This window comes from Diospyros lotus, chromosome 9 (genome assembly GCF_014633365.1).
Source record: "Diospyros lotus cultivar Yz01 chromosome 9, ASM1463336v1, whole genome shotgun sequence".
NCBI classification, from domain to species: domain Eukaryota; kingdom Viridiplantae; phylum Streptophyta; class Magnoliopsida; order Ericales; family Ebenaceae; genus Diospyros; species Diospyros lotus.
Window position 1 is genome coordinate 37,839,839 of NC_068346.1, and position 115,292 is coordinate 37,955,130.

General features: G+C 38.7%; 5 protein-coding genes and 1 pseudogene across 8 annotated transcripts; all 6 read right to left on the bottom strand.

Annotated features, from left to right (window-relative positions):
• Nucleotides 1-7,790: 7,790 nt before the first annotated feature.
• LOC127809901 (squalene monooxygenase SE1-like) lies at nucleotides 7,791-11,707 on the bottom strand. 2 transcript variants are annotated; one of them, XM_052349071.1, is made up of 6 exons: nucleotides 11,553-11,707; nucleotides 11,125-11,388; nucleotides 9,838-9,949; nucleotides 9,554-9,728; nucleotides 9,233-9,413; nucleotides 7,791-9,106 (listed from the first exon to the last, which is right to left on the bottom strand). In XM_052349071.1, exons 2-6 carry the CDS (start codon nucleotides 11,371-11,373, stop codon nucleotides 8,192-8,194), a joined length of 1,632 nt encoding a protein of 543 aa, XP_052205031.1. In that variant the 5' UTR covers nucleotides 11,374-11,388; nucleotides 11,553-11,707; the 3' UTR covers nucleotides 7,791-8,191. The 2 variants fall into 2 exon arrangements, with proteins under 2 accessions (XP_052205031.1, XP_052205030.1); XM_052349070.1 differs by having other exon boundaries at nucleotides 11,125-11,692.
• An 8,599-nt stretch (nucleotides 11,708-20,306) lies between these two features.
• Nucleotides 20,307-65,728, bottom strand: LOC127810566 (probable sphingolipid transporter spinster homolog 2). 2 transcript variants are annotated; one of them, XM_052350106.1, is made up of 17 exons: nucleotides 65,515-65,728; nucleotides 64,702-64,833; nucleotides 61,814-61,915; nucleotides 61,229-61,333; nucleotides 61,044-61,119; nucleotides 49,271-49,345; nucleotides 48,851-48,953; nucleotides 48,713-48,778; nucleotides 47,185-47,257; nucleotides 46,935-47,032; nucleotides 46,389-46,465; nucleotides 46,133-46,246; nucleotides 32,248-32,367; nucleotides 31,309-31,437; nucleotides 23,122-23,200; nucleotides 20,998-21,150; nucleotides 20,307-20,461 (listed from the first exon to the last, which is right to left on the bottom strand). In XM_052350106.1, the coding sequence occupies exons 1-16, from the start codon at nucleotides 65,571-65,573 to the stop codon at nucleotides 21,023-21,025; spliced, it is 1,536 nt and encodes a 511-aa protein (XP_052206066.1). In that variant the 5' UTR covers nucleotides 65,574-65,728; the 3' UTR covers nucleotides 20,307-20,461; nucleotides 20,998-21,022. The 2 variants fall into 2 exon arrangements, with proteins under 2 accessions (XP_052206066.1, XP_052206065.1); XM_052350105.1 differs by lacking the exon at nucleotides 20,307-20,461 and adding an exon at nucleotides 20,792-20,898.
• A 2,423-nt stretch (nucleotides 65,729-68,151) lies between these two features.
• On the bottom strand, nucleotides 68,152-94,502 carry LOC127810568 (K(+) efflux antiporter 3, chloroplastic). 2 transcript variants are annotated; one of them, XM_052350108.1, is made up of 20 exons: nucleotides 94,392-94,502; nucleotides 94,070-94,311; nucleotides 92,714-93,097; nucleotides 91,887-91,988; nucleotides 86,162-86,242; nucleotides 83,953-84,054; nucleotides 83,254-83,331; nucleotides 82,994-83,062; nucleotides 82,785-82,835; nucleotides 80,074-80,187; nucleotides 79,889-79,990; nucleotides 79,657-79,791; nucleotides 77,354-77,535; nucleotides 77,119-77,254; nucleotides 76,638-76,709; nucleotides 76,456-76,557; nucleotides 70,236-70,397; nucleotides 69,795-69,884; nucleotides 69,295-69,456; nucleotides 68,152-68,763 (listed from the first exon to the last, which is right to left on the bottom strand). In XM_052350108.1, the coding sequence occupies exons 2-20, from the start codon at nucleotides 94,118-94,120 to the stop codon at nucleotides 68,476-68,478; spliced, it is 2,463 nt and encodes an 820-aa protein (XP_052206068.1). In that variant the 5' UTR covers nucleotides 94,121-94,311; nucleotides 94,392-94,502; the 3' UTR covers nucleotides 68,152-68,475. The 2 variants fall into 2 exon arrangements, with proteins under 2 accessions (XP_052206068.1, XP_052206067.1); XM_052350107.1 differs by lacking the exon at nucleotides 94,392-94,502 and having other exon boundaries at nucleotides 94,070-94,381.
• Nucleotides 94,503-94,893: 391 nt separating this feature from the next.
• Nucleotides 94,894-98,483, bottom strand: LOC127809584 (peptide methionine sulfoxide reductase B5-like). Its single transcript, XM_052348482.1, has 3 exons — nucleotides 98,192-98,483; nucleotides 95,418-95,574; nucleotides 94,894-95,290 (listed from the first exon to the last, which is right to left on the bottom strand). Exons 1-3 carry the CDS (start codon nucleotides 98,473-98,475, stop codon nucleotides 95,099-95,101), a joined length of 633 nt encoding a protein of 210 aa, XP_052204442.1. The 5' UTR covers nucleotides 98,476-98,483; the 3' UTR covers nucleotides 94,894-95,098.
• Nucleotides 98,430-99,823, bottom strand: LOC127809585 (uncharacterized). Its single transcript, XM_052348483.1, has one exon. It carries the CDS (start codon nucleotides 99,597-99,599, stop codon nucleotides 99,021-99,023), a length of 579 nt encoding a protein of 192 aa, XP_052204443.1. The 5' UTR covers nucleotides 99,600-99,823; the 3' UTR covers nucleotides 98,430-99,020.
• Nucleotides 99,824-100,144: 321 nt separating this feature from the next.
• Nucleotides 100,145-105,587, bottom strand: LOC127809583 (protein trichome birefringence-like 12; annotated as a pseudogene).
• Nucleotides 105,588-115,292: the final 9,705 nt, after the last annotated feature.

Genomic DNA, 115,292 nt, shown 5'->3' on the forward strand with positions numbered 1-115,292 from the left:
AAAATTTATTTTTTTATTTTTAAATTAAATTCTCCCATGTATCACACGGGCTCACCACTAGTTTATGTTAATAAATGATTCATATTTTTTTTAATGTTAATTGTGTTTAATACCCAAAGTTATAATGCATACACATATATACAATGCTTCATGTATATTGCTGAGTGCAATTATTAAAGGTCTGTCGAACAGATGGTTGGCTTTCTCACACAAGCAACCACATCTATGACTAAGTGGTATATAAATGAAAGATAAGTTTTAAACATATCACAAGGCAAGCTAATGAGAGTTCAAACTTAAAACAAAATCACCTTGATGAGTTATCAAGATAAGACTATAAAGGATAGTTAAAAGGAGAAGATTTGTTTATCACCTTAGCTTTTTAAGAGTGTCAGATGGGAGTCTTGCTTAATAGATATGTGAAAAGTAGAGTTGTGAACTCAAGTTAGATACTAAGTGTATTTGAACTATCACCTGTACGATATTTATATAAGATGAGACATACGCTCAATGGGAAAAGGAGAATAATACAATAGCACGTGTTTCATATTATGTGTGCAAAGTTCAACCAAAACATGATAACAAAAGATATGGATCTCTTCTTTTAGTTATATGAGACCCTTGAGGTCATAAGAATCTCATAAAATACCTATTAACCTTTAACTATTTCTTGAAGTTATGATTCGGTGCAACTATCTTGGAATGATACCAAAAACCATATATGATCTGGTTGGATGGAGCATATCTAGTAAAGCAATTGAATTATGATGGAAAGATTTCAGGAGGAAGGAAATATCTATTTGAGTGTCATATTTGAATGTATTCACAGGTCGACCAATTATAGTTATTCGTTGAATTATAAATGTGAATACAAATTTTATTAAAAAGTGATAAGTCAAATTGAGATCTAAATATAAATAAATGTGACTTGATAGTTCTGGGATATAATATACAGACTCTACTTGAATAATGGATCTGCTATATATATCTAACAATTGTATAGCAATGAGCTCTAGAAGAAAAGAGTATACTGGTCTCACAGCCTATTTGCCTATGTAGAATATATAGAGAAATGAGAGTATATGGGTAAGTGAACCCATTATGTGCGAGTGGGAGATATAGTAAATTCAGGTTGTGTACCTGGGTCGATCCACCTGTAACAGATTCCAAGTCCAGCCCAAATCTAGAGGAAGTGGGCAGTTTACTCGCACAGGTAAACTATAGCAAAAAAAACTGTATGCAAAAATAAGAACGAAGAAAACGGGGATGGAGAAATTACTCTCAAAATTGTTAAATTGTGAAGCTCCAAACGGTGTCGTTACACTATGCTGACTGGAAGGCCACGTGCAGCAACCGCGTGCTGCCATTTGGCAGCCGCTGGATGGCTGCACGTGGCAACCATCAGCTGACCCTCAGCTGGCGCCTGATTATGCTCCCTCAACCATTGCCCGATCATCTCCTGTTCTCCTGCTCCTCTTCCGTTTTCTGTTGGGATTATAATCGTGCTTGCACGATTTGATCTGGTCCATTCATCCACACTTTTTGAGGCGCAATCCCAGCCGCTCTTGATCGCTTTTAATTGCTGCCTCGAGATGTGAACTGGGAGAGGCAAAAAAGACGAAAGAAAAATCAGAAAGGGGTTTTCTATCGGGTTGGTTCTTGTGGGTTGAAGGCTCTCGCCTTTTGGCTAGGGTTCTCTCTGGTTTGTTCCCTAATTCTTTTCTGTACATGTCTGTATAGCTTTTGTGGTTCGATAGGTTTGCCTTTAATCTGTATTAAGTGATTGATCGACAGTTTTGTGTTCTCGAACCATTGATTGTTAGAGGGCTTTGTTTGTGAGGGTTTATGAGCGTGTAATCCGATTTTCATCTCATAGTGCAGTGAGCTCTTTTCTCTCGAGCTCAACGTGGATGTAGCCTCAGTTTGAGGTGAACCACGGTAAAAACTCTTGTGTCTCTGTTCTTTTTTTTGTTTCTATGCGTTTATATTTTTTGATTTCAGCACTATGAATGTTTGTTTCCATTCAGACCATCAAATATTTTGTGATTGCTTAAGCAAAACCCTAAGTTTTCTGTCGAGTCTCAACAGTGGTATCAGATCCACTTTAAGTTCAGCTTCTAGGGTTTTCTGTAAGGCCAATCGTTCTTCAATATCTAGGGTTCTCTGATAGAGTCCGTGTCAGCGGGTGTTTGCTGTATTGATTCATTTCAGTGAATAGAGCCCTTTTAGGTTACCTTCGTGCAATACGAAGATGAACTCTACCCGATTTGAGATCGGTATATTTGATGGAAAAGGAGACTTTGGAAGCTGGAAGAAAAAGATGAGAGTATTACTCTCTCATCATAAAGTGCTTATAGCACTTGAGACAGACGATCGCAAATGGTTAGCAAACCAGCTTGCAAGAACAGAGGAAATCAGGGAGGAAGCCTTTAATCTGATCTTCCTCCATCTAGGTGACAGCGTGATCCGCAAAGTGGATGGTATGACTACTCCCTTAGAGCTATGGAATAAATTAGATGCTTTATTTTCTGTCATTACTGCACCTAACTTAGTATATCTGAAAGGCATGTTATTTAATACTAAAATGAGTACATCTAAGACAATGGATGAGAATATAGATGAATTCACTAAACTTGCATTGCTACTTAGGGGTACTGATCAAGCTTTAGGAGACTCGAGTGAAGCTATGATTTTATTAAATGCATTGCCTGAAGATTATGATGTTGTTAAACATGCATTAAGATATACTGGCATAGTACCTACATTAGACCTTGTTATTTCAGGCATTAAGGCTAGAGAACTAGAATTGGGAACATCTAAGAAATCTGGAAATAACCTATTTGTAAAGAGTAAGAATGAGAAAAAACACTTTGCAAATAATAATGATCAAACCATTGGGTCAGGGCAAAAGGGTAAGAAGAAAGATAAAAGGGGTAAGCAAAAATGGAAATGCTATCACTATGGGAAAGAATGACACATCAAAAAATACTGTTATGACTTTATTAAGAAACAAAAGCAAGGGGGAAACATAAATGCTAATCCAAATAATTCAAATTGCTTAGCTGAGGTACTTACTGTTTCAAATGTTTCTATTGATAATGAATGGATCATGGATTCCGGTTGTTCCTTTCATATGTGCCCTAACATTGATTGGTTTCAAAAATTTGATAAAAGAGAATCAGGAACAGTGTTTATGGGTAATAACCAATCTTGTAGGATTAAAGGTATAGGAAACATATCTCTCAGATTGCATGACAACAAAATTAGAACATTAACTGAGGTAAGATATGTTCCTGATCTAAAAAGGAATCTAATATCTCTTGGCACATTAGATGAACTAGGATTCTCCTATAAGGCAGAAAATGGATCCATGCATGTGTTTAAGGGAGATGATCTAATACTAATTGAAGCTAAGAAAAATGGATTATATGTGTTGGATGGCTGTTATTTCCCTTCTGATATTATTAATTCTGCATGCATAGTAAAATCTGATAAGACAGAATTATGGCACTTGAGACACTTCCATATAAGCCTAAAAGGTCTTAAGGCACTGTCTAACCAAGGCTACCTTGGTTCAGTGCCAGTGGGGTCCCTCGACTTTTGTGAGCCATATGTCCTAGGCAAGCAACATAGGCTGGGTTTCCATAAGGGAACCCACCTGGCGAAGGTATGCCTAGAGTATATACATGCTGATTTATGGGGGCCTTCTCAGGTCCCTACTCATGGTGGTAACAGATACTTTCTCTCTATTATTGATGCTTTCACTAGGAATGTTTGGGTTTTTCTTTTAAAATCTAAAGACCAGACCCTAGAGAAGTTTAAGACTTGGAAGAACTTAATTGAAAATCAAATAGATAGAAAGATTAAAACCTTAAGGACAGACAATGGTCTAGAATTTTGTAACAAAGAGTTTGATGAATTCTGTAATACCCAAGGTATTCTTAGGCATAGGACTGTGAGGTATACACCCCAACAAAATGGGGTAGCTGAGAGGATGAACCGAACTCTTCTTGAAAAAGTTAGATGCCTCTTGTTCACCTCTAATATGCCAAAGTCTTTTTGAGGGGAGGCCTTGTCTACAGCAGCCTATTTGGTAAATAGAAGCCCTTCCACTGCCTTAAATCTAAAATGTCCTGAAGAAAAATGGACCAATAGAAAAATAAATCTAGATTAGCTAAGGGTGTTTGGTTGTGAAGCGTATGCTCACAAATCAGAAGGTAAGTTAGATGCTAGGTCCATTAAGTGTGTGTTCGTTGGTTACCAAGAGGGGACCAAAGGCTTTAGATTATGGGAAAGACAATCTGGTGGGATAAAAATTATTATCAGCAGAGATGTCATATTTAATGAAGCCATTTTCCCATGTAAAATCATAAATCCTGAAGAAACCAACAATAATAGTAACCCAGATGATTTTATTATTCTAGGAGGGTCTCAAATTGAGGTAGAGCAAGCAAAAGGTTCTCTTCCAGCTGCTCCAACAGAATCCAACCTAGAAGATGTTCCAAACCCTCATGAAAACCAAACCTCTGATCATGATGATGATCAAGAGGAACAAGAAAGAGAATTTGAGATTGAGGTGGAGCATTTTAGCCCCACCCAAGATCTCAGTGATTATCATCCAGCCCGAGATAGAAGCAGGAGGGTTTCAAGACCCCCTGCCAGGTATGCCTATTCGGATCTAGTGTTTTGTGCCCTTGTGGTAGGTCTGGAATTAAGGAGCAGTGAGCCTTCTACATATGAGGAGGCTGTCAGCTCTAAGGAAAGTGTTAAGTGGCAGCAGGCCATGGATGAGGAAATGGCCTCACTTAAAATTAATGGCACCTGGGAGTTAGTGCCTAGACCTCAAAAACAGAAGTTAATCCAGTGTAAATGGTTGTATAAGCTAAAGGAAGGCATAACTCTCACTGACCCTATTAGGTATAATGCAAGATTAGTGGCAAAGGGGTTTACTCAGAGAGAAGGAATAGACTACACTGAAATTTTCTCCCCTGTAGTAAAATTCAAAACCATTCGCATGATGCTGTCTGTGGTTGTTCAATTTGATCTTGAATTAGAACAATTAGATGTTAAAACAACTTTTTTACATGGAGATTTAGAGAAAATTTACATGATACAACCTGCTGGATATATTGACTCAAACAAACCTGAGCATGTTTGTTTACTAAAGAAATCCCTTTATGGCTAAAACAATCCCCAAGACAATGGTATAAAAAGTTTGATAATTTTATTTTAGGAATTGGGTTTGTAAGGAGTAAATATGATAATTGTTTCTATTTTATTCTCTCAAATGGTCCCATTTATCTATTGTTATATGTTGATGACATTCTGTTAATTAGCAAGTCTAAGTCAAAGATAAATAAATTAAAACAGATGCTCAACACAAGTTTTGACATGAAAGACTTAGGTTCAGCTAAGAAAATTCTAGGAATGACAATAGAAAGGGATAGAAAAAATTTCATCTTAAAGGTTCATCAAAATGACTACTTGATGAAATCTGTGAAAAGGTTTGGCATGCAAAATTGCAAGCCAGTGAGTGTCCCATTAGCTGGACATTTTGTTTTAACTAAATCTCAATGCCCTATGTCCAACTCTGAAATCATTAAAATGGAAAGTGTTCCATATGCTAATACTATTGGAACCATCATGTATGCTATGATTAGCACAAGGCCTGATTTAGCCTATGCTATTTCAACCCTCAGCAGATTCATGTCCAACCGGGGTAAACCTCACTGGGATGCTCTTAAATATTTATTGAGATATATACATGGATCAGTTAATGTTGGATTAAGTTACAAGAAAAGATTTAATTCTCTTGATCTTGTTGGGTATGTAGATTCTGACTTTGCAGGGGATAGAGACTCTCGTAAGTCCACTACTGCTTTATATTTCACCTTAGGTGGAAATTGCATCAGCTGGAAATCACAACTGCAGCCTCTGGTTGCTCTGTCTTCCACTGAGGCTGAATATGTAGCAGTAACTGATACTGTTAAAGAGGCAGTGTGGCTTCAAGATATCCTCCAGGAAATCCAACTGCTCCAAGGTAAGTCTGTGGTATACTCAGACAGTCAAAATGCGATTCACTTGACCAAAAATCCAGTCTATCATGAACGCACCAAGCACGTGGATGTCAGGTATTATTATATTAGAGATTTGGTTGCTAATGGCACTATATCTATACTTAAAGTGCCTACAGAAAATAACCCTGCTGATATGGGTACAAAGTTACTAAATGCAACAAAGTTCAAGCATTGCTTGGACCTGTTGCATGTGGGTGTTGGTTGATCTTATCAACCAGAGCCATGAAAGAGAGAATTGTAGCATGCTGCATTTGTTATGATGTTTGGATTTCACTTTTCTGTTTGGTGCTTCAAGGTGGAGATTGTTAAATTGTGAAGCTCCAAACGGTGTCGTTACACTATGCTGACTGGAAGACCACGTGCAGCAACCGCGTGCTGCCATTTGGCAGCTGCTGGATGGCTGCACGTGGCAACCATCAGCTGACCCTCAGCTGGCGCCTGATTATGCTCCCTCAACCATTGCCCGATCATCTCCTGCTCTCCTGCTCCTCTGTCGTTTTCTGTTGGGATTATAATCGTGCTTGCACGATTTGATCTAGTCCATTCATCCACACGTTTTGAGGCGCAATCCCAGCCGCTCTTGATCGCTTTTAATTGCTGCCTCGAGATGTGAACTGGGAGAGGCAGAAAAGACGAAAGAAAAATCAGAAAGGGGTTTTCTATCGGGTTGGTTCTTGCGGGTTGAAGGCTCTCGCTTTTTGGCTAGGGTTCTCTCTGGTTTGTTCCCTAATTTTTTTCTGTACATGTCTGTATAGCTTTTGTGGTTCGATAGGTTTGCCTTTAATCTGTATTAAGTGATTGATCGGCAGTTTTGTGTTCTCGAACCATTGATTGTTAGAGGGCTTTGTTTGTGAGGGTTTATGAGCGTGTAATCCGATTTTCATCTCATAGTGCAGTGAGCTCTTCTTTTTCGAGCTCAACGTGGATGTAGCCTCAGTTTGAGGTGAACCACGGTAAAAACTCTTGTGTCTCTGTTCTTATTTTTGTTTCTCTGCATTTATATTTTTTGATTCCAGCACTGTGAATGTTTGTTTCCATTCAGACCATCAAATATTTTGTGATTGCTTAAGCAAAACCCTAAGTTTTCTGTCGAGTCTCGACAAAAACCAATTCCAAGATTTTTTTGTGTTGTGTGAGGCATTTAGGTTGTGGATACGAACGATTTCCATTGTAATTTCGTTTCATATCAGTGATTCAATCACTTGATCCTATTTCTGCTGTGTTAACTAGGTAAGTTTGATTCTTCCAACAAAAGTCATAGAAGAAATTGCAGGATTAGATAAAAGTGGCTTACCTTGAGAAGGTTAATAATGAAAATCCCTAGCTAGTTTCATGGAATTGCTTTATGTTGAGACCTTCCCTGGAGAGGTGTTTTACCTCTCTCGTTGAAGCTTTCCAAGAGGGTGTTCGGGAGAGAGTTTCCAAGCCTAGAGTGTGAGGCCTTCTTTGTTTTTGGTCTTCATGCCCTCTCGTTGGTGGGGCCGACCCTTTGAGCTTTAGCATCGTTAATGGACCTGGGCCTTAATGCTCATCAATATTACAAAAATTTCAATATCAAAAAAGAAAAAGGTATTGCAAATAATTAATTAATACATGTCATCATATGGTCAAATTTTAGTTATTTTTTCTTTTCGAAAGAGAAAGTTAATTATGGAGTGCTCAATTGTCATGGATGGAGCCTTGCATTCTTACTAGTGCTGTGCCATGCCCATATCACCAAACAACAATTCATCATCATATAAGTATTAATTCATATTCCAAGCGTACAACACAAACGCATTTTGTTGATACATATATAAATGGCTGGCTAGCTAGAAAACATGGATCCATGCATCATGTATATATAAATTATTAATTATCTACACTTGATTTGTTTAAGAAACTTAATGATATATAGTATATATTATTATAGTTTAGAGAGAGAGAGAGAGAGAGAGATTGATGAGACATGGACCCATTAGACCGACCTCGTACCTAGCTAGCTACCTATTTGCATTGATCCTTTTTTGATTTATATATATATCATTTATTTTCTTAATATATATTGATTGTCCAGCATGATTTGAGGCAGGAATGCCAAAATTATTAATTAGTATTAATTTTTATTAGTTTAGTTACTGTAGGGGGGAGGAGGAGGAGGAGGTCTTGCTCCTGCTCTTGCTCCATGCTCTGTGATATGCGGGAACCATCGCAGGGAAGAACATCTGCCTGACTCCCTCGGCCTTTATAATTGGAAAAATGATGGCCGACGCGCCCGATATCAGTCTGGCTCCCAGCCATACTCGCTTGGGCCATGGAAACGGCACCAACAACCGCCCCACCCCATATATAGCCACCGCGAAGAAATGCATAACCAGCGTCAGGGGCCGAGGGTTGAGCCCCGAAAGCAGCGACACCGGCCCCTTGGAACATATTCCCCCCAGGCTCAGATAATCGAAGCAGGCCCTGCGCATTTCTTGCCTTGCCTGGTCTGGCGACGCGCAGAACACCTTGTAGAGCGCCCCCGCCAGGGTGTTTATGGTGGACGCCACCGGCTTCCGCAAGGTGTAGAAGGATTCCAGATAGCTGCACAGGGCGGCCCCGTCGTTGAGGTCCCGTATTGGCCTGAGAAGATCCCTTAGCACCACGATGTCCGACAGAGCCACGGTCATGCCTCCGCCGGTCAAGGGGTGCCGCATGTTGAAGGCGTCTCCCATCAGAAGCGCGCCCGGAGTGGGATGAGGAGCTGCCGGCATGCTCCGGTTGGGCATCGTCTTTATGTTCCCTTTGTCGATAGCCGCTACGAAGGCGTCGTGCAGTTGAGGTGGCACCTGAGGAGCCACCACCGTCTTCAAGTACGTAGCCATGTCGCCGTTGGAAATGGAAGGCACCTTTTGGCCAGGCACATCAACCAGACAGCGAATCTCGGTGCTACTGATGGGATAGAACAAGATGGGCGAGGGATCTGCCAGAATAACGTGGCCGTGATTTGAGAACGGCAGCTGACAATTCTCCAGCACCAACCCAACGAAACAAGAAGGCACGTCCACCTGCACGCATCCCGCCGATTGATATTCAATCGATCGAGAGAGAAGCCAAGATTGATTAATTATTAATTAATTGATATACCAAGATTGATCACTAACTGATCGATTTATACAAATCAATATTTGTACCTTGGGATTGCAGACTAGGGAGCGCCTCAAATTGGAAAAGCAACCATCGCAAACAATTGTAAGAGGTGCGTAGGCGGCTTTGAATTCCTCCTCTTGCCCGTTCTTTCTCTTATACTGCACTCCCTTTACAGTCCCGTTTTCTTCCACCAGAGATGTTACAGTTCCTTCTTCCAGTGTTACACTGCAGTACGTAGTAGTAGTTTCAATTAAGTATCTATCTATGTATAATCAAATTAATTAATTAATTAAAACATGCAAGAAGAAGAAGAAGAAGCAGCTGGCTGCTGGCAACTGACTGATCGGGATTAGAGGTATACATACTTGGGAAGAGAGGCAGCTTTGTGCCTCAAGCGCTGGATGAAGCGGCCGTTGTGAAAGCTTCTGCCGGCCACATCAGAATGGAATTTTTCCAAGGGGTAAGGCAGTTTTGCATTTCTACCATCCTTGTACAAAGCATATCCAACCACTCGCTGCGCGTCGATCTTATCCACACAATCTGCATATATAAATATATATATATTCATTCAGTTTAAGTTAATTATTAATTCATTCATATAATATTAATAATATATAATTATTATGTATGCACGTACGTACGCACTTACCCTGAAGACCCAACTCCATTAATTTCAAGTAACCTCCTGGCTGCAGAAGTTCCCCGACAATTCTATCCGGTTCAGTCAAGTCCCTCTCTATTACGTGCACTCGCCGGCCGTCCTGCTCCGAACCCGAGAAATAAACACTTCTAATAATAATTACTTAAATGAATTTAATTGGCTGATGACAGCAAGCTACCTAACTGCTGCAATTGCTATAAGCCTATAACCCATACAAAATCAAGTTCATTAATGAGTCGTTACAAAATCAAGCTCATTAATGAGTTGTTCTACGGGCTCTACAGGCCTATCGAGCGACTCATATAAAGGAGATAAAAAGACGATTTTGCCCCGTCCTCTTTGTAAATTTACAAACTGGGCCACTGCCCCTCCTACTCTACGCGTCTCCCCTGCCATGGCCGCCATCTCGCCTCTTCGCCGTGCCTCGCTACAGTCGTCTCGTCTCGTCTCTGTTGCCTCTCTACCATTGCCGCCTCACCTCGCCGACAGTCGATACAGCGACTATCAACAAGGTGAGACAAGACGACGAAGACGAAACGAGGCGACGGCCATGACAGGGGAGACTCGTAGAGCAGAGGGGAATCCATGGGAGGAGAAGGAAGAGAGCAAGGCATGGGGGCAAAATAGTCTTTTTGCCTCCTTTCAATAAACCCGTCGAACTTTCTAGCATTTTCCCTCGTTAATTCATACGTTGCTATGGGCATCTCCCCAAATCAACAATATATATATATATTTATATTTACTACTCTTTCAGCAAAAATAAAGAAATAAACAACATATATTTACTACTACTGTTCTTGTCATGAGTCACAGGGTGGCGTCCCAAATCCAACTATATAAGTCAAATTTCCTTTAACATGAATATGCGGGCTTGACTTTGCAATCACGCCCCTGCTAGGGAAACAAGAAGCAGAAGTAAGCCTTTGTTATTTTATTTGCTCCATTCTCTCTTTTTCCCAAATTCAAATTAAATAATAGATGATATATATATATATATATATTGATGAGTTGGATTGAAATGAACGATACAACATATTTAATTATAGGCAAGTTAATTTGCACAAGCATATATATATATATATATATATATACACACACGCACATGTATGTAGAATCAAAAAACATTAATTGAGTTACATGAGCACACCTTTTTTATTTGTTTTTGTATTGAAGTTGTTGATTTTCCACAAGTTCTTGACAGCCAATAGTTTAATCGAGGAACTCGAAAAGATAACTTTTTCAGAGAGAGAGAGAGAGAGAGAGAGAGAGAGTTACTTTGGCGAGAGTGTAAGCGAGGGCGGCACCGGCGACGCCGGCTCCGACAATAATGACGTCGGTGGTGGGAGGAGAAGGATTACTGAAAGAGGTGGTCTTGTAGCTTTCTTGGGTGGTCGGGGAATTGAAAGATGGTCTGTTCTTCTTCTTCTTCCTGCTGGTTGAGGTGTACAAGAGAACAAAGCCCAACAAAGACACGAAAAACCCCAGAAGAAACCGGGGATCTACCATCATCGTCGTCTTCATCATCTCCTCCTCCTCCTCCTGTGTGAGCAAATTCACAGTACCAAAAAGTTAGGTACGCGAGATCCAGGAAGGACCTGACCTGACCTGCTGCTGCACAGTATATATATATATATATATTTAGCTAGCAAGCCGGCCGGCCGGACGGACGGACGGACTTGGTATAATTTTGCCCTCCTATCTACCTATCTATATATCTCTCTGGCTGGCTGGCTGGCTGGCTCTGAAATGGAAGGCTGTTATGGAGAGAAACCCAATTGGAATAGAATAGCGCCTTTTATAAGGAAAAAAACGAAGAAAATAGAACTCCTATCAATCTATCAGTCTATCTATGCATGTGCATATATATATATATGTATATATCAAGTGCTGGCCCGAGCCAAAGTAGGTGTATTTAATGCACGCACCAACCAACCCCCCCCTTTCAATCAGCCTCCTCCCTTATAGCTTTATATGCAAATTAATTATTTGAGTTCACATAATAATCACATACGTACGTACGGTCCAGCTTTTTTAAAAATATATATATATTTTGTAATATTAAATGAATTTAAAATACTACTTTTTTGCCATCCAACAAAATGATATATGATATATATATAGTTGTAGTTTATTAATTCTTATAATAATTATATTAATTAAGCATGTACAAATGAACTACATGTATATAATTAAGATGACACGTTGATATATATAAAAAAAAAGAAAAAATACTAATTAACATGCTTCTATAATTTATTAATCAAAACATATATATATATATATATTTGGTGACACCTTAATTAGTTATATATATATATATATATGAGACGCAACGCAACCATATTTATCCCAATATATATATATATATAAAATGAATTATTATACAAGCAAGCTCTTAATTAATTTAATTTTTGCATCCATTATACGTACGTACCTTGTAAATTATTTTATTTAATCTGGAATTAAATTGATGTGACGCCTCTAATAAAATCTGTAATAGAAGAGTGTAGAAAATGGAGCAACCGTACGACGTCGGATGCGAATTAATTATTTGCAGGGGAAATATCACGAGGAAAAAAACACATAGAAGCATGAAAGAAGAGACGTGGCAGTAGTTAAGTGGTACAAGTCATCCTCAATGGCCAATGCATGCAACATTATTAAGCTAAGTGATTCGATCGATCGGTCGGATGTTGACCAAAAAAAACCCACCAAAGATATTATAATATAATAAAATGCTATATATATAATTATGTACGTAGTAGTTAATTATTATTATTATTATTATATTTTAAAACTTTGAAAAGGGTAATTAATTAAGAAAATAAAATAATTAATTTGTATTTCCATTAATTTTCAATGTGTCGCACGTCTAATTAATTTGAATAATGTCATTTGCATGCCTTGCGGGCAATTAAGTCAGAATTGGTTGGTGTGAGAATTATTATTATTATTGGTAAGGGTGCATGGTAAATGGACAAAATTAGAAGGGGACCTCTACCTCTACCTCTACCTCTACCTCTTAGCTTGGCCAAATATTAGTCATTATTATAAGTCACCCCGCCCGTCTCTTTCACCTCTAATTTAATTATTACTTGTCACACAATATAAGTTAATATCATATCAACTCTGATTTTTGTCCCTCTCCGGCCCATTTCAATGGATTCATCACTTGGGTCTTGGGAGCCAGCCACGCTGCCTTTTTTTTTAATTATTGCTACACAGAATTAATATTATTTAAAAATTCAAAAATAATTACTTATTCGTAATTATTTTTATAATTTTTTATATTTTTCATGTCTAACTTAAGCATCAAAATATTCACGAGGAGTTTTTTGTATTGTCTGATTATTTTTTTTTATTGCAGGTTGAACGATCAAACAATAATTTTTTTAATTAAATAAATTTATTAATATATCTTAGCAATAGCGTATTATTTTTCTATAGATTATTATTTATTGGATAAGTTGTGTGTGTGTGTGTTGGGATGTGGAATTTGTGTAGTGACAAACTGCGGGGTGTAGAGTGGGTGCATCTTAATACTAAATGGACAAAATTGGGAAGTCACCTCATGAAAACAACTTATTATTTACGTATCAATGGATGGCTAGTTCCAATATTAATTTTATTATTATTATTATTATTTAAAGTTTTCCTTAATTTTTGCTGCAATTTATATAACTAGTAGATTTTGAGAAGTGAAGAGGCTACGTACGTATTTCTATTATTTAATGAACACCTTAATTAATTTATTACTCAAACAGACAGACGAGTAATTATAAAGTGTAGAGAGAGATTTTGTTTATTATTATTATTATTATTATTATTATTATTAAGTAAAAAGGAGTGCACCATGCTTGCAGCCAGCCGGAGCAGGAAGAATCAAATATCAGTTGCCTCTCACTGCTACCCCTTTTTTTAACTTTTAGGCAGTAAAATCAAAGAGTTAGGGACTATATATATATATATATATATATATATACACCACCAATTATATATATATATATTCCACCTTCAGAAATTATACTATTTTAAAAGTCTTTAACACTTTTAGGAAATTAAGTGCACATATATATATATATATATATATGCAGCACAAGATTGAATTAATTTCTTTCTTCTCTCATTTTTTCTACTGTTGTGTTTCCACCTACCAACCATATATATGATAGATCATTCATGTCAATGTAAGCGTGCTCTCCATAAGTTAGTATCAACTACGTACTAGTCTTTCTTTTGAGTCTTTAAATATTGGTAGCTAATTAATTAATTAATTATAAGATGTGTGTGTGTGTGTATCACACCAAATAATAATGTGTCTTGTAATGCAAGTAAAAGAATGTTTCAAGTAATATACAATCACAAATGGAAGCTGGGACTGACGATCTCATCAGCTTCCAATTAATCCAAAGACCCGGCCGGAAAACATATATATATATATTTAATGGGTTCATGCATGTATATATATATATATATTTGTATATGTATTTGTTGATTTAAAATATAAAAACTAGAACTCAAATTGATTATATATAGTATAGTGGTGGTCATGCTTCTATATATATATATATATGTCATTGTTTATACAATTAATTAAATATCAATTATATATCGTTGTTGAAATGAATATTAATTAGAGACGGATGGATGGATGGATGTGACCTGATGATCAGTCACGTACGTGGTGGTGGAGGTTGGAAACTCGTAAAATGCGACTTTCAATCATTGAATGCAATTAGACGACTCTTATAAATTCATTTGTACCCAACAAGGCGGTGGACTACTTTAAATTTGCCCACAGGCCACAGCACAGCCGAAGATTTAGCTAGATAGATAGCTGGGTTAATTTGCACCCCGGCCCTCTCTCCACCCTATTAATTATATTAATTGTTGTCAATTATATACGGGCCCTTTGAATAAATTAAAAGGGGTAAGTTTTAATCCGGCCTTCTGTTAATTAGTGTTAGTCATATATAGTTTATATGTGCGTACATATATATATCAGATTAATTTGTTTGTGACATGCATGATACTGACACCATGTCACCGACAACACTATTATTTCCCACAAGCCTCTCTCACAAATATATATATCTTGATTTTTATTTTTTTTTGGTTTTCATTATTCCACTTTCTCTACTAGCTAGCTAATTCATTTTATTACTATAGCTAGCTTTTGTCATGCATGTCTGGGTGGGGTGGGGGAACATGCATGCATTCGTATTAATTTGTTCAATTCTACTAACTAATTATTAAGCTTGTCGACGTGCGTGTGGACTACTGGGGTTAAATTCATTTGTGAATAAAGATAAGGGCTTAATTTGATTGATAGAGAAATTCAAATTTAAACAACAATTAATGGTCATGCAGTGCAATTTTGACTTCATTCGGTTGCAAATGAGAGGTGGTTGAACATGATCATATTCTACCAAAGAATCAAGAATGAAAAATTATTGGCTGGCTGCAAATGTCAATTCATTTTTGGATCTACCCAGGCAATAATTCGCGGGGGATTATATATATATATATATATATATTGTTCATGCCTTTGATTATATATGGATCCATGTCCCACGAAAGAGAAATCAACTAGCAAGTCAAAGCTAAAACTTGCAAGCCTACTTAGGCACACTATTGTGCATGTTAGGTTAGGTGCGTGACAATTAATTTAATTTAATTTAATTATATATATATATATATATAGAGAGAGAGAGAGAGAGGGCAGTCCTCCATCGTTGACACACCAAGTTCAAGTAATAGCTAGTACTGCTTAAGCCAGCCAGTGCTGAAAAAATGCCCACCACCACCACCACCACCACCACAATATTGACTTGTAATTGTCACCAATTTTGATCAAGAGTGGCGGCCAGGGCAACCTTCCATCATCATCATATAATTAATATGTATGCATTTTCTAGGTAGGGTTAGGTGAAAATGTCAAAGAAAGGCTTCCAACTTGGCTTAGCTTTGTGGGAACAATCAGAACCAGGCCAGTAGTCCAAGTATGTACGCTAACCCTCAAGTGAAGTATAGTACGTGTAGTTCCTGATGATCTCGATCGATCTTCTTTGAGGTTTAGGGTTAATATCGGTGATAATAAAATGATGGCTACATATATATATATATATATATGATGATCATGATGATGATGATGATGAGAACGATGATGATGATGATGAGAACACATCATCATATTTATGCATATATATATATATATATATCCATCAGATTATTAAGATTTTGAGGCTGACCAAGCCAAACCCTCTCGCCGTCGCAACCAAATGTACAGTCTCCGTATCAGTATATGGACACCAACCCCCGCCCCACTCCCTTCACTATTTATATAATGGCCCATTGTGTTTAAATTTCATGATGCCAGATGAGTTCAATGCAATTTTAATTAGTAAATAAGCTATTTAGTAAATTTTCACTTTTAAACTCGATTTATGTTAGTTAGATGTGTTAAAAAGACTCAAAACTCAATTCTATATTTTGATACATTTGCTAATTTAAATGTTTTATTAAATAATTATAATTACAACTCATCTCAATTTTATTTTATTTTATTTTTATGCAATTAAATCCAACAACTTACCTTGCTTAAACCCACTCACCTCTATCCCAATATGATCTTACAGTTGGCCAACTAACAGCAATAAGTTGACTTAATTGGGGACGATATGCACATACATGTAGTGTATGTTGTTTAAAAAGAAAAGAATTTCATATTTTGATGAGAGTACGTACGTTAATTAGCTACCTAACTTGGTTACAAGTCAACTTGTGATAGTTTAAATTTAACTGTTTTCATTAAGTTTGTTATGTGTTGTAACACACACACACACAGAATTAGTTGATTCTCTAGAAAAGTTGTACAAACAGCGAGTTTGGTCGCTTCCTTTGAATCAATTACTGTTTTCAGTTCTTCAACAGAAAGTGATGAGGGAATATTTACAGGGGTCAATTTTACTGTACTACCCCTGGGAGGTTACCATTAACTCGGAGCCATGTGTGCTAGTAAAGGCCAATATGCGATCGCCATGTGTCAAGACTTAGGAGCTCCGCTTATCTTTATAATCTTTATTATGATTTTGAACTAGAAAGAGAAAAAGAGGAAGATTAAGTCAACCAATGATATCTTTAAATATCTCAAGAATTATCTCTATTAGGGAAGATTATCTTTTCTCCCCATGGAAAGGGGATCAACATCTCTTTTTGAAATATATCTTATCTCCTAAGGGAAAGGCTAACGGACATCTATAAATAGAGGACAGGCTCTACAGTCCCCACCCTTTTTGCATGTACTTGGTCCGAGACAGAAGAAGGTGATCGGCTCCGCATCATCAATTGGCGCCCACCGTGGGGCCTCGTTTTTCTTTTTGTCTGCCAAGTATAATCTCAAGCCACTTGAAGCACAATCAGATTGAGTGGGAAAGAAAAGGTTTCATGTATGTGGCCTCATTAACGGTATGCTTCCTGGTTTAATATTTATACATCGATTACTGTTACATAAAAGGAGAAAAAAATAGTTGGAGGCACTATGCGTATCAACTATTAATTTATGTGTGTAAAGATCAATTTTTGTATGTGTCAATTTTCGCTGTTTTCCCATAAGCTTGGCTCTTATGTGACCTCATTAACGGCTTCCGAAAAAATGGAAGAAGAAATTGGGAGCGGTAATCCAGGAGAAAGAAGATGTTCATCTTATTTTATAGATCCTATGAGGCTTGATTTTGCCATCCTATGCGGCTTTATGTTAAAATAAAACCTTTTAGAGGCTAGAAAAAAAGACAAGCAGAATTAGTGGATGAAGTTTCACGGCAGCAAGGTACTGCTAATTTTTCTAATCCATTGAGTCTATGTGTTTGTTTATCACCGTTGCTTATTAATTGCACTTGTTGAGGTCAAAAACCTCAAGATGATGAAGCTTGATTTTGTTCATGCTGTATACATTATATTTTTTTGGCTTATCTTTTGGGCTACAACGTCAATAAAGGGCTTTTCCAATAAGCATAGCATCTTTTTCTACCCATGGGGTTTTATTCCATGACGGCAGCAAGGGCCAAATTGGGCTAGCTCCGAACCCTCAAAGAGATAGCCAATGGTTAGTAGGATGCATCTTTGCATGACAAGACGGTAGAGATGGCTATCGCGGACGTAGGCATCAAGACCGAACCGCGAAAATAAAATATGAATATTATTCTGGATTGCGGACGTAGGCATTTCGCCGAACCGCGAAGACAAAATACAAGCAGTATTTCGGAATACGGACGTAGGCATCAAGACCGAACCGTGAAGGCAAAATATGAACATTATCTCTGATTGCGGATGTAGGCATCAAGCCGAACCGTGAAAACAAAATATGGATGTTATTTCGGATTGTGGAAGTAGGCATTTTGCCGAAAATAAAATATGGATATTCTTTAAAATCCCGTCATCAACTACAATCCAAGCCAGCATGTGCATATGAAGACCGAGGGTCTGAAATGCCTCGACAACGCAAAAGTAAAGGATCAGATGTGATCCTTAGGGGGCCTCGAACCCCCGAACACTCAAAAACAAAGGATCAGATATGATCCTCGGGGGGCCCCGAACCCCCGAACACTCAAAAACAAAGGATCACTTATGATCCTCGAACTCTTGACAACTCAAAACCGAAGGTTCAAAGGGGACCACCCCTACTAATTAAGGCATCAGTTCGGAGGCTATGAAACTCCGCCAAATGAAGACCAAAGGGGACCGCCCCTACTAATTAAGGCACCAGTTCGGAGACTACGAACCTCCGCCAAATGAAGACCAAAAGGCATCAGTTCGAAATCTACGAACCTTCGCCAAACGAAGACCAAAGGGGACCATAGCCTCAGCCAACGGCCCCGAAGGCAAGGCGTGCAGCCTCAACCAACACAGCTTCGGCCAACGACCCCGAAGGCAAGGCGTGCGGCCTCGACCAACACAGCTTCGGCCAACGGCCCCGAAGGCAAGGTACGCAGCCTCGACCAACACAGCTTCGGCCAAACGGCCCCAAAGATAAGGCAAGCGGCCTCGGCCCCCACAGCCTCAGCCAGCGGCCCCCGAGGACGAGGCACGCAGCCTCGGCTAGCAACCCCGAAGATCAGGCACGCGGCCTCGGCCACCATAGCCTCGGCCAGTGGCCCCCGAAGACAAGGCACACAGCCTCGGCCAGCGGCCTCGAAGATAAGGCAAGCGGCCTTGGCTACCACAACCTCGGCCAGCGGCCCCCGAAGATGAGGAATGCGGCCTCGACTAGCATAGCCTCGGCCCTAGGCCAAAAATAACAATAAAAATATATATGTACTAATTTAAGAGCTGGCCCATTTTCTACTACAGGAAAATTCTCGAACGTCACTATCACCTCGAGCGACCTAATCACCCTTTGCATGGGAAGACTGAAAAGGCACCGGGAGACTTAAGAAGCGAATTCAGCATCCGAGACTGCTAACCCAAGTTTTTAGCAGAATTTTTTTACAGAGGCTCAGAAAAACAGTGACAACTACTCCTTCAGCTGCCCAACCTCCTTACTCGATCAGCTCAAGAAGTAGGGGGCAAGTGATGAGGGAATATTTACAGGGGGCAATTTTACTGTGCTACCCCTGGGAGGTTACCATTAACTCGGAGCCATGTGTGCCAGTAAAGGCCAATATGCGATCGCCACGTGTCAAGACTTAGGAGCTCCGCTTATCTTTATAATCTTTATTATGATTTTGAACTAGAAAGAGATAAAGAGGAAGATTAAGTCAACCAATGATATCTTTAAATATCTCAAGAATTATCTCTATTAGGGAAGATTATCTTTTCTCCCCATGGAAAGGGGATCAACATCTCTTTTTGAAATATATCTTATCTCCTAAGGGAAAGGCTAACGGACATCTATAAATAGAGGACAGGCTCTACAGTCCCCACCCTTTTTGCAGGTACTTGGTCCGAGACAGAAGAAGGTGATCGGCTCCGCATCATCAGAAAGGATCTCAATTTTGTTTCATTCTCCCTATTCTTCTCTGTATTGCTTCTTCTTCATTCTTGGAATCAGCTGTTGGGTTTAGCTATTTCAAAATCTTTCACCTTCTTTGATGGATATGATATTCATCCCCTAGCTATTAATTTGTTTCTTTCAATTTAATGCTCACTTAGGATGACCATCCTTGTGCGATTCCTGTCTTTCGTACCCTCAATTTCGACAGATAAGATAAATCACAAATGTAAGATTTTGCTAAGCTATGCAGAACGAGAATCAAACTCACGACCCACCAGTGCGAACTTAACATATCGCTTGTCTGACCGCTCAACCTATGCTTTAAAAGCAATCTAATGCTTACTTGAATAGATATAGAGAAGAATGGGTTTAACCAAGTGAGTCATTTATGTATATATAATGCAACTACTATGTACCTGTACCGAGTGAGACTTATTTGGGATTGTGTGTTGTGAAACTCATTTGGGTGTTCTGATTGAGAGACCTTCAACACAACATCACTTCACTTGAAGCACTGACCGAGCACGACCGATCGAGCTAGGGTGATGATGGCTGCTTGCTGATGATCAAGAAGAAGAAGAGATCGATGGCCGAGCAGAAGAAGATGATGAGGCTGCTGTGCTGTCATCATCACCCGTCAAGCCAGCCAGTATGAGCATTAAATATTGCTGATGTTAGTTGGTGCATGTGGTGTCATTGCTTAATTTCAAACGTTCCAACAAATTAAGAGATAATAATAATAATAATAATAATAATAATAATAATAATATATGTATGCATGAAACATGTTTTGAGTGTTAAAGGGCATGCAATGCTTTTACACACACACACACACACATGCCGCGTCAATATTATTTGATAATAATAGACCTCATATATGTAATTGAGTTTGCCATGAATAACCCAACCATTTACGCAAGGCTGGATTTAGCAGTTGAGACTGCTTACAGATTACCGAAGATTAACCCTGAATTAACTGTCTAATCCAAATACAATATTCACAATTTATTGGACCATGACTCCAACCTGATATATCCCATCTGAATGCATTAATTGTTCTGAAAGGTAGCCACTCGGTACGATTATTTACAGAAGAGAAAAGCCTCAAACCATTTATATATGCATGTACATGAAATAAATACGTGTTGGGACCAGACCTTAGCGTATTTGGGCAAATTACTTTCACGGCTCCCTGCAAGTTTCTGCTCTTTCTTCCAGCAATGGTGTTGTGCTTGCTGCCCTGTCTACTGTCGTGACCCGATCATGTTCACTATCTTCATTAAATCGATCCACACTCTCAAGGAAGATCCCTGCACAAGTATAATTGGAAACATTATAACATAGACCACCATTTCATTTACTATATATGCAGGTGACTCGTTCGCTGGACTTAGGATAATCAGTGTGACCAACTAATTTTCTTGAGAAAGATGATGATTGCCCAGGATTGCGCAAGAGGTGGACACGTTAGAACCCGGTAAATTCAACAATTGCGGAACAGGGGCAGCAAGAATTGGGTATAATATATCCCTTTCGGTACTAATTACACCGAGAGGCTTCACAGCCACTCCCTCTTGGCTTTGGAACGAGCATAACTGCATGAATGATTCAATTACAAGGTTCATCATGTCCCTGAACTACCCAAATGCTAATAATTCGCTCTGCCGTACTGACTGATTCGACCAAGTTGAGGCATTGGCAGCATCTCTCAGCTCAACCACAGCGATTCTCTTCCTCAAATCATCACCAAGAGCTACACTCCTTGGAATGAGATCTGCATGCATACTTGATGGCTCCTAAAGGCTGCTCTTGCAGACGTACTAGGAATGCCCAAGTCGCTTCTATATCTTCAATATGTGCTAGCCAATGCTCTATCCAGTGATCTTGGCCTCAATGGCAGCATACAGCTCCACTGCCTGGCTCATCCTGCTCCGTTTAGTGATGGCCTCCGCCTCAGCATTGGCCATCTACTGATTAGCTTCGGCAGTGCAACCCTCTGCAGCAAAGGCCCACCTCTCGATTTCCAGTGTGACATCCCGAAGAATTCAAAACTCACAATTTGATAAATTTGGGTCAATTTATGAGAAATGACAACTTCGGCTGAAGCAGGGCCTACTATCTCCTTGGCATGAGATCTTTAGGCTTTGAGGAACCCCTCAGCTTAGCCCCAAGAAATCTCCATTGGAGTACTACCTACTCATCATAACTGTGGAATATGATCAATCTCCGCACATACTTGACAGCCCCTAGAGGCCACTCTACTCGTAGAGGCTGCTGTGGGGCTCCTGTATCTTCCATTGCTCCTATGTTTTCAGTGGCTTCAACAGCTCCAATGGCTCCATCAACCTAAGCTAAGGCAAGGCCTAGGATCACTTTGGGCATGACCATCAGGCCTTCATGGAGTGGAAGCTAGAGTTAAGGGTTTGTCAAGGACGGATCATCCATTCTAGAGAGAATCCTTACCTTACCCGATTCATAGAGAGTTCAAATGTGAAAGAAAAGCACAATCCACGTCTGCCTTGGTTGCAACAGCACAAACTCTAGAATCTAGCAATAAAAATGCCATTGCCCCAGTACAGATGCCCCTTCCCAGTATCAACATGCAATCACCATACTGACATTTCCATGTCCTTGGTGTCAGCTCTCATCTGGTCTCTCAACTGTAAATATGGGTGCAAACTGCAAACCTTCATTGATGATTGCAACATGCCTATAGAGCTCCCAGCTGCCCTGACTCAGAAATTCTGCACTAATGCTCTCTTCTCCTGGACTACCTATCTCTCTTCACCTAAACTGTCTTTCCTCTCTCCCTTCTTAGCTGTTACAGTTCCAGCACTAGTTCCTCGCCCACCACTCAAAAGGCCTTCAACTGACCTTATCCTTCTCATTACTCTTGTTCATAATCCATAATTTTGAGGAGGTAAAGGTTAGGGTTAATAAACCATCACTATTTTAGGTTCAGCGTGCAAAAATACCACTGACAGGATATATCTGAAACTATAGACTGCTAATAGAATTTTATTTCCCTCTTACTTCATTCATTCTGTCTGTAACATTTTTGCATGCTGTCTATAATATTCTGTCCATAATAATTTTAATTTTTACTTTTATGTCAAGATGGCATCCATATATGATTAGTGTCAACAAATTGTTAACTGTAGGGTTCATCAGATTATGAATAGAAATTGCCAAATTACCCATGAACATGCTATTTAATGCACAGGTGTTTTAACCTCTGGCAATTCCTGATTCTGAGAAGTAGAAATTGATAATTAGATTACCTATAAACCATATTCCAGCAGCCAGAAACAGAACAGATGTCAGAATCAGAGCTGTCTCCCTCCAGTTGTTAACATAATCCTGATGAAAGGCCAAAATGAGTTCATCAACACAACAGATCAGGGCATGATCAGGGAAGAAAGAATTTCTAAAGGAGTTTTATGTGTAGAGCAGTTCAGAAAAGTATACAGTCAACCAGCCATTACCTCAAAAAAAGATAGCAAAATGAAACAATAAAGTAATGTAATATAGCTTTTAAAATGTAAGAACTTCAGTCAAACAGAGCTAAGATGAAATATTATTAAATTCTCATCAGAATACTGACTGCTTGTCATCATCATTGATTCAGAGTCGAAACAAGTTTTTTAGGCAGGCCAAGACCTACAATTTTCAACTAGTGTAACACGAGATTGCTAACTTCGCTTCATATATCCAACAGTTGGAAGGAATGGGTTCTGTATTTTGTTTTTCCCCAGTGAATTAACCTTTAAGTCACCAGTTCTTGGCAGCCAAAACACATTAGTCATAATAACAACATGAACAACAGAGTTAAAACCATTCTCCTATTTGTATTTATATTCCTTGCAAACCTGGAAATGTTAATCAAAGGGCCAGTTAACCTAGAAACTTAAAATGCTGGTAGACATAATAAAAAAATGAGAACAAGGTTCTTCATCCTGACCATCTAATAGATCATGCACCCCAAGTCGAAGCTAAATTCTAGTCCTGGAACAACTTGTGTTGATTAATCTTGGTCACCTTGCTAACTTCCATTTCAATGAATTCTACTCATTGGTTCATGGATTCACCCAAAAGTCATCAGGTGATAAAAACAATTCCCTCCTGGCAGGGCACTTATGCATCCAAGACAAAGAGATTTATAAGTAAGAGAACTGGTGACACTGAACTGGCTAAGAAATTGCTTCTCGTCAATCAATCTCTAGTGGACTAGCTTATTTGACCTAATGATGCAATCATGTACATAGTTTTTATTTTCATGTGTTTTCTCTAATTGGATAGGGGTATGTTGTGACAATTGCCGTCTACCCTCACACTCAAATCTCCCTCAAGATGGATACAATCTCTCACACAAGAATAGGACAGAAAGCAGGATACAAGAAACAACACAAAACAAAGCACTCACAAACAAGACAAGAGAATTTATCCTAGTTCCGAACTCCTAACAAAGAACCTACATCCAGACTAGGATGATCTCGATCTTCACTATCTTCAAAATAGAAAACCAAGATTACATGCACTGATTTCAATCACAGCCCTATTATCAAGCTGCCCTACCCAAAGATTACAAAGTAATGAATACTTTCCTCTCTCGCACATACACACAGCACATACTCTTTCTCAAGATAGAAATGAAAATTGATTAAGGAGAGAATGAGACCTCTCGGACCCTTTATTTATAGACTATAGAGGGCGAGAAATATAAGGACAATAACCTCAGTAACCGCCTTATACACATAGCGGTTACCATTACAATCTCTAACTACCGGTCTTCTAGAAGTTTTAATATAATTCCTTCTCTTCGACCTTTCTCTCCCGTGACCATATGTATAATCCTTAGGCAAATACTTCAACAGGGTATTTTGGTAATTTTCAGCTTTTGGGGGTATATTTTGGTGTAAGTTAATTTTGGGGTGTCTTTTTGTAAGATCAAGTATTTTGTTGGAGTTCCTAAAGATTAGTGATTTTTAGGGGGAGTTATTTGCAAAATGGGAGTTGGCTTCTCTTGGAAGCTTGAAGAGATAGAAGTTGGCTTCCCTTGGAAGCTTGAGGTCTGCTATAAATAAAGGGTCTCCCAGCCACTTAAGGGACTTTTTTCAGCATTTTGAAGACAGAAGCCTCTGCAGGGAGTTTCAACTCCAAACCAGCTAGGGTTTTGAAGATTTGGAGGCTTGGGTTTTGAGGAGTCGACCCTAGAGCACCTACCAATCCCTCCACAGCTACTGTAGGCACGAGAGGCTAGCAAAAAGCTACTGCTACTCGGTTGTTATAGGACTAAAGAGGTGTGATCTCAGCTATTTAAGTGTGTTATTTGCTGTCCACTGTTTCAACACTATATCCTTGTTGTGTTTGTGCTATTTTTGCTGTCCCTATTTGCATCACCTAATTACCAAAACTAAAAAGCAAGTATTGCTCCAAAATTCACAAATGTGACAAGATATTGTCCCATATGGACACAGGTAATTCTATGGGACCATCAATCACCATTGTGAGAAAATAATTATGAGAAAAAACCTAAGAGACTAGCCTCTCTTAACTTGTTATTTATAATAAGTATAATGGTCCTTAAACTTATAGGCTTAATCTAATTACAAAATAAAACACACACATATAATAATTATAATATATACTAATAATTCTAACACTCCCCCTCAAGCTAGAGTATAGATATCATATGCACCAAACTTGTTACAAATATATTCCACTCGAGCACCCTTTAGAGACTTGGTGAAAACACCTACAAGTTGATCTTTGGAGTTAACAAACTCTGTAACAATAACACCTTCAGTTAACTTTTCTCTAATAAAGTGACAGTCGATTTCAATATACTTAGTCCGCTCATGGAACATTGGATTGGAAGCAATGTATAAGGCAGCCTGATTATCACAAATAAGCTTCATAGGAGACACTTCACAAAACTTGAGTTCCTACAGAAGTTGTTTAAGCCAAATGAGTTCACAAGTTGCATTAGCCATAACCAGATGAGTTCACAAGTTGCATTAGCCATAGCCAAGTACTCTACCTCTGCACTAGATGTAACTACTACACTTTGTTTCTTACTTTTCCAAGAAATCAGATTTCCTCCCACAAGAACACAATACCCAGAAATTGATCGACGATCAGAAAGAGATCCTGCCCAATTTGCATCTGCATAACAATAAATATCTATGTGTCCCTTATCCTCAGAAAGTAGCCCTTTACCTGACGCTCTTTTGATATATCTCAGAATCCGAATAACAATATCCCAGTGAGAATCACATGGAGAACTAAAGAACTGGCTAACTACACTCACAGCAAAAGCAATGTCAGTACGAGTGACTGTAAGATAGCTCAACTTGCCTACCAGTCTCCTATACCTTCCAGGGTCTGAATAAAACTCCCTCTGTCCCGGCAAGAGTCGGACGTTCGAATCCATTGGGGTGTCAACTGGTTTGCAATTCACCATACCAGTTTCTTCTAAGATGTCAAGAGCATACTTCCTCTGAGAAATTGAGATATCATCTCTTGATTGAGCAACTTCAATACCCAAGAAATACCGAAGTCAGCCTAGATCTTCGGTCTGAAAGTGCTGATGTAGATGTTCCTTCAGCTTCTGTATTCCAACCTGATCACTCCTTGTGATAACAATGTCATCTACATAAACAGCAAGGTAAATACATAAGGAAGAAGAATGGCGATAGAAAATTGAATGATCAACCTCACTTCGAGTGAGACCAAAGGCTTGAACCACAGTGCTAAACCCGCCAAACCACGCCCGTGAAAATTGTTTCAGACCATAGAGAGATTTCTTAAGTTTGCAGACTACATTGGACTCCCCCTGAGCAACAAAACCAGGTGGTTGCTCCATATATACCTTTTCTTGCAAATCACCATGAAGAAAGGCAATTTTAATATCAACATAATAGAGTGGCCAAGGACGCGTAGCAGGCAGAGAGAGAAAGAGGCGAACAAAGACCATTTTCGCAACAGGAGAGAAAGTATCGCTGTAATCCAACCCATAGATCTGTGTAAAGCCTTTGGCAACCAAGCAGGCCTTAAGACGTTCCACCTAGCCATCAGGACCCACTTTGGGAGTGAATACCCAACGGCAACCAATGGGAGTCTTTCCTGGTGGTAAATACACCAAATCTCAAGTACCATTTGAATGTAAAGCGTCAATCTCATCTAACATAGCCTGGCGCCAACCAGGATGGGACAGAGCTTCACCTGTGTTTTAGGAATAGAAACAGAGGAAAGACTCGAAACAAAGGCACTATAAGAAGGAGACAAACGGTCATAGCATAAAAAGTTATAAATAGGATGGGGATTACGAGTAGACCATGTACCTTTGAGAAGAGAAACAGGGAGATTGTTGGGCTCAGGACTCGAGGCAGGAGGGACCACAGACGGAGAGAGCGAGTCAGGAGAGTCCTAGGCTAAAGGAATGCTGGTGCCGGTAGCGGGATGAGGACGACGGTGATATGTAAGAAGTGGAGGAGTCGTGGTAGGTGGACTGGAAAAAGATAGGGTAGGCACCACAGAGGAGACAAATAGACCTGAGGAGAGCAGCGGAAGAAAAGAAAAAGGGACAGACAAAAGTTGGTGAAGACTCTGTGAATCAGGCTAAGCAATCGAAAAAAAAGATTGATGTTCAAAGAATATGACATCAGCAGACAAAAAATAGCGATGCAGCTCAGGAGAGTAACACTTATAGCCTTTTTGCAACCAAGAATAGCCGAGGAAGATACACTTGAGAGATTTTGTAGCAAGCTTATCATGTCCAAGTGAAAAAAAATGCACAAAATAGATACATCCAAAAACACGAAGAGGAACAAAATCAAGTGGTTGTGTAGGGAACAAAAGTGAATGAGGAATTTGCTCATGTAACACTGAAGATGGCATGCAATTGATTAGATAACATGCAATTAGAATAGCATCGCCCCAAAATTTGGTGGCAAGATTAGCATGTAAAAGGAGCGTCCGTGTAGTCTCAATAAGATGGCGATTCTTACGCTCAACAACACTATTTTGTTGAGGTGTGTAAGGACAAGAGAATTGATGCAGGATGCTATTAGCAGTCATAAAGGTAGTGAATGGAGAAGAAAAATACTCAGGGGCATTATCACTACGTAAGGCATGTATAGAAACTCCAGACTATGTTTTTATTTGAACAATAAATGTTTGAAAAATAGAAAACAACTCGGACCGACTCTTCATAAGAAACAACCAAGTGCAACGAGAAAAGTCATTAATGAAAGTAACGAAATATGAAAAACCAAGAGTAGAATTGACGCGACTGGGCCCCTATACATCAGAGTGCACAAGGGAAAAGGGAGACTCAACCCTATTATTGACCTGACAAGAAAAAGAAAGACGAGCGTGTTTACCACGCTAACACGACTCACAATTAAACATGGACAATGACAACAAACTAGGAACTAATTTCTTCAGTTTGGAGAGGCTAGGATGACCGAGACGATAATGGAGAAGATATGGGGAAGCGGCACTGGTGCAAGCTACCGGCGAACTAGGCATAGCAAGATGATAGTGACCCTGTGAGTCACGCCTAACGCCAATCGCCCGCCCCGTACCCTGGTCCTGAACACAAACAGAGGTAGGAGTAAAGATAACATAACAGTTAAGGGTTTTGGTAAGTTGGCTAACTGAAATCAAATTAAAAGGACTATCAAGAACATATAAAATAGAATTTAATAAGAAAGACAAGGTGGGTGTGATTTGATCGATTCCTTTAACTGCTGTTTTGGTGCCATCAGCCAGGATAACAGTAGGTAAGGTATCAGAATAGGTAAGTGAGGAGAAAAGGAGTTCATTACCACACATATGGTTAGTGGCGCCAGAATCTATAATCCAAGGACTAACAGATGAGCCTTGAGCAATACAAGCAACGGGATTATTAGGATGAGACGACTGGGTGGCCTAGAACTTCAAGAAGGCATCGTACTCAACTGCAGACATAGGTACCAATTGCGAACTTGGTGGAGATGGAGTAGGACTGGGATCTCTTTGAAATACATGAGCTGCACTGGTAGATGATACAGGTGGAGCAGCTGGTCGACCATGTTTCTTCCAGCATTTGTTCTCAAGATGACTCAGTTTCTTACAAAAGGTACATTGTGGAAGTGAGCAATTATTATTGCGCCCTCTATTTCCTCCTACGGTGGAAGCCTGAGACACAAGAGCTAAAGATTCGGCTCGAGAAACAATATGAGAAGAAGAGGACATACCATGTGCACCTGTCATATTCAACAACCTTTTGAAATAGTCCTTCATGGTAGGGCTAGTGGAGCTAGTCAAGATTTGATGTCATATGGCGTCAAACTTTGGTTTCATATCGGAGAGAGCAATAACCCATAAAAAAACTTATCTCGTTGAGCAATCTGTTCGGTGCGGGTCGTAGTGAGAGGAAGAAGAGCATCAAATTCTTGCATGAGAGCCTGAACCTACCCCAGAAAAGATTACATGGACGACTCCTGCTTAAGATTCTTGATATTAGAAACCACAGTATACAAAAGTTGGATGTCGTTTGTATAACACTCTTCAGCTTCCTTCCACACATCAACACAAGTTTCAAAGGGGCGAAAGAGTTGCATGATGGAAGAATCAATAGACTGCCATAGGAAGCTACATAACTACGCATCAACTTGTTCCCATCTAGCTCGATTCGCTTCTGGCACACTTTCAGCCTTTGTGGTAAGATGATCCGTTTGGCCTTGCCCTTTGAACCACATTTTGACAGAGGTTGCCCATGAGAGATAATTGGCTGACCCTATCAACTTGACAGTTGTAATATTGGTTGTCCCAAGATTGGAGACAATAAAGGATTGAGAGGCAGCGGGGGCAACAGGTGCCGGAGTGAGAATAGCACCGGCAGACACGACATCACTAAAATCAGACATGGTGAGGGATTCGACACCAGGAGTGGCTTGAGGGGTCGCCGGCAATCAGATCTGGAGAAACCGGAAAAAGTTGGCCAACGGACGCGTTGTCACGCATCGGCGCGTGTAGACGAAGGCAGCAAGCGACGGCGGCGAGTTTACGACGATCGGCCGATCTAGGGGTGACGAACCCAATGATGGTGGTGGTGTGATCCAATGGTGGCCGGACAGTGAGGTGCTAGTATTTGGCAGCTAGGGTTTCAGTCGCTGGAAAAAAAAATACACAGTGACGGCTAGGGTTTTTTTCTCACAAGTGACTCTGATACCATGTAAGAAAATAATTATGAGAAAAAACCTAAGAGACTAAGCTCTCTTAGCTTGTTATTTATAATAAGTATAATGGGCCTTAAACCTATGAGCTTAATCTAATTACAAAATAAAACACACATATAATAATTATAATATATACTAATAATTCTAATAACCATCCTATGTCCGTCTTGCATGGTGAGGACAAATACCAAATCCTCCCTGCTGTTAAGTGAGATGAATTTACAAAAGCATACAGAAATAGGAAGATTGGAAACTGGACTTCAAGGTACATAAATCTAACTTTTGTGTTTGGCATGCAACTTATAAGAAGCCAGTATTCAAAAGAATTGAATTTAAAATATATATCCCTGCTAAAGTAGAAACCCAATTAGAAAGGGTGCAATAATCCCAAAGACCTCAACTTAGTTTGCGCAGGTAGTGCATAAGCAAACTTACCAATCTATTGTCGAAATTGAACCTAATCTCTTTATTGGTCGCTCTCCTGAGCATAGATGTGAAAGATATACATTCTTGAAATCAAAGGAACAAGAGCTTGAGAGATCTATCTTTTACTCCACTTGCCATTTCTCTATTTACTGGCTTCCAGAAAAAGGCATCTCTTATCTTACAGTAGTACTTTGTTCAAGATTCCAGTTCTCTTTCAGTTAGGATGGCTTCCTTCTTCTCAATGCCTATACTCTTTTATTTCTATTTAAGTTCTTCGGAATCTTAAACAAATAGCATCACCCAAAAAACAGAAAAGGAGGGGAAAAAAAGAGTTTCAAGTCAAACTACATAAAGTGCTTCTATACAAACTAGAGTTATATAGGGTGGCATCTCAATCCTCCAAAACTATTTACATATGGTAGAGTGATGCCAATGAAACAATTGTTTTGATGCATTAATATTCACTACATGACCAAGAAATCACTCATTTTGGTTGGTGGATCAGAAATAAATTGACCATGATCTACAAGAAAGAACCTAAGCTATGCTGAAGAACTTCCATTTAAACCAGTTCAAACAGCAATTGGTACCATCTAAAGCAATCCTGGAATGGATCACACTTCAAAGATTTTTTTTTTTGGTGAGTAGATCATGCTTCAAAGATACAACCCATTAAGCATGTTGTGGATAAAACAAGGAGATTGTGAGCAAATATTCAACAATAATTAAGAGTATTAGTCTAGAAAACAGCAACATAAATAAAATAACAGTGTAGCTGATTCCAAGATGCAAGCTATGGATGCTGTGAATACAAACCTGGAGAACCCCAACAAGTGGAGAGGAAGGCACATCGCCAAAGATGTGAATTGATACAGTAGACATAGCCATGGAGAGTGGTCTCATACTTGGTTTAACACAATGGAGACATATATAATTTACAGGACCCTGCACAGAGAACACATATAATGTTGTGACCAATTAAGTCTTCAATGTTCCTGGGTTCTATGGATAGAAATAGTTATTACTTGCATTTGCTGACATTAAGATGATAAAAATAGTTCAAAGCAAAGAAAAATACTAAAGTTCCTCAGCTCATAGACACAGGCAGAAGCCAGATAGTTAAAGTGTCCTTAAATAAATGTAACTGAGTTTTTAGAATGGACATTTAGTGTGCGCATTAGCACCAGTCAAAAAGTTGTGTCCTTACAGTTTAATCTTCATACTTGAGAGCAAACCACTTTCCCAAGTGGGATTTGGTTAACCTATGTATCATAGTGCCTCATTACCATACTGTAATTTAGTATCCAGACAATATCCCAAGTAGCCTGGCATAATAATTAGACTAAGAGCAAAATTAATGACACAGGATATTATTTACATGAAAATCATTGAATTCAGAACTAAAGTCAACTGATCTTTGATTCTTTGAAGTTGGATAAATGCATCCTATTTCACGTTACCTTCTATATAACAATGGCAATATCAATTTTCATAAAAAATTATACTTTAATATGACAACTAAACTCCTAGGTGTTTTCTTTGGAAGTGAACTCTACTGCAGAATATCCATGAGTATGAAGTACAAAGGCATCATTTTAAGAAGTTGAAGGCTTTTGACATGAAAATAATTGATATTGGAAAAAACATAAGTTTTATCATTCTAGGTGTCCAGAATATCACTTTTGAGTAAGTAAAAAGGCCTTTGACAGTAGCAAATGAAAACCACAAACATCTTTGCTAGAATAAGGAAGTTACCTGCGTGGCAAATACAAGTAGTTCACCAATGGCAAAAAGAGCTAGGAAAACATATAGGCTCTTGAAACAGAATGCGGAGAAGCAGAACATGGCACCCAAAAATGTTGCTACAGAGAGAAGCTGCAAAAGTGTATGAACATAAATATCCAAGTGATTAAACAAAGTAAACATAATGGTAGTACACAACAACTGCACTATGCTTGATTAACATCTAAAGCTATTGAAAACCAAAATAAATCACATTGTAACCAGCAACAAACTATCTAGAATAATGAGTTTGTATGGCATTGAAGAGATTCTGCATCAAGTAAATTCACTCTTAGTAGAATAATTCACGGAATCAACATTTCAACCAGACTTTCCAGTTATTAATATAATGTGGGAAATCAAAATATCATTCTTGTCTGTTAAGTTTATGAAGGATGCACTTCATTTACTTATTTTGAAAAGAAATGTGGGCACACCAATTAACTTAACCTTTATTTTAGTTTGTTGGATCAGTAAAGTTGTCTGTGCAAACTTTACACCAATGAAATAGTGCTGGACACCCAATTAGGCTTCTCTCAGGTTATACTTGTCCTGAGAAATCTAATACATTGATCTTACAACTATACCCTTGTAATACATATTGTTGAATCAGAGAACTTGATGAGGTCTAGCATCTTTCTATTAGGATTTATAGTATGAATGTACAAAAGACACTCCTGAAATTAAGGCTAAAGATACTCCTAGAGTTAAGGCCTAGTTGTCTACTTGTCTACTAATCATAGCTAGTCTAATAGCTAATTGACAGCTAATCAAACATTTATTCCAACACATATAATTACATAAATACCTATTAATGCTCCAAATACAGAAGTTGAAAAGAATATTTCAGCCATTATATCATTTCGTAAAATTAGAAAACAAAGAACCATAAATCTAGAAAGCTCTATCACATACTCCATCAACATACAACCACTTGCCCCTAAACATTAGCACATACATACGGTCAGCATGTGACCATACCACATACATAGCCCACTACAATGCCCTCATCTAAGCATTTGGACAGCAATGCATGTTGGTCCTGAAGAATTTAATTAGTTCATTACACATCGGTCAATGATGCTATAAATTTTGTTACTACTCCACTGTAGCAGCCTTACCATTGCTACAATGGTGCCCCCTACAATTATAAGCAAGATCTAATTGATAATTAATTATTATTTAGTTGTGATTCACAGACAAAAAGTTATTCCAAACACACAATTTCTTCTTCTAGCCAACCCCACACAGTTGGATTAAGGCTTGACATGTTGCTGTACATAATTTCCTCTTAGAGAATTAGTTTTGAATTAACATTTGTGTCTTTTACCTATTCTGTTCATCAGTAGCTCCCACCACAAGCTTAAAATGGAAGATTACTACCCAAAAAGTATGAAACTTTTTAAAGCTTCCAAAAAGAATAAGAATAATAAAAAAGAAAATGATTCACTAGCCTACAGCAACTAAATGGACAGATGGCCATACAGAAGCTCCTTTTTCTTGTGGCTCTTGTCAAAGCATGGATCACCCTTCCAAGGGTGGTCACACTGCACCAATGAAGAAGGGCAAGGCAACTGCAATCTAAAACTGACATAATTAATCAAAATAGACTACCAATTTATAGTTCCTTTTTCTAAGTCATTTAAGTTGCCCAATTTTTGGCCGCACCAAAATAAATACCGATAGAAAAATCCTTGTTTTGTCTGAATTTCATGTCATCTTGCTTAAGACAGGTTTTATGAGCTAATAAGCCCAGAGTTATTAGCAGACTTGGAACAAAAAAAGATTTTTCTGAAACTTATGCAGAGAAAATAAGGACTGCAAAACTGAGCTCAATCAAGGGCCTTGTCACGCACGGCAATATTACTCCCTGATTTTCTTTCTTTTGCATGCTGTAATTGCTTGCTTTAATTCTGTTATTGCTTATTATGACTATTATTTTAATTTCCAACTGTAATAGTTTGTTATTAGAGAATATTCTAGAGTAAGCCCACGTGTAAGGGCTAGAATAGGACAAACTGGTGGTTATAACTGCTTGGGGGAAGGAATCCTCTTTGGCTGTGTCCATATTAAGAGGCCTATATATCCCTCCCAGACCCTTTGGGTCCGATAACGAGAATATCACTAGCAATCAGAATCTCTCTCTTTCTCTCTATTCCTCTATTTCCCTCTGCTCTTTCTCTCTTCCTTCCTTTCTACCTCACTTCATTATTGCTGTCGTTGAATAATTCTAAGTTAGCTAGCCAGCCCGAGTCACCAGTAGTGACAATTTGGTATCAGAGCCTGGTCTTGGCTGAAGTTAGTAGAGCATTCTTCCATGGCAGACGGTACCCGCATGAAGAGCTTCGAGTTGCAGCTACAACAATTCGACTCGACGGTGACAAACTTCCAGCGTCGCTTAGAGCAGTTGGAGCAAGGATCGGAGTGCAATCACGAGGCGATCCTAGCATTGGATCGTAGGATGGAAAATTCGGTAGGAGAACTCGAGAGAAGGCTCGATGGGGCTCTACCTCAAATGCGGGAGGATAGTGCGCAAATGAGAGCAAAGCTGGGGGCCCAACTCCAACAGTTTATGGTTATGTTCACTCGCCAAAATGCAGTGAGATTGGCTCCCGAGTTTCCCTCTAGAGATAGAACAGAACCAATATACTAGAAAATGGGCGAGACAGGGTAGCGGGAAATGAGGGAGTTGGGATGGAACCAGAGGGTGATATAAGGAATGTGATGGAAGGTGGACAAGAAGGACAGAATCGTGCACAACAACCAGGGTTCCCAACACCTCGGCTAGAGATTCCGGTGTTTGACGAGAATAACTCCCGGTGGTGGGTGAGAAAATGTGAGCGCATGTTCGATTGGTACAATGTACTCGAGGGAAGAAGGGTAGCCCTAGCTTCAGCCTACTTTGATGACCTGGTAGACGCATGATACCAAGGGTGGATAAGGGTCAGAGATAACCCTACATGGGTGGAGTTTACTGATAGGCTATGTGAGAGGTTTGGAGAAAAGAGTATGTCGGATGTTATTGAAGAATTCAATAAATTAAAACAGGTGGGAGAGGTGAATGCTTACCTGAGGAGGTTTGAAGAGCTGAGATCACTGATGATCAACAATGACCCCCACCTCTCGGAAGCTTATTTTGTGTCAAGCTTCTTGAGTGGGCTCAGCGAGGACCTGAGGCCAATGGTTAAAATAATTCGGCCTAGAACAGTGGAGCAGGCGGCAGAAAGTGCACGTCTACAAGAGATGGTGGTGGAGGCCTTGATGAGGAAGCAGAGGCAATAGCACCGGGCTGTCATTGGAAGCGCATCCCATCAAGGAGAGAAGGTACATAACCGTGATTGGGGTAGAGGCGGTCAAGGTGTTAGAATTTCAGGGGGGCCTAGCTCTGGGGGAAAATACAATGATCCAAGGAGGTAGTCAGGGTTATGTTTTAGATGCGGGGATAAGTACTATCCCGGGCATCAGTGCAAGCGGCAGCTATTGTTACTAGAAGGGGATCCGAAGGAGAAGTCAAAAGAAGAAGAGGACGAAAGGGAAGAGGATGATGAGCTCGGGGAAAAGGACACGAGTGAAATCTCGCTACATGCGCTGAAAGGGGTGACTAATAACAAGATAATTAAAGTAGAAGGGAAGGTGAAGGATGACAGTTTATTGATCTTAATTGATAGTGGAAGCACACATAGCTTCCTGGATGAAGGCTTTGCAAAAAGACTGAGATGTTCCCTCAAGGAAACTCAACCCCTAAGTGTGATGGTGGCCAATGGAAATAGGGTGATCAGTGAGTCAGTATGCCAGGGGTTTAATTGGGAAATGCAAGGGGAGAAGTTTGAAGCGAACTTGAGGTTGCTACAATTAGGGGGCTACGATGTCGTACTAGGGGTTGATTGGATGAAAGGAGTAAGTCCCATAAGCTTTGATTTCAATAGGATGGAGGTATCCTTTGACAAGGGGGGAAGAAGAATGACTCTCACGGGAGGAAGAGAGTTTGGGACTTGTAGGATGATAACAGGGAAGAGGCTCCACCAGGTGTTTAGAAACAAGTGGAACCAATTGACCCAGTTGTTTTCCATTGCAGCAGCAGAAGAAGGAGACGAGCAGAAGCTGTATGGAGAATTATACCTGACTATCAGCAGCCAGCGATGTGAACTTGACCAAGTACACCTACAGACCCCTATTGATGAATTGTTGTTAGAATTTAAGGACTTATTCACTGAACTTGATACTCTACCTCCAACCCGAGCCTTGGACCATTCAATCACTCTCAAACCCAATATCGAACCCGTAAACATCAGATCATACCGTTATTCTCTAGTCCAGAAAACAAAAATCGAGAAAATGGTAAAGGAGATGCTAAAACAATCCTTTATAAGGCCCAGCCAGAGCCCCTTTGCTTTACCAGTTCTCCTTGTAAAAAAGAAAGATGGATCTTGGCGCTTTTGTGTGGATTACCACTAATTAAATGCCTAAACTATCAAAGACAAGTACCCCATACCCTTTGGTAGAAGACCTGATGGATGAGCTACACAATGCCGAAAGTTTTTCCAAGCTAGACCTTCGTTCGGGATACCACCAAATAAGGATGAACCCTGATGATGTCCATAAAACAGCTTTTAGAACCCATCATGGACATTTCGAATTCTTGGTGATGCCATTTGGGCTCACCAATGCACCGGCCATTTTTCAAGCCCTAATGAACCAAATTTTTGAATCCTATCTAAGGAAATTCATACTTGTATTTTTTGATGATATCCTTGTTTATAGCCCAACCCTGAACCAGCATCTACAACACCTCAAAACCACCCTAGAAGTCCTTAGATCTAACCAGCTCTTCATCAAAAGGTCTAAGTGTTCCTTTGGGCAAGATCAGGTCGAGTATTTGGGCCATTTGATATCGGAGGAAGGAGTTAGAATTGATCCCAAAAAGGTGGAAGCCATGTTAACTTGGCCACGGCCCACAACAGCAAGGGCTCTTCAGGGGTTCCTTGGCCTCACCGGGTATTATCGCCAGTTTGTTAGGGGATATGCAGTGGTGAGTAAACCTCTAACCAACCTGCTAAAGAAAGGCAATTTTAGCTAGGGCCAAGAGGCTGAGGAAGCCTTCGAGAAGCTGAAGATAGAGATGAGCAGAGTACCTATTTTGGGGTTGCCAAACTTTGCCAAACCTTTTGTGTTGGAGACGGATGCCTGCGGGGTGGGCATTGGGGCTGTGCTATCATAAGGAGGAAGGCCCTTGGCATTTTTAAGCCAAGCATTAAGCCTAAGGCATCTGGGATTAAGCATCTATAAAAAAGAGTTCTTGGCGATGCTTATGGCAGTGGAAAAGTGGCGGCATTACTTAGAAAATGGGAAGTTTATAATCAAGACAGATCATGAAAATTTAAAGTATTTGTTGCAGCAGAAATTGCAAACACAACTGCAGAAAAGGGGGATGGCAAAATTGATGGGGTTAGATTACATAATTTAGTATAGGAAGGGCAAGGAGAATCTAGTTGTTGATGCCCTTTCAACGTGCCAAGAAGAAGGAAGCATGGCTGCAATCACTACCGTAGTACCAGAATGGTACCAAGAAGTGGTCGACAGCTATGAAGCAGATGAACAGGTGAAGAAGATACTGGAAAGACTAGCAATGGGAATTAAGGAGGTTGAAGGTTACACTTTACATGAAGGGGTGACCAGATTTAATGGCAGGATTGTTATTGGCAGTAAGGGGGACCTCAAGAAAAAGATTATGCAATCCTTGCATGAATCCCCTTTGGGAGGGCACTCGGGAGTTCAAAATACTTACCTTAGGGTAAAGCTGTTGTTTCAATGGCCCAAGCTTAAGGTTGACGTTAAGAAGTTCATCTTGGCTTGCGACACATGCAAGAGATGCAAACATGAAAATGTGCCCTACCCCGGTCTTCTTCAACCCTTGCCCATATCGGACCAAGCCTGGACTAGCATCTCAATGGACTTTATTGAGGGGTTGCCTAAATCTGAAGAGAAGGATAGTGTGTTGGTTGTAGTAGACAGGCTAACTAAATTTGCCCATTTCATAGGGTTGTCTCACCCTTTCATAGCACAAGAGGTGGTAAGGACCTTTATGGATAGGGTAGTGGCGCTGCATGGAGTCCCAAGTACTATCATTTCAGATCGTGATAAGATCTTCACAAGTGAGTTCTGGCAAGGACTGATGAAGTCTGTGGGGACCAAACTCAATATGTCTACAGCGTATCACCCGCAATCGAACGGGCAAACGGAGAGAGTCAATCAAAGCATGGAAACCTACTTGCGGTGTGTGTGCATTCTGCAACCCAAGAGCTGGCATAGGTGGTTAGCATTGGCCCAATGGTGGTATAACTCTAACTACCACACAGCCCTAAAAATGTCTCCTTTCAAGGCCAACTATGGTTACAAACCTCCCATCCTACCAGCCTTAGAAGGGCAGGCTACTGCGACCGCTGTGGAAGAATACATGCAGCAAAGGAGGATGGTTTTGCAACAACTTAAGCAGGAATTGGCCTCAGCCCAAAACAGGATGAAACAATATGCTGACAAGAAGAGGAGTGAGAGGGAATTCGAAGTAGGAGAAAACGTGTATCTACGGTTGAAGTTTCCCCACCTGAAGGCCCTCACCCAAGGACCGGTGTCCAAACTGAGCCCCAAATATTTTGGCCCATACCCTATAGTGGCTCGGGTCAGGAAGGTGGCCTACCGACTATAGCTTCCCCAAGGAACCCACATTCACCCGATCTTCCATGTCTCACTATTGAAGAAATCCGTCGAGGCTGAATCGGTCAATCCAGCGCTGCCCACCAATCCAAAAGAGAAGGAGACTTTGAAGAAGCCTGAGGCCATCCTAGACAAAAGGGTTATCTACCGCCAAGGAGTACCCCTCATCCAAGTGCTGGTGAAGTGGCAACACGAAGAACAGGGAAGCAACACTTAGGAGTACCTACCAAGTCTTCTCTAGCAATTTCCCACGGCTGCCAATCTCCTTAGCATATCTTGAGGACAAGAAATGAATTAAGGGGGAGGGAATTGTCATGCACGGCGATATTACTCCCTGATTTTCTTTCTTTTGCATGCTGTAATTGCTTGCTTTAATTCTGTTATTGCTTATTATGACTATTATTATTTTAATTTCCAGCTGTAATAGTTTGTTATTAGAGAATATTCCAGAGTAAGCCCACGTGTAAGGGCTAGAATAGGACAAACCGGTAGTTATAACCGCTTGGGGGAAGGAATCCTCTAGAGCTGCATCCATATTAAGAGGCCTATATATCCCTCCCAGACCCTTTGGGTCTGATAACGAGAATATCACTAGCAATCAGAATCTCTCCCTTACTCTCTTTCTCTCTACTCCTCTGTTTCCCTCTGCTCTTTCTCTCTTCCTTCCTTTCTACCTCACTTCATTATTGCTGTCGTTGAAAAATTCTAAGTTAGCTAGCCAGCCCGACTCACCAGCAGTGACAGGCCTCTTGGTTGCCCCAATCAAATTCAAAGGATTAAGTAGTAGGATTACTGTTTAGTGAAAAAACCAACCAGTAACAAATAGTGGAAGCAGCACGCTTGGAACCAACAAGCTAGCTTTTCCTGTTAGAACTCATACTGCCCGGCATGCAAAACTTGTTAGCACTACAATGTAGCTATTGCTTGACATACTAAACTAACTTTGATGTCTGGGTGATCATGCAAATGAGCACTGCCAATCGGATTGACAACCATAAAAGGTAGGAAAAAGTTAGGGCAATCACATTGAGCCATAAACACTTCTTTGATGATTATAAGCATTGTGCATGATCATGGATCTGTGGGAAAACAAATAGAGTTTCTTTTTTTCTTTTATGGTAAGTGACGCAGTGTGTAGCGAGTGTGTGAAAAAACACACCAAAATAAACCCTTGAAAGAGCAAACTTCAATGGCCGAACCTTGGCTTTCAAGAAGACATAAAAACAAGATTGTTTTGCTAAGAAAACCCAAATAGGTTGCTGAAATTTGATTGAGAAAAACTTGATTACAAACTCTAGATCCTAGGCATATTTATAGTATTTCGCTAATCCAAATCCATATAATATTTGTAAACAAAATCCAACTAAAATCCTAATAGAAATAAATCCTATGTAAAAGTCAACTAGAATCCTAATAAAAATAAAATCCTAATGCAACATGAAGTAGAATCCTAAATCAAGTAGAAACATGAAGTTGAATCCTAAATCAAATAGAATTCTAAAACTTAAGAAGTATTAAAATATTGTTCCAGCATGGTCGGGTAGGCTTTGAGCCGGGTCTTGATTGGTGACCGCATCATTCACCTCCACTTAAGAAGAATTTGTCCTCGAATTATGATATGGGTATGACAACTTAACGTCTGGCAAATACAAAGAAAGATCAGCAACATTGAATGTTTTGGAAATACCCATATGATTGGGCAAATCCACAACATAAGCATTATCATTGATCTTCTTTGTAATCTTGTAAGGACCATATTTCTTTGGCTTGAGCTTGTTCTGTTGTCCTGCTGGAATCCGTTCCTTCTTCAAGAATATCATGACTTCATCTCCAACTGCAAATACCTTGTGCTTCCTATGCTTGTCAGCTGCTATCTTGTACTTCTTATTTGCCTCATGCAACTTTTGCTTGACATCTTCCTGAACTGCTCGAACATGCTCGGCTAAGTCACTAGCTGCAACACTGAAACCTGGTACCTTTGGCAATTTTACCAAATCCAATGCATGATTAGGAATTTTCATGTATTAGAGAATGGTGATCTTCCTGTTGAGCTATGCACGGTGTTGTTGTAGGCAAATTCCGCTTAAGCTATGACTAGGTCCCATTGTCTTGGCTTGTCTTTGCAAACACTGCGAATCAGATTTCCTAAGGTACGATTCACCACCTCTGTCTATCCATCAGTCTGGGGATGTGTTGTGTTGCTAAAATTCAAAGATGAATCGAATATTCTCCACAAGGTAATCCAGAAGTGACTCAAAAACCTTGTATCACGATCCGAAATAATAGTTTTAGGGACTCCATGTAGTCTAACAATCTCTTTGAAAAACAGTTTGGTTGTAGCTACTACATCTGCCATCTTCTTGCATGGAAGAAAGTGCATCATCTTGGAAAACCTGTCAACCACTATAAAAACAGAATCCATACCTCGTTGGGTTCGCGGTAGACCCAACACGAAGTCCATAGACAAATCTTCCCAAATAGCATTGGGAACAGGCAATGGCATGTAGAGACCGGCGTTAGAAGAGTGCCCCTTAGCTATTTGACATATATAACACCTCGCCACAATAATAAAAACATCTCTCCTTACTCTTGGCCAATAATACCTTCCCATAACAGCTTCAATAGTCTTGTCTTTGCCAAGATGCCCTGCTAAGCCACCACCGTGCAAATCCCGAATAATTTTCTCACGAAGGGATGTGCAAGGGATGCACAATTGATTTCCTTTCATGAGAAATCCATCATGCACATAGAAATCTCCTGACGGTTGCTGAGACATGCATTGTTCCCACACATGTTTGAAATCCTCGTCTGTCGCATATAATTCTTTCAAGCACTCAAACCCAACAATCTTAACATTAAGGGTCTTGATCAAATCCACACGCCTACTCAAAGCGTCCGCCACTCGATTATGCTATCCCAACTTATGCACAATTTTATATGGAAATTTATCGATAAAAGCATACCATCTAGCATGCATATCACTCCTCAATTCCCTTTGGCTACTCAAGTACTTAAGAGCTCGATGATCCGTGTAAAGAACAAATTCTTTGGCAATCAAGTAATGTTCTCATGTCTTAAGAGCCCTCACCACTGCATAAAATTCCTTATCATAAGTAGACCACTTTCTTCTAGCTTCACACAACTTCTCACCAAAAAAAAACAATTGGTCTCTTCTCTTGGGACAACACAGCACCTATACACACTCCACTCGCATCACACTCAACCTCAAACAATTTGTCAAAGCTTGGCAAAGCTAAGACAGGAGCGGTACATAATTTCTCTTTTATCAAGGCGAAACTTTGCTCTTGTTCTTCACCCCAATGGAACTTTCCTTTCTTTAAACACTCAGTAATTGGAGTCACAATACTACTAAAGTGTTTGATAAACCGCCTATAGAAAGTTGTTAACCCATGGAAACTTCGCACATCACTAGATTTTTAGGGGTTGGCCACTCTCTAATAGCTCGCATTTTTTCCTCATCCACCTTTATGCCCTCTTTGTTTATAACAAAGCCCAAGAACAACAAGCTCTCACTCATAAAAGTACACTTCTTCAAATTAGCATAAAGTTTGTTTTCCCTCAACACACTCAACACATCCCGAATATGACCCTCATGCTCATTAACAGACTTACTGTATATCAAAATATCATCAAAATACACCATAACGAATTTACCAATGAAAGGGCATAATACTTGATTCATTAGTCTCATGAAAGTGCTTAGTGCATTAGTTAGTCCAAAGGGCATGACTAACCACTCAAACAACCCATCTCTCGTCTTGAAAGCCGTCTTCCACTCATCTCCAGGTCGAATTCTAATTTGATGATAACCACTTCTAAGATCAATTTTGGTAAAAATCACAGTCTCATCAAGTTGATCAAGCATGTCGTCAAGCCTAGGAATTGGAAATTTGTATCCAATAGTAATTTTGTTGATGGCTCTACTATCAACACACATCCTCGAACTCCCATCTTTCTTTGGTATCAATAATGCTAGCACTGCACATGGACTCATGCTAGTCTGAATGTGCCCTTTTCTCAACAATTCCTCTACTTGCTCATGCAAAATCTTATTCTCCCTAGGACTCATCCTGTAATGTGGTAGGTTAGGCAAACTAGCACCAGGAACCAAGTCAATGTGGTGTTGAATATCCCTCATAGGAGGTAGCTCATTAGGCAACTTCTCAGGAACCACATCATGAAATTCCTCCAACAATCCCTGCACCTCCACTGGAATTTGATTCACCTTCAGTGGCTCACTCACACTCTCTCCCTTGATAACCAATAAGTGAACCTCTCGAGTATCCTTACACTCCCTCATAAACTCAATGTGCTTATGTGTAATGGTAAGAAAATTTCGCCCCTCCACTTTAGAAGTTTTGGTTTGGTTCTTTTCCACTATGGGTAACAAAGTATAACGCACACCTTCTTTCTCAAGCTGATATGTGTTCTTCCTACCCGAGTGCTTAGCATCCACATCAAATTGTCAAGGCCTCCCAAATAAAATATGGCAAGCATCCATATCAACAATATCACAATAGATTTTGTTGGAGTACTTACCAATAGAGAAAGGCACCCTACAGCGTTCATCCACATGTATGCCACCAATTTCTTTGATCCATCCAATCATGTAAGGGCTTGAATGTTTTTCAGGAGTTAACTGCATCTTTGTCACCACGACTTTTCCTATGATGTTCTCCTGACTTCCACTATCAATAATCAACTCAAAGATTTTTCCTTTCACCGTACACCTCGTGCGTAAAAGCTTATGCCGTTGAGTAGTATCTTCATTCTTTTGAGATAGCATTAACTTCCTCACTACACAAGTATATTCCCCATGTCCATAATCTTCTTCGTCATCCTCCCCATCAGGCCCGCAATATACTTCCTCTTCAGCAACATCTTCCTCCTTCTTTTCTACAATGTTAACTGTTTTCCTCCTTGGGCAATCACTAGATCGATGCCCAACCTCATTGCACTTGAAACATTTTAAAAGAATAGGCTTTGCATAAGGATTAGGGGATTTTGGAAGATTAGAGGTAGTACCTCGAATGTTTCCCCATGTTATAACCTTATTAGGGTTGACTATTTGGGGTGGATTGGAGGGTTGCGCTCCCTGAACCAACTTGCCTTTATCAAAAGCTGCTTGTTTATTTCATTCCCACTATACCGATGATAGTTGTCATTACGAGCTCTCTCACTCAACATTAACTCAGCCTTTAAAGCTAATTTCCTTGCTTCTTGCACACTCAAAACCATCTGAACCCCAATTTTATCACGAATAGCAGGCTTCAATCCATTCAAGTAACGAGCTGCTTGTTGATTGTCACTTTTTGACAATTGGTTTCTCTCCACTAATAGCAGAAACTCAAAGGTATATTCATTCACACTCTTCATTCCCTGTGCACATTTTTGATAAGCTTCAAACATATATTGTTCATAGTCAGGGGGTAAAAACCTACCTCTTAACAGTTGCTTCATTCATCTCCATGTTTGAACTGGTTGTCGGCCTTCCCTCAATCTCATATCTCTTAATCGCTCCCACCAAACAGATGCATCGCCCTTCAATCAATAAGCCACTAACTTTACTTGTCGTTCATCTGGGATCTCCATGTATTCGAAAAAACGGTCAACCTCAGTGATCCAATCCAGAAACCCCTCAATATCAAGATCTCCACTAAAGTAGGAATATCAACTTTTAGTTTATACTCATCATTGCCCCAATGGTTGTGCTGATGCGCATTCCTCCTAACCCCTCTACCACCAGGGTTAGCTATTGCTCGACCAAAATCATCCTCTTCATCGCTATCTTCAATCACTGGTCTTCTAGGATTAACAAGGACATGATTAATAGGTGGTCTTCCCACTCCAGCTTGATTCACCCCATTATTCAGGTTTCTGTCATCATCAACTCGTAGTAAGGTGCCCAATTGGTTGCTAATTTGCTCTAATCGTTGTTGGATAGTACGAGTTACTTCCCGTTGTTCTTCGATTGCTCTCTAAACTGTAGACAACCCCTGATCACCGTCACGAGGCTGGTTGCTACCATTACCTTCGAGATTGGCCATCTGATTGGTTGATGAACCGCTCTGATACCACTTGATGCAGCGTGTAGCGCGTGTGTGAAAAAACACACCAAAATAAACCCTTGAAAGAGCAAACTTCAATAGCTGAAGCTTGGCTTTCAAGAAGATGCAAAAACAAGACTATTTTGCTAAGAAAACCCAAATAAGTTGCTGAAATTTGATTGAGAAAAACTTGATTACAAACTCTAGATCCTAGGCATATTTATAGTATTTCGCTAATCCAAATCTATCTAATATTTGTAAACAAAATCCAACTAAAATTCTAATAGAAATAAATCCTAAGTAAAAGTTAACTACAATCCTAATAAAAATAAAATCCTAATCCAACATGAAGTAGAATCCTAAATCAAGTAGAAACATGAAGTTAAATCCTAAATCAAGTAGAAACATGAAGTTAAATCCTAAATCAAGTAGAATTCTAAAATTCAAGAAATATTAAAATATTGTTCTGGCGTGGTTGGGTCGGCTTTAGGCCGGGTCTTGATTAGTGACCGCATCATTTAGGATTTTATTTTTATTAGGATTCTAAAACTTAAGAAGTATTAAAATATTGTTCCGGCGTGGTCGGGTCGGCTTTGGGTCGGGTCTTGATTGGTAACCGCATCAGTAAGTTCAATAAATTAGAAGTAGAACAAGCAAAATTAGAATTGTTGTTTTGAAGCCAATTTTAGAAGATCAAAATCAACCTCTTTATACTACTGATAAAAAAATCTTCCTTCTGTTTTGCTTGGTCCTCAAGGATTAGGGTCGAAGATTTGTAGGAAAGGTGCACTTGTATCAACTTTAAAGTTAAGTAATTCACTCAAAAGTTTAGTTTATATAAGAAAGCATAAATGACAAAGAAATAGACTTTACTTAAGTTAAATTTAAAGAAATCAACAAAGATAATCAAAAGGAAAAAAAAAAAAACAAGTAGTGGTCATATAATCTCAAATGGATCACGCAACTGAAAAGAGAAATTCTAACAAGGGAAAGTGATTACTAATGTGATAAGCAAGAATTCAGTAAGACACAGTAAAAAATCTAGAAAAGTCATACAGCATGTCACTTATGGTGCTTACTTTAAAAGCATTGGGTATTGTTGAAGTCATCTTATCCAGAACATAACCTCCCATTACTGTTCCAAATACTCCACAAACAATTGTAAGCCCTCCAAATATCAGGTCTGCATTGCTCTGCCCATAGAAACCCAAATAATAAACATAATCAAGTGTACCATTAATATACATTAAACACAAGAAGAAAAATATAGAGATGTGATATGGAGAGAGAAAATACATAATTATTCTCATCCAATCAAAGTTACTCAAAATTTACCATGTGGTATATATTATAACCAGCTTTTGGCCCCCAATATGAATATGCACCTATGACAAAGTTGTATGCTATGTAACCTGGAAGCAGCAATTCACCATAGAAAAGTTAGAATATAAGAAATATAACATAGTTTCATAGACATGCATATGACATTCTAGTTTATCAAGTGAACACTTCTTTCCCTTTTTTGTGGTTGAAAGAGGAGACCCTCTTTTTGAATTTCCTCTTTCTCTTCCTTTCTGGAGATGCTTTATAGATAGATAGTTTAGGTTGTTTAACTCTTGAACAAGCTCACCCTCTTAAATCTTTTTTGGATCTTATGTACACTTTACTTCAATGCAAAGCTAATTGCAGTTACACTTGTCAAGATAATGCTGTAAAGCGTATACATTGGCTAGCAACTACCAAGTCTTTATGGGTGCGTGAAAAACATCAAAAACCTTATGTAGGATAATCCCTCTACAATAAGAAGCTGCATGAAAACTTAGTTGAAGTGATTCACACAAAAAAAAAAAAAAAAACTTAGTTAAAGTGGGTGAACAATACCTAGAACGTTTACAACATAAACCCTCTCAAGCAAGAGCACTTTGATGTCTTTCAAAAATCTTGACAACTGATCCAGGTTAACGCATACACATTTCAATCTGCAACAATAAGATCCCAAAAAACATGTTTGTTATTCCTGTCTTCTCCATACTTGTTGCAATAAAACATTTAAATGCTTAAAACAAGAATATTTGCTTAATCCATCCCAATCACAGATAAAGGAATACGAGCTTTGGAGGAGAGCCCTCACTTGGAAGGTCCTTCTGAGCTTTGATCTATGAAGTCCTTTACAGATGGTATACCACCTTTACCAGTTGAATCATCTGCAGTATAACATGCATCATTAAAATTACCAGGGGCACTCAAGAAACAAATTTATGAAAAAGAGAAGCTCAGACTTTCCAGTGAAAAAATTATCAGGAACTTTTACTCAGATAGTGAAGATTGTGTGATTTTGGGGGAAAGGCAGAAGGCTAAAGTGGAAACTCAACTTTGTAAGATCATGAAGCATTGATCAAGTAATGATCCATATCCAACTGAGTCATTAACAAAGAGGATCGATTCAAGTTTTAGTTGTGGCCAGACCCACCGTTGGTTTGATTTTACCAAGCTTTTTTTTTTAATACATGTTCGTACAATTATAGAGAATCTAATAAGGAGTCAAGGAAGGTGAAAACCCTGTAAAAACAAAAAACAAACTACAAAAAGAATTTCAGATAAGATATCAGAAAAGAATGGATAATGGTTTAACAATGTTTTCGAATAGATACACGTAATACTAATCCTTTCTCAGTAGTTATGCAAATGAAATGAAACTGTATTTTACTTAACAAAGCTGGATAATTCATCTAATATATAACAAGAATGATCAAATCATTTTAATTTTTAATTTACTTACCACGTTTTGATTTGATCAAATTGAATTAATTTCTTAAATTTTTTGAGATTAAAAATGATAATATGAAAAGATAAAATTACCGCTCTCTACAAGCTTGAGCTTTTAGATGAGATTGAGGTTAACAAAACAATAAATGGAGATTGGACTGAACCAATCGATCAGATCCAACATCTGGTTGTCAACAAAATCAGATTTAAACTTATTGAAAGGACCCATTACATTAGTAGAATAGTTCTTTAAGTCACTGGGCCTGTCAGGTGCCAACCAGTTTAAATTCTGTGCAGAAGGCACATCCTTAGAACAGAATTTCAAATGCCTTTATGAACATCTGACTAATGCAAAGGACTGACTTTTTGCCTTTTGTGCAATTACTTATTTTAACATTTAACTAATCTACTTCTGTTCTTTTTCACTTTCCCCTATAAGACAGTGGCCTAGTATATAAAAGAACGGCTTTCCTATATCACATAATTTCATTCCAAATCAATCAAAGGGATTTATCAGCACAAGTGATACAAGCTGCCAGACAGAAATTTTCCATAACTGTACATTGCTTAAGAAGTAGTGCCTGACTAGAAAGTAATTTCTGATTACCAACTATTGTCAAAAGCATTCCAATGGTTAAGGTCACTTTTTAATTATTAGGCCTTTAAATAAAATTGATGAACTTTAAAACCATGAAATAAAGCTATTTTGTCAGAGGAGATTTGTTAAAATTGTTCCATGATGTGCACTTCATGCCTATGGTATACTGAACATATTCTGAACTCCACTCAAAATCCTGACGTTTACACACTGGTCCATACAGTATTGAGTGCTTGAAAAAAAGTGCAAATCGAATGGAAAAGATGTCATGCATAGAAATCATAACATTCAGCACCTTTAAGCTTTGAGGCAGCTGCCTCTATTTCTGTAAGCACTATTTTCGATTCAGCAGGAGAAAAACCTGTATCCATACATTGTTAGGATAACTAGGAAATGCTAACAATATCAAAACAACACCTAATACAACATTCACCTTTCAGCTGCAATGGTTTCATAACAAAACCTAGGACAGCAAATGGTAACATCAAAATAGCCTCCCCAAAGAATGCAAAACGCCAATTAAAGTAACCCCCAACCTGTAAGCCAAAGTAAAACAAATTAAGAAATAATATCTACAGCTCCTAGCAGTGGCAATTCAAACAAGTTTTAATTGGCCTTTGATTTTCAATTATTTTAACCAAATGCTGTCAGCTGACTTTTGTTTTGGAAAGTAGTTTCAGAATTCAAATTGCCAAATGCTCTATCATCAGCAGAAAACAGTTTTAGAAACTGAAAAAGTGATTCCACATCCAAACTGACCCCATGTGTCCATACGTCCAGTAACTCATTAAAACAAAAAGCTCATTGGTAAAAACAAACTTAATGTAAATACCAAACAAGAAAATGCACTTACCAGTCCACCATAAACATAGCCAAGTGCAACTCCAGCAGGTATACACATATAAAAAATTGCAAGCCATGCTGTTTTCTGATACAAGGTAAAAATTCTAAGTTAGTACACAAAGGATACACAGAAGCTAAAATACATTTGACATGAAGAAGCTATTTATGCAGGAACAAAGATCAAGTCAAACATACATTGGATTAACTCCCAGATCCAGTAGAAATGAAACATGACCAGGAGTCCAAGACTAGACAACAGCCAAAACTTCTGGATATTTAGAGGAAAGGATTAAAAATTCAGTGTCAATTTTCTTTTTCTTTTTTTCTTCATTTCAAATTTACTACAATAGCTCCTCCTTCTATGTTTCTAGTAAATATCTGGAGGACTGATAAGTGCATTTTCTTGCTTGACACTTAAATTAGGTTTGTTTTACCAAAAGAGCTTTTTGTATCTATCTGAAAACAGACTGCCAGCCATTTCTTCAATCTACTCTCATAAAAAAATTAAAAAAACAACACAACAACAACATATCCAGCCTTTATCCCACTATATGAGGTCGGCTACATGAATTCTAGACTTCCATGTATTTCTGTCTTTTGTCATATCTTCATTTAGACCCATACACTTCATATTAAACTTTAATGTCTCTCCCAAAGTCTTCTTGAGTCTGCCTTTACCTCTTTTTTTGACTAATTGTTTCATTTCATCAACTCTTCTCACAGGAGCGTCTCTTGGTCTTCTTGTCACATGACCAAGCCATCTTAGTCTAATCTCTATTATCTTCTCCTCGATTAGTACTACTGCTACCTTATTACGAATAACCTTATTTCTAATTTTATCTTTTCATGTATGCCCGCACATCCATCTAAGCATCTTCATCTCTGCTACGCTTGTCTTTTGTTCATGCTGGTATTTGACTGTCCAACATTCTGAGCCATATAACAAAACTGGTCTTATAGCTGTCCTATAGAATTTTCCTTTCAGTTTTAATGGCATTTTACCATCACATAACAAATAAAAAACAAATAAATTTTTTTTAAAAAAACAAATAAAATATAGAAAACATAACACATAAACACACAATATTGCAAGTTTATGTTAAAGACTTTGGGGGGTCATCGCTACCATCTGAAACCTGATTTATGTTTTATGCATAGAAGTCTCTTTTGCCCCCTCTGCAACCCCCTTGGGCCCAACTAAACAATGTTTTGCCTAGTTTTGCTGCTACTATAGGCATCCAAACTAAATGCAAGGAATGTAAATAAAATTTATAAAAGCTCCTTAAGGATCACAATATCATTTCAATGGGTTGTTTCTGTTGGTCCATAAATGGATGTGTTTTGGAAACATAATGAAAATAGAGAAAAAAAATTGGAAACATTCCAAAATATTGGGAAACATAGACCAATATGTATATATATTTGCATGTTTAAGGGAAGTATATGACTAATTGGACATGTTTGAGTACTTGGTCATTTTTTGAAACATAGACCAAATTCTAGGACAGATTGAAATGAAGACCAAGCCACCACAAGCCAATACTAGGTGCATTGGCCTGCTCAAGAGCAACTTAGAGCCAACACTCGAGGCAAACACAAAAATAACAAAGAAGAAAAGGAACAAGGCTTTAAGTCACATGCTTTTAGTTGTGACGGTAGCAACTTCAATGTCTGAGGCCGAAGATGCACTAATGGTTAGTTTGCATACTGTCACGACAATGGCTACTTTAACATTTAATTTCAGTCTTATTTCTGTTTGTTTAAATATGTACTGCTGTATTTTCCTTATGGCATTTACATTCTAGCTAAAAGATATATTCTAGCTAACAGATTTTGTTAGCTATAGGAGGCCACGTGTAAAGGCCTTAGGAAAAGACAAAACATTCTGTTGTAACCGCTGGAGAGGGAAGGATCTGCTGCATCCACTCCCAATCTGTGCGCCTATATGTACTACTCCCATTTCACGAGAGGAGGATATGAAAAGATTGAATACAAAAATCCTTTTTGTTAGGATTAGGAGCTCTTAGAAACTTATTCAAGACTTAGATTTGCCAATCTCTCAACACTCCTTACCCGAAAATCAAGATACTAACAGAATATATGAACAACAATTGTAAAGCAGAAAGTAAATGAAAAGATTAGAACAACCAAACCATCAAAGAGGCAAAGAATTATCCTAGTTCGGACTGCTTTGAAGCAATCCTACATCCAGCCTTCTCTCCGAGAATAAATCCATTAGAAACCAGTTGAAACAAGATACAAGAACCTCTCTTACTCTCCCTCACACAAGTTCGTTGCACTCTCAAGAGAATACAAAGACTAATTTTATCTCAAAGCCTTTCCCCCTCTCTCTCGCTATCTTGACAGCATCACTTGCATCTAGAGAACAATCAAAATGAATGAGAATGTTATATCTGACTGCTAGCACTCGCCTCCTATTTATAAACTATAGGGAGGTGGAAATTACAAGGGATTTAAAAAACTTAGCCTCTACAAAAGACCAACATACCCCTCATAATAAAATAACTAAGTTATCTAATCTAACTTAGAATAAAAAACAGTCAAAAAAATATCTTCATTCTAAACAAGTTCTTCTCTTCAACTTCTCGAGCTAATCTTCCATGCAAAAACCCAACACTTTTGTTTCTCTCTATCTCTTTCTTGCATCCCTCAATTCTCTCTATCCCTCTATTCTTTCTACCTTGTCATTTTTCCTTCTAAACCACCGAGTCCAAGGTAGCTCATTGTCACCATTGACTAGGATCGTGACAACTTGGTATCAGAGCATCGATTCGGGCCGAAACTTGTAGAAGCTTATGGCTGACGGAACCCGCATGAAGAATATGGAATCACAGTTGCAACAAGCCAACTCGTCCATGACCGAGGTCCAGAGGCGCGTCGACCAGCTGGAGCTGGGAAATGGTCGCAACCATGAGACGATCATGGCAATGGACCGTAAGCTGGAAGGAGCGATAGACGGCTTGGAGAGAAGGCTAGATGGAACGCTAGTCCAGATGCGAGAAGAAATGGCACAAATGCGAGAGGAACTCGGGACGCAACTTCAGCAATTCATGTTGATGTTCACTCGCCAAAATTCAGTGAGTATAGCACCTGAATTCCCTCCTAGAGAGAGAACCGAACCCCTCTTAAGGAACAATATAACAGTACATTGTCCAGAGACCCTCGATATAGGAGGAGAACAGGATGAAGAGGGGGAGACGATGCTGCACAGGGGTCGCATGGAGCAGGCACCTCGACAACATCCGAGATTTCCCATGCCCCGAATAGAGATACCAATCTTTGAAGGGGATAACCCGCGTTGGTGGGTGAGGAAATGCGAAAGAATGTTCGAATGGTATGACATCCCGGAGGGTAGAAGGGTGTCCTTAGCTGCCGCTTACTTTAATGATGTAGTAGATGCATGGTATCAAGGGTGGACTAGTGTAAGGAACCATCCGACATGGGGTGAGTTCACTGAGAAATTATGTTAGAGGTTCGGGGAAAGAAGTACGTCTAATATTGTTGAAGAATTCAACAAACTCAGACAGATGGGGGAGCTGAAAGCTTACCTGAAAATGTTTGAGGAGCTCAGATCTATTATGAGCAGCCATGACCCACATCTCTAAAAGGCCTACTTTGTGTCCAGTTTCTTGAGTGGACTAAGTGAGGACCTAAGGCATATGGTCAAAATGATCAGACCCCGAACAGTGGAGCAAGCGGTCGAGTGCGCGAGACTGCAGGAGATGGTGGTGGAGACCTTGATGAAGAAGTAGAGGCAGCATAGTAAGGCTATGGCGGCTGGGACCTCTCATCAGGGAGGCAGAGGATTTAACCGAGAGTGGGCAATTAGTAATTTCGGAGCTAAACCGTCGGGCGTACCCCAGGCCATGGGGAGGTTTAACGAACAGAGGAGGCAACCAGGTATGTGTTTCAAGTGCGGGGATAAGTACTTCCCAGGGCACCAATGTAGGAGACAAATTCTCCTACTGGAAGGAGATCTAGGAGAAACAATAGAAGGTGTAGAAGATGTTGATGAGTGTGAAGAATCGGGGGAGGAAGACAATGGGGAAATATCACTACACGCGTTAAAAGGGTGACTAACAACAAGATAATTAAAGTCGAGGGAAAGGTGAAGGACAAGAGTCTGATGATCTTGATAGATAGTGGAAGCACCCATAGCTTCCTTGATGAAGGCACTGCGAGGAGATTGAGAAGCCCGCTCTCGGATACCCCACCCCTTAGTGTGACAGTGGCTAATGGGGGTAGAGTGATTAGCAACTCGGCCTGCCCAAGGTTTAATTGGGAGATGCAAGGGGAATAGTTCGAAGTTGACCTCAGGCTTCTACAATTGGGGGGCTGTGATGTGGTTCTAAGGGTTGACTGGATGAAGGAAGTTAGCCCCATCAATTTCGACTTTAACCGTATAGAAGTATCCTTCGAAAAAGGTGGGAAAAAGATGACACTCAGAGGAGGGAGAGAAACTGGAGCCTGCAAGATGATGACAGGAAGGAGCCTACAGCGAGTCCTTCGGCACAACTGGAGTAAACTGACTCAGTTGTTTTCGATTATAGAAGTGGAGGAAGGGCAGGAGACAATGAGGACCGGGGAGCTCACCTTGTCCATCAGCAGCCATCACAGAGAAGTTGGCCAGGTACACTCTAGCCACCTTATTAATGAACTGTTGGTAGAATTTGGGGACTTATTTGTTGAGCCTAATACCTTACCGCCCAACCGAGACTCAGACCACTCCATCCATCTCAAACCAGACTCTAAACCAGTAATATCAGGGCTTACCGATATTCACCCATACAGAAAACGGAGATCGAAAAGATGGTAAAAGAAATGCTAAACCAATCCTTTATAAGTCCTAACCACAGCCCCTTTGCCTCACTGGTCCTTCTAGCCAAGAAGAAGGACGGATCTTGGCGTTTTTGTGTAGACTACCGACAATTGAATGCCCTCACCATAAAAGACAAGTTCCCCATACCTTTGATAGAAGACCTAATGGACGAGCTGCATAATGCCACCATTTTTTCCAAGCTAGACCTTAGATCAGGCTATCACCAAATCAAAATGAAAGCTGAAGATGTCCACAAAACTGCCTTCAGAACTCACCATGGGCATTTTGAATTTTTGGTGATGCCTTTTGGACTCACCAATGCACCAACTACCTTTCAATCTCTCATGAACCGAATATTTGAACCTTATTTGAGAAAAATTGTATTAGTCTTCTTTGATGACATTCTAGTTTACAGCTCAAACCTTGAACAACACCTATTCCATCTCAGAACCACCCTAGAAGTCCTCAAATCCAACCAACTTTTCATAAAAAGGTCTAAGTGTTGCTTTGGCCAAGATCAGGAGGAATACTTGGGCCATATAATATCAGGGGAGGGAGTGAGGACAAACCCAAGGAAAGTGGAGGCCATGGTCAACTGGCCCAAACCCGCGAACTTGAAGGCTCTAAGAGGGTTCCTCGGCCTCACGGGATATTATAGACGGTTTGTTAAGGGGTATGGCATCATCAACCGCCCCCTAACTGATCTGCTGAAGAAGGGGAATTTTAAGTGGGGTAAGGAGGCCGAAGCAGCCTTCGAGAAGCTTAAGGAGGCGGTGAGCACAATGCCGGCTTTAGGGTTACCAGATTTTAATGAACCCTTTGTACTGGAGACAGATACTTGTGGAGTTGGTGTAGGGGCAGTCCTAATGCAGAAGGGTAGGCCTCTGGCATTCTTAAGCCAGGCTTTGAGCGCCAGGCACTTGGGGTTGAGCATATATGAGAAGGAATTCCTAGCAATCTTGATGGCAGTCGAGAGGTGGAGACACTACCTAGAAGGGAGTAGATTCATCATCAAAACAGATCACGAAAGCCTAAAATTTTTACTACAACAGAAGCTACAAACTCAACTACAAAAGAGAGGCATGGCCAAGCTAATGGGACTCGATTATTCCATACAATATAGGCGAGGCAAGGAGAATATAGCTGCAGATGCACTATCAAGGTGTCAAGAGGAAGGCAGCTTGGCAACTATTATGACAATAGTTCCCGAATGGTTTCAGGAAGTGGTTGACAGCTATGCCGACGATGAGCAAATTAAGGAGATAATGGAGAGGCTGGTGATGGAACCTAACGGGGCTGGAAACTATACTCTAAAGGATGGGATGTTGAGGTTCAAGGGTAGGCTTGTCATAGGGAGCAAGGGGGATCTTAAACAAAAAAATTTACAGTCATTGCACGACTCACCCATGGGAGGGCATTCGGGGATCCAAAATACCTACATTCGAGTTAAGCAGTTGTTTTATTGGCCGAAGATGAGGGCGGAAGTAAAGAACTTTGTGTTAGCATGCGATATATGTAAGAGATGTAAACTGGAGAATGTGGCTTACCCGAGTCTCTTACAACCTCTACCAGTGCCGGATCGAGCTTGGGTTAGTGTAACTATGGACTTCATCGAGGGGCTACCTAAATCAGAAGGGAGGGATAGTATTTTGGTTGTTGTGGATCAGTTCACGAAGTTCGCACAGTTTATAGGGCTGGCTCACCCTTACACAACCAAGGAAGTGGCTAGAATGTTTATGGACAGAGTAGTTTCACAGCATGGAGTGCCGAGCACCATCATATCAGACCGCAATAAGATGTTCACAAGCCACTTTTGGCAAGAATTGATGAGATCTATAGGGATTAAGCTCAATATGTCAACAGCATATCATCCCCAAACAGATGGGCAGACTGAGAGAGTCAACTAGGTGCTGGAAACCTACCTAAGATGCATGTGTATACAACAGCCCAAACACTGGCATAGGTGGTTAGCATTGGCACAATGGTGGTATAATACCACCCACCATACATCCTTAAAAATGTCTCCCTTTGAGGCACTGTATGGATGCCCGCCGCCGCTACTATCGGCCACTAGAGGGCATGCAATAGAGATATCGGTGGAAGAATACCTACAACAAAGGAGGATGGTCTTGCAACAATTAAAGCAAGAATTGGCATCGGCCCGGAATAGGATGAAACAGTATGCTGACAAAAGAAAAAGTGATCGGGAATTTAAAGTGGGAGAAAGGGTGTATCTCAAGCTAAGATACCCTCACTAGGGGCAATATCCAAGTTGAGCCCCCGATACTTTGGACCATTCAACATAGCAGAAAAAATAGGTAAGGTGGCTTACAGACTCCAACTACCAGAAGGCACTCACATACACCATGTCTTCTATGTATCCTTGCTGAAGCGATCAACCGGAGCAGAGTTGGTAGACACGGTCCTACCAGCACCGGGTAGGGGTAAAGAAGGCCCTATGGAACCAGAAGCTATTATAGACAGAAGGGTGGTACACTACCAAGGGGTCCCTCTAATTGAAGTGTTGGTGAAATGGAAACAGCGGAGTAACAAGGACAACTCGTGGGAATATCTACTGGGTCTACTCTAGCGTTTCCCAAGAATAGCAAGCCTACTTAGCATTTCTTGAGGACAAGAAATGTTCCAAGGGGGGGGAAATTGTCACGGCTATGGCTACTTTTACATTTAATTTCAGTCTTATTTCTGTTTGTTTAAATATGTACTGTTGTATTTTCCTTATTGCATTTACATTCTAGCTAAAAGATATATTCTAGCTAACAGATTATGTTAGCTATAGGAGGCCACGTGTAAAGGCCTTAGGAAAAGACAAAACATTTTGTTGTAACCGCTAGAAAGGGAAGGATCTACTGCATCCACTCCCAATCTGTGCGCCTATATGTACTACTCCCATTCCACGGGAGGAGGATATGAAAAGATTGAATACAAAAATCCTTCTATTTCTCTCTATCTCTTTCTCACATCCCTCAATTCTCTCTATCCCTCTGTTCTTTCTACCTTGTCATTTTTCCTTCTAAACCACCGAGTCCAGGGTAGCTCATTGTCACCATTGACTAGGATCGTGACACATACCAATTCCAAGTTTTTCATTTATCCCTCTGTTCTGTATCTTTTATTCTTTCTCAACCACATTTTTCAATTCACTGCAAGATAAGACCATAATACCCTGAAATTTCAATTTTCCACCTCCAATTTATTCGGCTACCTATAAAACCGAAATGTTTCAGTTGTTTCAACCAAAATGAAACTACTTTAGTTCCTTGAGTAATTTGGAGCAAACTCTATACTTGCCTTATTTTCCTTTTTAAATACAAATTCACAGAAAACACATTTCTCTCTCTCTCTGGCTAGATACTGGAAACACATTTCCAAACATAGCTGTTCATGCCATGACTAACACAAGTATCTTACATATTGCTTACATAACTTGAAAATAATTCTAGATCTCCGTTTTTTAATCTAACAAAAACAGAGCACTTACTCAGTTGATGTCACAAATGAAGCTAGAAAGCACATTCTTTCCCTATACTTTTAGTGTTCCTTATATTAAATCAGCTTCCATGTAAGAGGTTGTGATGTAGGACAGCAGTAATCCAGCTCACATTTTCATCCCTCTTAGTCACATTTACAGCTTTTCTACAAGTTGCTACTACAGCTATATAACCGATTGTATTTCAGTTGTGTTTCTAGGTGTGTTTTGTAGAATTTTTTTACATTTACAGCTGCCTAAACATTTGTCTAAAAAGGCTGCACAGCTGTATCAATTTACAGCTGCCTACCGTTTTGTCAAAGATGGCTTCCCAGCTGTAACAGCTTTATTTTCTTGTGTTACAGCCCTATGACAGACTGTATTTTTCCTATCTCCAGCAGCCTATATAAGGCTGTATTGTTGTAGTTTCAACTACTTTTTCATCAATCAAGATTACTACTTGTGTGTTATTAAAATCCAGTATTTTCTAAAGAGTTAGACATTGTATCAACTTCACCTCTGGGTTTCTTTCCTAGCTGGTTTGAATTGTTTCAACTCTAAACCAGTTTTTTTCTATTTGTTTCACCGCATCAGGTTGCCAACCGAAGAGGATTGAGAAGCCTTGCAAAGCATGGCCCTTATTTATGCATTTTTTGTTTTATTAAAGAAATAAAATACTGTAAGGGAAAAAGTTTGTAGCAATAGAGGTAGAGGAAGACCAAAGAAAACTTGGTGAGAAACCCTCAAACATAATATAGCCATATAGGATCTGAAATCCTTACAAAGGATATGGCCCATGGATAGAGATGGTTAGAGAGCTAGAATTCATGTAGCCAACCCCACCTAGTGGGATTAGGCCTTGTTGTTGTTGTTGTAATTGTTGTTTTATCATTATTAAAAGAAAACACAAAGACTTTTGTGTACTTACTTTCTACCAAGAGATGGCATTTGAAAAATAATCACAGTAAACCCAACCTAATGGTATTCACAGGGAAAAGAGGGCATTTAAAAATCAAACGACAAGGAATGATTAATACCAATCTAACCATTTCCCGTTGCCATACTCTTTTCTGAAAATAAGTGGAATTTCATCCCATTTATATGTAGATCAGGTTTAGTTCACACACCCTCCAGTTTCCTAAAGCATTTTGGGGAGCAAATAAGGCATAGATGAAGTAAACAGATGCTTCAACTTGTGCATTGGATGATGCCCCATCCACTTCAGACCTCACATAATCAAAGCTTTCCTCCTTATGCATGCTAGTCAAAGGCCCCATCCAAAACACATAATTTCCTTTGTATATCTTAGTTGTACCTATACTTTTGGGTTATGCTATTATTTCCCATGCATTTTGCATTTCCTCATTCAGATATGCTTATTGACACTAAATTTCATATACTCATTTGTTGTGCTTGCCTAGAGTTTTATGCAGTAGAAGATTAGTAAAATATTGGAGATGCGTCGGCTAGAAGATTAGAACAATTAGGGTTTAAATACCGAGTGTAATTACTTAGTATTTTGGGGGGCCTAATTATAATATCCCAATAGCAGTTAGTTATATTGGGATGTCCGCCCTTTCTATAAATAAAAGGGCAGGCAGGTAGTCAAGGGTCATTTCCAAAAAGAGAGAGTTTCTATTTTTCATCTATGATCGAGTGTTGGTTTCATTCTTGAGAAAAGAGAGACTGAGTGATTAGTATTTAGTCTTGTGTATTTCTTGAGAGAATGAGTGTATGTACTCGGGGATATAGACGAGGGTTTAGAAGCTTGGTGTACTGATCGTTTTCCATCTGAATAAAGGTTGCTCTGTGTGTGGGTGTTGACTGCTGGATGTAGGTTTGCCAAAGGCATTCCGAACTAGGATAAACCTTGACTCTTTGTTTGATTGGTGGGATTGATGATTTGATTATTGTGCTTTGATATTGTGTTTTAAGAGATTATGAGGACACATTTTATTCAACCATAGGCATGATGCACAAGGCTGCAAGGAGTAGGCCCAAAGAACTTTCTTATGCTCATTCCTTGTCCCAATTTAATGCATTACAACAACTCCAGAAACAGCCTCACATTGGCACATTTCTCTTCCTATAAAACACCCATTTTACAGGCCAAAGCCTTTGTCATTCAATTTCTCTAAGCTAGGATGAATAAAACAGCAAAACAGCCCCTAGTACTGTTCTCAGACACTGGTTACAGCACATGCCAGAAATATCCCAAATTCATCAGTTCTCTTGTTAAACTATGCCCAAAGGCTAAGCCCCTCATGTCTACAAAATGCTAAATGAGTAATAATCAGTCCTTAAGAACTTTACATACCACATCAAGTTTGCTGAAGCTTTTCTCTGTTTATTTCCTCTTCAGGTCTCCCTCCCATTCTTGCTCCTCATAGTTACCCTGACTACCTGATACTTGGGGAAACACTAACTCGGAATGTGTACACTGCTTAAAAAATATCGACTCTCAACTTCTTAATTTCATGTGAATTTCTCTAGCGGATGCATATTTTGATATTTGAAAAAAAGATAATTAAAGAAATAGAGATGCTCTAGGCATTTGGATACCAAACTAATTCCTCTTGTAACATGCATCTTACTGTAGTTTAAAAAAAAAAAGTCACTTGCTTTCACTTTTTCTTTTTCAATTTTGAATGAGATCCATTGCTAATTGAAGTGACAATTGGCTTAATGAAACACAAAATTTGAAATTCAACAACTCATAATAGATTTCCCATATATTTTGTCACTCAGCAGTTCCTTGTCTGCTACCCTAGAAGATTATCATCATGTTCATCATAAACTACCAAGACTTGCTGTTTCTAATAATAATACTTTCACTTTTGACTAATCTATATATTTGTTACAACTGTTTGTTGTAACATAAATTTATCCTAAAACAGCATTAAATGGTTCATAAATGACAGGCTGCACTTATGATTCCAGCAGAATTTGGAAGGTCTCCAGGACATCATGAAATTAATCTTTGAAAATAAAATATCCAAAACTTAGCATCACAGAATGAAAGCAAAATAGAGTTAAATGTTATAAAAAAAATAAACAAAAAAAGGAGACAATGAATTGTTCCCCTAAATAGAGATGGTCAAATTTCATTATAGGCAAGTAACCATATATAAAGATGAATATTCTGCATGCTCAAATGCAGCTTTCACCTTTATAGGGTAAAAGAAACATTTACATCAACACTTAAGGCAAGCGCACATCCCAAAATTTGGTAAGGGCTAACATAAAAACAGAAGATATCACATATAAAGCACAACATAAACAAAAAATGTAACTAGACCAAGATGAAAAGATGTGCCTTTTGTATATTAGCAAACTGTTCTGGTCTTGAAGTGGGATAAAAACAACAAATGAAACACTACATGACAATTTGGTCTCTTACCAGACTGGAACATAGAGATATCAAGTATACCCCAAATTAAGGAAAAAAATAGTAACCTGAGCAACTGGGGCATTGTCATCAATGAATGGAGCCGCAAGACTTATAAAAGAAGCTTCACCAACACCAACTAACCTAATGCACATGAAGGAAAGATAAGAAGGCTTCGTAACAAGGGAATCAAGCTAACAAATTCCTTGTTCTTGAAATACTATTTAAATATTATGGTAGATAATACACCTACATGCGGCAGATAGTGATGGACCAAAAATCAAATGAAAAACCACAACCAGCTGTAGCAAAAGTCCAAACTGACAATCCAACTCCAATAAGCCTGAATGGATTAATGCTGCAAGATTCAATGCAAGTAAGAATACAGATTAGTTAGAATAACTCAATAATCCCATTCACAAACTACAATGGTTGTCCTCAAACTACAATGGATTAATGCTCCACAATTTGTTAGGGTTAGGGGACATAATTAAATTCCATTAATGATAACTATGGCTAAGGCACGAGGGACAAGCTAAAATTTAACACCTACAGTTTTTGATAATTTTTTAAAACCAAAAGTGATTCATGCTTTTTCATCACCATTGTACACATAGTAATCATTAGTTGCCACAAATAAGTAGCTCCTATTAATCATGTCTTGGTTGCTTAAAATCTGATTTGACAGTCTTCTAAATATTCATTGCTAACATCAGACCTTTCAACTTTTACATTCCATATCAACATAATCGTTATACTGAAAAATATTGAAACCATGGTCATGTTTCAGAACACGAGGTCAGGAGGCAATGGCAACTAATACACCATCTTTTCTTACCTCTTTGCTAAGGATGCAAATATTGGAGAAGCCACAAGAAGTCCAACCATGAAAGCAGAAGATATAACACCATCTTCAAAATTGTTCAAGTTAAAATCCCCCCTACACAGAAAAAGATACAAAATACAACAAAAAGGTCAAAATATAAGTAAAATACTAAAAATATTGTCAAAGGATGTGGTGCATAATACTTTTGTTAGAAAATTGCAAGGAGAAACTTGTAAGGCCATGGCCGTGGCTAGTACAAACCTACACTGGCAGTAATGCGTGGACATGAAGTTGCTCAAAATTGAAAATGATTATAACATGAATGAACTTTGTTAAAATGTTGCCTTGAGTTATACTAGAAGATCAATTAAGGTAGCAGCAGTGTATTTTGAGGGTCAATGAAGCTTTAGATAGAAGTTTATATCCCATGTTGTAATTAGTTATAGTTGGGGGGTTAAACTGTAAATATCTAATAATATTCATTGGGATATCTGCCCACTATTATAAATAGAGGGCAAGGGGTAGCAAGAGAGGCAGATTTCTCATTCTATTTGTACCGAGCGGACATTCACTTAGAGAGAGAGAGGCTGGTGTGCAAGACAGCTTTGTAATCTTGGAGAGTGAGTGTTGGATGTACTCGGGAATAGGAATTACTCAAGTTGTTGTATTGATCATGCTTGGTAATAAAGAAGGCTGCTCTTCGTGGGTGGTTGAAGGCTAGATGTAGGTTTGCCAAAGGCATTCCGAATCAGGATATATCTTGCACCTATTGTTTGGTTTGTGGTTTGATTATTTCTATTTTTCATTCATTAATTCTGTCATTTATATTTTTTGTTGTTCTGGATTAAGTTCAGGTGTGTTGAGGGTGTGAGAATTGGCAAGAACTATCCTATTGTACTCCTAATTTCTAACAAACTTCAACATTGAAAAATATAGGACTTCTTTCTTTTATGCAAGTGTTATCTGATGTTTTAATGAAAGCCCCCGGCAATCAGAAATAGGTCAATCACATCTTTTTCCTTCTCTTAAGAATGTCTCCTAGTTCAAGGAAGGTCAGTTTTGTCTCATCCTATTTAACTATTAGTAGGTAACAATTGGACCAGAAAATCTCATATTCTCCTTGCTTTTTTTTTTAACAAGTAAAGAAACCACTTAGTAGGATAGAGGTTTAGAGTTGTTGTTCTACAAGTAAAGAAATATTGTGTAAAATTAGGCTAAAAATATTCTTTCCTGACAGAGGAAAGAAAGCAAATATATCAATGTCATGCCTAAAATTAATAAAGCTTCAAGAAAGGGGGAAAACAGCTGCAGGCCAACATAATTGAATGCAAAAATCTACTGTTCTCTGTACAGACAGGTTCTATGTTTGGTTTTGTAATTCTGGTAAGAAAAGTAAACCTGGCTTCCCTGGATATCTATAACTATTTAACTGTGTGATGTTTGTATGGAAACAACGTAATCAATGTTAAGCTCAAGGGTAAGTAAATAAGATTTTGATGATAACAAAAATATTTTTATGATCTAGATATATTTTAACAGCTTCTTATGAAGAAAAAGATTAGTTTTTCATGGCTATGTATCTCAAGTCGACTGATGGTTTAGCCTAAGTCGACTGAAGTAAGATAGAATGTTCGTATCTGTTCGTGTGTATCTTAGGTTGACTGAAATTTATCTTAGATCGACCTAAGTTGGCCAGAATGTTGGCCTCCAATCTTAGGTCGACCGAAGTTGGCCAAAATGTTGGCCTCTAATCTTAGGTCGATCGGTCTTCCAACCGAAGTTGTGCATAAGGTTGCTAGACGACTTAGGTCAACTAAAGTGGCAACTACAATCGACCAAAGTCCAACGGTCGTCTTTGATTGTTTTTAATTTCTGCATTCTTTTGTTGCACGCTCAAAAATATATTTGCATAAATGTTTTTCTTCTTGTACTTCAAAAATCATATTTTGAATTTCATATCTTTCCTCATGCAGAAAGTAAAAACTCTTTTTGAAGAAAATGTGTTTTGACTTCACTTTTTGCAGAATCTGATTTTCTTGTCTCTTAACACCTATGATCTTTTTGTCTCAAAAAGTTTATGGCTAATTTTGATATCAGGTTGTCTCCTCAGTTTTCTCTATTAGCTTTTTTGCACAAAATATTTTATTGATGTGCTTGTAAACTAAGATACCAACAGATGTTGGCTGGAGACTGATAAAGCTGGAAAAGCTGAAATAATTTTTGAATTTCAAAATTGCTTCACTACCTCTCTTTGTAACAACTAATTCTCTAGAGATGTGTATAAATATGAGATGAGTATGAAGGCTAAATGAGATAGAGAACAAACTGTGATAGAGCATTCAAACAAGAGTGAGAAACTTCAAGTGTTGGAAGTGTGCTGGCTAGTGGAATTCTCAATTGTTAGTGACTTGTTTGAAATTGTCTTTAGTTGTAAATTTGTTATTTTTACTCACTTATTGTGTGAGGGGATTGTATTTGCTAGCAGTGTATCAGTGATTCTTGCTTAGGCAAGAGATTGTGTGTTGGTTCTAGCTCCAATTAAAAGCTAGTGTTTATTCTCTCTAGTGAACCTCAGGCTAAGTCTTGAGATAGATGATTAGGCTTTTTAAAGCCAAACCTCTATAAAATTCTCTTGTTCCTTGTGGTTGTTTGGATTTATTGTTCTAATTTCTACTACAATAACCACGTATTAAGATCAAAATTTAAAAGTTTTCAAAAAGAGCTAAAATTATTAATTTTTGAAAAACCCAACTCACCCCCCTCTTGGATATTTTTCTAGGCAACGATCAGCAAAGTAACCAAGCACAACATATGTAGAAAACTTGCAACACAAAACTGTCTACAAGATAACAGCAAGAATAATATAGAGGTGGAAGCAAATACTTCCGAATAAGACTTACTGAATTCCAGTACCAGATGTGCATGGACCAGTTTTTGAGCAAGTTCCACGACTCCCATTTACTCCGTTGCTTGCTATTGCTCCTCGATCCACATAATTTAACAAGTTAACCACACAAAAGATAACAAGTAACCTGCACGGATTGGAATTAAGAAAAAATAATTAACTGAAGATATACAACCAATAACATGCAAGCATGGTAATAAAAACTTTCTTATTCCAGATTACAATGTACTAAAAGGACATATAGTATATGCAAGCAGGTTAATGTGTGTACAACGCTTGAGTCATTTCTTAAATTAGTACTAAAATCCCATAAAAAAAAATTGCATTCAGCCCATATTTAGTTGCTCTGCGATGAAAATTGTCCAGCTACATTAAGACATGAATGTGTCCGGTTTTCAAAACCATTCTGTTTCAATATAAAAGCATCACGGCGTATAAGCAAACTCCAGACCTTTCATTCAAACTCTACAGTCTGAACATTGATTTAACTCCTACGAAAGTTGGGGGTTTTCATAAGCCTAAATGCATAATCCTGAAATTTTATATTTCCACTCTAGATCTGTTCAATTTCCCCTTCAGGCCACTGATCCACCAATTCCATTGGTAAAGAAACACAGCCTGAAATACACATAACGTAAGTCAACGGCAGGGCTGGAGGTTACCGTTTTCCCGTCTCATCATCATCAAACCTCAAAATCCAGATCTACTAGATTAGAGGAGGCAATTGAGCCTGGTTTGAATAAGACTACAAATCTGGGTAGCATGTATTCGGTTGTTCTCGGCAACCAAACAGGAACAAAGGACGTACCTTTTCGGGGTGAACCATGAAGGATTGGGAGGGGACAAAGCATTGGAAATTCTCTGCATTTTGCTCGAATCCGCAGTAACAGACAGCTTAGGGTTAGATATTTCCAAGTTCCAACGGCTTTGGCTGCACTCCTCCTCCCGTCAATGTTAATTTCACTATAAAATTAGTTTGACTAGTGGCTCGGAAGAGCAGTCTTCTGTTAGAAGCCAATGCGTTTGCCTTCCACAGGTATGCATGCTATTGAATCTTTTTTTGTTTTCTTTTTCTCGGTAATTATGGTATTAAATTTGAATGAATCCATGCATTTCCTGAATTTCATGGGTAGATAATTAAAAATCTTTCTTATCTTCTATTTTATTATATAAATAAATTTTAAATTAATTTTACAATCATACTTCAACTCTTTCTAATATAAGTTTTGTTTAAAAATATAAAAAAGTAAACATTATTTATCCAATGTATTTGGTTGTTTTATTTTTATAAACATAAGGTGAATTACACTTCTAATACTGTGGAGAAAGCTAAAAAAAAAAAAGAAGAATATGATACATAATTAAATTTATTTCTTTTTTCTTTTTCTCTCTTGTTTGTTGGAAAAAAAAGTGAAATAGAGATAAAATTTAAGAAAACTTTCACATAAATAAGGATTCATAGTAGTAATTTCTAACAAAGAAGAAATAACTTATTGCTGGCCTTTTTTTTAATATAAAAAAAGAATTTGTATATACAGAAGAGAAAAATAAGGAAGTCATGAAGAAGGGGGAAGAAAAAATAAGAATTAATTAAGTATTATCAAAAGAAGAAAAAAATAAGAGATACATCATATTTCTATTCAATGTTCTCTTTGACCTAAAAGGGTAAAATTAATAAACATTCATTGAACTTTAAAATTGTAATTATTTATTCATTAGACTTTGAATTATAATCAGTTACTCACTAAACTTTACTCAACGTCAACCATTCATCACTCGTTATAATTTCGTCAGTTATTACAAACGAAAAATACTAACAGAATCTAATGTGATTAACGAAATCCGACATGGTAAAAATAAATTTAGCATACACTCACTAAACTTTAAAAATGTAACTACTTACTAAACTTTATTCAATATCAACTATCCATCACTTCGTTAAATCACCGTCTGATCTTGAAACATATTAAAGGATTTTTGTATGCATTTGAGATCACTTATTTCTTAAACCAAAAACTAAACTAATGATATAAATTAAAAAAAACTATTGATGCAAACCAAAAGTAAAAAAAATGTTTGCTTAGATTTTGTTGCCTCTATTACGAATAACGAAATTCACAAAAAAATGTATTTAATAATGAGATTAAGAGCCAAAAACTGATTACAAAAATCGTATTTATTTTATGTCAAAAACAAACAATCTTTAATATATTATCGCCTCAAACAAAACACTTACTCATCTAAACAATGTGACTCTATGACCATCTTAAAAAAACAAAAACTCAATCCTAAACGGTGGTCACCAAGTTCACTCATTACATCTATGTCAATTTGATATAATACATCATTGTGGGTGTAACAATATCCAGTTACCAGTATACCTTCAATTTTTGGCTCTTGACCTCATTATTGAATATGTTGAATTTCATTGTTCATAATGGAGGTAAAAAAATCTAAGCGCATTTTGTTACTTTTAGTTTGTATCAGTAGTTTTTTTAATTTGAGTCATTAATTTAGTTTTTGCCTTTTGATTTGATAAGTAAGTGATCTCAAATACATACAAAAATCTTTTAATATGTGTCAAAATTAGACGGTAATGTAACGGGGTGACAGATGGTTAACGTTGAGTAAAGTTTAGTGAGTAAGTAGTTACATTTTTAAAGTTCAATAAGTGTATGTTAAATTTATTTTTGCCACGTCAGATTTCGTCAGCCACGTTAGATTTCATTAGCATTTTTCGTTTGTAATAACTGACGAAGTCATAATGAGTGATTGATGGTTGATGTTGAGTAAAGTTCACTGAGTAACTGATTATAATTTAAAATTCAATGAGTAAATAGTTATAACTTTAAAATTTAATAACTAATTTTACCGGCATCCAGAGTAGCAGTTGCATTCTCCTTCGTTACTATCTTATATTTTAAAGGTCGCTTTCTGGGTCCTCGTGGTTTCTTTTTACTCTCTAATCACAATATTTGTGGGCGTCTGCTGCCAAGATTGCAAGCAGGTCCTTGTAGGAGTTCTGAGTTAAGAGAGAACGATGTTGCTGTTGCTTTTGTTCTTCCATCGACGTCTGCCGTCAGAACAAGGTTGATGATGTTTTTTTTGTGGGCATCTGCTGTCAAGATTGCAAGCAGGTCCTTGCTGGAGTTCTGAGTTAAGAGGGAACGATGCTGCTGTTGATTTTGTTCTTCTATCGGCGTTTATCGTCAGAACAATGTTGATGATGTTTTCTTAGCTTGTTGCTGATCATCATAAGTTCGCAATTATTACACTTCTTGTCCTTCTCCTTCCGATATTGATGCGCATCTGTTGCATTATTAATATTGAATTTGTGGGGAGCACCAGCAGCAGAACACAGGAGGGTTCCTTTGGTTCAAGAGTAATGTTTTAGGCGGCGGCGGCGGGTCTTTTCTAGGACCAATGGCAATCATGACCAGATGAATTAAAAGCAAACAATTTCCGTTGAATAACTAACTAATAGTGTTATCAAATTCAGTAAAATTTATATACACGTGTGGTTCTGAAAACTGCTGGAATCTTTTGGTAAAGCAATCCTATGATTTTTGCTGGCGCCACAAAATTAAAACCTACTTCTCTTTCAGCAACGAAGTTGCCAATGCTGGAACCACATGAGCTAACGTTTACACTCGACACAACAAGCCTTTGGTTAAGACTAAAAACTTAATACCTATTCCACCCTCCCTCCTCTCCCCTACACCTACAGAAGAAGAAGAAGAAGAAGAATATATATATATATAAATCCTCTTCAGGGTCCATCACTTCTGGTCACACAAGGCATCGATGGATCGACTGCGATTTCCTCTCTATCTGCACCTTCAACGTTCTTTGTATCCAGTTCGCAATATAAAACACCTCCGCCCTTTAAATCCTCAGATTGTTGGAGCTCATCATCATCATCATGCTCTGATTGATCTACATTCCCTGGTAATCTTAAGGCATAGCTTGTCTCGGTCTGGTTCATCTTCATCACCGAAGATCTGTCTTCAGCTGATGGAGTGGATATTTTGGCCCCAACTAAGTCTGCAACTCTTACCTTATCCAGCAAAAACATTCTTCCAGTTAGTTAATGGTCTATTGCTTGGTGGTGCATTAATAAACCATATAAACTAGGGCAATTTGAAAACACATAGCACAGCCATTCAGGAACTCATCAGAATAGTAAAAGGATGCAAGATCTTTGTTAAGATTCCTGAAAGATTGGTAAATTCCACATGCATTGAAGAATTGATAGCTACATCCACAAAACCCTTTGCAATGCAGACACGAATGCCACTAATTTACGGGCTTCCACAATATCGTGTATTAGAAACAATCGGGAAATATAATGAAGAGAAGACAACTCAGGGATGTGACTTTTCTGAATATTTGGAAACTAAAAGGTGCAGCACAAGAATAATAATGCCCTTGAGAAACAAATTATAGACCAATAATAATAATAACAATAAGACACGCGCTTGTCAACAAATATCAGAATATCATGCGTACGTGCATATCACCACTTAAGAGGATTAAGGGTTGTGATTGTCGTTACAGTTGCTGTCTATGCATAGATGATACACGTTACCTGCAAAGGCTTCATAACTTCAAATTCTTGATCACCAGTTTTTTCAAGTGCTTCTTCTGCTTGTAGCTCCATGGAGTCCCGAACAAGCTGACTAAGAAACGTCACCTCATCAGACATGACACCAAGCCCCTTCAAAAGCTTTGAACCTAGCTGTAAACTTGTCTGCAGGGATAAACTGGAGCCGGTCAGAGTGCCAAGCAAATATTAATTTTTTCCTTTTCTTTTCTTGCAAATTAAACAAGTATATGAAAAAAAAAAAGAGGCTTCTCATAGAGGGAAAACCCTACACAAAAGGAATAAACAAGAAACCAGGGATTCAAACGATCTATTTACAGGTAAAATCAACTCAAAAAAGAACTGCATGACACAAAACAGACAAAAAGCAGTTTTCAACTTCACCCATCAAAGACACAGACATTAACCATGTAATGATTAATTTCGTGAGATCCCTATATTTTCTAATTGTAAGACCCTAACAAGGATAATTAATTTTATGATACCTCTGCATTTTCAAGAATAGCATCCGTTGCACCTGCTTTCTTCAGATCCAAGAGATGTGCAAGGTCTTGAGCTCTTGCATATATTGGAATCTGCAAGTTAGAATTTCACTAAGAGACTGACAATTAATGTGAAAAATAAAAGCCCATAAACTATTACAAAATGCAGCAATGCGTAAGTGATAGAACTTCAGCCAGCCTCCTTGACACTATTAATTATTTACATCAAGATGGAACTTTGTAAGCTTTCTGATATATGATTTGGAAGCCCAACGAAGAAATAGGGGCTGTGGCTGTTTCAAGCTAAAATTATTTGTCCTAGATGTACATCATCTTTGACTGTCCATCCTTAATACTGGGATGTGAAACCTCTTTTACTTTTTTTTGTTTTTTCTCTAAATTCAGGAGGGGGATGGGGTTGGTTTGGAAATACAGTCAGGATACCGAAGGAAAGGCAAGCCGAAGCCTCTGGACAGCCTCCATGGTCCTTTTCCGCCCTGTGTACATGAGCATGACAGCTTTTGGAGATGAAATACCAGCAGACAGCAGAACTGCAGGACGGGATGCATCACCATAGAGGACTGGAAAACCAAGTTTTCTAGATGCCTGTTACATTTATAGAAAATAACTTTAGTGACATCACTTGGATATCTTTTTAAGGCATAGAAAAAGGAAGAACTGTCAAGTAGAAGATTTGCTCCCACAGATGACTGCAGAGGGAAAAATTGGTCAAGAGAAAAAAAGAAATGCTTCCAAGTATTGTCCTTCCCGCTACTGCTGAATGGATGTATAAGACTTTAACATAATGATTATACAGCAAAGAGAACCCATGCCATGGGTCGTCAATATCTGAGTGCATGATGTTTAGATTTCTTTTGGCCACTGATTCTGATCATTCCATTGACACCAGGAATTGAGAAATCAATGTAACACCTTGCACCAAAGTACATATCATGGTCTACACAGAGTTACTTGACCAAATTATTGACTTTTTGATTTTCAAAATACCGTCTCAGATGGGGCTATGCTAAAAGAATGCATAAGTCCAGAAGTGTTAATTATCAAAATATAGCTACAAGAAGTCTGCCATAGATAAATGTAAATAAAAATAATGAAATTTGCAATATTAGCAAAACATATATTTATATATTTACATAAACATGCTAAGTTCGTACATTTTATCAAACGTATGTTGTAATGTCAAACTATTTATGTCTCTGGAAAGAAAAAAAACTCAAGGACCCCCACCTGGCAGTGTAAAAGATATCATGCACTAAGCATTATCAAGTTGTTAAGGTGCAAATCTTCTACAGAATATAAGTTTGATAACCTGATAAGTATAATTGCAATGTCAAGTGCAAAATTTCATGCACACAGGTGTGAAGTTGCATATCCACTCTATATCAATAAATTCTAGGCACAAGATATACTAATGTTGAGAAAAGGAACCGGTATTCCTTATAATTTTATTGATGTCAATGATAAAATTTATACACAAGAGGTTCCTAAGAATTCTCCTATATCTTTAGGACTAGATTACATTCCTACTATCTAGGACTAGATTACATTAATTTAAATACAACAAGAAGATAAAAAACACAAAGATAAATATAAAGGTAAAACTGAAATAATCTAAACAAATCTAAACAATCAAATAATCATCAAACAATCTATCACTTAGGATTATCTTGATCTTGATCTCGGCTGGTTGTTAGCTTCGGTTTATCTTGAATATTTCAACACTCCCCCTCAAGCTGGTGAGTGGATGTCTTCCATTCCCAGCTTGCTTACTAGTTCCTCAAATTTCTAATAGGCAATCCTTTAGTGAGAAGATCTGCCACCTGTTGATTAGTTGAAACATAGGAGATTTGTAGCAGCCCGGATTCTAGTTTTTCTTTAATGAAATGCTTGTCAATCTCAATGTGCTTGGTTCGGTCGTGTTGCACCGATTATGAGCAATATTGATTGCTGATTGGTTGTCGGATAGCAGCTCAAGCGGATATGGTATTTGAATCTTTAAATCTTCTAGGATAATCTTCAGCCACAAGAGTTCACCTACACCAAGAGCCATAGCTCTGAATTCTGCCTCAGCACTTGACCGTGCTACTACTCCTTGTTTCTTACTCCTCCAAGACACCAAATTTCCTCCTAGGAACATGCAGTACCCAGTTGTAGAATGTCTATCAACCAAAGAACCTCCATAATATGCATCCATGTACCCTTAAATTTTTAGACCAGCTCCTGGTGTAAAGAGAATGCCTTTGCCTGGTGTAGCTTTCAAATAATGAAGAATTTTCCTTACTGCGTTCATGTGTTCCTCATTGGGGTTGTGCATGAATTGACTTACTAGGCTTACTCCAAATGCTATGTCCGGCCTAGTATGTGAGAGATATATCAGTTTTCCTACCAATCTTTGGAACTGCCCTTTATCCATTGCTTCTCCCGAGTAATTTTCTTGTAGCTTGATGTTTGGATCTATTGGAATCTGAGCTCCCTTTCCTCCTGGCAATCCAGTCTCAGTCAATAAGTCAAGAGTGTATTTACGCTGAGATAGGTAGATCCCCTTTTGAGAATAGGCCACCTCAATGCCTAAGAAATACTTTAGCCTTCCAAGATCTTTAATCTCAAATTCCTTAGCTAGATTTTTCTTTAGGTCTTCTTGCTCAGCTTCATCATTTCCTGTCACAACAATATCATCAACATAAACTAATAGAGCAATTACCTTATCTTTCGTGTGTTTTAGGAAGAGGGTGTGGTCCCCTCGGCTTTGTCGGTATCCCATTTTATGCATTGCTGTAGAAAATCGCCCAAACCATGCTCGTGGAGACTGTTTAAGTCCATATAATGCTTTCTTCAATCTACACACTTGCCCTTCTTTGTTATGAGAAAATCCAAGGGGTAATTCCATAAATACTTCTTCCTCTAAATCCCCATGCAAGAATGCATTTTTAACATCTAGTTGTTGTAGTTTCCACCCCAAATTTGCTGCTAATGATATGAGGACTCGTACTGTTGTCATTTTTGCTACTGGGGCAAAAGTCTCAAGATAATCAATCCCATAGGATTGTGTATAACCCTTGGCTACTAGCCTTGCCTTGTATCTCTCAAGAGTACCATCAGCTTTGTATTTCAAATTAAAGACCCATTTGCAGCCCACTGGTTTAATTCCCTTGGGTTGAGTCACCTCCTCCCAAGTTTGATTCTTTTTCAAGGCCCTCATCTCTTCTAACATGGCTTCTTTCCAATTTGGATCCTTTAGTGCCTCTTCCACTGATTTTGGAATAACACTAGCATCTAGGGTTGTTAGGAAGCTTCTATAGGTAGGAGAAAGGCGATGGTAGGATAAAAAATTTGCAATGGGATGTTTGGTGCATGTTCGGACCCCTTTTCGGAGGGCAATAGGCAGGTCCAGATCAGGGAATTCTGAGTCTGTTTGGCTGATGTTTTGTTCGTCAGATGTGTGCTCTTCTAGTCTTGGATTAGGGGCTGCAATTGGTGTGGACTGAAGATCATCATTAGGTTGTCTTCTCTTATACACATAGGGTGAGCCTTTGTATCTGTTGGTTGTCAGCTGCTGGTTTGAATCAGTGTTATTTGGTGGAAAAATCTTAGAGAAATGATGGACAGAATCATTTGTGGAAGTAGGGAGTTCTGGAAGAAAATCTGGAAAGAAATTATCCATATTTTCTGGTTGAGTATGCTCCCCCTTAGGCTGAGAATCAAAAAAGGATTGGGACTCAATGAAGGTGACATCCTTAGAAATATAGACTTTCCGGGAGATAGGATCATAACACTTGTATCCTTTTTGGGTTGGAGAATACCCTATGAAGACACATCTTTTTGCTCTAGGATCAAACTTGTCTCTATGGACTTTAGGTATGTGAACAAAACATACACATCCAAAAACTTTAAGATGCAATGGAGAGTGCAGTTTCAGGTCTGGGAAAAATTCTGTTAGACTTTGGAAAGGACTTTGATTGTCAAGGATCTTGGATGGGACTCTATTAATGACATAAGTGGCTGTCAAGACTGCCTCCCCCCATAGATATTTAGGAGTATTATGATGATGAAGAAGGGCTCGAGTGACATTCAAAAGATGCCTCATCTTCCTCTCGGTCACTCCATTTTGTTGTGGAGTGTTGATGCATGAAGATTCATGGACAATTCCTTCGTTTTGGAAGAAGAGATGTAAATGAGCATTGAAATAATCCCTTGCATTATCTGTCCTAAATTTTTTAATTTTAGTTCCAAATTGTGTGTGAACCATTTTGCAAAAGTAAGGGAGAACAGTCCCAATACTAGCTTTATCTTTTAAAAGGAAAACCCAACACATCCTAGTACAATCATCTATGAATGAGATGAACCACTTGGCCCCCGACTGATTTAAAATTCTTGAAGGACCCCAAACATCTGAATGAATCAAATCAAAAGGTCTAGATGATAGTTTATTGCTAATTGAATAAGAGGTTCTATGATGTTTGGCTATAACACACACATCACACTGAAAATTGCTAGGACTAAGAGTTTTAAACAAAGTAGGAAACATTTCCTTCATTAAACTAAAAGGAGGATGACCTAGTCGAAGATGATGAAGCCAAATGGCAGCTCTGTCAGAGGCTGTTTTCTGGGTAGTAGGCTGCCTGCAGCTGATCTTTAGGCTTAGTGCTCCCCCCTTGTAAGATATACAACCCATGTTGCTCTTTAGCCACACCAATCGTCCTCCCCGTGTCCATGTCCTAAAATTTACACACATATGGAGAGAAAACAGCATTGCAATTGAGGTCTTGAGTGAGTTGTTTTATAGAAATAAGGCTAAGAGTTAAATTTGGTACATAAAGGACTGGATTGATTGACAAATTTGGACCAAAGATAACTTTTCCTTTTCCTTTAATGGGAATTGTGGTTCCATCGGCAATAGTGATCTGTTTGGATGATGTAAAAGGCTCATAAGTATCAAAAAACTGGAAATTTGGTGTCATATGGTTAGTAGCTCCTGAATCCAAGATCCAAGTGTTATTCCTACCAGTTTTGGAGGCTAAAGAATGAGTAAAACTGATTTGTTTACCTTGTTGAGCCATAGAGCAGGATCCCCCTCCATCTTGAATGGTTTTTAGAAATTCCTTCAGCTTATAAACTTCTTCTTTATTGAGCTGACTGAAGTCCATACCAGTTCCAACACTCGGCCTTTCTTCTTTTTCTGCTTCTCCCTCTTGTTCTTTGTTTGAAAGATAGCTTTGAGGGTAGTTTTGCGGAGGACCTTGAGTCCTTATATTCTTGAATCCACCAAGTTTATTGAGGATTGCTTCCTTTCCATGCAACTTGAAGCAAGTCTCCTTAGTATGCCTCGGCTTATTACAGAAGGTACACCACTGCCCCTCTCGTCCGGATTTATTTCGATTGGTTGACTGCTTCCATGATCTGTTGTTGGAGAGGAGTGCTGATCCTTCCATATTGGATCCACCAAGCATGGCTCCTCTCCTATTTTCTTCACTTCTAACAATAGCAAACACCTCATTTAGGCTAGGTAATTTATCCTTACCAAGAATTTGAACCCTTACCTGATCGAACTCGGGATTTAAGCCAGCTAGGAACTCTACTATCCAGTCTCTTTCAAGAATTTGATTGAGAGTAGTAGTATCCGCTAGGCACACCATCTTTATAGCTTGGTATTGATCAAGCTCTAACCATAGGCCTAGCATCAGATTATAATACTCGGTGATTGTTAGCTGACCTTGCTTTGAACCATTGATCTTTGTTTTGACATCAAAGATCACAGATGCGTCCTTGGCCTTTGAGTAAGTTTGATAAACGGTCTCCCAAACTGCTCGGGCAGTACTAAGGAACATAAAGTTCCTGCTGATGTCCAGTTGTATGGTGCTCCATAGCCACGACATGATGCGGGAGTCTTCCACATCCCATGCGCTGAAGCCTAGATCAGTTTCTGGTGGAGGATTCCCAGTGAGGTGGGTACTCTTTCCTCGGCCTTTACGAAGGGTTTTGATTAGCTGCGACCATTGAAGAAAATTCCTACCATCTAGCCGATAGGATTGATGAATACTTGGTAGTTCGCCCATGAGAGGAGAAGGTTGGTCTACAGCAGTATTTTCTCCAGTGATGATAGTAGGTGAAGACAATGGGTTTGTTGATGTTTCTGACATGGATTCGCTGATGTTGAAGGAAGAACAGATGGATAAAAAAAAAGTGTGTGGAACGGCAAAAAAAAAAAAAATCGGGTGCTATTAGGGCACAATGCGATGAAGGCACTGAAAAAACAAAATCGTGCAATGAAGGCACCAATTTCTTAGAAAAACAGGCTTGGATTTGCAAGCTCTGATACCATGTTGAGAAAAGGAATCGGTATTCCTTATAATTTTATTGATGTCAATGATAAAATTTATACACAAGAGGTTCCTAAGAATTCTCCTATATTTTAGGACTAGATTACATTCCTACTATCTAGGACTAGATTACATTAATTTAAATACAACAAGAAGATAAAAAACACAAAGATAAATATAAAGGTAAAACTGAAATAATCTAAACAAATCTAAACAATCAAATAATCATCAAACAATCTATCACTTAGGATTATCTTGATCTTGATCTCGGCTGGTTGTTAGCTTCGGTTTATCTTGAATATTTCAACAACTAACATAAAACTGACCTTCACCACAGAAAGATCAATATCAAAAGCCACGTAGGGCCACCCCACAAGATCTCCATCCATACCAGAAGCCAATGGTGTTGATAGGAAATTGGCAAGGACCTATATGATAGAAAATGTTAACATCACCGGGATATAAAATGATAGCGTCAGGAAATTGGCACACCCTTAAATTGCTCTACCTGACCCATCTGCCCAAAGCCAAGGATAACGACTGGTTCACTAGCATCAAAATTCACCATGTCATCAGTTCTCTGTGACAGTTCAGTTTCAGTTCCCAATTCAAGTGAACTCAAAGCAAATAAAAGAAACAAACTTAGTAGATATCCATTCAAATCACTGCAGTTAGGACAAAGATAATACAGAGTGAAGCAAGTTCAACTACCTTCTCAGTTGTTGCTGATTTGAAAATCTTACTCACCTTTTAGCTCAACTATCTTTTTGTTTCTTCATTACAAGTCAAAACAACACAGCCCTTTTAGGTAATTAACTTAGATTTTGGCATCCAACATCTATTTAAGTAATCAAAAACTGAACACAGTTGTCAGAAGCCTTAGTGTTTGTAGTTAAATTAATCCAAACATGTTAAGAGTTGATGTACATATATGATTCTTTTGTTTATTAATGACAAGTTGAAAAGAAGAGACGAAATTTAGGACTTACATTGTCTTCATCAAAGTTTGTGCCAATAAAATCAGCAGCCTTCCTTCCAATGTCATTAAGTAGCGGTGTCAGTGCCATTGATAACACCACAACAATTATGAGTAGTTTGTTTAATTCAAGTGGTAGCACTCCAAGCCTACAAGGCATAACATTGTACAAGGAAAGACAAAAATGAAAGAGATTAGGTGGGTCATCCTTTAGTAGAAAGTGCATAAACAAACTAAGTCAAACTCACCGATTTGCTAGAGAAAAAACAACAAAACCAAATTCCCCTCCTTGGGACAGAAGCAATCCAATTCTTACACTCTCTTGTATGGATAGTCCAACGCGGGGGCCAATTGCTGTTATAATTAATGTCTTGATAACAATTAAGCCTGCCAAGAGTGAAAGTACATTTGGCCACTCACGTAAAAGAAGCTGCAAAGGAAAAAAATGGGTAAAAATTAAAATAAATCTGCAATAGAAATGTTGCCTTACAAAAAATTAAATTACATTTATAGACCCCAAAATCTTGATTCAGAATCTCATTTTTCAATCAAGAAAGTTAACCCGTTATATTTTTAGTTTGTAAACTGAGAGAAATTGGTTATGGCCCTATCACCTTTTCAAGAGTAAAAAGTAGTTAAATCATTTTATGTTCCACTTGACTCTACCTCTTGTTTCTTTTTTGCTTTTTAATCTTCCTGTTCTCTCTCTTCCAACATTCGAGCCAAACCACCCATTTTCCAAGCAAATCAGCACCACTTGAATGATCAATGCACATTCTTGCACAATTACTCCAGGCAAGCCATTTCCAACACCACAACTCTTGTTGCATCCTCTCACCTAGTGCCCAGCCATAGCTGGTTTTAATAACCCATATCTCTTATGTTAGCTATTTATCCATATTCACTAGCTTAATGATCATACTTATCAATTTACTACTCTTTGGTTATTTAATTAATTGTTGCTAATCAACGGACAATCATGTTATTTAATGTTAAATGGATGGTGTATTATGTGATTGGTCAATGTGAAAGAGAGAATTGTGATCCACTGAGAAAGAAAAAGTAATTGTTAGAGTAAATTAGATGACTATGTCACATTAGAAATAACTTGGCTTGCGACAAACAACATATATAAGGAGCAACGAACCAAGCCACCTCCAAACCAACTATAAGTAGAATAGATAGGGTAGATTAGAGAAAGGTGAGAGAGAGAGAGAGAGGAAAGGAAGAAAGAAATACAAGATGCTTCAAATGGTTTTGGAATTAGGTACGATGTAACTAATGTTCCTCCTTGAGTTCACTATCTAACTTATTGTCATCACCTAATTGCCAAGAATTGTTGTTTAAATCCCTAGCTTAAAGTAGTCTGCTTGAATACCTTGTTATATCTTCAACATTTTCCACCATTCTTGATCTTTATTTAACTTTTTGATTGCGTTTACATCATTAAAATTAAATTTTGCATCTCAATACCTTCAAGTTTATTAGTGATATAAAGTAATCTCTTTTCAAAATGAAGTGCTAAACCTTGTTTTTTGCATCCAATACAAATAATGCATGTAAGGCATTTACAACACCCTTGGAAGGGCACTTCATCATTTCTCACATATAGAGAGGATTTATAATTAGTTCTCCAAATCTCAAATTCATCAGCATTGGTGCCTTATTTCTACATCTATATTTGTATTCATTTTTGAGACAAATGACATAATTGATCCTTTGATGTGATGGAACTGCACATGAAAGTGGTGAAGCTTGGTAGAAGCAAGCAAGACTCATAGAGACCAATTGATTAAAAGGGTTCCCTTGATTGGGGTGAAGTTCATAGTAATTGTTGAAATTGTTAAACACCATGTCATCTAAAAGCTTAACCTGTTAGATCGGGAGTTAACTTTATCTTTTATATTATTATTTGTACTCTCAACACAGGCCCCTCACGTGTGGCCTAACTTCATTGCATAACTAATCCAAATGTGTGCAACAATTTAAATATTAGTTTAGCAGTGAGGTTTTTACTCAAGACCATTACCTGCTCTGATACTGTATTCAAATTATTAACCACCATCTCATCTGAAAAGCTCAAGCTATTAGATAGGGGTTAACTTTATCTTTTATATTATTATTTTTACTCTCAATAGTAATCAAGTTCTCATAGCCATCAGTTACTACCGTACCTGGTTCTCTAGCCCTAAATTCAGACTCTTGGTTTTTCTCCCTCTTAAAAGCGTTAAACATATGGTGTTTTCCTCTTATTGCCTCCCTTATAGTTGTTTGATTGATCCATCAATAGATCTAAGGTTGGTTACACCTTAATTGTATTTGGTGAGCAAATTTGAGTCACATTGTTGCATGACCAATTTAATACATTTTACAGTCATACTTTCAAGCATTTTCACTAATGTTGCTAAACTTCACATCATATGTTCAAAGACCCAATGCTGTAATAATTAGTTTCTATCTTCACCAATCTGCCTGTCGAGCACATGTACCCAAGGTTAATATGATCCATCAATTAAGAGGCAATGTTTTTCAGATTAAAGAATGGGACAACCTGCATATCAATAGAAGTTCCAGTAGTAACAAAAAATAACCCCAGAAGCAAGCCTCTAAATGGCCTTATATCAGCTTCAATCTGTGTTCGGAAATTTGTTTCTGCTAGTAATGCCCCAGCCAGAAATGCTCCAAGCTGAACAGCAACCCAAAATTCAATAATTACATAAAATGAGAAACCAAAGCAGCAGAGATGTGAACCATTCTTCATTTTTGAGAAAGAGATGTCAAACCGTGTCACTGAAACCCAACTTCTGGGTCAAAAGTGAAGTCCCAGCAACTGTAAGAAGACAGAGAGCAACAAAAGCTTCTGAGCTCCTCGTTTCTGCAACAACCTGGACTCAAATATTTAATTAGTAAATGGCTTGTGCAGCATCATGAGTTTGGAGATTTTTTGTTAAAATAATTTGATACAAACCTCAAAAACTCGCCTAAGAAGATATCTTCCTCCAAGAGAAAGCAGACCCAGTCCACCTAAAGCCTTCAAACTTTCTTTAGCAAGCATTGGCCAGATACTCTCCTCCCCCAAATTCTACAGATATTGACAAGCCATAAAAGAAAAAAGAAAGAAATAAAGAAATAACAGAAGGGAACAAATTAATTAAATACGTTATCTGTAAGACAAGAAACACAGAGAAACTAAATTACTTTTTTACTAATTACAAGAGTTCAATTTTCTTGACAATAGAAATCTTGTTTTCAATTTTTTTCTCAACACCATAGGTAATCATAACTTGTATAACTACCTGACCTATTAATGCAGCTCAAACATAACTGCATTGGAAGGGAAGGCAAGCAATAGCAGTGGTAGCAAGAGAAGATGAGTGTAACAGCACTGCTAGAGAAGTAAAAGCCAAGAAGGAGAAGAACTGTTGAAGAGATAAGAAGAGTTCCAACAGAGAAGAAGAAGAAGAAGAAGAACAGGTCGCAGAAAGGAGGTAGTGGCAATAAAAGGGAAGAGGAGGAAATCTAGCAGGAGAAAAAAGATAAAGGCGAGCAATAAGAAAAGAAAAGAAGACAATAGGGGAAGAGAGCAGAGACAGAAAGAGTAGAAGGAGAAGAACAACAAGGAGGAGGAGGAGGAGAAGAAAACGAGAGGAAGGATTCTTCATCGGCCAAAGAATCCTAGTCAGTGAAGGACACAAATTTTGTTTCCTGACTAGTTTCTTGAGGAATCTAAATCTTAGATGGAGCAGAAATTAGGAGGGATCTAAATCTGGCCAGATCTTGGAGAACCAAATTTAGAGGATCCCTTCTCCAGCTGAGAACTCAAATCTGGCTTCTCAGCGGAAGAACCCATGTTTCCAACAAAGAAGGCAAGGAAGAAGAAGAAGATTGATGCTAGCAAATAAGGAAGAAGAAGATTGATACCGGAAGAAGAAGAAGAAGAAGACTGGTGAAGAAGCAGAAGATGAAGATTGGTGCCAACTAAGAGCAAAGAAGCCTGTTAGCTCAAAAAAAAAAAGTGCCCTTTCCTAGATTCAAACAGGTGAATTCTGAAATTGGTGGTGCAAATTCTTCTTTCAACAAAATGACCTGTTTTTGCTCAAAATTATTGAAATATGTTCGCTTTTTCCCAAAAAAAAAGAATACCTAACCAAATGGCAGTTTCTATTTTTTTTCCAAAATTTTGAAAATGGAAAGAGAAAACAGAAAATGGAAGAGATTTCAAACAGGCCCTTGACTGTATTCTATCTCCAAACTCATCATTTCATTTAACATGAATAAACTATACCGATAGGCTCGATTAGACTTCTAAAACACCTAAAACTCTTCCAACACTAGTCCCACCTGAAATAATAATCTCACAAGAACTTAAAAGCACATAAAACTAATAACCAACTTTGTTGTTTTTACATCCCAAACATCTGGATTCCATCACCTATAAATAAGGGCAATACATAACTTAAACAATTGAGATGATGCCTATTATGGATGGAATGGCTAAGGATAAATCTGGCCTGCGTTTAAGACACTTTAACAAAAGCAATGAATACTCCAGTTACTTATCAGTGGTTTTATAGTTTTAGTACTGGCTACAGTAAAATAATGCATCTTTAGTTCTGTCTGCCTAACCAGGGAAATGTACTAGGAAATTGGTAAGTGCACTACAGGATATGGGCAGAGAAAGGGAATATTTGTCATAGCACAATAGTTGCAGATCCCCCTGGAAAACCTCTACAATGAGTCACTAACAAAAGTATAAGCAGATTTCTGTTGAAAGGTGAAAAGTCATCTCGATGGTTAATAACACAGACAGGAAAGTGTGGAGATGACTTATTAAGAAAATTTAGCCAGAAGCAGCTATAAGGAGGATCATATAACATATAACAAAGATGCATTTTTCCTGAAGCTCAAAGAGTGATAACTTGGAGAATCTATTTGGTTCTTGCAATTTAAGATTGCATAAGTACTTGATTTAATCAAATATGATTGCAATGTCCTCAGTACACATGTGAATAATGTTTGAGTCTGAATATTTGACATAAAGGGAAATGTGTTAAATCTTCCAATGCTAATTATCAACAGAAAGGTTGTTGACCTTATAAGATTCCGATTCCAATATGGCCTCCCAAAACCGCCAACATCCATTTCAAGGCCATCAAGGAAGACAAGTGCATTCAGTGACCATTTTAGTAACCAGCTTCCCATATCCACAACCTCAATTCCTTGTAAATTTGCCAACAATGAGGCCATCATAGTAATAATTATTTATCCAATTATTTCCTCCAACAATGTCAAATAGAGTCTACAATCTAATGGATGATAAATCTGACCTTAACAGGAGGTAAATCACGTTGGAAGATAAATGTAACCTTGACCGAAGGTAAAACACATGATTTCTTATTATATGCCACAATAAACATAGAAATTAACTTGTGAATACTTCTGCTTAAAACAAGTTTACAAAGCTCTTTTGCAATGGAAGTTAATGAAGAATTCAATATCTTGCAATGCCACCAGTACCGTGATATAAGAAAGAGTAATCTAAAACTAACCACATAAACCAAAGTTTAAGACTCCCTAATCAAATCTGAACATATGGAAAATATGACTTTGTCTTGTTACCATACAAATTAACCTTAATTTTCAAATATGCAATATGAAATGCACCACCTCTTGACATACCTGGCTCTCCAGCACTGGAAGTATGACTAAGAGAGGGACAACTGCTATGTCCTGCAAATATCAAGCAGCAGGGATCACCAATGATGCAGTTTGCATGACCAGCCTAGCCAATTCAGAAGAAAAAAAAAAAGTAAAGGAAAAACAACAGCATCACCAATGACTATGGAAAAATTAAAAGATGTACTTGAGTGCAAAAAAGTAAATAGAACCTGCAGCAGAAGTACTCCTAAAGTTGCTGAGCCAAATCTAGTTGGAAGCTCACCCTTTTCTGCAAGAAGCTAATATACCATACAAGGAAAGCACAAAGAACTATATAAATTTTTGTAGCAAGCTACCAGTTTTGCTTGGACATTCTATATGTTTATAGTTTACATATGGCAAGCTGAAAATTGACAAGTGCAATGTTGGAATACTAAAACCAACTTATTTACTTTACTCAGTCACCTTTCAATAATCAAAATTAGAATACCTGCAGAACAAAAGCTGAAGAAGACAGCGAGAGAGCTGCACCAATCACTATTGCTTCATCAACACTTCTGATGTTCACCTACAGTTCTTCCAAACAAGTCACTATTAAATGATATTGATGGATATATAAACAAACACAAGCAACATGGTGCCATAGAACTGCATGGCATTCTGTAACAGCAGTGCCAACACACCCAGTTACCGTGTCTCCCTCTCTCATTTGCATAATCTATGGAGCAAAACCCTCCCTCCCTCTCTCATTTTCATAACCAATGGAAGCAAAATCATCATTTAATTTAGGTATTCTCATGATGCTCATCAACCATACACTAATCTTGCTACACATACATAGACACAGAACCAACAAAATCATGCTGCCCAAAAATACTAAGTACTTGATAAATATAACAGCAGCAACAGCAACAAAAAAAGGATTTGTTAGAAATCCAGAAATATCTCCTAAAATTGTTTCCTTCCTAGAATATATCCATTTCCTTATTTCTAGAGTTCCCTTTTCTTTATTAGGATAAGATTATGTTTCCTTATTGGTATTGTTTATTTTTTCTTCCTTGATTGAGTTGACTAATCCCTAATTATTTGGGATTGGCTGCATAAATCGGGATCCACACTTGTAATAAATACCTAGTGTACAGTTTCACAATACAACATAGAAAATATTCTTTTCCATAGGATTCCTTACCAAATCAGGCCTTGAGTGAAAAAGGAATTCCAATATTTTTGTTCCAATAGCCCCATTTGGAGGAAGCTCAAATGCTGTGAAGGCAAGTGTGGACAATACAACCTGTAAGAAAACAGAACAGAAAAATCAACAAAATAAATATGATGCTGAACATTGTTATCAAATGGTTATGAACTTATTATGCAACTATTTTCTCAAAGAAGAACTAATTCAACAGGCTTCTCATATTGAGATCTGAAACATATTCCACAGATCCATCAGTCATTTCTGGTATCACTGAATTATTGCATTATTTCACAGCCCAGGCTTTCCTATGTGTTCTATGCCATTCATGTCTCAACAACTTGATTATACCAAGACCCCCCCAGCTAATACGTGTTTACGGTTAATGTTCATGCTTCAGGAAATTCCTATCAGAACTTGGTTGCTGAAACATTCCAAAGGCTCTTTTTTTTTTTGTAATTTTTTTTTAAACCATTATCTCACATCAATCACATTATTTCAATGAGTTTGCCTACATGGTACATCTGTTAGTCATTTCCCCATTTGTTAGAAGAGACCAGAAAGAATGCAAAAGAGACATTTTGTTGGGTGGGCTAGGAGTGATGAGCCACAGGCCCACAGTATGCACACTCTGACACAGGAAAAATATGAAACCCATGGGGACTTCAGGCAAGGCCCTTTTGGCTTTTGCAAAATGGCTAATATATTCTTGCAAGAATGGAGATTGCAGAAGGGTAATGACTGCAACATGGTCTATGGAAGGAATAAGATCTTCCATGGAGGTTAATGTCTCATTTATGAAAGTTTTTTGGGAAAGGTATTCGTGAGGGTCTGACTAATTATATGGCAACACTAGGTTTTTTGTCACACTAAATAGTGATGACAGTTCATTTTAATGAATCATCTTTGATGGGGGAATGAACCTATCCACTTCTTTCTCACATTATGGTTGCAAAGAACCAGTGGGCAGTTATCTCAAAAGAAAATATCAAGTTTTCTGGCATATTGCCTTTCCACAGAGAGTTGGATGATCAATAGGAGTTATGGATGGATACACTTAAGCTTCTTTATGCTTTTTCTTTTTTTTTTATAAATGAGCAAATTGAATTCTTCAAACGGATCTGGTGGAGGTCTAATTGAGCTAAAATCTTCTATTGAAGTGTCAGTGGTTCATCAGGTGTTTCCTATCCTTGGAGGAGGCTTTGAGTATAAAAAGATTGTGTCCATGAGTTCTTTCTCTAAATGTATCCTATGTCATATTTGCCATTGGTAATTTAAATAGGAGAAGGAAAACCATGCCAATAATTTTGAATGTATAAGCAAGGCAGAGAATTGGTAAATTAGCAATTAATTCATTGTTGGCAGCAAGTTATCCTATCATTATTATGAGTGTAAGCATGTTTGTACTGATGCAAGCCATCCATATTAGACTTTATTTGTTCAGAGCAGGAAGCTAAATAACCACAGATCAAGCCTTAATCCCACCATGCAGGGTTAGTTACATGAATTCTAGCTTGCATTTTTATCTATGGTCTTATATTCTATAAGGCCCTTAAAAGTTATCATTCATATCACACCTAACAGTCTTCCAGCAAGTTTTTCTTGGTATTCTTCTACCTCTTTGATGAATATTTGTTCCATTTCATCCACTCTTTCACAAGAGCCTCTGTTGGTTTTCTTTGTGCATGACCCAATAATCTTAATCGTGTCTCACACATCTTATCTCCAATAGAAGTTACTCCAACCTTATTACGAATAATCTCATTTCTAACTTCATCTTTTCTTTTATGGCCACACATCCGTCTTAACATCTTCATCTTTCTTATATTTCAGGGAAAGAGGCTAAAGTTTGACATAAAGGAAACATTTTCTGTTCTTGTTGCATTTGTGTCTATATGCTTATTCCAATAGAGCATCAGAGGACCTTTGATGGGACACAATATTTTTCAGTTTTAAGTGTAAAGAGTTGTTGCTGGACCAGTTTTTGGACATTATAGAGATGCAAAGAGAACTCATGTATAACAGAGCTGTTTTATTTCCTTTTACTGTAAAAAACTGGGGTGCCACATGTTATGCCTTTTTCTTTTTATAAAACATAACTTGCCCAGAACATAACCATAGTCATGCATGGGATAGCTAGCATGTGATTGGGATGACAACTAAAGACCAATCACAAATCAGAAATTTTCTCATGTCAAACTTTTACCTGAGTCAATCCCATGCCGAAGGCAAATTTGGCAAGAGCTTTCAAGCGTGCAAGTGACAGCTCCAAACCCATCTCAAACAGCTGTAGATAATATCAACAAATCAATGAATAAGCTCCAGAGTCTAGTTGTTACTGACTACATAAAGCACAATAACTAAATGGCATGAGAGAATCACGCGATTCTTGGAATAATCCGTGCTGTCTAATTACAGTTGCAAACAAGAAAAGGCAACACCAAATAACCTGCTTTCCAGAGAATCATCAACCTAAATTTAGTTTTTGATGCCTTAACACAGCAATGCATCATCTTTGCAAAGCCAACTTAAAATTCAGAACTTTCATGATTTATTGACAATGAGTGAATCAACCACTTTCAGAACTTCAGATCACAAAAATCCCCATATACAAGAATTATTACTAGGTGCATAATGACTTGACAACTTTCAATATGGTAAGAGATGATATAGTGATAGACCATTAAACTAGAGAACGTACGTCAAAAGTGTCAAATTAAGCTTAGTAAGGAAAGAAGACCCAACAGCCTGGGATCTACAATGCTATATCTTCTTTCTTATCTGATTCGTCAATAAGCCTCTCTGCTTAGCAAGGCTGAAATTGTTTGTCTTAAAATTAGAAACAAGGATAAGGCTGCATACAAAAACAACTCTCCCACATCCTTACAAAATGGGAAGCCTTGTACTCGGGAAGCCCTCTTTTTTTTTTTTTTGGCCATGTTGTTCTTTTGCACGGATTTGTATTGTCAATGTGACTTTTGGAAGTCAATTGACATTATATATGCTAAAATATACAATAACAATTCAAATGATATCTTGCACACTTACACAATCAATCTACCACATCTTATATACAAAACTAACCCACTAAATCTCTCATTATTCAACCTAAAAAATAGAGAAAGCAACCCCAGGAAACACGCGACACATGAATCCACAATTTGTGGGATCCCATAAATTGTGGATCCTTTGTCCCCATTACCTACACTCCCCCTCAAATTGGAGAATAGATGTCAGTCATTCCCAACTTGCAAATACAAATATCAAAATTTGATTTCTGAAGTACTTTGGTTAGAACATCAGCTTCTTGAGACTTGGTAGGAATATAAGATAGGGTAATAGTTTCATTCTTAATTTCTACATTTATGAAGTCTCTGTCAATCCTTACATGTTTCATTCGATCATGTTGAATTGGATTATGGACTATACTGATAGCTGATTTACTGTCACTGAACAACTTCATAGGACCTATTACTAGCATGTTTAAATCTGTCATCAGCCTCTGTATCCACATGAGTTCACATGTTCCTTGAGCTATGACTCTGTACTCTGCTTCTGCATTGTTTCGAGCAACCACAAACTGTTTTTTTTATTTTCCATGTCACTAGATTACCCCAAACTTTTGTGCAACACCTTGTGGTTGACTTGCTATCATCAACAACTCTTGCCCAATCTGCATTTGAAAATCCAACAATATCCCTGACTCTAGTCTTTTTGAACAATAACCCTTTGTCAGGGACTTCCTTTCAAATACCTCAGGATTTGGTTTGCTGTCTCCATGTGCCTTTTTGTGGGAGCATGCATGAACTGGCTTACCATGCTCACACTAAAGACAACGTCTGGTCTTGTGAGTGACAAATAGATGAGTTTTCCTATCAAATGCTAATAGCTCTCTTTATTCACTTGAGGATCACTATCTGACACCATGTGCTTCCAGTTACGCTCCAGGGGCCTATTAGAAGGTTTACACCCAAGTTTTCTTGTCTCTTTAAGTAACTTAAGTGTGTACTTTCTTTGTGAAATGAAAATCCCTTTGTGACTTCTTGCAACCTCCATTCCAAGAAGTATCTAAGTTTCCCAAGACCTTTTACCATGAACTCAGCTCGAAGTTTCTTTTTGAGATTTCCAATCTCCATTTCATCATCACCTATGATCACCATATCATCTACATATACAATAAGAATTGCTTGTTGTCCTAACTTATTTTTCTTCACAAACAAGGTGTGGTCAGCTTGCCCTTGGTTATATCCAAGACCCTTCATAATAGTGCTGAACCATATAAACCAAGTCCGAGGTGATTGTTTCAAACCATAAAGGGCATTTTTTAGCTTACATACCTTGTCTGGATTTCGCTTTGCTTCAAATCCAAGAGGAACTCTCATATATACCTCTTCCTCTAATGCATTGAGAAAAGCATTCTTGATGTCAAGCTAGTGTAGTTCCAAATCTAAATTAGTAGCAATGAACAATAGAACTTTGATTGAGCTAAGTTTGGCAACTGGTGCAAAGGTCTCTCCATAATCAATCCCATAGGTTTGAGTAAAGCATTGTGCTACTAACCTTGCCTTATACCGTTCCACAATTCCATCTGGTTTATACTTCACTAAGAAGATCCATTTACTGCCAACAATTTTCTTCCCTTTCTGTAGCTTCACCATTTCCCAAGTTTCATTATCATTCAATGCTTTCATCTCTTCTAGCACAGCTTCCTTTCAATTTGGATCCTGAAGCGCCTCTTGAACATTTCTCAGAATATGAATCTCATCAATCTTTGCAGCAAAGGCTTTGAAATTCCTTGATAATTTAGTATATACAACATAATCTGATATAGGATACTTGGAATTTCTCATACAAGACCTTACCCCCTTCCTTATGGCAATCGGAAGATCAATCTTATTGGTACGTTCTTCTTATTCTCGACATGGTTCATTTTCCTCATCTTCTTCTTGATTATTCGTCATCATGGGATCTGCCAACGGTTCATACTCTTGAGTTTGCATTGGAGCTTGTGGTCTCCTACAGTAAACCAGAATTGGTTTTGGGTCAATAGTGTTAGATTCTCCCCCTTGACCCACATCATCATTGGTTTTGGACATGAAATCGGATTTGGTTGTAAAACTTGAGGGTGTTGAGTTAGATTGAGAAAGAAACGTTGAGGAGATCAAATGAGAGGGCTCAAAGAAATTAGATTCCCCAGGTTTGTCTCCTTGAGAAATAATCTCAAAGAAACTAGATTCCCCAGATTTGTCTCCTTGAGAAAAAATCTCCCCTTGGAGAGAAACTTGGGGGTAGAAAGAATGATCTTCAACAAAGGAAACATCACATGAAATCAGGAATCTTTTTGTAGAAGGATGATAGCACTTATAGCCCTTTTGTGTGGAGGAATAACCAAGAAATACACATTTGAGAGCTTTAGGATCAAACTTACTTCGATTGGGTTGAACATTATGAACAAATACCACACACCCAAGCACACGGGGTTCAAGAGAATTATGAACCCAAGAGGAGGGAAAGGCAGATAACAGTGCACTGAGGGGCGTTCAATATTAAAGAACTTTTGAGGGAACACGATTAATAAGGTGTCACCATCGTCACTTCGGCAGCCATCGTCGATCGCCGGCCTCGTCGTCTCTGTCTACAACGCTTGTGACCGCCAGACATCACCACCATCAATCGGGCTTCCGCGGCCACTCTGTCCAATGCTATCGCCGACCGCTGATCGGCCATCCACCGAAGCTCAACCACCGTTGCAGTCGCCAGGCGCCGCCCCTCAGATCCGTTCACCAACATTGTTTTGCTCCAATCTCCCTCTCCGATGCTCCAATCGCAACACTGTCACCACGGTTGAACTCGTCTTTCTAAGTGCTTCCAGATCCCTAAGGTTTTGTTGCCATTTGCCACCGTCCGCTATCGCTTTTCTTTTCTTCCATCAGCTACCATGTATTTTGGGTGCACCAGTGACTCATCCACTGCCTACAACACATTCCATCCAATCCTCATCTAATCAGATCTGGTTTTAGATCTGTTGGTGAGACTACTACTATTCATATTTAGATCTAATTTGCTTTATCATTGTCACTAACGTGAATATCAATAGCCATTAATATTAATCAAATGACAAACTCCACTTCATCCACATTAGAGTCGTCAAGTATCCCGACTGTCTCCACACCATGAGTTTTAGTACCCGGTCAATTCGAAAATCCTGCCATACAAATCACATCTCATAAATTGAATGGGAGCAACTTTAGAGAGTGGTATCAATCGATATTACTTGTGATCAAGGGAAGAGGAAAAATGGGATATTTGACAGGAGCAACGATAGCACCTCCATCCAATTCTGACACCTATAGTATCTGGGAAGTAGAAAACTCTATTGTGATGGCATGGTTGATAAACTCTATGGAGCAAAGAATTGGGCGCTTGTATCTATTCTACGAAACAACAAAAGAAGTATGGGATGCAGTACAAGAAATGTCCTCAGACCTGGATGACATATCTCAAAGTTTTGAAATTCGCTCTAGAATTCGAAACACTCGACAAGGTACATTATTTGTCACTGAGTACTTTAATACACTCTCAGAACTTTGGATTAAATTGATTTATTTCACAATATTGAATGGAAGTGTTCGGATGATGGAGTTCTATACAATAAGATGTTGGAAAGAGATCGAATATTTGATTTCTTACAAGGTCTGAATCAATACCTTGATGACGTTTGAGGACGCATTCTTGGCACAAAGCCTCTACCTAACATGAAAGAGGTGTTTGTTGAAGTCAGGCGTGAGGAAACGAGGAAAGTAATGTTTTCTCCAGTACATAACTCATCCACCGAGATAGCAGTACAGGGATCTGCTTTAGCTGCAAACCGACATGAAGGATAGAATCCAAAAGGAACTTATGGAAAGGACAAACGGTTGTGGTGTGAGCTAGGCGAGGCTGGTGATCGACTGAGGATGAAGGTCGACAGTGGGCGATGGTGGCTATGCGAGGCCGGAACGTCAACGGACGTCGGAACTTCTCTGTTCCAGGCGTTTAGACAACAACGCTAGAACTTCTTTGTTCCTGGTGTTTTGAAAAAACAACAACCGACTTGTCTGCTAGAAGAATGGCAGATTGACAGTAGCTGACCTGAGCTTTGATACCATAAAATATACAATAACAATTCAAATGATATCTTACACACTTACACAATCAATCTACCACATTTTATATACAAAACTAACCCGCTAAATCTCCCATTATTCAACCTAAAAAATAGAGAAAGCAACCCCAGGAAACATGGACACATAAATCCACAATTTATGGGGTCCCATAAATTGTGGATCCTTTGTCCCCATTACCTACATATGCCATGCCACCAACACTAACTTAGTTAGGATAAAATGCAATTGATTATGATGATGATGATGATGATGATGATAGTTTGATCATAAATATACTAAAAACAATTTATATGTAAAAACAATGGATTTGCCAATTGACTATCATGCTTGATGGACATTTCAAAATCAACCTACACACTCTTACAAAAATCAATCACTATAGATCTTCTTCTTTTTCTTTTCTCTCTTTTCATTTTATTGTAAACAATCAAAGAAGCTCAATGCATAAACCTATATCATCTGTGCACCCAAGAGCTACTAAAAATTAACAACAAAAACCAAAAATCTGATTGGGTCAGCGCTCTTTGTCAATGCATAAAGTAAGGCAAATAGATGATGATGAATATATGTAACATTGCAAGAAAAATAATAACCAAAAAAAAATCTTCGAGTTAGTTTGACATGTGTTTGGATTGGGACCTAGGAAAGGGTTGGTTCTGAAGCTGTGTAGAAACCCACTGTATAGCAGATAGTGATTCTATGACCAACCCCTACCATGCTCTTGGGGGGGAGGGGGGAGAGAGAGAGAGAGATTATCATACTTACCAAGAAAAGAATACCCCATTCAGATAGAACCTTAATATCAGTTAGATTCCTGATCAGACCAAATTGATTGAGCACAACTCCAGCAAAGAAGAAACCAAGAATCTGGCAACAGGAAACAAATGGGTATTTTCTCAATTATCACTGGAAATTGATAAATACATTATAAAAGAATCAAACTAATGGAAATCCTTATTCTTCCATGAAAGAGCTAAAACAATCATTCCATTTCCCTCATACTGCACAGTTGCATCTTTAGAACTATAATAACCAATTATTCTAACATTCAAGTTTGGGGGTTAAGCAGTTGCATATTTTGAACTATAATAACCAATTATTCTAACATTCAAGTTTGGGGGCGCTTAACCTAATAAACAGACATAAATGGCCTTTGACTCGGAGAATCTATTTAACCACGTAGAACATTCCATTGCAGTCTACTGAGAAGACTTTAGTCACCAGAGCTGCAATGAAAAGCATGCTTCTCAATAAGAACAAAAAGCAATTAACAAATTGGAAAACAAACAATACGTAGAAAATCAGGATGTGCATGAAATCTCTCTCGCTCTCTAATGTATCATGTCATTATCTACCACACAAAATGGAAGTATGTATCAGAATGTTCATGCAAACTCTCTCTCTCTCTCTCTCTCTCTCTCTCTCTCTCACACACACACACACACACTCATGAAGACTAAAATAATAACCTACAACTTTAACTATGCAAAACTCTGCCAGTAGCATGAAGCATCTTTTGCATGTATGCACTCAGTGCAATTCAGACATGTCAAAAAGAAGAGATAGAAGTTCCAAGTACTGAATATGCTTACAGGGCTAGCTTTGATGTATTTGAAGGCTGGGATAATCAAAACGGTCACCGCTAATAATGTCAAAGTATCCAATCCTAAATCATTAATGACATCAACAGCACTGCCAACATCAAGCGCTGCACACACCAGGAATCTCTCCCTTGGAGCCTGCCTATGATTGCAGAAGTAAAAGCCTCTTTCACTGGAAACTAAAGGAGATAATAACAGTCTGCTGTATGAGAGTTTAGCAGTAAATGGAAAGCAGCGTCTGATCCCATGACATAAGGACACCGATTGCAAAACCACTTGCCGGTCACATGACAAAGAGAAAAAATGTTGAGACAGGCATGAAAATGCCCGAGGATCAGCCCTTGTACTGACCATCTGGTTGAGACCACCATATCCCTAAATGAAAACAAACATATATACAGATTAACATCCTGGCCATGATTTACATCTAAGATTACAGTGGAGAGTATCACAGAAATGCATTTTCAATAAATATTTTCCTATGGTCCTTTGTCAGAGTGAATAATATCATAAATATAAAATAAACAGTCTAGACTGAGTATCCAATAACCTATATATCTAATTGACACTACAAAAGACTTTTCGCCAGGAACGTTAGATTAGAGAAGCATAGAACGGTCTTTGATCAGCTTTCTGCAGGATGGTTTTGCCTTTGCAGGAAAATTTTGCACTCGAAAAGAAAGACACCCATAAAGTGTCAATCTAAGGTTGCGCATTCATGAAGACTTTTTGATAAGTTTGTACGCGTCTAATAGTATTAAAAAAACATATCTGAGATAAATTAGGATTCGGTAATGATGTTTCAAGCAAGTAAAAACAAATATGGTTGGAACGACAAGAGTTGGTAAGCTTTGCCACATCTGTACATCAATTTTCTACTTGGGATAGAATCTAGACACAGTTCTTTAGACAAGTCAGAAATTTGAACCATGTAAAAATATAGGATAAAATGACGCAATTAACATCAAGAAAATATGGCAACCCAAGCTAGTAACAAGATGGTTCGGAGGAGAAAATTCCAACACAACATCAACGCGTAATTCTTTCTGAATAATGCAGCATCAAAATTAAACACTCCAAAAATTAAAGCCCATAATTTGCTTCCGAAAAGTTAACCGACAAAAAACTGGACAAGAAGAAGAACTCAGACAAATGTTCCACCGTATTTTTGGTGAAAAAGGAAAGAAAATTAAAATTTCTTCTGAATGATTTTTTTTTTCGGGGGACCCAGAAATGAATAGTGTTTGCATGTTAGAGCTTGGGGGGATTGCCTTTCTTTTCTAGCATTCTGATGAACCAAACAAAAGGAAAAGGCGTGGTTTATGAGAAAGAAGTTGAAGTTTATACCTCAGGGCGGAGGCGAGTAGCAAGAGAGTCCAACATAGCGAAGGCGTTCATGAAGCAAGAACAAGTGGAATGGAAATGCAAAAACGCATTTGGGTTCTTCTCAAAACCTGACAAAGATCGATTGCTGCTGCTGATTGGCAGAATTTAAATATAGATAGATTTGAGTTTTGGACTGCAAGGGCGAGGGCGAGGGTATCTAAAGGCGAGGAGCCTTCACCCCAGGTTGAAGTAGTGTTACCGCCCTGCAAGAGAGTTAGACCTTTCAGATAGAGAAGCCAGAGGGACGCGTTTGTGGCCATTAGATTAGAAAGAAGAAGCCAACCTCCTCCAGCAACGAGAAGGCCAGTGGACGATCCACAATCACAATTCCTCCCTCTCTCACAAAACAAAAGATCCCTGATTTTTCTTCCTATTAACTGCTTACGTGGCGGGTCATTGGTTAACTATTACCAGATGGTTGAAGTAACGGTTTAATTTTTAAATTTGAGTATCAGTCACAATTTCACTAAATTTAAATAATTTGACGATTGTTTTTGAGAAACTATGGTGGTAGTTGAGTTGCCCAAGCCGGCGTCCACCACTACCAACGTGGGGTTGCAGGGGGCTTAGTTTATTAATATTTAGTAAACAAAATAGAAAGAAAAAGAAACAGTAATATTTAGTAATAAATTAATTCATTAATATTCTTTGCATTAAAATGTTATTATCATTACATTAATTTAACAAAATATGGCCACCTTGCGAGTTCCAACCGAACTCTGTGTAACTGATAAAACTTTCTGAAAATTTGAAAGAAAAACAAACAGACAAGTGAAGTTGAAATATAAAATAGAACCAAGCTTGAATAATCAAGCATCACCCACGAGACGACACAAGTAAAGAACCATTCGCAGAACAGAAGTAGGAAGAAGTATTATGGGTCTTGCCTGTTGTCAGCAAAAATGGTAATAATACAAGAAAGGCAACCATTACAACTAGGAGAGAGGAGCTATGTATATATGTTACAGATGGATAGTTCAGCTAGTTTAGTTAATTAGAAGAAACAGAGGGCGGAGAATCAACTTCAGCTTCCGCAGTAGCAGGAATAAACTTGAGCGAGATGCTATTCACACAGTGGCGTTCATCTGTGGGTGTACGAAAGCCTTCGCCCTTAAATACATGGCCAAGATGTCCCCCGCAAGCGGCGCATGTGATTTCAGTCCGCATCCCATCAGGGTCCGGCTGAGCCAACACAAAACAACATACAAAATTCATTTGACTTTTAACAGCTGACTGGATAGTCGACTTCTAATGAAGGAAATAAACATCATCATGATTCATGGGAAAAGGAAGCAGCAACATCCCTCACATTGCGATTTATGGCTCCTGGAAGACCCTCGTAGAAAGCTGGCCAGCCACACCCGGAGTTAAATTTAGTTGTGGACCTATACAGAGGAGTTCCACATCCAGCGCAGCTATATATTCCCCCTTCGAAGAACTTGTCATACTTCCCAGTGCCCGGATACCTGCACACACACATGATAGGCATGCATCCATATATATTGCACAAACAGTGATGTGACATAGTTAATACCAACTATATGTCGCCCAAGAAAACAAGTTTCTGAAAAATCACAGGGACAACATCCCCAGAGATCTTCCATTATTACAACAGGACCTCAGTTTCCATTCAAAACCAAACAGTTATACGCAAGTAACACAACTGCCAGCCAGAGACGATATAATCCATTTAATTGTGGCAAGGTAGGTGCTGGCAGTGAAAATGTAATCATCTAGTTGACAACTCTGAACAAAAATGGAGGCAGCCAAATTTGTTCCATCACTATTGCAATAGCCAGTAGTCAACAGCACAAGGCCCAAACATGACGATATTTGTTTGGTTCAGTCACTGAAAGCTACAATAATTGGCCCATTAAAAAGTCAATTGGAGTAAAACAACACAATATCAGGAAGAAAGAGGCACTGGCCAAAAAGGAAAAAAACAAAATGAAATGCGGAAATGCAGCATCAGATAACAATCTCAAAGATATCTTGCCCGTCCAAAATTTCAGGCACCATATCCGGACGCTTCCCAAATAAAATTGGTGGAAGCTGAGCTGAATGGCTTGCGCAAAAAGGGGGGGAACTGTGGTATTAACGGGCCAACACCACTGGCTGAAGTATGGGGATCGAAGTAAGTACCAAGTATTTTCATTAAAAAGCTACAAACAATCACATGCGGAAGCTGATATCAGGTATTTTTTTTATCATCAAGGTAGATGGCAGACAAGTCACGGCCAAATTGGCGCAGTATTCCTAAACATTTTGGCCATTAATTCTTTACATTCGGGCAGCATGATATGGAACCGGTGATAGATGCAATTGAGCCAAAGGTCCCCGCCCAAATGAACAATCGCCTGCAGCTCCCATTCAGGAGAGAAGTTCAACTTGCTTTACAGCAAATGCATCCGAACAAAGCTCCGGGACCAGATGGGTTTTCAGTACTTTTCTTTCAGAAATTCTGGAATGTGGTGGGTTCGGAGGTTTAACGCAAAAATTCTGGGTATTTGAATGATGGGGATAACATTGAGGATACAAATAAGACTTTCATAGTATTAATCCCAAAGTAGAAGCAGGCTAAATGCACTGGTGATTATCGCCGTATCAGTCTTTGCAACGATGTGTATAAGTTGGTGACCAAGGTGTTGGCAAACCTATTAAAGCAGATTCTGCCACACATTATTTCACCATTCTGAAGTGCGTTTGTGTCCGGGAGATTAATATCAGGTAATTACATTGTTGCTTTTGAGGCACATTATTTGAAGAAACCAACGCGGTTCTGGTTGAGGGACAATGGCGCTCAAATTAGATATGAGCAAGGCCTATGATAGGGTGGAGTGAGATTTTATATGGCATCCCATGATCGGGTTTGGTTTCGATGATGGTTTTATTGGATTGGTTACGAGGTGTATTTCAACTGTGAACTTCTGGATACTGAACTCCATCTAGAGGACTCTGTCGGGGATGCCCCCTCTCTCTTACCTGTTTATTATCAGCTCAGAGGCCCTGTCTGTTTTATTATCAGCTCAGAGGGCTGAAGCTATTGCCTCTACCTCCAAGCATCTCCCATTTATTCTTTGCTGACGATAGTTTGTTGTTTGCAAGCATGGATGAACTCAATGTTTCTAGCCTCGAGCAAACGCTTTCCAATTTATGTCGCCCCTGGACAGGTGATCAATTTTGACAAGTCCTCAGTTTATTTTAGCCGGAAGACTTCAGTGCAAAAGCTCAAAATTATTCAAGATCGGTTCCAAATCAAAGATATAGAGATGAATGGCGCTACTATCTTGGTTTGCCCACTTTCATTGGCAAGTCGAAAAAGAGAGTTTTCAATGATGTAAAAGACAAGGTAATCGAAGCTTATTTCCAGGTGGAACGAGAAGTTGCTATGGAAGGAAGTGTTAATCAAAGCAGTGGCCCAAGCAATCCCCACATACATAATGTCTCACTCCTACTCTCAAGCTTCCTATGGACATTTTGCTGATTCAATTTGTGATGTTCTGGGACAAGTTAGAGGCACTGCCGTGATGCATATTCGGAAGGAGGGCAACAAGTTAGCACATTTCTTTGCCCAGTTAGGATCATCTTTGATTGTTTCTCAGACATGGTGAGCTGATTTCCCACCATCTGTGTTTCTTTAGTTACTGATAATTTTGAGTTATTGCAAGTTCTGTTTATTTGATTGAAAAAAAAAAAAAGAGATATCTTGCCCATCCAAGAGATTATTATATCAAGTTATGGAATAAGGTTGAGTAAGAAACGATCTACAACCATGAAAGCTGGATCATCGAAACACCAACAGTTAAATCATAGATATCTTTTAAATGGTCATGTCATTCTCGGAGGAAAAACTGGACAATAACAAATGGGTTTCACCAATTTTTGGAAGAACATCAATGACAATTAGTAAGCCAAGATGACCGAGGGTGAACTTCCAACACTCACCCAATTAAAACTGAGCCGACATCGACCACCAGATACGAGTACAAAACACAGATCAATTCAATCAAAGGCCACTATAGCTGAAACAGGGAAATATATTATACAGTATAGCATTTCACATATGTGATAAGAGTACCGTACTCTGTTCCTTTCTGCCTGAGAATCCGAAACTGCTGGGGCGACAGAATGGCCCGCCACTCCTCCTCTGATCTCCGAAGGGAACCAGGTGCAGCCGCCATGGCTACAAGACTGCGTCGGAAGCCTCTCTTGCTCTGGTAACACACCGAGACGAACCTAGACGAAGAAAGCCCGAGTTGCGTCCTCTTGGACAATGATTTCGTTTGTAATGTAGAGAGAGGGATGAGATTGAAAATTGGGGTTCTGGAGGAAGAAAATGGGGAGATTTTGAGAATCGGAGATCCCATCAGAATCGGATGACAGAGGATTGGGGTAGGGGAGAGAAATTGAAGCGAGGAGAAGAGCCAAGGAGGTGTAGTTGTGTCGTCTTGCGGTTCACCCACCGACTTCTTATCAATTATCACGCCAGGACATCAAAGTAATTAGGAAGGAAAATGATACATATATTCATATTAAGTAGAAAATTATATCACACGATAGATTTGATTAACATATAACCTGACAAAAACATTTTTCTTATTTTCTGTCATTTTTATGTATTAGTCATTTTTAAATATATTTGAAATTAAAAGCCCCAAACAACAATATGCATGCAACATAGTCATAATGTTATCGTCTTTAGCTGTAAGCTTAAAGATAAAAATTTTGAATTGGTTTTGTACAATATGCACATCAATAGGATTATGATGATGGTAATACATTTTCTAACTAACTACAAGAGGTATAAATTATATCACGTGAAGGAAGAAGATACCCAAATCCAAACGAGAATAAGACTTCTTGAAGAGGAGATCTCCAATATTACAAGAAAAGAAAAAAACAAATTTCTTGTTTATTTGTTTGTTGGAAATGGAAATCCCATAATTTTCTTCAAAGCAGGAAACATAAAAATTGAGGGGAATGGAGGTGGAGGAGGTCCAGGAGGAGGAGGGTGGTTGTTGTCAGCCGCCAGGTGTTGTTCAACCATTTCTTTAACAGAGGTGGCAGACAAGGGATGGAAATTAGCACCCCACTCTGAAACGAACCCTCTAACAGAAGCCCATTTGTGGTCGTCATCCATCGTGTTCCATTTCTTCTTCAGTTGCTCTGGTGTCAAGCCAAGGTGCTGGCACAGCTCTGTGAACAATAGCTCTCTGCTCTTCTTCATGGCCTCCTCCCTCTGCAACACGTGGGCGTTTATCTTCTGCACTTCTGTGGCCAAATCTGACACCAGCTCTGCGTCGCTGCTTTTGGTGCATGAGATTTGGGGCTTGGCTGAGGCTGAGGATGAGGTCGAGGCCGTGCGAAAGAGATGGGATTGGGGGGTCATGGAAGAAGGGAGGGGACGACATTGCAAATTTGTGGTTGTGGGGTTATGGAGGATTTTCAAACTCGGGTAGAGAAGATGAATTCCATTTCCACCCAGAGCCATACTTCTTCAGGTTTGTTCTAGGAGAAATTGAGGTTTTGATCTTCGTTGGGGAGAACCGAGGAAACGCCAAAATGATCTTGTAAACTTAGGCTGAGCTAGGGTTTCCTTCTCCTCGATGGCTCCTTTTTCGCCACATGTGAGGGCGTCAGGTTGTGATTACTGGCTTGGCCCAGTCTTTTCTTTGTTTTACAAAACCGAAGCTTTCCATTTCCCAACAAAAACAGAATCTGTCATCTTGTATAATTTGTGTTCCTATTTATTTAAAAAAATAAAAAGCTAACAAAACAAAACAAATAAAAACAGCAAACTTTATTTGGAAAAACATGCTATACTAACGAGGGCAATTCAAGTACTAATACCAAACAGGCAGTGGATGCTTGCATTGCCATGGACGGATTGAGTCGGCCCACAACTAGCTATATATATTATGTATGCGTGTATGTATATTATAGAAAATTGAATTTGAAGCAAGTAAATAATAACAACAGTTGAAGGATCCCTTCAATCCATCGGAGTTGTTGAAGCACCGGACAAGACAATGGTAGTAGGATATATCTGGATGCTTCTTATTAATTGCTGCTGGGTCCCGCATAGTTGTCTCCCTCTTGACAGATTAAGAATTAAAATTTCCGAGTACGATACTCATGGAAAAACATATATCAGAAAACTTGAAAATAAATAAGTAACAACCAAACGTTTTCTAAATGTTACACAATTCAAATCTCTTAATCATTTCTGTATCAGCAGCTGATCTTCCACCACATTAATGTTCTGTTGCCGCCTTAGACAGGAAAATTGAAGGGGGGGGGGGGATCATCCGGGCCTTACATTGTCACAGACCGACCACACGAAGCTCCCTCCCCCAAGTGGCACACCTCAAATCACAGACTTTGCACAGTGCGCAAGGCAATCTGAACTCATGGCAATGGCAACTTGCTCTCTACAGATTTGTGCAATGGCAAAAACTGCGGATGAACACTCCTGCACTAATTTGCAAAAGGGAAATCCCTCCTCTGACATCATCAAGCATTTCCAAGTCACCATTGCGGAGTCTGATGAGTCTCCAAGCCCTGATGGATCAGTTGGGACCGGATATCAACCCATGTGTCTGGGACGCCAGGCAGGCACCAATGCATGCAGTCCTGACCCCAGATTGCCACCGCGTCCTTCTGACCCAGCCAAATTGCTGGATGCGCATCTGCTCTGAACTCACTTAAATGACTCAGATCAAGTAATTGAATATCAGTGCCTTGTACAGCCTCTTCAATTAGATGATTCAGTAATCTTGCTTCCTTGTTCACTCCGTTGTTGCTTGGATCAAACCACAAGTCAAGCTGTCCAGGTATCAAAGTTAAATTCTCTTCTACCTTCTACAAGGACCGACATTTTCTATGAACAATCCCTTCCAAATTATGGAGCAAGTTTATACAGCAAAACCACTATCTTTCTAGCCTCACACTCAAGTTAGTTTCCCCAGCGCGTGGCAGGGAACCCATTATGGCTGTCTAAACATTCCCCCCCGCATCCCCATTAGGGCCGTGGAAAAATTTCAGTTTCAGTAAATTTATTTTACAACAATCTAGCCAAAAATAAATTAAAAAAAAAAAAAAAGTTAACGGCTTGGTTGTACTGCCAAAGCATTGGTCACTGCACTCTCTCTCTCTCTCTCTCTCTCAGGCTGGTCAAAATAAACATCTCAGGTTGGCCAAGAAGTACTCATCTGCCTCAATGAATTTCCCTACACATTGAATGATGCTCTGGCAGTAAGATTTCCAATCCAAAAACTTTTGCGACTGGTACAAAGACTCATATTTTGTCAAACAGAAACTTTGTACAAAGGTATATAAATAAAATTGTCAGTTCAAACCTGGAGTGCATCAAGCGGTTCATTAAACAAGCAGCTACCATTTTGATTCCACTCTCCGCCATAAAAATGTCTTGGAGACCGCAATCACCAGAATTTGAGTGTCTTTCTTGGAAATTCTTTTGTATGTAAGAAACCATACATCTAGAACAGCTTTAAGTCCATCCAGCATCTGCAGGGGTGGAACTATGGGTGACCACCTTTATAGAAAACAAGAGGTTTCTCTTTTGGGAACTTGTCATAACCCCACCTAGCAAAAGTTAAAAGACAAGTTCATTGTTAACTAATAATGTTTTGGTTAAAGTGTTTAATTTTTCTCTGCAGTAACCAACCAGCTTAGAACTACCAATAACTGGTAATTTACCTCTTTCTGACTTATCAACATAGTTGTAAAGACACCACATGCAGCTTACACATATCCAGTCATGAGGTGAAACCATCAAGATTTTGTTTCCTGCCCTTTCCTGTCCTATCAACTTTCTTCACTCAGTAGCTAACCAATCTTGTACTCAACAATTGGGAGAAACAAGCTCAAACTAGGGAAAGAGACAATTTGTCAAGATAAGCTATGATCTGATTATTTTTGAATTGGTAAATCGACATTTGATTCAAGTTTATCAAGGGGACAGATTAATCTACCAATGAAGAGTCAAAATAGCCCAGACAGATAAAGGAGATAAAAACCAAACAGAACATAGCACAAAAGGAGAATAGGCAACCCTATCCCAACCCCTTACTACCATATACATTCCATATAATGAGCTCTCAGTTATGTCATTGAGCTAATAATAGCTTCCAAATTCCACATATTATCTTTGGAAAATAGTTTTTGATGACCAGCAAAAGGAGAACATAAGGAATTACCAATGGCCTGTATTGAAAACAAGGACATCATAGAAGTCCGTAATGTTAGCCCAATCATCTGCAGGAATATCAACATCTACTCGAAATATTCCCTTCAAGCCATCTTGATCAGATACTGATGAGTCTTTTGGCTGCCACCTTGTTATATCAGTCATGAGCATGTAAGGCTGCTACTATCAAAATGAGATGAAAACAGCAACTCATACACCCTCAAGTAACAAGGAAATGCATAATTAAAGCAAAAGGCTAGTATTCCAACTTATATCTAATTCAATCCAAATCATCTAGGTAGAAGTATGTATTGACTACATATAAAGATAATAAAAGGAAAACATGTAAAGCTATTTCAAGATTCACACATTCCAAAAATGTTGCTAGTAGACCATTGATTTAGATAATCAGAAGTGCAGGGTGCCCAGTTATTTCTCACAAAGAGTGAGAGAGAGAAGAAAACTTGCCTATGAACCACTGCAACAAACTAAAGGTTTCCTCAGTAGGAACACGTTCAACATTTACATTGCATCACAAATAATAGTCAAGTTTGCCCCACACCTTAGACATGTAATTCTTGTGCATGGTGTGTGGCAATATTCACAAATTTTCTGGTATATTCCTGTTTCATCATGCGGAGATATCATGAAGGATAGGCCCACATGGAGCTGCGGGGGTAGCAGGGTAGCAGCTTGCAGCCAAGGAACTGCTAAAGGGTTGCCTCTTATCTTTTTTTTTTTTTTTGGAAGGGGGGGGGGTGGGTGTTGGGGGCAGCTGAAAGCCTATCAGGAGGGGCTGTAGGGTGTTAGCATGATGGTAACAACATACACAATGGATTCAAAGGTTAGTTGCATGCTATGGCTGCACCAGGGCAGCAGGCCCGACATGCAGGCAATGGGAGTTCCAACGGAAGGATACAAACCTATTACAACAACAATCACAGCCTTAATCCCGTGAGTTCCAAAGGAAGGATATAACCAATTACAACAACAATCAAGAGCCTTAGTCCCATTAAGTGGGGTTCGCAATACAAACCTATTAGACAGGGGAGAAAAAAAACTGCAACTGATTAGTATATCAAACCAAGCCCCTGCAGCAGCATAACAGCTAGCATGTTACTAGGGTAGGGTGCCTGCACAAGTGCTAAAACCTTGAAAATAAGGGACTCTGATCCATAAGCTCAGGGGTCAGTTTAGGAAGCCATTTGCATGTTCAGTACTAACTGAAATTAGACTTTAGGTATTAAGAGCCAAGTGTAGCAGCAAGTCACATAGATTGCCCGCTAATAGGTTGCATTCCATGGCAGAATTGTGCATATTTCCTGTGAATTTTAAGAAACTAGACCTAGGGCAAATTTGTTAGGGATTATACCTAAGGTTTGCAACCCCCCCTCTAAAACATCAAAATGAAATGGGAAGCATGAAAAGAATGCCCTTCAAGTTACTTTCAGCCGGCTATGTGTACTTTCTGGTTTGCATGGCAGGACAGAAATTTTGCATGACTTGTACACAAAAGTTCAGATACTTGGAACCTAATTGGGAGATTAAATGGCAGAACCAGATGATTAAATTAGATAAAGGAGTATTGGGATTAGTTAGCTAGATCTTTTCCTGAGCCAATGATGAATTTACCTAGCTAGCAGCCAAGATTTTGTTGAACTAGGTGTTTGGAATGCAACTAGATTAGTTGCTCTCTGATTTTATGTGGCAAGCATGACATTAAATGGAGCATGGAGCAAGAGATGGGGTTCAAAATGGCACTTGGGAGAAAGAGGAAGACATAAGGATCAAGAAACCCCCACCTATTTGTTCAAGAATGATGCAAGATAACTTTCTAACTTTAAGACAAATTTGACGATAAAATTTATTTGAGGAGAATCTGCTTCACTTATAATGTTTGTGCATGAAGTGTGGCAGCATTCATGTACTTTCTGTTATATTGCTGTTGCATCATGCTGAAGTATGCTTGCAAGATTGCATCCATTAGCACTGGCATGATAGCAAGAGGGATAAGCTCACATGGTGATAAGAAAGCCATACGAAGGTTGCTGGAGTGGCAGCCTGCAGCCTAGAGGCTCTGTAGCCTGCCTGAGAGGGTTGCATGCTTGTAAGATGCCTTACAAGGGGTTTCATTGCTTCATCTGGGGTCTTAGTATGCCGATACCAACATGAACAAGGGATTCCTAGGCGAGTTACATACCAATGAAGGGCTTCAAAGAGGGCTACCAGGGTGCACCAGGGTTGCAGGCTTGTTATGCACACAATCTGAATTCTTAAGAAAATAAAAAAAGATACTAACATGTTGAACTGAAAAGCAAATGACAAAAATGGTTGGCATGTCAAACCAAGGGGCATGCCCCAGTATATTAAGTTGGGAGCAGATCCATAAGCTTAAGAATCATTTTAGGACGCCAATTTACATGATTAAGACCAATTAATATTTGACTTTAAGTTATTGAGGGGAAAGTGTTGCAGCAGGTCACGTAAATTGCCTAGTTGCACTCCAGGGCGGAATTGTGCATGTTTCTTGTGGATTTTGCAATACTAAATCCATGAGCAAAGTGTTAGGGACTATACGTAAGTCTTGGGCATATTTATAGCATGCAAATGCAGTGAAAAGCATGACGAGAATGCATTGTGAGTTATTTTCAGCAGGCTGCTTGCATTTTACTTACTCGTATTTCGCCAGCAACACAGCGCGATGGTACGCCACAGTAACATTGAATTTGGCGAAAAAAGCACCCCTCCAAGCCCCTTTCCTCTTCCACTTGGTGGCACCCACATCACCACTCCTCAAAACACGAACAAAAGCCACCAAGAAATTATCATTGAGGGAGTCCCCAACGAACCCAATTCTCTTGTTCCGCATCAGATCCAGAAACCCAGAAGGGTCGATGCGCGGCAAGTCGCACCTGTGGGGAACCCATCTCCAGGAATTGATCCGAGCCATGTTGAGTCTCTTGTTCCTGAGGCAGTTCCAAGCGTTCCTGTGGAAACTGGAAACGGCAGGTGTCGTCGTACATGGGTCTGCGATTGGGGTCAATGACCCAGCTGCCGTTGAAGAGATCGCAAGGTGGGGGACGGGGAGAGAGAACCGAGGGTTGGGGTTGTGGGTGGAGAGAAAGGAGCCTGGAGTAGAGAAAGATAAGCAAGCCTGCTGGGAAGACGACCCACCTGAAGATTGGCTGCGATAGTTTAGGAATCACCATTGTTAGTTAATCACCTCAAATCATGGTGTCACGCCCCAAAATTTGGAGGCCGTGACCAGCACTATCCTTTAAGAAGCCGTCGAGTTCAATTGGGATTAATAAGCCTTATAATACAGATAATCTTCTCAATTTTAAACATTTAAAATAAATTATAAAATATATATATTTCCATTTTCTTTATACTGAAACTAAAGTGTCCCTGGTCAAAAATTAATCATGTTGTTACAATATTCTAACTAGTTACTTTCTTTAATACACATGTTATGCTACCATTTAGTATTAACAAGTGCTATATGTAATATATCAAATATAATTATTAACATACACAGATTAATGTAACATGATTTATATTATTCTCACACAAATTAAAGAAAATGAAATCAACCACAAGCATCGATATGCCCAAATCAAGCAACGTGGATTCTATTTTCTCAAATCAAGCAATGTGTAAGTCGGGCCTTACACATGGGGAGCGCAAGCAAACGCGATACAGACTACACATGGGTAGTCACTTGATTTGTTCGATCAGACGCTAATACGAAGTCTTCGGGTCTTGGGAACAAAACTGAAAGGCCCGGCCTAGCCCAGCAGAAACCATACCAGAGGTGCCGGTGGACGGGGGAAGTAGTCTTGGGCCCAATAGAGAATATGGTTTGTCCTCGGGTGCGTTCATTTCAGAGTACGTAGACGTCACCCGCTCACCACTCATCACTCACCGGTAGCGGGTCAACTAAACTGCCAGAGCCAGCAATGAAGCGAAAGCGACGTCTGCCCGCCCCATCCAATGACAATTTATTCCACATCCCATTCAATCCCAGAAGAAAAATAGTTGCAACCCCTCCCAACTAACATCTAAATTTATTGCTCACTCGTACCCCTTGAAGGGATAATACTCAAATGAGTTGTCATGTATGTGTCAAAAATTAAAAAAACATATCAGTACAGGAAGACCTTATAAGGATAAGATACATAGGATTAGGCAGAAATTTAAAAAAAAAAAATCCCACGCATCTAATATCACTAAATGTTCGGGAATTTTTTAATTCAATCGTTTTTCTTCTTTTTCTTGTTGGATATCACCGCACGCGCATATTCTTTCTGTTACCCATTTATCATCTATTATTTAATTGACTAATCTTTATATTATAATGGATAAAAAGTTAAATGTTTTGATAATTTATTGTGAGAAGATGAATTGAGAGAATTATTAATTAAAGATTTAGATTCTTGTTCATCCTTGTCAGCTTTATATTAAGGACTAGATCAATATTGTCACTAACATTAATATCTATATTTACTTATAATATGGTAACACTAACCTAGGATATAAACATCTTTATATATTAATATTTTAGTGAAATTTTTTAAAAATAATAGATAAATAATTACTAGTATTATCACTCTAAATATATAATTGTTAATAATATAAATGATTTGAATATGATAAAAAAATTACCATAAACTCATGTTCAAGAATAGTTGACGGGCGATGAGAAAAGTAATATTTTCAAAATTTATAAAAAAAAATAAATAGTATTTCTTAATTTTGCGAACTCAAATAACTTTGTTTTACTAGCTTGTAGGCTTTGGCCCTTGACTTAATCTCTTGTCTTTATTTTAGGCTGAGTAAGAAGCATCCCAAATGAGAGTAGGCCTTCAGGTTTAGAGAGATAAATTCTCGACAGAAGGTGCGATCCTTCACATTTTGTTGCCTTAAGGTGCGATTGTTGCTCGAGTTATTCATGATTGATTGGCAAATGGAGTTTCCAATGTGCGATTATATTGGGATTACATAGATCTTATCATATGCACAGCGAAATTAAAATTTAGTTTGCGGGTATCTTGTTTTTTAGAAATTATGATTTAACTAATTGGAAACAAAAATGAAAGGTTACCTCTTTTGATAAAATCTTATTTCACCATTAGATTTCTAGCCGTTTAATCCTCCAAGTGTAGGATGCCGAGTCGGTCCACCCGAAATCACTTATATCCAAGAATTTCAAAGAGAATGATAAGTAAAGAAATTTTTCACAAAAATTTCTAACTTACCTCTTTGAATTCAAGAACACTTCTTCAAAACTCTTTCAACTTTCAAGTGATTCAAGAAGACATCAAGTGAAGTAAATGAAGAGATGGAGAGCTTATATATACATTAAATGGGTTGGGCTTCTTAAGCCTATTCCATTTAATGTAATTGGGTTAAGCCCAAATCATTTAAGTTAACTTGAATCCAATAATGCAATTGTGCCAAGCCTAATGTGCTAGCAAAAGACCCAACCCAATTAATGATTAAATAATTATATTCATAATATAATTATTTAATTATTCTTATTTATCTTATAAATAAATGCACTATTATTAGTAATTATAAAATTACTAATTTATCTATTTACTCTTTGAAAGTGATTTCTTTTTGGGTGGGACTTTCTGGGTTCACAAATAAATTCGCAACAAGAATAATCAACAATTAATTCTTGTAAATCACGAGTGACATCTAGCAATATGTCATGATTATCTAATTTATTGTGAAGCGGGTATTGTGAACCTTTTACTACGTTACCATGCAATACGGTCCCTCTATCATCCTATATCCCGACAAGATATGAGATCATGGTCAGTAGGTCAAATCTCTTAATCTCGTCATATGACCAAATCCAAAATCAATCTTGACTAATTATGATACAACCCGTATGGAACAAATTCCATCGTCATATTACCTCGGCCAAGAATTTATCGTCAAGTGATTACTAGATTGCATAAGATATCTTCCTCATAAATCTCGAGGTGATAGATTCCATGTCTGATGCACAGATACCTCATGTATCACTGAATTAGGCACATAGATACGTATGATTATCCTTAATTAGAACAACCACATAATATTGTTGATATCTTAATCCACCAATACACAGATATCCATATCATCTCAGGTCTAAGGACTAGTTGTAAAAATCGCAGCTAGCATTAAATCATTGACCCGTGAGAAATCACCCATGTGATTTAATGTTAATAGTCACGTTCAGTGAACTCGTTCTTGTAACAAGCACCCACTCATCTTCTTTCTATATCTCATACAGAATGGCACGAGACTCACCAACCTTATCTTTCAGTATCTCATACTGAATAAGGAAGAAGACGATGTGCTGGCCTTTACGAGTTGCTATTATCCAGATTAGGAATTCTACGGCCAGGAACATGTTTATAGTATAACGAACTGTGGATTATCCGTAACTCGTATTCTTAATGCTTAAGAATGGTATCCACTCCTTATTATACTAATGGATGTATGTTTTATAATTTAAACCATATTGCAATTTAAATAAAACATAAACTTGCCATTTAAATAATATTTAAAGAATTACAAAATCGAGTCCCTTTGTGTCATTAGAATTGGTCTTTAGGGCTTATATCTAACAGATTAGTGGACTGGGGGCCCCATTTGAGCATAGGGTTTTTCGTGTTTATGGCCAATATTTCTCAAGAGATCTTCCAAGTGCGATAGATAGTGGAGTAAGGGCCTCGATCACTTCTATAGCAAGGGGTTCCATCTGTTGAGTTCGTCTTCTACGAATTTGGATGCATTTGCCTAACTAGTGGGTTCGATCTGTGTAGACGACAAGTTCGAAATTCAAATTTTGAATCTCAACATTTCCCACCGATAATGATTTTTGAATTTTAATTAATGCTCAACCTGAGGGGTGCTGTGGGTGTTGATCTGGTGTTAGATTCATTGTTTCCTGAATTCAAATGTTTAAACTAACTAGTGATTTATTCCTGCCTAGTGATAGTTTGAATTTTTGAATTGGTGGTTGGTTGCATTCATCACCCTTCCCGGATAAGGAGAAAGAAAACTAAAGATGCCTCCTTGTTTGGCCCTACAGCTTAATTCAAATACGACAAAAGGGGATTAAAGTCAGCAAAGTTTCCCAGCCTTTATTTTGATGATAGCATCAGATAGTGAGAGCCCAGCTCTTAGAACTTCCAGTCGTGCTCCAAGCAGCAAGGTTCCCTTATCTCTTAGTGTTTCACGCACTCTGGATGATAGGGATACCGAGTTGAAATCGACCCCTGTTATCGACAAAGAAGATAGGGCAAATGATAGTAGAATGGAGTAGAAGAAAATGCATTGGTCTTGCCTCTTCTCTAACAACATGCAACAACATCGGGGCTTTGCTCTGAAGGCATTCTTGAAGCAGGGCAAACGGGTGGTTCTTTAATCTCACAACATAGACGACGTGGAGCAAGCTTGGGGCTTTTGTCTAGTTAGGTTCATTATTGGGAAATTCCTAAGCAAGTCAGCCCTTATCAGGCTGTGTAATTCCTTGAAGGTCAAGTACCAATATTTTGTGCATTCAAGTGGATGATTGGTGTTTAAATTTGAGGATGAACAGTCGAGGGAGAAAGTCTTACTAAAGGGACCTTTCTTTGTTTTTGAGCAACAACTCATTCTGAAGAAGATGCCTCAAGATTTTAACTTTGAGGATGAGAAGACTAGTACTGTGCCTGTTTGGGTTGCATTCCCAGGCTTGCCATTAAGTTGTTGGAACCCCACTTCCTTTAGCAGGATTGCATCTGAAATTGGAACGTCATTAACATCGGATAAGCTCACATTCACGAATGAGAAGATTTCTTATACTCGGGTGTTGGTGGAGGTTGATGCTACACATGATCTTGTCAGCTTTGTGGAAGTGGAATTGTCATTGGGGAAGGTCAAGCTCTAAAAGGTGATATATGATAGTAAACTATAGTTTTGCCCAAAGTGTAAGATTTTGGGTCACTCGGAATTGGGGTGTAAAAAAGGCATTGAGCTTGATAAAGAGGATATGGGGCCTTCTCAGTCGCCTCAGGTATAGAAGTCCTTTAAGCATCTTAAGGCACATGAGGTGTGGAATGATCTTGCCCACTAGTCGAAGATACAACTGAATATTCAGCCAATAGCTTAGCCTCCTCAAGAGGAGTCCGGCCCTGCCCAATCGTCGGAGGCTCAGCCTTCCCTGCCGGTGAAAGTAGCGGTAGGCTCCTTAGTTATCCCAAACCACTTGAAGGATCAGCATAAAACCTCATCCTCTTGTATCCATTCTCATGAAGAGGACCTAAAGAGCCTTTCTAGCTTGTCACAAAGATGAAGAATAATATCTCAAAGTAGGCAGTTGGTCCGAGCGATCAGAGAAGAGTGGTCCCTGGAAGACTAAAGAGGGGGTGAGGGAGGAAGCATTCTCACTCCTCCAAGACATCTAAGGATGCCCAAGTGAGGGAGTAACCCTCAAAGAATATTGGGAACCCGCTTTCAAAGGCTCATATAACAACGATGAATGCACACTCTCAGAAGAAAGATAAGACAAAAGGCTTATCTTTTCCGTCCTGGCCCCGAAACAAGATGGGGTGTCCAACCTCATGCGAAGCCAACAAGTTGGTATTATAGGTATCTTAGAAACAAAGCTCTCTCAGTCCAAGATTTCATCGATAATGCGGTTTAAATTTAATGGGTAGAGGGCTATTGATAATTTCCATCTTCATGGAGGTGGGTGTATCCTAATCCTATGGGATGAGAATAAGGTGTCTTTGGATTATTGATCTCTCCCCGCAAGTGATCCACTGCAAATCCGAATGCAAGGTATCCTTTAAATCCTTCATGGTTAGTTTCATGTATGCATTTCATTTTGTGATTGGCTGATGCCCTATTTGGTGCAACCTCATGGAGTTTAGGTCCCAATTCTTGGGCTTTTGGATTATATTGGGGGATTTTAATAGCATGTTGGGGATGGATGAGAAATGTAAGGGGCAAGAGGTCTTGGCTTATGAAATTAGAGACTTCTCTGATTGTTGTTTGAATATGGGGATCTTTAACATGCCTTCAGTGGGATGCTCCTTCATACAACTTTATCTGGTCTAAGTTGGATCAAGTTATGATTAATGGGCAATGAATGATGGAAGGTTTTGGTGGGCAGGTAAACTTCCTCCCTTCAGGCTGCCTTTCAGACCACTCTCCCAACTTTGTCAACATTCTGCAGCTGAGCATTCCTAGGAGGAAGTTGTTCAAGTTCTTCAATATGTGGGCCACACATGATGAGTTTTGTAGCCTGGTTAGTTTGAAGTGGAAGGCCTATGTTTCGGGGATCAAGCAGTCCATTTTGTGTATAAAGCTTTGAAGGTTAAAAGCAGCCCCTAAAGAGGCTAAATGACATGCATTTTAACCACATATATGCCAGAGATGAGAGAGAAAATCAAGAGTTAGATGAGGTGCATATTTCTTTGCAAGAGCAGCTGCATAGCAGTGCTATGTTGGTTGAAATGGATGATGTAATACTCGAGAAATTCTTGAGGATATAAATGGTATTTTATGAGGGGTATAAAAGGAATTTTTGAAAGAATAAGGCTGTAGGGTACACTATCAAAGTCCTAAGCGGTCGAATTGATCGAAGGGAGTACCCCAGACCATAAATAGCTAAGGAAAATGGGATTTGATGAGTAATACGAGTCATAATTTTAGGTATAAAAAAAAGTGGGATCGGGAACAGTTCCCGGTACAATTATCGATCAGGCTAAAAAAATCGAATTGACGTAAGGATTATCTGAAAAGTCAACGAAATGTCTTGAGGATCTAGATTTTTCACATGAAACAACCCTCTAGCGATTTCGGGTTGAAACAAAGGGATTTAAGGTCAAAGCAATCAACCGGGCTTAAGTGCATTTTTTTTTATTTTGCCCGATGGAGGTCAAAATGATAGATTTTTGGGAATTTCGAGGATGAAATGAATAGTACAAAACTTGAGGGCCTTAGTGGTATAGTTGGATAGATGCCTCAAGGAAAGAGGCAAACTGACGTTGGAAATTAGTTAGGGGTCAAAGTGTAATAAATGGAAATTTGTGGTGAGAACACAGCAAGAAAGAAATCGGTCGCTGCAATCCACCGCACGTGGCTGTCGTTTCAAACGATGGGAGAGCCAAGGGAGGCTCGAGGGAGGTGGTATTCGACGCTAAGAGGCTTGGGGGCCAAGCCTTGGCCGTTGATTGGTCGAGGGGTGGCCGATTTTTGGCTATAAAATAGGGCTGAAACTTCAAGGTTTTTGGCATCAAATTAGTCGATTTTGGGAGTTAATCGAAGGTAAGGGATAGGGGGCTTTTGGTCTTGAGGGATCAATGATCGATTTTGGAAAATTTGGGAAGCAAAGAAGTACGTTTGAAGCGGTTTCGAAGCTTGTTGGAAAGCTTGAAATGGACCGCCTTTGAGGCCTACAACTGCCTGTTTGGGGCACTTTCTGGTGTTCTTTTGGCCTGGAAGTTGTACCATCATGATCCACTCATCAAGGGCTTGAAGAGGGTGTGATCGGATCTACCATCGGAGGAGTAGCCGACCGTTAGAAATCGGAGAAGAATGTGGCATGTGAGCTGCACGCGCCATACTCCAAGCGCAGCCACACGCTAGGCGCGTGAGGACGCGTGAGAAGGGGTATTCTTGGTATTTTTTCTTTCAGTATTTTTCTTAAATTATTTTAAGATTTATCATGTTGAAAGATTTGAGAAAATGTTCGAGGAGATAATTATTTTGGAATTATTGAGGTGAAAATTGGGAAAAAAATAGATAAAATTATGAAAAATTGAGGGAAAATGGATTTTAATGCTTCCTTAATTAAATATGATGTTTAGGGTGTATCGTGGCTTGAAGTTGAGTATAAGTTCAAGTGTTTGTAATTTGGCATGCAAATCGAGGCTGTGCACGAGGATCAAAGGCGATCCGAGTACGTTCGAGGTGAGTGTTCTACTTGAAAACTTAGTTTTAAGTTGTGAGTGGTACTTTCCCAAACTTGTTTACTATGGGTGTTTCTACCTTAAAACTTGGTATTAGTGTTACCTAAATGTGTTGTGGTTTTATGCAAAACGGTTTTATTGCATGCAAATGATAACCGGTGATGGTTGATTTTATGAGAGAGGTTTATCCCTAAACGTTTTGTACTAGTGCATTGCATTTTATAAAATGTTGTTTATATGATGCATGGAGTTGTGAAATGTGGCATAGTCTGGCGATTTGTGTTGTTCATATGGTATGTCAGCCTGAAATGTTGTCTGAATAGGACAGTCATAATTCTCCAAGGGCGTGACGGAATAATAGAGTTATCCTGTGTTGGTGTGCATGCTGGGATAGTCACCTTAGTTTCCGTGTCGGGCCATTTGGTCAGGGAAGTTGCACTAGGATGACTAGGTGGACCATATGGGTTTTGAGTTGGGATTGTGCAGTGGTTTCTGGATGCTTAGAGTGGGAACGCAATTTTCGACATAAATGTGGTGAGCCGGGTTCCTGCATTGATGTGACCCTCCTAGGTCGGGAGTTGGTAACAATTATTCCAAAGATATTGGAGAGATGCGTTAACTTGCCCCTCTTAAGTTAGAACCGCATCGTGTTGGTGTGTCGGAATGGTGGCATGGCTTTTAGAGATATTGCTATTTTCTTGTGGTAGGGTTAAGCGTTGAGGGATTCTCTTGGGCTAGGGCTTACCGGGTTGTGTTGGTTTATTTCACGTCTTGCATTCATTCATAAAAACGTGTTTTGAACTCTCACTTAGATGATTCATCATCTAATATGAACTGTGTCCCTGAAATATTCAAACGTTCCAGGTGAAGGCAGTGGTGCGAAGGGAAAGGGAATTGCCAAGGAGTAACGGCGATTAGTGGATATTTTATATTATGTCATTTCAATTATGTTGTTTATTTTGAGGACGTCATGTAAAACATTGGTTTGACTTTATGTTATAAATAAAGTGGGTTCGGTTATGATTTATTGAGGTTTCGATATAGCTTCCGCATTTGAGGTGATTTACCTGTCTTAGTTTACTAATGATTTTATGTTGATATGCTGAGAAGGTGTAACGGGATCTTCGGGGATCGATTTATGTGATGGGTTTTTGTTTGGAAAAAAATATATCACCGGAATCTTACGTTACTTAACACCCTGAGAAGGTGGGGGTGATACAGGCGAGCTTAGGAGAAAAACATTTTTCTTAATGAAGCTAAAAGACTCTTCTACCTCCAAAAGGCTAAATGTTCCTACCCAAAGCTAAGCGATAGGAATACCAAGTTTTTTCACTATTTGGTTAAGAGGAATGCTAGGCGTAATCATATTGCAACGGTTTATAAGGATGATGTGTGCTCACTTCGTCGTATGATCAGGTTGAGGAGGAGTTTTTACTGTTCTATGAGAAGCTGCTTGGGACGATTGTCCTATGTGACCCTATTAACCCTTTAGTGTTGTACATGGGTTTAAAGTCTATAGGAAACAAGCTAAGGGTTTGATTAGGGACGTGTTTGACCTGGAAATCAAATAGGCCTTATTTGATATCAGTGAGGACAAAGCCCCAAGCCTTGATGGGTTCTCATATGGTTTTTTCAAGAATGCTTGGCACATTGTGGGGGACTAGGTTTGTTGGGCGGTGAAGGAATTTTTTGGCTTGGGTAGGAAGCTTAAGCAATTAAATCACACAATAGTTATTCTTATTTTGAAGACTAGGTATGCATTTACGGTGAATGATTTCAGGCCCATCGTGTGTTGTAATATGGTGTATAAAGTGATCTCTAAGATTCTGGCATCCAGGCTAGTTCCCTTCCTTGGCTCAGTCAGCCTTTGTGCAAGGGAGGTGTTTGGCTAAAAATGTCCACCTTACCCAAGAGCCCTAATGAAGTATTTGTGGAAAAGGATCTCGCCTAGATGCTTAATCAAGGTTGATATTTGAAAGACCTTTGACTCAGTGAATTGGGGTTTCCTTAAGTAGGT

What these genes read in the sequence shown, in the direction of transcription:
- LOC127809901 (XM_052349071.1), bottom strand. Translation starts at nt 11,373, where the DNA reads ATGATGAAGACGACGATGATGGTAGATCCCCGGTTTCTTCTGGGGTTT. An exon ending in AATGGAGTTGGGTCTTCAGG is followed by an intron (nt 9,729 to 9,837) that starts GTAAGTGCGTAC and finishes TTATATATGCAG; the next exon opens with ATTGTGTGGATAAGATCGAC. An exon ending in CCCTAGTCTGCAATCCCAAG is followed by an intron (nt 9,107 to 9,232) that starts GTACAAATATTG and finishes GGATGCGTGCAG; the next exon opens with GTGGACGTGCCTTCTTGTTT.
- LOC127810566 (XM_052350106.1), bottom strand. Translation starts at nt 65,573, where the DNA reads ATGCAGAGAATTTCCAATGCTTTGTCCCCTCCCAATCCTTCATGGTTC. An exon ending in GCTATGTTTATGGTGGACTG is followed by an intron (nt 48,954 to 49,270) that starts GTAAGTGCATTT and finishes TTTGGCTTACAG; the next exon opens with GTTGGGGGTTACTTTAATTG. An exon ending in GAAACCATTGCAGCTGAAAG is followed by an intron (nt 48,779 to 48,850) that starts GTGAATGTTGTA and finishes GTATGGATACAG; the next exon opens with GTTTTTCTCCTGCTGAATCG.
- LOC127810568 (XM_052350108.1), bottom strand. Translation starts at nt 94,120, where the DNA reads ATGAACGCCTTCGCTATGTTGGACTCTCTTGCTACTCGCCTCCGCCCT. An exon ending in AATACATCAAAGCTAGCCCT is followed by an intron (nt 91,989 to 92,713) that starts GTAAGCATATTC and finishes TCCTGTTGCCAG; the next exon opens with ATTCTTGGTTTCTTCTTTGC. An exon ending in AAGTTATGAAGCCTTTGCAG is followed by an intron (nt 68,764 to 69,294) that starts GTAACGTGTATC and finishes TTGCTGGATAAG; the next exon opens with GTAAGAGTTGCAGACTTAGT.
- LOC127809584 (XM_052348482.1), bottom strand. Translation starts at nt 98,475, where the DNA reads ATGGGATCTCCGATTCTCAAAATCTCCCCATTTTCTTCCTCCAGAACC. An exon ending in CTCAGGCAGAAAGGAACAGA is followed by an intron (nt 95,575 to 98,191) that starts GTACGGTACTCT and finishes GTGTGTGTGCAG; the next exon opens with GTATCCGGGCACTGGGAAGT. An exon ending in CAGGAGCCATAAATCGCAAT is followed by an intron (nt 95,291 to 95,417) that starts GTGAGGGATGTT and finishes GTGTTGGCTCAG; the next exon opens with CCGGACCCTGATGGGATGCG.
- LOC127809585 (XM_052348483.1), bottom strand. Translation starts at nt 99,599, where the DNA reads ATGGCTCTGGGTGGAAATGGAATTCATCTTCTCTACCCGAGTTTGAAA.